This window comes from Leptodactylus fuscus, chromosome 6 (assembly GCF_031893055.1).
Source record: "Leptodactylus fuscus isolate aLepFus1 chromosome 6, aLepFus1.hap2, whole genome shotgun sequence".
Lineage (NCBI taxonomy): Eukaryota > Metazoa > Chordata > Amphibia > Anura > Leptodactylidae > Leptodactylus > Leptodactylus fuscus.
In genome coordinates, this window is record NC_134270.1 from 113,380,814 (window position 1) to 113,524,992 (window position 144,179).

General features: G+C 42.2%; 2 protein-coding genes across 2 annotated transcripts in view; both read left to right on the forward strand.

The window, feature by feature from the left end:
- The window catches only part of OSER1 (oxidative stress responsive serine rich 1), a 16,367-nt gene extending 6,071 nt beyond the window's left edge, over nucleotides 1-10,296 (forward strand). Inside the window, exons 2-4 of the mRNA XM_075277078.1 lie at nucleotides 5,356-5,479; nucleotides 6,394-6,507; nucleotides 8,962-10,296. Coding sequence (XP_075133179.1) covers nucleotides 5,403-5,479; nucleotides 6,394-6,507; nucleotides 8,962-9,640 — 870 coding nt within the window. The 5' untranslated portion in view covers nucleotides 5,356-5,402 and the 3' untranslated portion in view covers nucleotides 9,641-10,296. The remainder of the gene's footprint in view (nucleotides 1-5,355; nucleotides 5,480-6,393; nucleotides 6,508-8,961) is intronic.
- Nucleotides 10,297-21,965: 11,669 nt separating this feature from the next.
- Nucleotides 21,966-88,982, forward strand: JPH2 (junctophilin 2). Its single transcript, XM_075277079.1, has 6 exons — nucleotides 21,966-22,867; nucleotides 27,799-28,579; nucleotides 76,504-76,622; nucleotides 80,087-80,958; nucleotides 81,877-81,966; nucleotides 83,166-88,982. Exons 1-5 carry the CDS (start codon nucleotides 22,489-22,491, stop codon nucleotides 81,955-81,957), a joined length of 2,232 nt encoding a protein of 743 aa, XP_075133180.1. The 5' UTR covers nucleotides 21,966-22,488; the 3' UTR covers nucleotides 81,958-81,966; nucleotides 83,166-88,982.
- The last annotated feature ends 55,197 nt before the right edge of the window (nucleotides 88,983-144,179 follow it).

A 144,179-nucleotide genomic window follows, 5' to 3' on the forward strand; every position in this document is an offset into this window, starting at 1 on the left:
CCTAGCTAACCACTTTTTAATGCGTTCGGTATTCCATTCAAGGGGTCCCCAAGCAGATTCCCCGAATGGAATACTAAACGCAGATGTGAATCAGGCCTAATACTGTGGTTAATGCTAAATTATTTCAGAAGAAAAGCGTTTCCTTTTGTCAAGATTTTGTGGTAACTTGGACCGGTTTGACAGCCATACCATGGTGACAGACTCTTTAAATGGTGTTGAAGATGGCCCTGCAAGAGTTTTTAAAAAGTATCATGCACAATTACCGTATTTTTCGGACTATAAGACGCACTTTTTTTCCTCCCAATATGGGAGGAAAATGTGTGTGCGTCTTATAGTCCGAATGCAGCGTGTGCAGCGTCTGTGTCCCGTCTGTGCGAATGAAAAGAAGAGCAGCACGGTGCCTGCCTGCTCTGCCCCTCCTTCCCTGTCTGTGTCGCGTGTTTGCAGGAGCGAGATATGAGAGGCAGGGAAGTAGGGGCGGGCCAGACAGGTGAAGGAAGCGTGGTTTCAAGCTTGCCGAGAAAACCACGCCTCCTTCTCCCGTCTGGCTTGTCCCTCCTTCACTGCCTCTCAGATCTGGCTCCGGCAATGAAACCACACAGACAGGGAAGGAAGGGCGGGCCAAACGGGAGGAGGAGGCGTGGTTTTCCTCGGCAAGCTTGAAACCACGCCTCCTTCACCCGTCTGGCCCGCCCCTACTTCCCTGCCTGTGTGGCTTCATTGCAGAAGCAAGATCTAAGAGGCAGTGAAGGAGGGACGAGCCAGACGGGTGAAAGAGGCGTGTTTTCAAGTTTGCTTAGAAAACCACACCTCCTTCACCCGTCTGGCCCGCCCCTTTTTCTCTTCTTACATAGCTTCACTGCAGGGTGTCTCTTTCCATCCATGGATGAGATTAGATAGAATAGATAGATAGACAGACAGACAGACAGACAGATAGAATGATAGATAGATAGGATAGATTAGATAGATATGTTCAAATCACCCCCATATCCCTACAATACATATAAAACAAAAACATTACTGTGAAACACATACACATTTGGTATCCCTGTGTCCGAAAGCCCCCGGTTCTATTTACATTGGTGAAATATTATATTATTAGGTTATTAAATATTTCACCAATTTTTTTTCCTTAATTTTTTTTTTCCCTATTTTCCTCCTCTAAAACCTTAGTGCGTCTTATAGTCCGAAAAATACGGTATGTATCAAAAAAAAGTCTTGGGGTTTAAGCTGAGAATAGATTTTTGACATCTGGTTCATTAATGTAGATCCCAGTCAGTCAAGCGTTTGGGGTAACAAATCCCCTACTAAAGATGCTGATGTAGGTTTCCCTAATGTTTGAGTATGAGATCTCCAACTTGTCTTCTGATTCCTATGGACAAATACCATCCTCATGCCAAGTCTAATGACTTGGGTAATTGTACAGTATCTAGAAATCTGCATTCAGTGCAAATAAGAGTGTAGACCTTACCAGAAGATGAGCTATATTCTCATCCTTGGCACAGGGATACCAGGCATATCTGCCCAGTGCCACTAATAGACCACTGTTCTTTTAATGAGAAGTTGTAGTGTGTATAGTGTGGTGATATATGACCAGTATAGTAGTAATATACTGTGTCTGACTGGTGGTACCAAAGGCTGTCACCCCTACCGACCACATTACTTCGGAATGAACCCCATCACTTGATAGCTTGACTATCTTGGCTGTCAATATGGCCACCTAGGATGAGCCATTCATATCTGTCAGGGAAATAAGTGGCATGACACCTTGCTAGTGCTGCCGGCAACTTGCTGTAGTGTTTGGCCCCCTAGTGGCATAGCAGTCAGCCCCCACTGCGTGGACATTGATAGTATATTGTAGAGGTATGCTAACGTTGTCTATGATGATACTGCTGCAGGACCATGTGTTTCGAGTTTGGTGAATTACAGTACTAGGGAAGTGGGTGGGATTGAGCCGCCCAGGGGTTCTAAAAGTAAAACTCTGTTTTGCTCTCCAACAAATTGAATAAAAAGTGATCAAAGCGTCAGACAATCCCCAAAATGGTATAAAAGAAAAGTACAACTTGCCCTGCAAAAGAAAAAAAAAGACTTCTTACATAGCTCCATACATGGAAATATAAATAACCTTATGGGAAATCAGGACTGAGTGAAATATATTATTAGTTAGAAAATTTAGAATTTTTGTTATGTTTTACCACCTTAACAAAAGCCTGTGTATATTATCAACCCCATAATTGTACTGACCCACAGAATAGGAGAATACCTCCTTGAAGTGCTGAGCTTGGATATAAAGATGGGTGAAGTGGCAGCAGACCCGTGCGATCGCTGCTCTAGAGGTTACGTCTACTGCGATCAGTGAATACCTTCATGGTACAATAAGACTTTGACACTGACATGGTGGCTACCTATGGTTGACTCTACAAATATTCTACCTTCTGGAGGAGAGTTAATTTGCCTAATACCATCTTAAAACACGAATAAGAAGTTGCTTGGTATGTGGTGAATGACTCTGTAGTATTTCTAGTTACATAACAGTGATTGGGATTACCTAATGAAAGTTGTATGTGTATACAGTGACTCACTAAGCTTCCTGCTATGTATAAAAATGCGAATGCTCCATAGTAGTTAGGCTGGTCTTACATGGCTGTAACAATTTTACGGTCCGCTAGTTGCCGATAAGCAACACAGACTCCGCAGATGCCCGTGAACTGCGGCACTCACCCATAGAGTTCTATGGGCGAGTCCATGCAGTGCCGTAATTTATGGCCGTTATGGATCTGCTCTATAAATTGCGGACCTCAGTTGCGTAAGACCAGCCTTAGAGTCTGTATATGTGACCGTGTGTGTCCTGATGCTATGACTGGGATGGAAAGCTCTGGAACTTCTATCATGCGTTATTTCACTGTTTTCAGATGTCAGAGCATGGACCATTTGTGTTAACATCTAGATCCTGAAAGCTGTACAGGCTTAGTACTTGTCACAACTACAGTTATATCCAGTCTGAACAGTCCTCTGTGATTTAAAAAAAAAATAAAAAATTCAAGCTGCAGAAATCTCTGTCCAGATAAAATGTCTAGACTGTTCAGGCCCGGTTGGCATCTGAGTTTGGGTTTCCATTCTGGAAGTCCGCTCGGGGACGCTCCCAAACGGAAACCTATCCGCATAAAAAAGCGGTTATAGACTATAATGAGGTCCGTGTGGTTTCCACATGAAAAATGCGGTGAGAAAAGCGCCGCTTACAGGACTTTTCTCTCCACATATTTCATGCGAAGAGGGGAAAGGAATGGCCCGAACCCAGATGTGAATCGGGCCTTAGCTTGTTCTCTGTTGGTCAGAGGACTGAGCAGCTGCCTGAGTGTCTATCACTTTGACCAGGGGTGTGGAGTTGGGACAAAAAAATTGTTACTGACTCTGGCTCCAACATAAAATTATTATTTTTAATTTATTTCTCTTACTTACCGTTATATAGAAGGGTCATTCCATGTCAAGTGAATCAATGATTTTTACCTCTAAATTTTTAATTCTTTTGAGATTTTGTTATTTGGTAATAGTGTGTCAGAGAATTCAAAATGTGAAGAAGAAAAAATTCTAGAAATTTTTTTTTTTATTTTTAATTGATTTTCAAAGTTCAGAAAAAGTGCGAATTTCTGTGTTGCCTGCCTTTACATTTCTCCTCATAACTCAGACTAGAAAAACCATAGAGAAACAAAATAAACACCGTTCTACTCAGAACTGTCCAGGCTTTCAGCAGATATGTCACAAGAGTATCTTTGTTAATATTTTACCCATGTGAACGCAAACACAAAATTTTAAAATGCATTTCCAAAAAAACGTTCAATCTAAAAATTTCCAAAAATGCATATGTGCCTGCTATACTCCAAGCCACATCTGTACCAAAATTCAAGTTGGGATCGTAATGGGATCATATTTTAAAATATAACTAATTACAGTGTCAATTCAAAAATCTTGAATTCAGATCTGTTCAGCCTGTGGTCTAAAAGTGTGGGGTCTATATTTACCAAATAATCCAGGATTTTTAGATATTACTGTATTATATTATAGCATAAGCGGTGTTCACACTAACGTTGGTGTCCGCTCAGCATTGTCCATGGTTATTGTCCGTACAAGATTTTAGCAACAGATACTAGCTAGTGTCCTTTGCTAAAATCTTGAACGGACAGTAGCAACGGACACTGCAATCGGACACCAACGGTAGTGTGAACGCCCCCTTATGGGCATGCGCAGGCGGCTCTGCTGTCGGGCGGTCAGCTATGTATGAAAGAGTCGGAGTAGGAGTTGGTTTTGCTTAATGTCTCCACAGACCTGACTCTGACCTTTCAGACAGATCTGTGCATTACATGTTTGGCTATTAAAGGAGGGAACAATTTCCTAAATAGCCTCGTATTTCTTGTGTTTTGAGACCTGTAGAGATCATTGAGGAACTGATAGGTGTCAGAATAGAAGTGGTCGGGGATCAGTAAGGGGAGCATTACAGCATGTATGGTTTTAATACGTTGTGAGTTGTTCATTGCCTAGCAAGTTTTATTTACTGCAGCTTCTCTAATAATAGCCCCCAGTGGTTTCTGAAGCCTGGTCAGCTTTAAAGGAAGTCTGCCATCAGAACCTAGCATATCAACCATGCCCCATGCACAGGTTAGGGCCACCTGAATTAAACAGCACCTTGTGTGTCAATGCCTCTGTTGCTGAGGTATCCCTGTTTTTGCCGCTTTGCAAATCATCTCTTTAGAGAAATGAGGGCATTGCCACTTAAAGGGATTGTCCAGGATAAAATACAAATTCACCTCAACTTGGGAACAATGGCAATACGTTCATTGCTCCAACGAGCTCAATTGCATTTTGATAAAGCTGTAGTACTATTGCTCGTTTACACAAATGGGATCAGAGGACGGACTGGAATGAGCTACTTAGCATAGCCCCTACTCAGTGTACAGCATAGTGCTCCTACTCCATACACTGTATAATAGGCCAACAGGCAGCTGATCATGTTGACCCTAGCTATTAGACGCACAGTGATCTGCTGTTACAGATAGCTCCTAATAAATTCCTAGAAAACCCCTTTAGCTGTGTATGGAGATTGCTTTGTGTCACTGTACTGGGTAATAGTCAGGCAGTAAGAAAGTGCTTGTCTGCTACTGGTTTAAACTAGAAGGATTCACCTCGTGAGACCTCCAGCATCTGTCCTAGGCCAGAACACAGAGACATCTTCATTCCATGCAGCGGCTACATCATATTTCTGTGTATCGCGGCTTTGTTATTATCATTCCATTTTATAACAGATTATGTAGGAAATAGAGATTTCTTTGTTTCACTGACCTCCCTGCTGTTGTGTTGCAGATCTCGGCTGCGGTTCTTGCTTTCACATCTGCCTGCGAGAGTCAGTGATGGAGTCGGAAGCCAAAGATGGTGAGGAGGAAAACCTCCAGAGTGCATTTAAAAAGCTGCGGGTCGACGCTGAGGGGTAAGTTACCGCTTTCCAGCTATCGCCTCTGCGACGGACAGGGTTTAGTCAGTTTTACCCTGGATGCCTCACACAATCTGTGTTCTGTATTGTATCTTAAAACTAAACTCTGCCTGATCTAAAGATGTGGCTGACAAGCACAGAGGAGCTTTGCCTGGATAGAGCTGTAGGTTGTCTTAAAATGAATTCCTGATATACACTACTTTGCTGATTTATGTCCAGAGACAGAAGTGGAGTTGGGGCTGCGGCCATTGGAAGCCATACTGAGAGTAGTTAGGGGTAGGTCACTTCTTAACATCAATGGACAGTATGGAATATGGAACAAGCATTTTTTTCTGTGTATCCCATTGTTTTGTGGTTCACATGTGCTTTGGAGTTTTCTTTTTACCACTATATTCAGAAAAAACTGCAGTGAAAAAAGATGCAAATTTAGAATGATCACGGGACAAAGGTACCTACATTTATTACAAGGGTGGTCCCTCTACCCCACTGTGTCAGTCGGTCATTGTTAGTATTATATCTGTATATTTTGAGTACCGTTTGTAAACCCTCAAAAGTAAAGCACCATGGAATTAATGATGCTATGTAAAAATGATGATACTACTACTAATAATAATTAGCAAAAAGACTCATTAAAATTCACAGATTTAAAACACAAGGACAATGATCCTAGGTAGGTAAAGAATCAAACATATCTGCATCTGAAGTGATCACCCCCTCCTGTGTCTCAGCGTGACTCCTCTCCTCTGACAGCAGGCCAGGGTGACTCCTCTCAGCTACTCTGCATGATATTTATAGGGAAATGGGCAATTTTTAACATAACAAAGGGGAAATCTAAAAAGGATATTTCACACCGTACTTGATGAAATTAGCTGTAGTAGAGATTTTAACTTGTTTTTTTTTTTGTGTTGCAGATGCACAGCATCATTGTGTGGAGCTGACAGCTCTAGTTCAAGATCGTGTGGAAGAGCGACCCTTGAAGATGCGAAACCTAAAGTGTTAGGTTCTCTAAAGGAAAGCTGGCATGGGTAAGGCTTCATTAAGCTGAGTAATAGGTGACTACTGCCTGTATATCTCCTGTTTATATGTTGTATAAAACTGGAGGTACAGCTTATTGAAGTGACAATTCCACCTTTGGCAAATGCTACAGCTACTGCATTGGGTACAGTTGTACAGAAACAGACCATCTCTGGCAATGCTTAGAGCTTTGCTTGTGGGAACTTTATAGCCTTTTTTCTATTAAAAGGAAGTTAGTTAGGTTTGTAATATATTACAAAAATCTTCGCACATTTGTATAAAAAAAATAAAAATGAAAGTTGCTCTTTAACGGCTGACCTTTCCACAACAGTCCCTTGGTGTTTTGTGAGTGTGTATTAAGCATAATTCTGTGTACCTAGCTCATCATGCTGTATAGTGAATCTGTTGCTTTGTTTCTTGTTTTTTTTTTTTTTTTCCCCATAGAAGAAATGGCAGTGTAGATGATTTTTATCACTTGGTTAAAGGGGTGTTGCCATCCCACCCATTTGTAGCATATCCAGAGAAGGTCACTAAACCTTTTTAATGTCTGTGAAATGGAGGTCAGGTCCCCCGTTCTAGTTAGAGATGTGGTTTCCAGAGGTGGGAGCTGCATCTATCACATTTTTTCTGGCAAATCTGTGGATATGCAATAAATTTGTTAGTTGTAAATGCCTATTTAAACTACATATAAATTGACACCTGGTGTAAAAAGATAGCTGAGTTACCTATGCATGTAATATGTATAGTACTGGACAGGATTTTTAGGCAGGCGCAAAAAGTAACACTTTCAAAAATAAAAGTGTTAATAGTTTATTTTTGGCAATTAGCAAAATGAAGTGAATGTGCAAAAGACAAATCTAAATCGCGTCAATATTTGGTACAACCACCCCTTGGAGTAGGAGTTCTGGAAGTGATGATATGGCTCCCACAGAGCCCTGATCTAAACATCATTTGTCAATCTTGAGAGACAGGATATGAGCAAGCCTAAAGATCTGTAGTTAGTTCTGCAAAATGTTTGGAACAACCTCCCTGCTGAGTTCCTTCAAAAACTGTGTACAAGTTTTCCTAGAAGAAAATGATTTGAAGGCAAAGGGTGGCACACCAAATATTGATGTGATTTACACTCTTCTATTTTGAAGCATTTTTACTTTGCAGCATTTTTCCATGCCTACATAAAACCTTTACACAGCACTGTATAATATTTTTTTTTATAAGTTTATTATTTTATATATATTTATTAATATATATATATTTATTTATATATATTTTGGCCGGGTTACTTGTAGCTTTTATTAGCACCGTTTTGCGGGCTGATGACTCATGCTCTGTTCTTTCTCTGCATATTGCTTTCACTTGCTGAGCCCTGAAAAGAGCTAGTATAGTTTCTTGATCAATAAAACTGTTAATGTTGTCTGTAAATCCAGAGTTAACTGTGCAGCTCACAATAAGTGGAGGGGAGAGGAGATGGAAAGGGGGAGGGATTGGGGTGTGCAGCTGAACTCCTGAGATGGGAAAACATTTTGTTTCAGATTTTGCTTCAGTTTTTTTGAGCCAAAGCCAATAATGACTACAAAGATAATGAGAAATCTATACGGTAGTAAGTACTTACACTTCTATCTTCTGCACAATCCATTCCTTGCTTTAACTCAAAAAAACACATCCAAGTCTGCAACAAATAAAGCTGCTTTTCCGCAATGTGGGGCCTTTAGCTGTTGCGGTAATCTTGCCTGTGTGCAAACACAGTCTCTGTCAGAAATTTGTACTCTGCTTCACAGCATATTGATTTTATTGCTGTTTTATGTACTTTGTTAAATACATGCTGTATGGTCCATATATAAACGCATAGTATCTTAGGAAAGGAATGGCTGTAGATGCCCTTTGAGTTTCGTCAGTGTTTTACTATAATCCAGCTTTGCCGACTAGTGTGACTGTGATAAGAACACAAATCTACACAGTGTTTGGCCAAAACAAACGTGTAATTTGTTGGCAGTGCTGATACATAGTATGAATAGCTGCATATTGGTATAATCCTGAGGTGATGGAGTAGAATGAGGTCAGTTCGCGAACTGGGAAATCTTTTTAACTGTTTCATGGCCACAAATGCTATTGTTGTTATAAAAACTGTGGAATTTTTCTGCAGTTTTGTGTTTGCCAGGTTTGAATCATTACGTTTCCAGACTGGTGAACAGGTGTCCATTGGTACACTGTGGACAGAGAGGCTGCTCTTGCGATCTACACCCTGTTACAGTTCTCCAATGCAATAATTATTTTATTATAGATGATCTGTTGGTACTGTGTAGTGGGGAAGAACTCAAGAAAAAAAATGATCCAGTCTATTAGCTTACAGTGTACTGTTTTATTATTGTGCCCAATGTTTGCCTAGAATACAATACATTTTAAGTGATATACGAGGCGGGTGTTCAAGTGTCTGTGTACATCTATTTATTTATAATCTTTGTTTGCAGATCCTCAAGAAAAACCACAAGAGGAGCTGGAAGAACACCACGAAGACGACGTTCTAAATCCCCCGTTCTTCACCCCCCAAAGTTTACACACTGCAGCACAAAGACCACGTGCAGCTCCCAACTAAAGCACAAGAGCCTTTGTGATGCCGTGGAAGGAGGGGCCTCTGGCAGCCGTCCAGCTGTCAGTGACCCGTCCGGCACTACCATCAATGGCTACAAGAGATTTGGCCTTGACACTTCACGGTTATCCACATCAGAGACTACATCCCAAATGGGCAAGACGGATTCTTCTATTCCTCTGGAGCCCAGTGGAAATGCAAAGACCAGCCTTCCTTCAGATTTTCACTCAGTATCTAAGCTCAGCACGGCTGCGAAATGTACTTGCAATGGTAGTGATTGTCAGTGCGACAACTGGCAAAACATGGAAGTGTATTCGTTTTCTGGTTTGCGGGACATGCTTACAGAATGTGAGAAGACGGTGAAGGAGGACTACCCTCAGTCTTTACAAAACCGAACTCAAACTGCGGGCAATGGTTCCTCCGGATCTCCCCGCTCCTGCTCGGAACAGGCTAGAGCATCAGTGGATGATGTAACCATAGAAGACCTCGCCGGATACATGGAATACTACCTGTATATTCCAAAGAAGATGTCGCACATGGCCGAGATGATGTACACCTGACGTCAGACCTTGAGGCATGGGTTAAATGTAATCGCATGTAGGTTGTCCATGAGAAATCTTTCTGACCACCTAATCTCCACTTGTCCCAACTATGTGTACAATAAATCTCATCTTTGCGTTATGCACATATTTTGATGACTTCTAAGGCCCCAATAAAATTACCAGCAATTGTGCCACTTAAATGATGATATGGCTGTTCGCTGGATTGAAGTGTCACCGTGTGCGTCATTGGTAGCCGTAGCCCTGAGTCAGTGGCCACATTCAGTATGTCACTAGCTTATCATGTAGTTGCATGGATGCGGCTGTTTACATATACTGCTGAATTATAAGGGTGGGGGAGGGGGGTTGTCCAGCAATGATCAAAAAATTCTTCCTACAGAATTGGGAGGGTGGGGTTGAACTGGAAGGATTCATTACCATGGGAAATCCTTATGTTCATTGCAGTGTTACATGAATGTTGGTCACGTTAGGTGAACATTTTGTGTGTTTAACAATAGAGGAAGTAGACTCTGGATTGTGAAGTGAGAACGGCTTCTATTAAGCTAGAGCGTTGCCCCCGTTGCAGTGATTGTTCCAGCCAATGTAATGAAATGTTCTGGAGCTTGAAGCTAAGGCTCAGTAGATTAATGTTGGCTAATAAACATTCATTGAAATGATGTTGGTGTAATTTGTCTCTTCCATTTGTATGAATGAGTAACGTGTGGATGATGAAAAGTATGTGCCCCCTCCTTTAGTTTTATTAGGGTATCCTTATTTATTCAACTTCATCCCATATACAAGAACTATGCTACTCTTGCAACATATTCATGAAGTTTGTATGTTGTCACCATGTATGTGTGAGTTTTCTTCATTCTTTACCATTTCTTCCCACATTTAAAACAAAAAACATACAACTAGTTTAACCCATTAGTGCACCGTGATGTACCTTTCTGTTATACGGACATTCATTGGAGTCATTATTTAATGTGGCACCTGAGCAGTTAGCCAGAAGAGGGGAGCGCTCTCCATCCCATTACATATAGTGGATATGGAAATTATTCAGACCCCTGTTTCATAAACAAAAAAAGATAGATATTATTGCACATTTATTAAAAAAGAACTGAAATATGACATGGTCATAAGTATTCAGACCCTTTGCTCAGCATTGAGTATTTGCACCCTTTCGAGCTAGTACAGCCATGACTCTTCTTGGGAATGATGCAACAAGTTTTTCACATCTGGATTTGGGGATCCTCTGCCATTCTTCCTTTGCAGATCCTCTCCAGTTCTGTCAGGTTGGATGGTGAATGTTGATGGGCAGCCATTTTCAGGTCTCTCCAGAGATGCTCAATTGGGGTGAAGTGAGGGCTCTGGCTGGGCGAGTCAAAAATGGTCACAGAGTTATTCCGAAGCCGCTCCTTTTAGCTGTGTGCTTCTGTCATTGTCTTGTTGGAAGGTGAACTTTCGGCCCAGTCTGAGGTCCAGAGCACTCTGGAAGAGGTTTTCTTTCAGGATATCTCTGTATTTGGCCGCATTCATCTTTCCTTCCATTGCAACTAGTCCTGTCCATGCAGCTGAAAAACACCCCATAGCATGATGCTGCCACCGCCATGTTTCACTGTTGGGATTGTATTGGGCAGGTGATGAGCAGTGCCTGGTTTTCTCCACACATACCGCTTAGAATTAACTCCAAAAAGTTCAATCTTCGTCTCATCAGACCAGAGAATCTTATTTTTTATAGTCTGGGAGTCCTTCATGTGTTTTTTGGCAAACTTTATGCGGGCTTTCATATGTCTTCCACTGAAGAGAGGCTTCCTTCAGGCCACTCTGCCGTAAAGCCCCGACTGGTGGAGGCCTGCAGTGCATCTCTGGAGCTCAGCCACAGTGATCTTTGGGTTCTTCTTTACCTCTCTCACCAAGGCTCTTCTCCCATGATTACTCAGTTTGGCTGGACGGCCAGGTGTAGGAAGAGTTCTGATCACCCCAAACTTCTTTCATTTATGGGGAAGTTCACATGGAGATTTTTGGTCAGGATTTTGAGGCAGTATCCGCCTTCAAAATCCTGACCAAAAAGACGTCTCACATTGAACTCAATGGAACCCGCTCAGGAGTTTTTTCCGGGAGCCGTTTCTTCCGCCTCAGATTTCTGTACAAAAAGCTCCGTGTGAACTAGAGATGAGCGAGTAGTATTCAATCGAATACCTCGCGGGCATAGGAATGCGTGTAATCAGCCGAACACTAAAGGGTTAAACGCGACAATTTTTTTTTTAAATTTATCTTAATTTATATTCAAGTCTTATTCTGTTCCATAATAAGTTATAAGGCATTTTTGTCCCTATCAACTAGCACATGCTGTGCAGTATCTGTACATGTTGTATATACGTTCTGCACATAATTCTTTCATTTAACATTAGCAGAGCCTAACTTTTATCAGATTCTCAGATATTGTGAGTTTCTGCAGGAGTGATAATGGCATCTAAGAAAGGCAGGAAAACCTCCCCCCCCCCCCCTTCCCACAAACCACTTGGTTAGATAAGAATAATGTAATCCTTTAATAGTCCCACCATGGGGAAATTCAGTGCTTGGATATTCTGCAGTGGATCCAATGTGTGGCTCCAGCGCGCATTCACATGACCATGTTTCTGCCATGACAGTTTCGGTATTGGCCGGATTTACCGACTCGCACCTTATGCCAAGAGAGAGATTCCTAGCAGTATAGTTACCGTATATACTCAAGTATAAGCCGAAATTTTTCAGCACAGCTTTTGTGCTGAAAAAGCCACCCTCGGCTTATACTCAAGTCAAGCAACAATAATAATGTATAGAATCTCTCAAAATAGTGAAAAAGAAGCTTTAAAAAAATAAATAAAAGTTCTAAACCCCTCCTTTCCCTAGAATACATATAAAAGTAGGAAATAACTGTGAAACACAAACACATTAGGTATCCCTGTGTCTGAAAGTGCCAAACTACTGAATATAGGGTATCTGCAGTGCTCCCGTTCCGTCGGGAAGGGGTTAATAGGAGCACTGCAGATACCCTATATTCAGCCAGGCTGAATTCCAAGTGGGGGGGGGGGGACAGTCCTCAAGCTCAGGGAAGGGGCAGACAGACAACCAAAACACCCTCTCCTCTTCCCCAGCACCCAGCAACTACTGCACCCAAAAACCATTTTAATTTTTGAAATTTCCCAGTAGCTGCTGCATTCCCCCCCCCCCCCCCCCCCTCGGCTTATACTCGAGTCAATAAGTTTTCCCAGTTTTTTGTGGTAAAATTAGGGGCCTCGGCTTATATTCGGGTCGTCTTATACTCGGGTATATACGGTATCTAACGTAGGACCTATGTTGTACTGTCCTCCATTCACATGTAATCGGAAATGGAGCCACAACAAACCCCCCCACACACACACACACACACCACCACCACCACCATTTGGCTGAAACTTGGTCATGTAAATGTGCTCTTAGATGATCATTGTGTGGGCCACTGCTCCCCGTTGATATTAATCCCTTAAACATGCTGCAGTTTTTTCAGTGCTCATATTATAATCATTCATTCATTCATTCAAACTCTGCTTTCACTGGACCTATGATGTGCTAGACTTCGTTCAAGCTTTCTATTCACCGTGTTCCCACATCCAGGCATGCACTTGGTTAAGAGTCTGGTTGTGAAAAAGTAGCACATAGAGAAGACTAGGTGTTTTTGCAGCTTGTATTATTTTATATTGCATATAATGTATTAAGAATATTCCTTTGGATAACACCCGTTCACTAGTTTACTGGCATTGATGTGTGATAAAGTGGCTCAAAGCCTTCTCTTGCACCAAAGATGCATCACATCCCCCCCTTCTGCGCCTTTCTCGCCCCTTTTATCGTATTCCAGGTGTCTGGCATGAATTATGTATATGACTGGTGTACGTTTCCTCTCTGGCACAAGGGCGTGCGCCTGATTTATATGGAGGCTTCTTGATAAATTAGGGTTACATTGCACTTGTCGGGCCCTTTATTAAGATTGGCGTACGAAATGTCAGTTTTAATAAATCTACCTTAGTTTGTTTAGGAAAAAAAAAAATGTTTTTTGTGTCAAAAACTGCCAAATTAGTTGTTAAGGCTACATGAGATTTAGAAATACATGACATACAATGCACTTTTTTGGTGGACAGTTTGGGTCCAATGGCATTTATTACTGCTGGCTCTTGCTGGAGATACCATAGGCACAGCTTATGTGTCCCCTGCTACCACCATGACATACTATTACATGAATTCACACGATCCGTGCAGTTCTCAATACATAATAGTATATCATGTGGTGTTAAAGGCCTTACCTGTCCACAGTTTGTGTGTAGCTTAACCTTATTTACTGAAATGGTGCTAAACTACCAAAGCGGACCCATTCTATGTGCAGGTGTGTCCTTATGTCTGGAAGAAAGCGGCCATGTTTTCTTATACTGTACTTAGTGGGAGTTTTGAAAGTATAGTATGAGATTGGGAACCCCCTGCTGTGGAACGTATTCCATTGCTCCCTGTTATCAAACATTTGAGGTTGTGGAGACAGGAAGTACAGCAAGTCCCCTCTGTTCTGCCTCCCAATCTTGAATCTTTACTTTTGCTCATGGAGGAACCAATAATAATCTTGACACTTTGTTACTGTCTAATTTTATATCACAAGATGGGTTGGAAGGTTTCAGACTAATCCTGTCACCAAATTAGATCCTGAGATTGGTAACCTCAGTGGTCTCCTTAGACGTCAGTGCCCATTGAGGTGATTGTGCCAGCTTGGGTTTCACGGCCAGATAGGGTTCACCAAGCAGAGCTGAGCAGATAATGCCCCAGGAATGCTGAGATGAACAGGTGCTTCAACCATCGACTCCTACGACATCCACTAAATTATTTTTACTTCCTCTGCTGACTGAGAAGGCCGCTTGCTATTTTTGCTTAGCCACAGAGGGGTTAATGGCAAACCACCTGTCTCCTAGGCCGGCAAGATGATGTCTCATGAGGGGCGACTACAAAGTTACAAAGAGTTACGTCATTGCACATGGAATTTATAGATTTGGAACAATGCAGAGGGCTCTCGCCTCTACAGAACTGACTAGTCTATGGTGAGTCTCTGACACATCTCCAAAAGCAAAGGACCATAAAGGCCACAAAGCAAAATGTAATTGAAATAACAGCAGAAAATGCAGATCCAAAATGCATGCCCTTCCTTTGTTTATCTGCTGCATTTTCACAGATAAAATGAACATGCCCAGTTTGTCAAAAGGATTTTTTTGTGAAAACTTTTTCTGCAGCATTTTTATTTTATTTTGATTTTATTTAATGTCATCGTCGCCATGTAGAAAAAAAATTGCTGCGGAAAATGCAGCATTATAAAAAAACTCACGCATTTATGAAAAGCGCAGTATGTTCATTTTACCTGGGAAAAATGGAAAATGCAGTGAAACATACAAGTGTTTTTGCATTGTTTTTCTACAGCGTTTTTTTGTTTGTTTTTTTTACGTGTGATTCACTACGTATAGCCTTAGCCTAAAGGAGTTCTCCACGTTATTAGGGTCCCTTAAAAATAAGCTGATCATAAAGTGTCTTCATACTGGGATCCCCAGAAATCGGTTCTTATATGTGGGTAAACCTGACAGTAAGTGTTTATATCCCAGCAATACTGGAGCAGGGACAATAAAGCATTATACTGTACCCATGCACATAAATGAGTTATCTATGCAATATAGGACAGATTCTCCAGAGTAAAATAGGCTTTTTAACGCTCAAAACTGGGACCAGGTAAAAAATGTGGCAGAAATGCATTGTGGTTTTTTTCCCCGTAATGCGTTAATCGGAAAATTCGCAGAGTTTTCGTCTGTGGACTTTCTGCTTCCATTATACCTATAGGGAAACCACAGCATTTACGTAAGTATTATTGACATGCTGCGATTTCCAAAACCCAAACACTTCTGCTACACAAATTTTTCTGCAATGTGTGGATGGGATTTACAGTCACTTTGCAGTGACTGTAAAACAAGCAGTTTTTGCCACATCAAAATAATTTGATTTTAAACAATAAAGAAATATCTTGTTTTTAACATGGAGACGGATGCAAGCGGGATGTGCTTTGTCTGCATCAGTCATTCTGGTGGATTTTCAGTCCAATGCTTTAATCCAAACAATGGACTTGAATGACGGCAGTGATAATACATGAACCTATGAATCTATGAAGATGTTCTTTAATGTTTAAAGAGGACCTTTCACCGATTTGGGCACAGGTAGTTCTATATACTGCTGGGAAGCTGACAGTGCGCTGAATTCAGCGTACTTTCGGCTTTCCCGATCTGTGCCCTGGGTAAAGCGCTATCGGTCCCGGTACCATAGCTCTTTACAGTCAGAAGGGCGTTCCTGACAGTCAGTCAGGTACGTCCTTCTCCACAGCAGCGCCTATAGCGCTGTACAGTGTGAGTGGGGAGGACGCCTCCTCCCTCTGCTCACATTGCTCGTCCATAGATGAGTATTATCAGGAGGGGAGGGGGCGTTCCTCCCCGCTCACACTGTACAGCGTGAAAGCGCTGCTGTGGAGAAGGATGTTCCTGACAGAGTGTCAGAAACGCCCTTCTGACTGTGAGAAGCTACGGTACCGGGACTGATAGCTTTTTACCCGGGGCACAGATCGGGAAAGCTTCCCAGCAGTATATAGAGCTGATAACAAGTAACGGAAGAGCATTGCGTTGAAATTCCACTGAACGACTGCTATAAAGTGGAAGGTGCTGCTGTCATCAATATTACCTGAATGTCTTGTCAGTTTTGTATGTTGGACTTTCACGTACCACCCGTGGATAGGTCATCAGTATGAAAATTCCATTTGGGTCAGGAATAACCCCTTTAAAGGGGCTCTATCAGCAAAATCATGCTGATAGAGCCCCACATATGCGTGAATAGCCTTTAAAAAGGCTATTCAGGCACCGTAAATGTTATATTAAACTACCCCCCCCCGTTTTAAAATAAAACCCTAAAAAAGAATATTATCTACTTACGGATCGTGCACGCTGGGCGGGCATTCAGGGTTCGACGTCTTCTTCATCCCCGCCTCTTCTTCCTCCGACGTCCTCGGGTCCCGCCCTCCTCCGGCGTTCACGAGCGGACACTGATATTAAAAAAATGGCCTGGGTGCATGCGCAGTAGCCATAGTAGCAGCCGCATGCTACTGCGCAAGCGCCCAGGTCATTTTTTTTAATATCAGCGTCCGCTCGCGAGCGCCGGAGGAGGACGGGACCCGAGGACGTCGGAGGAAGAAGAGGCGGGGATGAAGAACACACCCTGAATGCCCGCCCAGCGTGCACGATCCGTAAGTAGATAACATTCTTTTTTAGGGTTTTATTTTAAAATGGGGGGGGGGGGGGGGTTGGGGGTAGTTTAATATAACATTTACGGTGCCTGAATAGCCTTTTTAAAGGCTATTCACGCATATGTGGGGCTCTATCAGCATGATTTTGCTGATAGAGCCCCTTTAACTTTGATTAACTTGAGACTTGGGTATGTAAACTACTGTTGATTTACAATCAGATGATTCAGTAATTTGTGTATAATAATTACTATGTAATCTACACACAACATTATTTAAAGTAACAACTAAAGTCTTGTGCCCACGACAACAACAGTGCCCAGATGGCATACAGTTACAAAGTCAAAGACCCTCCATGTGCTGCTGTACGATGTTGTTATATATATGGAAATATTAATATTCTCCTCTATAAGCAACGCTTATAGGTTGGCTGCTGTTGTATGCTCTGCCAAATAAAGCGACCACTGTACTGCACGCTACTCCTCACCATAGTGGTGAATTAAAAATGTATTCTTACTTGTCTACCTTCTTAAAAGTTGGAATACGTGGGTGGAATCCCAAGGACCTCTGAACATTTTTCTATATGTAGCTTGGGAACTTCTTATTGCAACCCTTCTTTTAAAGGAGAATACCTCCATGCATAGATAAAACATGCCACTATTTTTTCCTCAAGAGATTAACATAAATGGGTCTGAATTGCAATACCATTATTACACTGTAAGAAAGAGCGGTGCTGTTTTTAGAAAATACACTCTTATAACTCCTTCAATTTCGAAATGTTTACACCATTAAGACAGTGACTGAATGTGCTTTTTTCTGCCCCCTGATGAACTATTACATTGGGGTGGATGCGTATTACCACGAACTGATGTAATAGTATGTCATGAAGATGGCGCTGGTTCAACTGACATCATGCTCTCTGCATTGTCATGGTGATGAAAGACTACTGAAGGTACCCAAGTCATCTTCATAAGTAAATCTATAAGACTCTGTGGCAGTTTCACTTTGGTAAAGTACAATACATTGCAATGCAAAAGTATTGCAATGTACTACAGCAGCAGTCATGCCACCTAGTGTTCAGATTCCAGTATGAGACTAAGTACAAACGTAAATTAGATAAATACATTGATGCATCTGTAACAACCCATACTATAAAAATAGCATATTACTTAAAGGGGCTGTGTCATTGGAAAAAGTCATTTTTAGCTAAGCACATACTTCCATAGCCTTTAGAAATGCTATTCCACACCTACCTTTAGTATGTAAATTGCCTCAGTAGTTTTTGAATGAGCCCGTTTTTATTCATATGCCAATTAGGCTCTCCGTGCCCCCCAGAAGTCTCATCATGCACTGTTTGCTGTGTATACAGCACAGCCTGCTGTTGCTGACCCCATCCTACTCTCACACACAGCAGGGAGAGGAGAGCTGGCTGACAACTTCCTGTGCACAGAGGAGTCTAATTAGCATATGAATAAATACGGACTTATTCAAACACTACTGAGGCGATTTACATACAAAAGGTACATAGTCCTTCTAAAGGCTGTGCAAGTATGTGATTAGCTAAAAATGACTTTTGCCAACGATAGAGCCCCTTTAATAATCCACTGCACAACTGTTGTCTTTTTTGCTCACATTGCCTCACATTATAAAAAAAAATACCAAAAAGTCACATACAATCTAAAATGGTGCTCAAGTCATGGATCTCAGAATATGTTGCCGCTTTAACACACTGTTTGTAGCAAGTAAGGGCTCGTTCACATCTGTGCCCGGTCTCCGTTCTGCAGGTTTCCGTTTCCTGCACAAAACAGAGGCAGGAGACGGAAACCTGCAGGACTCTTGAAAGATGTCCGGCCATGAGCGGCGGTGAGCGTTTTATGCTCTCCGCTGCGAAACCGTTTTTTTAAAATCAGACATAGAGTCAGACATGCAGTACTCTGTGTCCGGTTTTAAAAAACCGGTTTCGCGGAGGAGAGCATAAAACGCTCACCGCCACTCATGGCCGGACCGACCTGACAGCTTTCCTTCTTCTACCGGCAGAAGACGGAAAGCTGAGAACGGAGACCCGAACGCTAGTGTGAACCTAGCGTAAGCAATTCTACTATCCCCTTGCTCATCCCCTGGTTGAACTTGTGACCAGCAAAATAATGGTGGCATGTCATTTATAATACCAGTGCACCATGCAAAATTTAGAACATACAAAAAGGTGATGAAACTGATTCTTTTTGCCATCCCCATAAAAAAGCGTTAATAACATTTGATCAATTAGGTAAATGTTTTCCAAAATGGTGCAATGTAAAATGACAACTCATGGTGCAAAAAAACGAGCCCTCATATGGCTATGTCAACGCTAAAATGAAAAAGTTATGGCTTTTATAAAGCGACAGTGAAAAAACAAAAAAAGTATCAAAGTCACGTCCTTAAGGGGTTAACATGGACATGGTTCAATCAGTTGTCGCAGCTTCTATCACTTTACATCCCAGTTGTGCCATAATCTGCTTCTAAATAGAGAAGGCTGTAAAAAGTTTATTTCGTAAAGCGCATTCTGTAGTAAAATACACGGACCATTGGGGCACTGAATCTCTGGTCTTCTATTTCAGGAATCATGTTTCATAAATAAAAAGAATCTTCTAGAAATAAGTAGTCGCTGTGTGAATGCTCCGCTCCTGCACGAAATTTTTAAAGGGGGTTCTCCAGCTAGAAAGGTCTCTTGAAAATCACACAATCCCCAGAGATTAGCTGTGGTCTGTGGGGAAACCTGATAGAAAATGTTTGAAGACAGTATAAATCGATGACCGAGACCCAGGATCCAGCTCTGAGTCACTTAGGGTCAGTTTTTTTATGAGGATTTTGACTCACAATTCTCTCAGTAGAAGTGGGTTTTCTCAGTTGTACAGTTGCCAACATTTGAAAGCTATTTCTTGGGATGGAGGACATAATTTTCAGGGGGTAGTGAACAGGGTTTCCTAAGATATTCAATTTTCATGGACAGGTTCCCTGGCACACATACGCACTGAAGATTTTTAGGACTCATCCCCCTATTTACAGGTAATGACACCTACTTTGCTTGGTAAAATGCCAGGCCTTCTATGCTGCACCTCTACATATTTTAAACAGGGCTACCCTATGCAGTGCCCCCTTAGTGGTCTCCATACACAGTACAATGGCCTTAGTGGCATCTAGTATAAAGCTCACTTAGTCCTCACATAGTCTAATGCCCCTTTAGTGCCCCCACAGAGTGTAAAGTTGACTTAATACCCCCACAGAGTGTAATGCTCCCACAGATTATATTTCCCCCTTAATGGTCTTCACACAGTATAATGTCCCCCCAGAAAGTCAATTATCCACTGTTATACTCACTGATCACAAATAACCAGTCCTCCTTAGGTCGGCCCCTTTGTGGCTCCAGCCTGCAGACACTGAATAATATCAGAACATGATGTCCTCAGATGGAACATGAGGTGGGCCTGTGAAGTATAGAGGATCAGTAATATATTAACTGTTAACTATATATCCCCTCCCTCCTGAAATCCTATCCCTATGTGTCCAGTTGTACATAAATATGCAGCCTTTAGAAAGTGTTTTTAGATATATCTGAAGAAGAAGCCAGGAGGCTTTGAAACGTTATAATCTGTCATCATTATGAGTTAGCCATTAAAAAAGGTATCACCTACTGAAGACTTGCAAGTTTTTTGTTTTATATACATTAGCATAGTCAAACAGGTAGCATTCAATTAAAAAAACAAAACAACTCGCAGTCCCAGTTTTTTTTTGGGACAACGTCTGGGACAAATATTATGGAAAACTGATATATATGAGACTGCATAACTCATTTAAGTTGCAGCTATTCTGGAGTATATTATGATATAATATAAAATTCCATAACATGGTGATGTGATCAAACCACAGCTTAATTTACATCTTGTTGAAGGAGAAGTGATCTGAGAGGGGGAAATTGTTTGTCCGGAGTCCAAAATTTGCAAAATGGATTCTCAAAGACAGCGGTGGATAGTCAGTCATTCTGTTCACAGAAGAGTTCCTATGCTTACAGTATATCTATGGAGGAGGAGGCTAAGCCATATAGTTCTTCACAAAATCTTCCGGAGCATGTAGCAGTATTATTTTATATCTATAAATGTCTTAAAGTTGCTGCCTATTGTCTGTCCTACCTGACAGAAATCTTCCTGCTTCCCATTGTTAATGATAGGAGGAGTTAGATCTATGGCAGCCTATCTTCAGTTCATCCATTCAGTCACACACAAAGGTAAAAGGATTGCTGGCTTGGGGCTACCAAAGGTTTGCACTAAAAAGCGAACCTATTGGAGAATTTATTAAAACTTTTATGCCAGAAGTGGTATAAAAATTGGCGATAAATGTTTACATATTTTGCACATGTCCATTTTTATGCCAAAACATACCTTAAGATTACAGTCCCCTCCCCCAATTGTAAACATCCCATAGGTGGGCTACTAAAAGTGTGACACCCCTCAATCAGTTGCATTTTGCTTTAGTAATTTTTTACTACATAGCATTTATTTTTTTCTTAACTTCTTGTGTAATAATAATAATAATAATAATACATTTTTATAGTATATTATTTATAGCAATTTTTGTATCTTGCTTTATTAATATTTTAATATTTTATAATAGTCTTTTAAACTTTGTAACATGTTTATTTTTAAGTAATGGTTTTATGATACTTGATATATTTTTATGTTGTTTTATTACTTGGCATGCAATTATTTTATTATCTTGTGTGATATTATTATTATCATCATCATTTTGTCCTTTTAGGTTTTTCTCTAGTAAAATTGTATGTTTGTATTTATTTATTTGTTTGTCATTCACTCTTAAGACTATGATCCAGTAAGCCTTCTTCAGCGTATCTCAAGTGTCACATATACACACGGCATGAAAAATTCCCAATCAGCCAGCAGATCTATTTTAAGTCCCCCTCCTTTTCTTAGCAGGCCGCCCCTCTTCTTCACTAGTTCTACACTGCTCTGAGAAGTAGCCATTGAGCAGAGCTGCGATTGGGGTTTATTTTTGGAACAGCTGGGATGCAATAGCCTTGTTAGGTCTGTTCTAGCATTCACTCATCTGCAGCCCTCACACACTGTGAGCCTGGGACTCTTTCCTGCTCCTGCCTGGGCAGAAAGAGGGAGCCTTATTGCGAAAGGGGAGGGGGGTTCATATCCAAGAACACCAGGATGATATCATGATCAATAAGAGGCAAATAATGCACGGATATGGACGGACTGCTGGGCAATTTAACCCTTTCCAAACTTTGATACAACTCAGGCTGAAGATATCCAATCAAATTTCTCATCTCTACACCGTGAGAACTAGCACAAGATTCCCAGCAACTATTCCATACAAGCTTTATTATAAGGCTTATTAACACCTCTCTGAATCCTGTGCTCAGTTTATGAGGATTTTTAATCTTATGTCGCCCATGGTTCTAAATTATTTAGGTTTACTTTAATATAATTCATATTTTTTTATAAAAAATTTTTTTAAGTCTTCCTTTTTGGAAACAAAAGCTACAATGAGTGGAGGTCGGTTTGACTTTGATGATGGAGGAGCTTACTGTGGTGGGTGGGAAGGTGGGAAAGCCCATGGTCATGGAATCTGTACAGGTCCAAAAGGTCAGGGAGAATACTCCGGTTCTTGGAATTATGGATTTGAGGTAGTAGGGATCTACACCTGGCCCAGTGGTAATACCTATGAAGGATATTGGTCGCAAGGAAAAAGACATGGTTTAGGCATTGAAACCAAAGGACATTGGGTGTACAAGGGTGAATGGACTCATGGATTTAAAGGAAGATATGGAGTCCGTCAGAGTATGACCAGTGGAGCCAAATATGAAGGAACATGGCAAAGTGGACTACAAGATGGATATGGTACTGAAACATATGCAGATGGAGGTAAGAAGAGAGTTACAGTGAATTTTTGTATTAAAAATGAATAACCTAGGAATGATGTAGACGGTGAACTATAGATTCCAGTTTGTAATCCAGGGCAACAGATAATTTAAATATCCCCACTATCCAATTTGGTGTCATATATGGCCAAATGTATAGTAAGTGACTAAGCACAAGTTGAGCAGTGTATGATGTCAGGTCATGTGTAGAGTAAGTAAGTGTACAGTTAGGTCAACGAGTCTAGGTCTTTTAGTGGGGTAAAGTGACCCATCCCTCAAACCATTAGCAAATCTTTTAAATTGGTATTTAATCCAGAATATCTATCTATTACTGCATGTTTATGTTAGCTGATTGCCCGTGTTAATCCTATGGAGGAAGATAGAAAAAGTAGATGCAAGACACTTCTGGCATCACTTATGTCAGGGAAAATAATGCAAATAAATAGGTAAAATTCAACCTGTTTATTATATGCATTCTGTAACAGCAAACCATGGCTGCGGGGTTCAGCAAACCTCCATATGTACCAGATCCCATTGAAATCTGTGAGTTGTATGAAGTCCAATGCCTAAAGTGAGATTCAACTCTCTTCTACAGGTAGATGTACTGATGGTTAGAAATATTGCTCTTTATTGACCACTGAACATTTAGACAATCATTCACCAGCCTACAGCCCAATAGATTTAACCTTCTCTTTCTTAAGGTTGCAGAAGTTGGACAATTGCTCTTTACCTACTTCTGCTTGGGAAGTAAGAATGAGAAATGATCTTAAAGGGATCGTCCTGTAGCTACCACCTTGACCCCTTTTACCATAAAATTATGCATGTTGCATTACATGAATGGGGAGCGACAATGGACAAAATGCATGACAAAATAAAAATCCAACCTATTCATTGACTTTGAAATGTACATTTATCTTAATATGCCAACAAGTAGTCATGGCAAAGTCTATGTGATTGGATGGCACTAAATGACCCAGGACCTCCAACGTGGCCAGTTAGATTAAATATGTTCCCTTCGGATATCATACATGTTATATGGTATGTATAAATTCATGCTCTCCATATACTTTCTATTATCCACTTTTAAAACTGTTTATAATTTATACTTTCTATGACATTTTTGGGGTAAAACTTGAATCTCCTGTTTTGTGTTTGACCAAGTTGTGCTGTATTAAGTGTCTGTACTGTACCACCTATCAATAGCTATGAACAGAAATTTCCAAGCGTATAGGCCTGGTTGCAATGACTGCCTCTAGGTGCCCTCTCCAATCTGTGGCTCTCCAGATGTTACAAAATCCAGTCTGCGGCTCTCAGGGAACTGGTGCTCTACACCATATTCTAAAAGATTCTCAGCCCAGGATAGTTCCACGGATTATTTACTTTTACTTTATTTACTATGACTTAGTCTTCTGTCTCAATATCCATTGTTGGACCTGTGAGCCTGAGCATGTCAAAAATAGGTTGCTGGGACCAAGAGTACTTAGTGTTCTTATCAGATTGATAGCCTTCTGAGGGGAGCTCTGCAAACAGAAGACATGTATGACCATCCTGAGATAGTGTTGATTGCTAGTGTACTGGTACTCTCAACTAGCTGGGTAGAAAACGGTTGGTACTTCATGGGCATACCTTTTTGTAGATTTTAGTTAGCCATGAGAGACCCTCAGTATTTAGAAAGCAAAATAAACTAGGTGTAAATGGTCCTGTTAAAAGCAGCTGGCCAACATGAGCTGGTCCCAAAACATACAATGACACTAGGTATTTTGATATTCATATATTATATGCCATATATGAAGACAATGGGTGAGATGTACTAAGCAAAATGTGCTAGAAGTCTGTAATCATTTGTGCCAAAACTCTGTCCAAAATTCCTTGCACCACATTGATCAAGCAGTTTAGATTTTTTTTTATTTTTTTTATAGAAATTAGACATCTATGACTTGTAGTAAAAGGGGAATAGATTTGCAGCAAAGGAGTGGGGTTTATTAAAAACTGGGCATGACCTAAGTTGCTCAAATGAAATGCATTATTAGTGATTCTCCCTCATTGTCATTGTGATAGCAGACTAGTTCTACAGGATCAAATGTAGGCAGGTGTCTCGCCATCAGTTGTGGTTGGTGAGACATCTTTGCTCCTCACACCCATTAAACATTTGTTATTTTAAGAGCAGGCATCTGCAAGTGGAGTTGAATGTGCACACACTGAAATCAGTGGGGTGGTAATGCAATATTGGCCTTCGCCATGTACGTGACACTGACTGAAGTGTAAGTAGCACATTGTTACCTCTGCCAGTGATTAGTGGGGATCTAGACCTCATTCATGGTACTTCCTTCTTCATGCAGGACACATCAGCCACATTCTGTAGACTAGCATTGACAATTACTAGTGGTAGTGTGTTGCAGTTTGTAACTGTAGACTACTGTCACCAAATGTTATAATACCAGTGGCCTGTCTGATCACATTTCAACACATACAGTTGCCAAATAATATGGCACTAGTGACTTGCTATGAGCTCCTTTCAAACAGGTATTGAGTTTTACAACTTTCTCAGGACATAGACCAGTGGTGTAACTAAAGTCTTGTGGGCCTGGATGTAAACTTTTTTTCAGGGCTTCCTACCCCCTTCCTATAGTGAATTCTTGATAGTCACAGTTACGGGTACTGAAGCGATATCTCAGATACTTGAAAGGGGTACAGCTTTAGTACCCACAACTGCAGTTATCAAGAATACAGTGAGTGAGCAGTGCAGCACCCGGCATGTAAACAATACTGGGACATTATTACATAGTGGCTCCATAGTGGCCCCCTGATAGTATTACTTGCTCCATAGAGGCCCCCAACAGTATTATGTGCTCCACAGTGGCCCCCAAACAATATTACGTGCTCCACAGTGGCCCCCACACAGAATTAAATGCTCCACAGTGGCCCCCAAACAGTATTACGTGCTCCACAGTGGTCCCCACACAGAATTAAATTCTCACAGGGCCCCCAAAAAGTATTACATGCTTCACAGTGGCCCCCCACATAGAATTAAATGCTCACAGGGGCCCTAACACAGACACAAACTATCAACCAGAGTTGTGTAACTCGAGGCTATAGGTTATAATGCAAAATCTATTACATTACAGTCCTTCCACAAATTATTATATGTTATACTCTCTTGTGTGTGTGTGTGTGGGGGGGAGAGGGGGGTGTTGGGATTGGGGACAGTGAGCCACCTGAAGCACCAGGGCATTGGTGCATCTGTAACCTTAGCATCTACTATAACCATACTGTACCGTGCAGGCCATATTAATTTTCATTATTGTGCTCCCTGCTGTGCCATATCTATATTTGTTATCCTTTTAGGAACTGCTCTTCAACTTTTGGTTATTGAGCTGTTTTGAGACTACATCTCCCAGCATAAATTGAAATAGAAGTTGCATGACAACTATACAGCTATGTATTGAAAACCTGCTAGGCATATACTGATAGATACAGGCGATTACATGAATATAAGTTATAATAAAATGAATTTCCCCGCTTCTTCTTATAAATAGGACATATTTTCCCCTAAGCTTTACAATCAGTCAACAGAAATATCAGATCTCTGCTCAGACTATTCAAGGGATCAGTTGACCAGAAACACGCTGGTTCAGCATTATATATTGGTATATTGGGTGGCCTGTAGGATATCATTTTTACTGCAATGTGTTACAGTTGGGGCGTGGGAATATGATATGTCTGGAGTACTGAGCCTGGTTCTGACACCTTATATTTATAATGTGTAATATTAAGTGTATGGAGTGCATCATTCAATGAATACGGTCATCTGCTACTTGGGAATGATAGCCCCAGTAAAGTATGTTGATGTCTGATGGACTTCTGACCTAAGCTAAATTTGGGACAATGGTCCTTGTGTATATTAGAAAAATTCTCTATACAATTGTGGCCAGCTTCAGAAACTGAGGAATAAGTGGTGCGTTATTTTTGAAGAAAGGCAGCTTGAATAATACAGAGGGCAGCATGAAGGCGAGACTGTTCTCCAGGCTTACACTTATTGGCAGGACTTCAATAATGGTCAGTGCAACCATTTCATAAAGTCCAAAAAATGCTGTCCAGATACGCGCTGTGAATGGCTCATTGTGTAGAAACGTGTTTTAGTGTCACTGGTGATACAAGAGAGTGAGTATTATTAATTGTAATATTAACTATTATTGTTACATTGTTGCCATCAGAAATTTCTGTGTATACTACTTCTATTACTTCCATACTACTGCTACCTTTCTTAACACTATACTACAACTACTACTGTCTCCACCACTACTAAAATTACTTCTACCACCACATGCACTACTTCTAATACTACAAGTGCTATCACTCTTTACTTCTACTATTGATCCTAATACTATTTCTGCCTCCACAACTACCATTCTTTACAAACACTGCTGGTGCTGCTATCAGAACTAGGTATTACACATACATATTGAAACACACAAGTATTACAGACCATTAAAGGGGACTTCCAGTACGCATTGACATCTCATATATACATGAGCTTTGGGAGAGTCTAAGTACCAGGTGGATGGGAGTCATGTTCTTTTGGCAATGTCTGATTCAGCCTTATTCAAGGAAATGGTGCTGAGCCATATGGATGAGAGCAGCACTGTGGTGGTTGTAGGACTATAATCATACAGGCCATCAATTAATCGATCATGATAAACCCCTTTAAATATTATGAAAAGTTACATAAAAATCTAAGATCTTTAATGCATAACATGTTCGGTCAAAAGTAGCTGTGTCTGTGTTCTTATATTATTTTAAGATGTGACAGCTAACCTATTGCATCTTGACAACTGAATATAATGGAATAGGTATGTGACGTAATGATTATCCATCATATGAATCAAAGGATAAAAAGGTTAAGTTCTTCTTTTGGTTTTATCTCTTTGTCTTCAGGAACCTACCAGGGTCAGTTTGCAAATGGAATCAGAGAGGGCTATGGTGTACGTCAAAGTGTCCCATATGGAATGGCTGCAGTTGTTCGAAATCCTTTGCGCACCTCCCTGACCTCCCTTCGCAGTGAACACAGCAATGGAACACTGGCCCAACACGATGCCATTTCAGCCTCTCCAGATCATATAGTATCTCCAACTATTACAAGAGGTGGCTTTGCTCTTTCCCTCTATGCAGATGCTGAAGCTCTCAAGGAGCAAAAAAAAGGTCTTTTCAGAAGAGGTTCACTATTAGGCAAGCTAAGGAAATCTGATTCTAAAACATCACTTTCATCCCAAAGGAGCAAACTGAGCTTCTTGAAGAGTGTTAGCGGTATGAGCTCTGGAGCTAGTGATGCAACTTCTACAGTTAGTTTTGGTGATGGAACTGAACCAGAAGAATTTCCACCAGTCGAGGCTGACATTGATGCCACTACCACTGAGGTCTACATGGGTGAATGGAAGAAAGACAAAAGATCTGGCTTTGGAATAAGTGAGCGTTCCAGTGGGCTGAAGTATGAGGGTGAATGGTTGGACAACCTAAGACATGGCTATGGTTGTACCACCTTTCCAGATGGCACAAAGGAAGAAGGAAAATATAGGAACAATGTTTTCATTAAAGGAATGAAGAAGAGAGTGATTCCCCTAAAGAGTGCAAAGATCAGACAGAAAGTAGACAGAAGTATAGAAGGAGCCCAAAGAGCAGCTGCCATAGCACGACAGAAATCTGAGATTGCTGCATCCAGGTAAGTTATCATAGAAGAAACAAACACCAGCTATTTAAAGTGTGACTACACAATGATTTTGATAATTCTTGAGATACATCATCATCTAGGTCAACAATTTTTAAGATCCATCATGCTTGAGGTTCACCATGCTCATACGTGGTTGCCATAGTCCCCCACCCTGCTCACATGTGGTTGTCACAACCCCACCATTTCCAAACAGTAATATGATCATGTTTTGTCAGTGTCTTGACAACTCTCCTTCTATAAAGAATCTGTGCATGTCCACTTTTAATTGTATTATAACCTTTGCTGCTGTTAGTGCACACACAGTATATTTTATCAAGTAAGTTGTAATAGATTGAGAATCAAAGCATATAAATATACACTAGTAGGAGCAGGGGTGCAACTAGCAAAGACTGGGGCTCCATCTCAAACTTTTGACTTGGGTCCACCCCACCCCCACATGGCATAGCACCCCTTTTCCTGGTTCTCACGAGGTTAAACACTCCCTTAGCTGTCTCCCACACAGTATAACTCCCTATGTACTCACAGTATATTGTCACACTGTGGCCCCTTCACCAATTATAATGTTCCACAATGGCCATTCCACACAGTATAATATCCCACAGTGGTCCCTCTATACAATATAATGCCCCATAGTGACCCCTCTATACAATATAATGCCCCATAGTGACCCCTTAGCACAGTATAACATCCCATAGTGGCCTCCATACAATATATTGTGCCATACTGGCCCCTTCACACAGTATTATGACCCACAGTGGCTCCGCTATACAATATAATGGCACATATTGACCTCTTAGCATAGTATAATGTCCCATAGTGGCCCCTTCACACCGTATAATGTCCCACACTGGCCTAAATATAGTTTAATGACCCATAGTAGCCCTGTGACACAGTATAATGTTCCACAGTGGCCCTTTCACAAGCTATAATGTCCCATAGTGGCCTTTACACAGTATAATGTCCCCAGTGGTGTTCGTTGCAAATATTGCAAAAATTTCAGGTTTATCACCCACAAACCATTTTTATACTCTGGAGTCTCTTCAGACACCAGAATATAATGATTTGAAACCCAGGGGAGGTGATAAAACATGAAAAAACATTTTTACTTATCTCTCCTGGCCTCTGGCGCCAGTCTTCAGGTATCTTCAATGACGTCACAGACCACTGTGGCCTGTAATTGGACCTCAACAGTCATGTGAGTCACACCAGGGTCATTATGCATAGACAGGGCCTTTGATGTTTAGATTTTGGGGTCTGAAGAGGCCCCAGAGTTTAATAACAGCAGTTTTGTTTCAGACGTGTTTGAATCTCATGAGCTTTGCCCAACAAATACTCTTGCTGTGGCCCTATTTACTGATCCCTGCTTAAGCCCACGGACACCTCCACTTCCTCTTCAGTTCTCCAGGGGGCCTTGTGCCTTCAATATCATGTTGCTGTCAGAGACATGCTGATGCTATTCAGCATCAGAGATGTGATATGGGCTGCACTGCGCCTCCTGAAGGGCTGAAGGGGAAGTGAAGGCAGCAGTGGGCAAGAGTGGGGATCGGTTAGTAAATAGGGGCTGCTACCTGCTGGAGTACTGCCTCGGCCTAGTATCAATAATTTGATTCCAAGGTCATCTTCAAGTGGGGTTGTCTTCTGTTGGATCTTTGGGATCTACTATGGTAACAGTGCCTGGGCTCAGCCTCTCCCAATACAGGCACATACTAAGGCCAATTCATATAATGTTAAATACCCAAATGATTTTGGAATGTGGGAGAAAACCAGAGTACCCAATGGAAAACCATGCAAACATAGGATGAACATACAAATTTCAAGCAGGTTTTGCATTGCTCAGTCCAAATTTTTTTTAAATCTAAACTTAACCACAGGGCCACCATGAACATGTGTATTTAGGAACCAGAAAATATATTGGAGGTCACCAAAATCAGATTTGCACCCATTGAGTTAGAGGCTAGTAGAGGTGAAATATACAAATTGCCGCAAAATAAGCCACATTTGTTTATTGGGGCTATTGGCTGGAATCCAACATGGCAACATCTATCAGAGTTTATAGGTCATTTTATAAAAGGAAATTGTTTAATACTCGATAGTAGTGAAATCCTGTTGATGTTCGAATAAGAAAAAAATTAAGGAAGGGTGCATGGAATAATAGATTATTAACCCCCTACAATGAAGAAAATCCAATAGGTTGGATTCATGCTGGTCCCTTGGACGCCAGTCTATTATAACATGAAACTGTAAGCAAAATGTTAAAGATAAGTAACTGAGTAATCATTCTGTGCAACCTCCATGTTGTATGGAGCTATAATATGGCACCCTTACCAGTTTTTCATGCTATACCGTACCTCATATGCCTTCAATTTCATATGAAGGCAGCTAGTTCTTCTGTCAAACTCCATGGCATACTGTGTTATTCAACATATTGTGTATCTATTCTCTTTTGTATGTGGCTGACCATTGAGCACAACATGGTTGGATCTGTTATATTAAAAATAACAGATTCTTTTATTTTCAGGGAGGTTATAGGTAATGGGTATGCAGGGGTATCAGTAGCATCAGAACACTGAAGTCTTATAAATTGTAGGTTGGGAGACTCTGTCATATTTTTTCAATGGGGCTCAGGTGCTTTAAGTTACTCCTCTGGGAGAGCTACTAAGGAGAACGTATTTGGATATTCTTTTCGCAGAATCCTTAGCAGAACAGTTATGGTCTGTATGTATCTGTACACTGAAAGTTGGCTAGCAAAGGCAGTCTCCTTAACTGGTTCCAGAACACCCGTTGAACATATACATTTGGCGATTCACTTTCATCTCCGCAAGTATGTACCCCTACGTACTTGCAGTTTTACGCAATTGTGAAGATGAAGAAATGGAGAGTCAGCTGTTACAACAGTCAGACCTCCTAAGGGAAGGAAGGACTGGTTTATTACCATCCCTGCCTTTCCGATCGCTGTGTACACAGCTATGGGAGCTGCCATGATGCAGCTCTCCTATGGCCCGGTGGTCACAACATCTGCCATGGGCTAGGAACCTTAGAAGCCAATGGGATCTAGAGGACCCAGATCAGCTCTGCAGGTCGGGTCTGCATTCCTCTTGCAACTGGGATTAAATATATAAATTCCAGTTACAGGGGAAAATTGCACCCCAAAAAGCAATGTTAATATGTCCCCCAGATGTTTATTATGACCTTATGGGGGGCACAATGTAAAAACAAATAAAAAGACAAATTGTAGCCCCTCTCCTGGCAACACAACACTATGTGTCAGTTACATAAAAATTACCATAACAGATAGGGAATACTATATGTACTATTAAAAAAAGTGAAACGTGATAAACAGACACTTTTCCCATCCTTTTTTATTTACCGTACATTGTCCCAGATAAAAAAATGAAGAAAAAATATGTAAAAATAAAAATAACATAATAAAGCTCTATGTATCACCAAAAAAAGAAGCTACAATTATTTCAATAACCCAAACAAAAAAATGAACCAAGAAAATTGGCCCAGTCCTGAGACATAGTACCCCTTCTTATCTGGCCCGGAGAATGAGCCCTCAGTCTGGAAAATCTAAAAACAAAACAGGTGGACCCTCAAGACCCTCTTGAAAATCAAAGTAATTGGAGATCAGGAAATCTATGTGTAGAATGTGGCTGCTGGTCAAGTGCACACTTGGTATGAAGATGCTGATAGATGTGGATAGTGAAGACTTCCATAAACCTGTCAAAAAACAGCGCCCATGTAATAGAGGACATTCATACCTGTGTTCTGTAGAACTTTTCAGCAAATGTCTTATGATTGCGGGGCTGCTAAGGACATCTGATGATGTATCAGGTCGGGCACAAGAAAAGTTATTTATTTTAACTTCTAAGACTTTCTCTGTCAGAAGTTTCCTTAGTGGGATTATTTGGCGGCAACACTTGTTCCACAGAAAGAACAAAACAGAGTGTTCCACCGGCTGAAAAAGAACAGATCACGTTTGCGCCTTGTAAAATAGACTCTAACTGTATTATTCTCCCACTTGGATTCATCATGCTTATACAATAGGTGTATGTCTCTGCTTTATTGTGGTTATTCAGACCATTGTTTACCTTCCACCATTCCATTATGCTCTTCCAGAGCCCATATTCCTGGGGAATGATCATCTCCTACACCAGCAGCTTCTATGCTGTAGATTTCCAACTGTTGCAAAACTGCAACCTCCAGCAGGCTCTTGTTAGGTGCGCTAGGCCCGAGCCATACCTTCAATATATCAAACTTATATTTTAAGCTCTGTAATTGGTTTAATTAAAGGTTCCGTGTTCTAGCTGTGGCCAAAGCTAAATCGATAAAGAGCTGAGGCAAGTGTTTCTCGTAACTGGTCAGGAACGACTGGTTGCCGAAAAATTAGTAGCTCTAAGGTAGACCAGGTCTTATGGATGCTCTGCTGAACCTTCTTCTCACCATTGCCCCTGTATGAAGGAAATATAGTCTGAAAGAGATACATTTCTTGCAGAGGGCCACCATTGTCATTGTGAATTGTGACCATTGACAACTGTACTATTAAAAAGACAGTGCTACGCATTTGTGAAAAGACGGATGTTGTGGCTGTACTCATGTGTAAGGGTTTAGACCTTACTAGAATCTTTTTAGTATAACTGGATTCTCCATGAAAAGATGAAGGAATGAAGCTAGCATACACAGGTGGTAACTGTAACAGGTTTTACTCACAAGGAGGCAACTGGCTTTTGGTTACAGACACTGTCATATATGGCAATAGCCACATATGAGAGGGCACAATATAAAGGGTATCAAATGGCAAGATATCTCACTATGGTATGTAGACCACAATCCCAGTGTAGAATAACATAATACCTATCCTGAAGTTACCATCTCAGTGGCAGTAGTAAGAACAGGCAGCATTGCAGTATTTCTTCTGGAGTCTCCTTTGTGGTCACTGCAGTAATGGTACTCACAATCCTACACTCAGCTCACTCCTGACATTGTCATAACTCTTGCAGTGTGGTATATACAGTCCTATGAAAAAGTTTGGGCACCCCTATTAATCTTAATCATTTTTAGTTCTAAATATTTTGGTGTTTATAACAGCCATTTCAGTTTGATATATCTAATAACTGATGGACACAGTAATATTTCAGGATTGAAATGAGGTTTATTGTACTAACAGAAAATGTGCAATATGCATTAAACCAAAATTTGACCGGTGCAAAAGTATGGGCACCTCAACAGAAAAGTGACATTAATATTTAGTAGATCCTCCTTTTGCAAAGATAACAGCCTCTAGTCACTTCCTGTAGCTTTTAATAAGTTCCTGGATCCTGGATAAAGGTATTTTGGACAAACAATTCAAGTTCAGTTAAGTTAGATGGTCGCCGAGCATGGACAGCCCGCTTCAAATCATCCCACAGATGTTCAATGATATTCAGGTCTGGGGACTGGGATGGCCATTCCAGAACATTGTAATTGTTCCTCTGCATGAATGCCTGAGGATTTGGAGCGGTGTTTTGGATCATTGTATTGCTGAAATATCCATCCCGGCGTAACTTCAACTTCGTCACTGATTCTTGAACATTATTCTCAAGAATCTGCTGATACTGAGTGGAATCCATGCGACTCTCAACTTTAACAAGATTCCCGATGCCGGCATTGGCCACACAGCCCCAAAGCATGATGGAACCTCCACCAAATTTTACAGTGGGTAGCAAGTGTTTTTCTTGGAATGCTGTTTCTTTTTGGACGCCATGCATAATGCCTTTTTTTATAACCAAACAACTCAATTTTTGTTTCCAAAATGAAGCTGCCTTGTCCAAATGTGCTTTTTCATACCTCAGGCAACTCTATTTGTGGCGTACGTGCAGAAACGGCTTCTTTCTCATCACTCTCCCATACAGCTTCTATTTGTGCAAAGTGCGCTGTATAGTTGACCGATGCACAGTGACACCATCTGCAGCAAGATGATGCTGCAGCTCTTTGGAGGTGGTCTGTGGATTGTCCTTGACTGTTCTCACCATTCTTCTTCTCTGCCTTTCTGATATTTTTCTTGGCCTGCCACTTCTGGGCTTAACAAGAACTGTCCCTGTGGTCTTCCATTTCCTTACTATGTTCCTCACAGTGGAAACTGACAGGTTAAATCTCTGAGACAACTTTTTGTATCCTTCCCCTGAACAACTATGTTGAACAATCTTTGTTTTCAGATCATTTGAGAGTTGTTTTGAGTAGCCCATGATGCCACTCTTCAGAGGAGATTCAAATAGGAGATCAACTTGCAATTGGCCACCTTAAATACCTTTTGTTATGATTGGATACATCTGGCTATGAAGTTCAAAGCTCACTGAGGTTACAAAACCAATTTTGTGCTTCAGTAAGTCAGTAAAAAGTAGTTAGGGGAATTCAAATCAATAAAATGATAAGGGTGCCCATACTTTTGCACCGGTCAAATTTTGGTTTAATGCATATTGCACATTTTCTGTTAGTACAATAAACCTCATTTCAATCCTGAAATATTACTGTGTCCATCAGTTATTAGATATATCAAACTGAAATGGCTGTTATAAACACCAAAATATTTAGAACAAAAAATGATTAAGATTAATAGGGGTGGCCAAACTTTTTCATAGGACTGTATGTACAGATGTGCTACTTACATCAAGGGTTTATATTGTAACAAGCTGAGTGTTCAGTTCTCCTTGACGTGTTGCTTCCCAAGTCCACAACAATTGTGGGTGCTTTAGTGTGCTGCCCCTGCTCAAAGCTAACATATCCCCGAAGCAGTACACCAATTGCCAAATGTTCCTCTCCCATACTGCTATCTAATGTCACAGAAATGACTCTTACAATCTAGTAGAGGAGGGCTGGGAGGTTTGTAGTAGCTGTTAGTCACTGTTGGTCTCACAATAGCTGCAGTAAGTCCTCCAGTACTCTACTGGGGATGGTGCAATGAGGGGGAACGATGCAAGGCCTGCAGTATAGATAGTGGTGGTAGTATTCCCTAGGGCACTCCCTATAGTAAGCTTCCCTGAACCTGATGGAGGTTGGAGTGCCCTTGATGTTAGTGCAGGATTTAGGACTCCAGAGACAAGGATGAACTATGCAAAAGCTCATGGTGGACGTGGAGTAATTCTGATGAACAATAAACAACAATCTTCCATAGGGTAGAGGTACAATATTGTTATCTGCAAGACTGAAGCTGGGGCTTGGTGATGGTTCACCCTGGGGGTTATTCAGTGTTTGTCTGGTTTTAGCCAGTCTCCTATAAAAATGTACACTTTTTCTCTTACACAAAACACAAATATACCTGCAATTGCAAAAGCTTTGGGGTGCAGATTCCTAAAGGATGTTGGGCAACGCTGAAGGCTCATTGGTCCCAGTCATAGCTTTGAGGTCTGTCCAAAACTTCCCATCACAGTCTCTATCACACACACTTTTTCCAAAAAGTGAGCAGGAAAAAAAATGGCCATCGTCTGACTGAGAAATTGAGACTATTCTTACATTGTTACATCTAACAAAATCACTCCACAATACATTCTCTTCTCCTCCTATGGAAGAAGAAAATGTCCTGTCCAGTTAAGGTTAAATCTGGCAAAAATCCATCAGACAAAATGAACCTTATTACACTGTAAGTACAGTATACAGTAAGTTATGAAGTCAGTCCTTTAGTTGTGATCTTTGTAAGACATAACACTTTACGTCCACTTTGTGAAGTGCTCAGCATTGCAGCTTGTGCCATACAAAAAAATCCATACACAGTGCGTTTTCCATACTATATATTGCGTTTCACATTACATCTGTTGTGCACACCAATATCTAGTAAACAGTTACAAGATTAAAATGGTTGAATGATTCAATGAAATATATGTGTGGTGTCACAGCTCACTGTATACATATATCTACAGTAATGACCGTAAGTGTTGGCACCCCTAAAATTTTTTCAGAAAATGAAATATTTCTGCCAGAAAATAATTGCAATTACACGTTTTGTTACACACATGTTTATTTCCTTTGTGTAAATTGGAACAACTCAAACAACAGAGAAAAAAAAAGCCAAAAATGATATAATGTCATGCAAAACTCCAAAAATGGGCTGGAAAAAATTACTAGTATCCTCAAATTAATATTTGATTGAAATCAATCGCTTCCTATACCCATCAACAAGCTTCTTACACCTCTTGAAGGGCGCCTTCTCTTCTCCCAACAGCAATTTTAAGATCTCTCCACAGGTGTTCAATGGGATTTACATCCGGATTCATTGCTGGCCACGTCAGAACTCTTCAGTGCTTTGTTTCCATCCATTTCTGGGTCCTGTTTGAAATATGCTTTGGGGTCATTGTCAATTTGCCTTTTTTTTAGATTTTTTTAATACACACAAAGGAAATAAACATGTATATAACAAAACATGTGTAATTACACTAATTTTCTGGGAGAAATATTTTATTCTCTACAAAACGTTCAGGGGTGCCAGCACTTATGGCAATGACTGTATATACATTACCTGACACTTCAATAATGGCATTTACCAACATTATAGAGAAATTAGCAATGCAGTAAACTTAACACTGGTGTTCCACAGTCATGCAAGGTAAATGTCGATACAATAAGATAACATAGGCATTATTGCAATTATAACTGGGTCAGTGACAACCCATAGCAACTCAACTTAGATACATTTTGTAAAAAGGAGGCTGCATTTTGAGTTTTACAAATTCACCTCGCCGTTATTCTGAAAAGACAGTCCTTGATTTCACCCGGATATGTCTGTGCACACGTGACTCATATTCAATCAGTTCTTTACACTCTCACCATCTGGGGCATGCTGGGAGTTGTAGTTTTGCAACAACTATAAGCTACAGGTTACTACTGCTACTGAATATATTTTATTGCATAGGATAAATTATCAAAAACCATTATATTCAGATTATATTCCCTTTAACCTAGTATACAGCATTGATTGATTGAGACATATGCAGGCTCTTCACTGGTCAAATATAGATTTCTGAAGACAGAGGTCACTGGGTGCAGAGTATAGAATAGTATATGTCTGCTATGCTCACTAAACAGAACTGCACAATCAGGAAAAAGCAAGAGCAAGTACTAGCACACATAAGTATATATATATATATATATATATATATATATATATATATATATATTGTAGGCAGGCAGTGGGAATGGTTGTGGAGGGGAGATATATCCCACTGAGATGGCTCCTCTCCACCTGGTGAGGGACGAATCCATGTCCAGGTTTTGGGGTTTGTTGGTAGACCCGGGCCCGATGCTCTATCCCAGGGTTTGGTAATAGCAGCAGTGGGAGCCTTAAACCCTGTCCCACAGTTGGGTGTGTCTCTGTCTTTCATTGTTGCTGCTGCTGTTGAGAGCTGAGGACCCAAACCCAGTATAGCTGAGGAGAACCAGAAGGGCCAGCCTGCTAAGTTTATGGACTGCATTGCCTTGTGGCTGAAGTAAGCCTTTTCTTTTCCTTTGTTGCTGAAGAAAGCTGTTTATGTTGAACTTTGTGAATTTGCTCCTAATAAACCGAACATCCGTTGAACCTGAAGACCAAGCTTCACGTGTATTTTACTTGCCTGACAACCAGCCCCAAGCACCCGCTTTTACATATGGTGGAGGACGCGGGCAGGCAAGTGTCGTTGTTTGGCGCAACAAACCATTGAAATTGGCAGTTTCAGCTGTGTATGTCTTGGGTGGAGACCGCCACATTGCCCAAAGGACTATACCAGAGCTATGGAGGAGCTGGTCCAGCAGTTGGTGTGCTCTGCTGTGCAACAGCAGGAGACCAATCGCTTGCTGATGGAGCAAATGGCAACTCTCCTAAAAATGGTGGCAGCGCAGACAAATGTACCTGTAGCCACTCCTGTGAGTGATGTTCGGGAAAAGGTACATGCCTCATTACAAAAAATGACTGCTGAGGACAATGTGGAGGCCTATCTGACTATTTTTGAACGCACTGCAGACAGAGAAAAGCTACCTAAGGAGCAGTGGGCGGAGGTACTGGCTCCCTACCTGACTGGCGAGCCGCAAAAGGCATATTTTGATTTGTCTGTAGAAGACTCTAAGGACTACAGCAAGTTGAAAGCCGAGATACTTGCCCGTTTAGGAGTCAGTGTGGCAGTCCAAGCGCAGCGGGTGCAGCAGTGGTCCTTCTCTCTAGAAAAACCGCCGCGGTCCCAGATGTATGACCTGTTCCACCTGATCCGAAAGTGGCTACTTCCTGAGACACTTACCTCAGAACAGATGGTGGAGAGAGTCGCAATGGATCGCTATGTAAGGGCTCTCCCTGCTCCATTACAGCGCTGGGTTATCCGGGGAAGTCCAGACAACGCAGACAGCCTAGTGGAGTTGGTTGAGAGGTATACTACTGCTGAAAACTTTGTTGTACACCCCACTAGGGGGAAAAAACTTCCTTGAGGAACCCCGGGGCCAGTAAAAGATGGAATCAGTCGGCCGAGGAACAGAGGCCATTCCCTGCATACCAGAAGCTGGAAGAGGTAGGAGCAAGTGCCAAAGCACAGCCTCGCCCAATAGTATGCTGGAGGTGTCATGCTCCTGGGCACATTGTCCTGAGAAATCAGAACCTATGGATTGTAATATGGCGCGATGCTGCTCCATGTTTGCCCACCCAGTATGCAGCGCCATAACCGCTGACCTGGACAGACCCCAAAGGTGTCAGCTTACAATTAATGGCACCAAAGTCATTGCACTACTTGACTCAGGGAGTCTGGTAACTCTGGTCAGAGATGAACTGTTCCCTGTGTTGTGTGACCCAGGGCAAGTCATGGGAGTTGTGTGCATACATGGGGACACAAAGAACTATCCAGTAACCCAAGTACACATAGAGACTGTGTGTGGGAGTGTCACCCATAAAGTGGGCGTGGTTAAAAACTTGCTCTATGAAACAATATTAGGGCAGGATTTTCCGTTATTTTGGGAATTATGGGATAAATTGTCACCTTCTGATGTAAAAGTGTCTGTTTCAGATAACAGGATGTCTTCAGGGTATGAAGCAACCGCTCAAGGGACAGATAATTTTCCTTTGGCGGTGTTATTAGGGGATGAGGATGAGTCCACAGATACGGAGTCCGTACTCCCAGACCTTGAAGTATCAAGGGTTAACTTTGGTACTGCACAACTACAAGATCCCACCCTAAAAACCGCCTTTGAAAATGTGACAGTCCTAAATGGGGTACCACAGGAGCCAGGGGCTGAACTGCGATATCCTTATTTTGAGATGCACAACAACTTGTTATACCGTGTGACAAGGGTTAATGCTGAAACTGTAGAACAGCTACTGGTTCCTAAACCATACAGGAAAATGGTGTTGGATATGGCCCACTCTCATATATTAGGGGGTCACTTAGCGTCTGACAAGACCAGGGAACGAATTTTGCAAAGGTTTTACTGGCCAGGGTGCTATAAAGAGATAGAAAACTATTGCAAGTCTTGCCCAACCTGCCAGATAAATGCTCCTGTTGCACATTTCAGGAGTCCCTTGATACCCTTGCCTGTCATTGAGGTTCCGTTTGAACGGATTGCTTTGGATATTGTAGGGCCCTTGGTGAAGTCAGGCAGAGGGCATCAATATATTTTGGTTATACTGGACTATGCCACCAGGTATTCAGAGGCGGTCCCTTTAAGGAAACCCACAGCCAAGTGCATAGCCAAGGAGCTGTTTCATATGTGCACTAGGGTGGGGATTCCCAAGGAGATCTTGACAGACCAGGGTACACCTTTTATGTCTAAGGTCATGAAGGAACTCTGTAAGGTTTTTAAAATCAGACAGCTAAGAACCTCTGTGTACCATCCCCAAACTGACGGTCTGGTAGAGAGATTTAATAAAACCCTAAAAGCAATGTTAAAAAAGGCTGTCGAAAAAGATGGGAAAGATTGGGATTGCCTGTTACCGTACTTGCTATTTTCCATTAGGGAAGTTCCTCAGGCCTCTACAGGGTTCTCCCCGTTTGAGTTATTATACGGTAGACATCCCCGTGGTCTCTTAGACCTTGCTAAAGAGACATGGGAATCTGAGGCCACGCCATACCGCAGTGTTATAGAACATGTGGCAAACATGCAGGAGAGAATCTCCAAGATAATGCCCATAGTAAAGGAGCATTTGCAGAAAGCACAGGAAATGCAAAAGTGTGTATATAATCGCTCTGCAAGAGTTAGAGAGTTTAGTCCTGGGGACCGGGTCCTAATACTTGTGCCCACTGTAGAAAGCAAATTTCTGGCGAAGTGGCAGGGCCCTTTTGAAATCCTGAAAAGGGTTGGAGAGGTAAATTATAAGGTGCACCAACCAGGGAAAAGAAAACCCATCCAGCTTTACCATGTAAACCTGATCAAACCCTGGAGAGAAAGGGAGTCCTTGGCCATGGTAACCTGCCCATCCCCAAATGTTGAGTCAGGACACCATAAAGTAGGCATAGCAGAGACTCTGTCAACCTCACAAAAACAAGAAACAAAAGAATTCCTGCAACACAACCAGGAGATGTTTTCTGGTTTACCAGGGTGTACAACTGTGATTGAGCATGAGATAATTACAGAACCCCATGTAAAAGTAAAACCCTATAGAATACCTGAGGCCCGTAGGAAGATTGTTTCAGAAGAGGTACAGAGGATGTAATCTCTGGGTGTGATTGAAGTTTCCAAGAGTGACTGGTCTAGTCCCATTGTACTGGTTCCTAAACCTAATGGGACTTGGCGGTTTTGTAATGATTTCAGAAAGCTTAATGACATTTCAAAAATGGATGCTTACCCTATGCCGCGGGTAGATGAGCTCATTGAAAGGTTGGGCCCAGCCAGATACATAACTACCCTAGATCTGACAAAGGGGTATTGGCAGATATCACTGGCTAAAGATGCCAGGGAAAAAACGGCGTTTTCCACCCCTGACGGTTGTTTCCAATATGTCAGGATGCCATTTGGTCTGAAGGGAGCTCCTGCCACCTTCCAAAGGGCAATGGATACCATCCTTGCCCCACACACAGAATATGCGGCAGCCTATCTAGACGATATAGTTATTTTTAGTCTGGATTGGAACAGCCATTTGAACAAGGTTCAGGCTGTTTTGGATTCTCTTAAGAAAGCAGGGTTTACAGCCAACCCAGAAAAATGTGCCATAGGCATGGAGCAGGCGAGGTATTTGGGCTATGTTGTAGGGAGGGGCTTGATTAAACCCCAAAACAATAAAGTAGATGCCATACAAAGCTGGCCTCGCCCACTCACAAAAAAACAGGTGAGAGCTTTTTTAGGAATTGTGGGGTATTACCGGCGGTTTGTACCCAATTTCGCTAGCATGGCAGCACCCTTATCTGACCTCACTAAGGGAAGAAAGTCAGTGATGGTACAGTGGTCACCCGAGGCAGAGAGGGCTTTTCAGAGTCTTAAAACAGCCCTGTGTAGACAACCAGTATTAATAGCACCAGACTTTGCTAAAGAGTTTAGCCGAGACGAAGGAACGTATAGTTCTGAAACGCGTCGCCTTGTATACAGCAGGCCAGACTCCAAGTTACCATGTAACTTTTTTAATCTATGGACGAAAATAAAAGTTAAATTTTAAGCTACGGATATCCGTCTTCTATTAAAGTCCTTTCGGCAGTAGCTGGCAAGTTTTATCTTGGATATTTTGGAAACCATTACCAGCAGTGTTGTGTCCACCTGCAAGCCGTGCTCCCCGGAGGACTACATATGATAAAGTTTTTATACGGTGAGCTGATACATTTTTCTTTTTTCTTTTTGTAAAGAGTTTATAGTGCAAACTGATGCCTCAGAGGTCGGCTTAGGAGCCGTATTGTCGCAAGAGGTCAATGGAGAGGAACACCCGGTAATGTATTTAAGCCGGAAATTAAATTCTGCAGAGAGGAACTATTCCATTGTGGAAAAAGAGTGCCTAGCAGTCAAATGGGCCCTGGACTCACTGAGGTATTACCTCTTAGGCAGGAGATTCAGGCTAATCTCCGATCATGCTCCACTGAAGTGGATGAGTAAAAATAATGGGAATAATGCGAGAGTGACACGTTGGTTTTTATTGTTACAGGACTTCGACTTTATAGTTGAACATAGACCTGGGAGAGCTCACACAAATGCGGATGCCTTGTCTAGGACCCATTGTTTGTTTTCCAAAGGTGCCCAACCCTACGGCTTTGGGCAGAGGGGGAGGATATGTAGGCAGGCAGTGGGAATGGTTGTGGAGGGGAGATATATCCCACTGAGATGGCTCCTCTCCACCTGGTGAGGGACGAATCCATGTCCAGGTTTTGGGGTTTGTTGGTAGACCCGGGCCCGATGCTCTATCCCAGGGTTTGGTAATAGCAGCAGTGGGAGCCTTAAACCCTTGCAAAGATGAAGGAGGTAAAGTCCGCAACTCTTGTTCGTAAAAAATATCAACTTTTATTCCATCATTTAAAAAGTTTGACAAAAGATGTCATACAAAAGAAGTGAAAAAAGAAAAGGAAAAAACGTGAAATAAAACACATCAAGAGATCATATCTCTGGCTTGGCTGACGCGTTTCGAAACCGCAAAGGTTTCTTAATCATAGCCTGGTATATGCCTTACATGGACTAACACTCACCATTCCCTATAAATACTAAGTTCAACAGGTGTAATTGATAGACTTTCTATCAGGGAAGATGGTAACTTCCTGTTGTGTATACTACAAGTTTGTAAATAAAGATTTGTTAAAAAAAAGAGACTCATTTCTATTTTTACTACTGTTGATACAGTGAAAATATCACTAACAATTAATATATTTACTTATGTCTAAATACAAAGAGATAAGGGTATGTGAAATCAAAGGGAGGGACATATTACCGTAACTGTTAGCCAGATCCCCTTCATAGTTTCTGCTCCGATCACATAACCGGAGCTGACCAATCAAAACCCACTACTTCCGTAGTGGGATGTATTATAGTTTACATAGCTATGTATATCATGAAATCGGGCTAAAAAGATCCATAGCTTTTCATAACCAAACTCACAACATATAAGTCTGTGTATACATTCTCATATTATAAGTTCATCTTCTTTAAACAAACTTTTGACTAAGGGTATGTGAAGTCGTAGAGAGGGACATGTTCCCATAACTATTGCCCAAATCCCATTCATAATTTCTGCTCCGATCACGTGACCGGAGCTAACCAATCATAACCCACTATAACCGCAGTGGGATATGTTGTAATTTACATAGCCATGTATATCGTGGAATAGGGCTAAAAAGATCCATAACTTTTCATAACCAAACTCTCAACAAATAAATCTGTATATACATTCTCATATTATAAGTTCATCTTCATTAAACCAACTTTTGACTGTATGGTATTTTTCAATTTTTCAATTTTCCAATCTGCGACTTACGGTCACGTGACTACAAATGAACCAATGAATGTTCCCCAGATCCCACTCATGGTTTCTATTCCGATCACGTGACCGGAGCCAACCAATAATAATCCACTACCTCCGTAACAAAGCGTAGTGTAGTTTGTATAACCATGCATGTCAAAAGAAAAAGAAAACGATCAGCAAATGCCCAATTTGACAGCGCAACCACACAGCAGCAACCATAAATGTAAACAAAGGTAAGTACTTAATAGCCAGATCTAAGTTAACGAAATACTTCAAGTGTCAGTGACACCTCAAAGTAATTCAAAAAAAACTCTTTTTATGATGTCCAGTTTATATTGTTTGAATCCCCAGGTTCTATGTAATGAATCAGTGTAAATGATTGGATGATGGACTACCATTCACAGCCTTAATACTTCGTCGACATCAATAATATAAAGATGTATTCTCCAACCAGAATACAACAGTTACATATTTGAAGGGCGGGTGTCAAAAACTAACCCTAGCCGTCAGTAAATAAGGGATAAATCCGATCTCATATTGAGACCTTGCGGTTGTCTACAGCCAAAGCGCAGGATCCAAAGGGCTTCTTTTTTTTAACAACATTTCTTTAATATTACCTCCCCTTTGGGATATTTGAATGACATCTATTCCCCAAAATCTGAATGTAGAGACAGAACCCCTATGTACTAACTGTCATTCAAATATCCCAAAGGGGAGGTAATATTAAAGAAATGTTGTTAAAAAAAAGAAGCCCTTTGGATCCTGCGCTTTGGCTGTAGACAACCGCAAGGTCTCAATATGAGATCGGATTTATCCCTTATTTACTGACGGCTAGGGTTAGTTTTTGACACCCGCCCTTCAAATATGTAACTGTTGTATTCTGGTTGGAGAATACATCTTTATATTATTGATGTCGACGAAGTATTAAGGCTGTGAATGGTAGTCCATCATCCAATCATTTACACTGATTCATTACATAGAACCTGGGGATTCAAACAATATAAACTGGACATCATAAAAAGAGTTTTTTTTGAATTACTTCGAGGTGTCACTGACACTTGAAGTATTTCGTTAACTTAGATCTGGCTATTAAGTACTTACCTTTGTTTACATTTATGGTTGCTGCTGTGTGGTTGCGCTGTCAAATTGGGCATTTGCTGATCGTTTTCTTTTTCTTTTGACATGCATGGTTATACAAACTACACTACGCTTTGTTACGGAGGTAGTGGATTATTATTGGTTGGCTCCGGTCACGTGATCGGAATAGAAACCATGAGTGGGATCTGGGGAACATTCATTGGTTCATTTGTAGTCACGTGACCGTAAGTCGCAGATTGGAAAATTGAAAAATTGAATAATACCATACAGTCAAAAGTTGGTTTAATGAAGATGAACTTATAATATGAGAATGTATATACAGATTTATTTGTTGAGAGTTTGGTTATGAAAAGTTATGGATCTTTTTAGCCCTATTCCACGATATACATGGCTATGTAAATTACAACATATCCCACTGCGGTTATAGTGGGTTATGATTGGTTAGCTCCGGTCACGTGATCGGAGCAGAAATTATGAATGGGATTTGGGCAATAGTTATGGGAACATGTCCCTCTCTACGACTTCACATACCCTTAGTCAAAAGTTTGTTTAAAGAAGATGAACTTATAATATGAGAATGTATACACAGACTTATATGTTGTGAGTTTGGTTATGAAAAGCTATGGATCTTTTTAGCCCGATTTCATGATATACATAGCTATGTAAACTATAATACATCCCACTACGGAAGTAGTGGGTTTTGATTGGTCAGCTCCGGTTATGTGATCGGAGCAGAAACTATGAAGGGGATCTGGCTAACAGTTACGGTAATATGTCCCTCCCTTTGATTTCACATACCCTTATCTCTTTGTATTTAGACATAAGTAAATATATTAATTGTTAGTGATATTTTCACTGTATCAACAGTAGTAAAAATAGAAATGAGTCTCTTTTTTTTAACAAATCTTTATTTACAAACTTGTAGTATACACAACAGGAAGTTACCATCTTCCCTGATAGAAAGTCTATCAATTACACCTGTTGAACTTAGTATTTATAGGGAATGGTGAGTGTTAGTCCATGTAAGGCATATACCAGGCTATGATTAAGAAACCTTTGCGGTTTCGAAACGCGTCAGCCAAGCCAGAGATATGATCTCTTGATGTGTTTTATTTCACGTTTTTTCCTTTTCTTTTTTCACTTCTTTTGTATGACATCTTTTGTCAAACTTTTTAAATGATGGAATAAAAGTTGATATTTTTTACGAACAAGAGTTGCGGACTTTACCTCCTTCATCTTTGCAAGTGGTTTTTCTTCTGAAAGTCCGGAAGAACTAGGTCGTGCACCTTGTATCGTATGGTGAGTCACATAACTTTCTTTTGCTTTTTTGTAAGCCTTAAACCCTGTCCCACAGTTGGGTGTGTCTCTGTCTTTCATTGTTGCTGCTGCTGTTGAGAGCTGAGGACCCAAACCCAGTATAGCTGAGGAGAACCAGAAGGGCCAGCCTGCTAAGTTTATGGACTGCATTGCCTTGTGGCTGAAGTAAGCCTTTTCTTTTCCTTTGTTGCTGAAGAAAGCTGTTTATGTTGAACTTTGTGAATTTGCTCCTAATAAACCGAACATCCGTTGAACCTGAAGACCAAGCTTCACGTGTATTTTACTTGCCTGACAACCAGCCCCAAGCACCCGCTTTTACAATATATATACATACACAGAGTTGTGAGACAAACAAAGTACACCCTCTTTAATTATATGGCTTTATATATCAGGACATAATACAAAAAATCTGGACTTTAGAAAGTCTTCAAATAAGACCTCAGATAAACAACACATGACAAAATTTATTGCATCATTATTTATTTATTTATTTAACAAAAATCAGGCTATATTGTACAAGCACTGTGGGTGAAAAACTACATACATCCTTACTGCTTGCATAGGAGTTGTGTGTCAATCAAATGTTCTTGATTAATTGATCATCAGCAGGTATGACCATCTCATATAAAAGGAGAAGTTTTGGCAGTTTGCTGGTCTGGAACATTCAGGCATGTGTTAACACAATGCCAAGGAAGAAAGACATCAGCAATGATCTTTGAAGCCCATCATTCTACAATGAGAAAGATCATTCACAAGTGGGAAACATTCAACAAAGTTGCAATCTTCCCAAATTTACCCTAAGGTCAGAACATGCAATGCTCATAGAAACTGAGCTATCAGCTGAATTTTCTGAATTTTCAAGAAAGGTCTGTTAGTACTATTAATAGGTTAATAAGTGCACCTAAATACCTTAAGTAGTGTAATGAGTGATTTCTGTGTTCTTTGTGAGCTCCTGGCATCCTCTGCTTTTGTTTACATCTGCAAAGACCCACACATACATAAACAGTACACAGTAATGTTCCACATTATAAGTGGCTCCGGCACAGTATAATGCTCCACATTCATCCGCACCCCGCCTGTTTGCTACTGTTAATGTCCTATGACGGATAATAACAATGCACATTAATAATGATAGTTTGCAGCCTACAGCTTAGCCAAACAGGACAATGATCCTCTGCACACCAGCAAATGGCCCAGTCAAAGTCCAGACATCAACCCAAATGAAATGCTACAAGCTATTGATTCAGGAGGTGGATTTAATTGGCTTTTCCATTATGGATTCATTTTTGTTAATTTAATAATGAAACCCTGCAATCTGTAACTATAACCTTAGAGGAACAGTTTTACTCTGAGGTTATATTTACCTATAGTAATTATAAAGGGATTGTCCAAGATAAAGGTTTTTCTTATGAGGTCTGGTATGTGAGGTTGGGTGTCCCCAGCGCGGTCTGGTCTGGTGTCTTATTCAAGCGGAAGTCCCCTATGATGTCCCGAGTTAATTCCTTAGTCTTCACAGATGTTGTGTGGTGGGGAACTGAAGGATCTGACCATGCTGGGAGACACTGGGGCAGGTGAATATTTTTTTATTTCCTTTTTTCACTTTCTCTGGCCTCTGACGAACAGAAGGGTAACAATATTTAGAAGTTTTAACTTTCAGGCTCCATATCTCACTATCCACTACAGCTATGAATGTGAGACTACCACCATTTTATAGACAATCATCTTGGTTATCTCCTACATAAATTTGACTTGTAACTATTTAGCATATGATTAGTTATGCAGTTTCTTGTATTATTACTGTTTTGCTCCTAAAAATTAAATTTTTATTTTGGTACTCTACCTTTTGGCTTTCAACACTGCCTGAATCCTTCTGGGCATGCTCTGGATATAATTCAAGCATGTCTCAACTGAAATCTGATACCAGGTCTTTACTACACATTCCCAATGTTGGTGCATACTGGTAGAGTCACTTGGGTTCGAATACAGCTTTTTCTTCAACTCTACCCACAAATGTTCGATTAGATTGAGGTCTGGGGACTGTGCGGGCCAATCCAGCATCGTTGCTTTCTTGACGTATGCTTTGAGTCATTGTCCTTTTCATAGCCATAGTACTCGAATGTATGAAGTAACTCGTCTTGTAAGATACTGACATATAGCTCAGCATTGAGACCACCATGGATCCTGGTCAAGTATCCAACATAACCCCATATCATCAGGCTTTCTTAACAAAATTTAACAGTTCCTTCAACTTCTTGATCCATTAGCCCATTTGCACCCATCAGAGCCCCATCTATTGACTTTAGCTTCATCACACCCAAAATCACCGATTTCCAATCTTCTACTGTCCACTTATGACAATATTGAACTTGAGGCTTTTTCACCTTTTTTCAGACCACATTCTAGACTGTGTAGTGCTTGCATAGACATCTGTGATCTCACTATTACGATGCATACAAGCCACCTCCACTACCATATTTGTCACGCCAGAACTGATAGACCTTGTGATGAACTGACTTGTTGACTCTGATATTTTGCCTTGATGTCCACCTCTTGAATGGACAGACTTCATTTTGTACTATTCAAACTGTTAATGAGCTGGATGATGCTGTTTCTGTTTTCTTGGGAAATCTTCTTCATGGCTGATCTTTACACTTGGGAATCAACCTAATAACACAAGGAATGTGTTAGGGAATGTGAGAAATTTGTAGCATATAGGGTTGAGCCGATCTTGAAATTTCAGGATCGTTTTTAAAATCTGATTTCCGATAATTTTCCATCTGAACCTGATCCCGATCCCAATTCTGATACTAATGCAAGTCAATGGGATTTTTTTTTAATTATTGAAGATCAGATTTTAAAAATGATCCTATTCACTACACAGCATGGAGTCCAAAAAGTGTTTCAATTTCCAGACTCCACGCTGTGTAGTGATTAAAAAAAATCCCCCGGCTACTTAGCCCCCCCTGGTGTCCGCTTACCTGCACAGATCCTCGTTCTTCTCAGTCCGGTCCTCTTTCATTGACATGCCTTCAGAGCGCCGTGCGCGGCCCCACCTCCCTAGGCTAGTGTTTGAGTTGATGGGAGTAGGCGGGGCTTGTTGTGGCTTAGGAGAGTATGGGTAGAGAGACGTGAGTGCATCACGTCCCAGTACCCACACACACTCTGCTAAGCCACAAGCCCTGCCTTCTCCCAGCATCTCTAACATTAATCTAGGGAGGCAGGAGCGCGCAGGGCGCCCTGAAGGCATGTGAAGGAGAAAGAAGAGGAGTGAGAAGAACGGGGAGTGGCAGTGACAGCACTTCTGTGCAGGTAAGTTGAGTGATCGGGATCGGAATTACATTCCCGATCTTTTTTAGGCGAGATCGGAACTCAATCGTAATCGTAAAATTTACTCGATCGCCGATCGGGATCCGATCTTTTCAACCCTAGTAGCATACAAGAAGAAAAAGATTATTCCCCCAACAGGGGAAAATGAGTAACAATTTAGTTACGTGACAAGAATCTGCATAACTAATCATATGCTAAATAGTTGCAAATCAAATTTATGTATGAGACAGCCAAGATGATTGTCTATAAAATGATGGTAGTCTCAGGTTTGATGTTGTAGTGGATGGTGAGAAATGAAGCCTGAAAGTTAAAAGTTCTAAACATTGCTACCTTAACAAAATGGTTAGCATGGACAACCGCATTAAGAAATTTTACCTTAGGATTAGATGTTTTTTTTTTTTTTTTTATGTATAACCATAGAATTCAAAGATGGTAGACTTTTTAATGAGAGTGGAATATGGTATCAGGGAATCAGGTTAATCCAGACAAGGTAATGTAGGCCAGTAGCCTTTCTGTGACAGACACTAGAGGAGTTGCTCTTCTTGCACTTTGGTGTAGATACAGGCATCCTTTGGGTTTCTGAAGACATTTTATGTGTGCATCTGTGTCTGGCATTTTGTAGGCATCCCAGGGTCAAGCTCTTTATGAGGTGTGTTTTTGGCAGAGGCCTTAGAGAGCAACTCTTGGGCAGAACTCTAGCGGTACCTAGAGGCAAACACTCTGGGCAAGTCTGTGGTAGGCATTCTAGGATACATCTTTGTGACAGATACTCTAGAAGGGATTTCTCTGGCATCATTTCGTGATCACTCTGGAGGGAATCGGTTATATATGTCAGTGGCATATTGAAGCATTGTATGGTTACATTTGTGGTTACCATTTTGGAGAGGGGGGTATCAGGGGTAGGCACTTTATGGGTGGCAATTTTATGACAGTTAATCTGAGGGACCCACTAATGTGTTATAAGAGTCCTGACTTGTAACTTCACCAATAGGATAGAAACAGTGTATAATATATATATATATATATATATATATATATATATATATATATAATTTTTTTTTTTTTTTTTTTTTTTTTTTTTTACTGGATGTCCCCAAGAAAGTCCAAAATTAGACTAAAGGATGTTCTATTTTCATACAGAATTTTTCCACTGCTTGTTATACAGTATTTAGCAGTATGGGAAAAGTCCCGAAGGCAGCTTTATCTCAGAATCAGAGGGGTTTTATCTAAGTATAGAAGGAAGGTCTTGTTTTACCTTTTTCTTAAATAGAACTAAGCTGCATCGGACATGGCCTATGTATAATATTGGTGCTTGTTCTCTAATCATAGTTTTAGCACAATTTAGTCAACTCCATTTTTACCCATAGTGAGAAGTGTAAAGCTTCAGATAGCAGAGATAAAGACTGTATGGATAATGGTGCTTTTTGGGCGAAGGTGTTCATTAAACCAAGCATACACATAAGACAGCTATCTCCCAAACATGAATGCTCTGAGGATCCAAGTACACATACCTATTCTGTTGGGAGAAGGAGAAAAGCCGCAGCCAAACACCTCTAGCAATGACACATGTCCGAGTACAACAAAAGATCAAGAGTATTGAAATCTGTAAGTCAACCATTAACAGTAGCTTGCTGATGGTTTCCAGTTTAGAACAATATGTTAATTTGCCCTTAGAAATAAAAAAAAAATAAAAATACATCTTACAACAAGGAGACAATTTTCTGACTATAGAGCCACCATAAATCCAAGGTGGAGTTTCCCTAGTGCACCTAATGTTATAATATATGTGAATATTTGAAACTTATAGGGAACATCGTGTCTTTCTTACCTTCTTGTAATTCTCCTGCCATCCCTCTCAGGCTCCTTGTAAATGTTCATATATCTCATTGTTCACAAAAATCCATCTAGTGTAATATAGTGTAAATAGAAATGGAAGTGGATGAGGACTGAGGATGCAGCTGTAGTTTCTGTATCAGTGGTTTAAAGATAGTCTATGTCTAGAACCCAGCCGATATATGGATTAGGGTCACCTGAATCAAACAGTGTTTTCCCTTGTGAATCAATGCATCTGTAATTGCCATTTTTTACAATATGTAAGTGAGCTTCTTGGATTAATGAGGGAGTTGCCATTGCTCCAAAGTGATAAGTGGCAATATCCTTGTCTAAGCAATTGATATGCTGGGTACATGAAACAGCATAAGGGAGAACATGAAAAAGAAGCAGTAGAGGGAGCCATGTCATTGACTGAAAGCACACTATACACCCTTATGAGCATAAAGAGGACCTCTCACCACCTCACCAACCCAAACTCTTTGAAATTTTCATTAGGTGCCACTGCACTGATTCTGACACAGTTGGAATTTTTTTCTTACCCCACCATTCCTGAGCAATCAGTTCTGTTAGTTTCAGCACCCAATATGATAATTCCGCTGTGTATTCTCAGGAGAGTGCTTCTTATCTGGAGCAGACAGATTGGGACCGCCCATGTGACAGCAGAGAAACTAATTAGAATATAGTTGACAAAACTAAACTAAATTTTTTACTCGGGAATGGTGGGGAATAGAGTAAAAAATTCCAACTGTGCCAAACTCAGTGGAGCAGCACCTATTAAAGGATGTAAAGAATTGGCATTGGTGCAAGCGATGAAAGGTCCCCTTTAAAAAACTCAAATCAGAGAGAATGAACCCGATACAAAATTACAAACAACATTTCTAGGTGCATTAGAAGCATCTAAAGCATAAGTATGTCTTCCTAAATAGAGATTATGACTTTTGTAGCAATAGGTATTATTTGCTGTCTAAGATATAGAATGGTCCTATAATGAATGATCATGTGTATGATGTAACACAGGATGGCAGTACAATGATTTAAAAATACTTGTTTTACTAGACTGGCATAAGCTCGGGCACATATCTGCTTTTATAATATTTCTCTTGGCATGAGCATATGGCCCAGTGATTGGACGCTGCCAGTGGTCTAAACATTGACACTTGATGAATTGATGATTTCTGGCTGCAGAGGCTTCTGTATCGAGTGTCACAAACAGATCCATTTGCTCTCAAAATAGCTGCTCCCTGTGTCAGTTTGACTCCCGCCTGCTTTTTGTCAAGGAGCTCTTTTGCACTTTGTAGAGAGATTTGTAAAGCGCCAGCAGCCATTTCTTAGTGTAGAAATGTCTTTGGTGGCCAAAGAGACTAGTAGCGTGTTTATAAGGCACTTACAATAAAATGTGGGTAGAGTGTAAGTAGTAGGCAACTACAAGTAGGAGTGTAACTGTGAGTATGCAACATTGGCATGGGTGCAACTGAGGACATATAGAGGTTTATGTAGTTGGTGAACCTCATTTAGAGCTGGTTCCTTTCCCATAAACCCAAATGAATTAGAGCAAGGCTGTCCTTCTTCACAGGGTCAACAATATAAGCAAACAAGAAACACTATACCACTGTTCTCCCTTACCATGAAGATGATAGAAGAACCATCAAAAGCAAGTTCATCCTACTCTGAGAAGACAAGCTTGAAGTGGTGTGATCCACATCTGGAATAGGAGAGGTTGGCCTCAATCAATAGTAATGGTAGCTAGGGGAAGGAACTACCTTAGAAATTTAGTCTAAACCGTGAGACTTGCTTTTGGTAACAGCAGTATTCTCAATACAGCCCCTACTTTATCTTATTTATGTAGCCACCATCATATTCAGCAGCACTTTACAGAGATATTGTCAACACTGTCCCATGTGGGGCTCATATTCTCTATCAGTATGTCTTTGGAGTGTGGAGGAAACCCACGCATACACAGAGAGAACATACAAACTCCTCACATGTGGTGTCCTTGGCAGAATTTGAACCTAGAACTAACCACTGGGTCACCATGCTAAATACTAGCCACCATGGTAATAGGAGCAATACAGAAAAGGGCTTTGGGGTAGGTTGAACCTTCTTGGGATTTCAGACTGTCGAAGTGTCATATTGCTATGGCTGACCCTTTTAATTAAGGTTGCTGGTATGACCAAGAGCAAGCATCTGGTATTTTCTCATACATTCTGACTATGGGGACCTTTTTACTGTCACATAGGTTTTGAATGTAGAGAGGCTTTGTCATATTCTGTTGTAGACTATGCAAATATTTCTGGCTTCTAATAAATCTATGGGTCAAGGAACTCCCAAACGTGAGCCCCACAAATGCTTCTGATTGGTTGGAGCGCTCAGTAAAAAGTGTCATGGTGATCTGACACCTTGGTAGAATCCAATGGACCCCACTGTATGTCAGTGGGATCGAAGGAGGCCAATGGTATCTGTCATACAATGTACCTGGCACTCAGATATAAACAGGACAGAAAAGGTGTGAAAATGCTTTCATATAGTCCTCTCTCATTTTATGTATTGTCTTGGTCTATGTTAATTAAAAAGGGGACCTGGGTACCACAAACATGTTGTCAATCATGTTTGTGTCCTCTGTAAGTCTGTGCAGAATTGGTTGCCACCTTTTTTCTGGATTCCAGCCTAGTCTCCATGTGATGTGAGGTCTACTCATGGACAACATAATGTTTTATTAACTATGATAAACCTCCTTGAGATGAATGTGTCATCACTGATGACCACATTACATGTACTGTATTTGAAATATGTGACTTTACGTGTGGTTATATATATATATTCCTCTGGGTGCACTTGGACACCTTGGAATGTGCAGGGTGTGTCTAGGTCTCAGCAAGTTGATGAGGTGGCACAAACTGTTCAGTTCCAGTTTCAGGTTGCAGCAATGTTCAGCCGAGTAGGCACTTAAAGTGGTTGTTCCCCCTCAACTGCATTATTTTTCGACAGTGACATTTCATGCCATAGAGAGCTACAGTTATGGATGGATTCTCTCAATGCATGGCTGTCCCACACAGAGCATTTGATAAATGTATCAGTTAACCCATCATTGTAGACAGGGGCCATTTTTGTAAGTGTATTCTACCACCAGAAGAAATCCTAGTATTGCTTTTTTCATTATTTTATGTGAAATTGGAAAAGGTCCAAAAAAGTGGCCACGATTTATCAATCATGACCTCCCCTCTGGTTTATTCAATGTTTCTGATGCTGAAGTGACAATATCCTTTACTCTGTATAAGTTATGGTGCTGATGTCTGCATATCAGGGCATCTGCTACTGAGAAAATTATGTGGGCAACTGAGGCAGGAACTTCCAGGGGCATCTGAGACAAGTTCTATGTGGATGTCTGAACACTCAGTGTCTGTGACATGCACTACAAGGACGACTAGGGAGGGTACTAAAGGGTATTTGAGGCTGAAAACTGTATGGCATCTTAGATTTCCATTTCTGAGGGCATCTGATGCTGGGGCTCTGTAAGGACATTAGGGCATTTAAAGCAAGAAGTATAAGGGTGACCAAGTACTATGAATGCTTCTGAGAATATAGTATCTAATAAACCACACCTACAGCTGGCACATACATTCAAGCTGGCAAATAAAAATCTAAGGTTCTCATGTGCACTGGCTTACAAACATGACTACTATGTATGCAACTGCAGGCTTGTTCCATTGCTCATCATAGATTTTAGCAGTTTCATCAGGTTACTCAATCTCAGCAGAGAGCCCCCGCCTTGTAACTGTGGTGAGGCTTTGAGACGATGGCTGAAGGGTTTACAAGAAAAGCTCAAGCAGTTTTGGAATTTACAAGATATAGACGTGGTCACCTCATATCTATTCAAACAATGTCCTTTCAATGGTATGAAAGTGACAGCAGCATATGAGACAAGTGAGAATATCCAACTCACGGCTCAGGGTCTGGGCTGACGAAACCTGGAAAAGAGATCACAGAATGTCACCAAAGAAATATTTATATAGCAATCTGAAGCTGAAATGACCTAAACTATTCAAGAGTCTATTGGAAATACAGCTGAATTGTTATCGTATAGAATTTATAGTCACTTCTAAACCAGACCTTACACAGGAGAATGGTGACATCTTTAGGTAACCTTCATAGTAGGGACACTCATAGCCCTAGTAGCATGTATAAGCTGTAAGATAAGTCCTAAAATTCTGGGCTGCGGCCATGATGCCTGGTGGCTGACTCTTTTCACTGCCAGCCTTGGAAGTTTTCCACCTTGGCTAGATGAACTATGTTCTTTTTATCCATTGTATGATGAAAGTTGGGTGACAACTTGTCCAGCCCCATCTTCCCTTGATGCTACTTTGTACATTCCTTTCTTCATGCCACAGTGGCACAATAGTGCACAATAATGCTTGGTGCTTACAGATCTCAAGACAGGGAAGCGTAGTGATTGAATTTTGCACAAATTTACCTTTTGATTCCACTGCTGTCAGATATTTCCTTTAATGACCATATAATACAAATGTCCATATATAGTTCCAAGGTTTCCTTTATTATTTTGGACTCCATGAGAAATCATTTGATGGTAAAAACTGAAGATCGCCAGTGCCATAATGTTCCAAACCAAGACTATGGAATTTAGGAACATGCAGAGCCATCAGACATACCTTTGGGGAATACCCTACTGCATGAAAAGGGGGCATACTGCTGATTTGTATGACCAAAAGCACACCAAATCGTTATCAACCTTGTTCCTTCAATGGTTGTCTTCTTGCTCCACTGAATGGTTTTAAATAAAACGCATAGGAAGGAATAGTGTTATAGGGATAAAATAGGTCAGTGGCCTGGCAGTAGCCTTGGTATCCATACTGACCAGCAGGTTTGACTGTAATATACACCAAAGTGTCCATCCCAACATGCAGCTTAGTGTCTATCAGACCTGATCAGGGCTCACTTTGGCATCCTTTAGGGAACTTTTAATAAAACATTAGGGAACTTCTATATTAATAATAACTTTAATATCGGAGATCCCCTTTTATATAATCCCAAGATATATCCATTTAATGTTATATATGTAAACTTTCATGTATAGTGGAAGTCATGCCTAAATTAACTGTAATTGCTATTTCAGCAAGTATGCCCTATAAAGAGCGCCCCGTAAATTTTCACTGAAATGAAATTTCTCAAGAAAGTGTGTTGCTTCTTTCTTTCCAGAAATCAAGAACTCCAATATCAGAGATAGCCAGGGGACAGGGTTGGTGCTGTTTCTGCAAAGCAGACCCTTTTAGAAATCCCAGTCATTTTTAAGGCTTCACAGAAATGATAATAGTTGCCTTGGCCAGTTATTGCCTCCTCATTTCAGTACCAAGGTCCCAATTTCAGACGGCACTTCCAGAAATCTGTAGACACTTTCCTACCCAGTTTGCATGTATCAGTGGCTTTGGATAGAAACAGCAACTTGGCTCCCAGCTGTCACACTCTCCCGCAGCTCTGATAAACCATTGCTGTGCAATTCCATATATAGTCAGGGAGTATGTGCTGACTGCAGCGAGCCTGAGACGTCACTTATACCATACACCAGGGTCTCTGGAGAAAGTCATTCTCATCGGCTGCTAAAATGTAGATTTCATATGCTGAGCACAAGGAGACTTAAGTAACTTGGCCTGTGCAGAACTAAGACAAAAGTTAAAGCAGTGATAAGTGGCATCAATCCCAGGGCACTTGGGACTCTGATATTTCAAGGGAGACTGGACCATTGAAATGTGCATTTTCTGCAAGAAGATCAGTCTTGGCAAGAACACCTCTTAGGTTCTATTCAGATCATGTTTTTTTTAAATATCTGTTTAATGGATGCAAAAAATGGAGGCAAATGGATGGCCATCTGTTTATATAAACATCAATGTTAAAAAAGAGAAAAAACAATTGTTTCGTTTTTTTGAAGGACACAAAAACTTAGTGTACCATACTTTTGTTCCCTTTAAAAAAACCAAATAGAAATGGATCAGGTTTTTTTTTTTATTTTTTAACATTGATGACCATCTGTTTAGTTGTGTTAAACTGATCAGCTAAACTTTGATCAGCACTCAGTAGTCTTCAGAGTAGTCTTCTGCCTCAGATTCTTCTTCACTATCCAGAATTTTCCATCCTGTGGCAGAAAGCTGAAGCAAAGCTACAGGTCTCCTATACAGGTTTGCTAATTGACAAACCTCAGAGTCAGGTCAGGGGCGTAGCTATAGAAGGAGCAGAGATAGCAGTCACTACCAGGCCCTGGACCCTGAGAGGGCCTCAAAAGTCCCTCTGTCCCATAAAATATTCCACTATTCTATGTGACACAAGGTAGGTGGGGGCCAGTTTTTACCAGTTTTTACATTGGGCTCAGGAATTGCTAAATTCATACATCTGAACTTAGGCCTGGTTCACATCTGCTTTCGATATTCCGTTTGGGGAGTCTACTTGGGGAACCCCTGAATGGAATACTGAATGCATTAAAAAGTGGTTAGCAGAGAAACCACACGGACCTCATAGAATATAATTGCTGGGGGGGGGGGGCAGTACTGGAGTTCTGGGTTCGAACCCCAGGAACAACATCTGCAAGGAGTTTGTATGTTCTCCCCATGTTTGTGTGGATTTCCTCTCATACAAAGACATGCTGATAGAAAAAAAAAAGTACATTGTGATCCCTATATGGGACTCACAATCTACATTAAAAAAAAAAAAAGATCATAATTGCTGGTTGCTGGATGATAGGGACATTAAACTGGGAGCATCTGGAGGGGACATTACACCATGGGGGTTGCTGGAACAGATCATTAATCTGGTAGCAGCTAGAGAAGGACATTAAACTGGGGGCAGCAGGAGGGGGACATTAAACTGGGGCAACTATACAAAGATATTAAACTGTGGGCAGCTGGAGGGGTACATTATACTCGGGGCAACTGGAAGGGGACAATAAATTATGGGACAGCTGGAGGGTGACATTAAACTATGAGTGAACTAGGAGAAGGACTTTATAGTGTAAGGGCAATTGGAGGGGAACATTATAATGTGGGGGAATATAATGTTAGGGTGACTGTAAGAGTATTATATTCTGTGGGGGCACACAGACAAATCGATGGGAATGGGCAGAGTCAAACTAGAAGTGAGTGGGGATAAATTTTCCGCAGCGTTCCGTGTCACATATCGCATTATATCAGAAAGCTCTGTCCCTTGTATAGCTATGACTACAGCTTGCTCCTATTGAAGTCAGTGGGTGCTGAGCTACAATTAAGGAGCCCTGCAGTTATGCAGTTTTCTACTTTTGCTTCCAACCCTGTATTGTGTATACAAAGCGGCTCCCAATAGCTGATCATTCCGACCTATGGATTCTAACTTCCACATATTACGGATGTGAAAAGTTTGCACTTATCGCAGACAGATCCTCGCCCAGCTACCTAGTGGATGGTGAGCTGTCCACGGTTGATCCATTTTTACACCTGTGAAAAACAGATGAATTTTTAAACATTTATCTGTAAATGTCACCCTTTTTTTTTTTTTTTATCATGGACCCATAGCCTTTCATTGATGTGATGCATTAATACCTCTGCATCAGTGAAAAAAAAATGAACCGGCTTCCACCTTTTTTTTATGAATACAGTGAAGGCATTGAAATTAATGGATATTTATGTAAAATGCAAATGTCTGAATATAGCCTTATGCAACACTAACACAATATCATTGCATGACTAAATATTGCTATTCGGGATCCAGGAAAGCTGGGTGACAACCCTTGTGGATTAGGTAAGCATTTCTGCACAGAAACAGACAGAATTCTAAAGAACAAGATAGAGGGAAACAACACGAGTGGTTCTATGTACTATAGATAATTTATTTGGTTATCCTGTGCTCTTACAGCATTATGTAAAATAGCTATTTACAGCCTGTATCTAGTGCGGACCTGGGGTCATGCGTGTGTGGACTCGGAGAGATTAATTCCTAAATCACTGGCTGTCTGCACATGAGTCACTCCACTGTTTTCAGTAGCTGGATGGGAGCTGGAGTGACTCCCATTGACTCCTATTGAACACACTTTGCTTTAGTTTCCTTTTAAGGGGATAACCCATGTCTATTGATATCTAGAGGTTTGTTCCGGACACCTCGGAGGTCACTACCAACGTCACTACACTTATCTTTGTTACATTAACATGTATGAGCTCTTCATGTGAAGGATAATAAGATTATACATAGGTTTCTCCAGACCTGGGCACTGATCAAAGAATTTATGGACATATGCACTACGTGAAACACTGTGCGTGCTACAGCAAAGTTTTCAGGTGCCCAGAATATCTCTGATAGCACTAGGCAAAAAGCCCTTTAGTGCCCCCTCGCAGTGCAACTCACTGTGTTCTTATATTGTAGATAGCCCCACAGTCCCCATAACAGTGTCAGCCAAAGGTACTATTAAAGGGACTCTATCAGCAAAATTATGCTAATAGAGCCCCACACATGCGTGAATAGCCTTTAAAAAGGCTATTCAGGCACCGTAAATGTTATATTAACCCCCGATCCCGTTTTTAAATAAAAGCATTAAAACATATATGCTAATCTTAACGAACATGCACCATGGGCGGGGATGCACGATGTGACGTCAGCTTTGGGCAAGCCTGCCTCTTCTGTCTTCTTGTAGTAACGCCCTCTGGTTCCGTGTCTTCTTCCGGCTTCTTCTCTTTAAATCCCGCTCCTGCGTATTAGCGCTTCCTTCCGGAGCGCTATTGTTCAGGCTCACTAACTAACTGCCATTAAGTAAAATGGCGAGTGAGCCTGCGCAGTAGCGCTTCGGAGGGAAGCGCTACTACGCAGGAGTGGGATTTGAAGAGAAGAAGCTGGAAGACACGGAACCAGAGGGCGTTACTACAAGAAGACAGAAGAGGCAGGCGTGCCCGAAGCTGACGTCGCATCGTTTATCCTGCCCATGGTGCATGTTCGTTAAGATTAGCATATATGTTTTAATGCTTTTATTTAAAAAACCGGACCGGGATTTAATATAACATTTACAGTGCCTGAATAGCCTTTTTAAAGGCTGTTCATGCATATGTGGGGCTCTATTAGCAGAATTTTGCTGATAGAGCCCCTTTAAGAGTTACAGCCATAAGGCTCCCATAATAGCGCCCAGCCTTGTGTCATGATACATCCACAGTAGAACTCATGGCAATGTCTCCTTACAACTACGGTAGTACAGTGCCTCACATTAATACTATTTACTCCATCTCTATAATACCACAGTCTTCAGTGCCTGATAAAAGGTTAGCCTTAGCACTTCCATACTAGTGCCATAAAAATGCCAGTTAGTAGAGGCAACATCTGGATCCTATGTAGATTGTCTGTGGGCGCATAGATGAGGCCAGTGGCGTAACTAGGAATGGCGGGGCCCCCCTGACCGTCGCCGAAGACCCGACCAACCACCCCCCGCATTCCTGCGCGCACTATTATGCCCCATAGTTGCCCCTGCACACAGCATTATACCCCATAGTGGCCCCTTCACTCAGTATTATGCCCCATAGTGGCCCCATCATCCAGTATTATGCCCCATAGTGGCCCCATCACCCAATATTATGCTCCATTTTGGACACCCATTAACAATTATTATACTCTGGGGTCTTTTCAGACCCCAGAGTATAATAATTAGAGACCGAGATGGGGATACAAACATAAACACTGTTACTTACCTATGCGTATACGCATAAGGATGCAGGCCCTGGTCATGTGACGTCTGATGTCACACAAGTATGCCCCGAAGCCTTTGCAGAGCGTGGAGAGGTAAGTAACACTGTTTGTTCTGTTCGCTTACCTCTCCAGGGCCTCCGATCATTATACTCGGGGGTCTGAAAAAAACCCTGAGTATAATAATGATGTTTGCAGGGCCCGCGGTGTCACTTACCGATCCCGGCCCCTGCCAGGATCGGTAAGTAAGTAGGGCCCATTACCGGCTGGAGTAACTCGAGCCAGTAACGGTCTATTAAAAAAAAAAAAAAAAATGCAGCGGCTGTCGCCGGGCCCCCTAATGTCCCAGGCCCTGTGGCAGCTGCCTCCGCTGTGTCCCCGGTAGTTACGCCACTGGATGAGGCTATTGTGTCCCAATTCAATGTATCTACCATGTAGAATGCTGAGGTATAGTTATGTGGCAGCAGGGCCGGCGTCAGCGCACGGCATAGGTGGGCAAGTGCCGGGGCCCACAGAGCCTCTGGGGGCCCCCCGGCACTTGCCTGTCACAATTTCAGCTCATCGGCGTCCGTCCGCCGGTGAGCTGGAATACATACGCGATGCAGGAGCTGTGAGATCAGCTCCTGCTTTAAAGCTCCGGCCCGGCTTGCGTGTATATGACGTCATCGCATCACGCCTACACACGCAAGCCGGGCCGGAGCTAAGCAGGAGCTGATCTCACAGCTCCTGCATCGCGTATGTGATTGGAGGGAGAGAGAGAGGAGCGTCGGGGGAACGATGGAAGGTGAGTTGTAGAAGGTGAGTGTAAGTGTTTGTTTTGTATTACATATTGAGATGAAACATAATGAAGGGGGCCCATGAAACTGGGGGGCAAATGAAGGGGAGGGGGGGAACGGCATGACACTGGAGAAGATGAAGGGGGTGGGGAGAGAACGGCATGAAACTGGGGACAAAGATGGAGGGGGCCCAAAGAAACTGGGGGCCAAATGAAGGGGAGGGGGGAACAGCATGACACTGGGGCAGATGGAGGGGGGGAGAACAGCATGACACTGGGGCAGATGGAGGGGGGGAGAACAGCATGACACTGGGGCAGATGGAGGGGGGGAGAACAGCATGACACTGGGGCAGATGGAGGGGGTGGGGAGAGAACGGCATGACACTGGGGAAAGAGATGGAGGGGGCCCAATGAAACTGAAGGGGCAAATGAAGGGGAGGGGGGGAACGGCATGACACTGGGGCAGAGACGGGGGACATGAAACTGTGGGCAGATGAAGGGGGAGAACGTGATGAAACTGGGGACAGAGATGGAGGGGGGACATGAAACTGGGGGCAGAGGAAGGGTGTATATGAAACTGGGGGAGAGATGGAGGGGGGGCATATAATTTACAGGTGACTGTAGGAGGATTATACTGTGTGGGAGCACATAATGAATGAGAATGGGTGGAATCAACATAAAAGTGGGTGGAGCTAAATTTGCAGCGGCGCGCTCTGCGCGCTGCACATTTTGCCCCTCTTTCTACTCTTTAAAAGATTGGGAGGTGTGGCGTTGGTGACGCCACACTCCTGCATGACGTCACTCGCTTCATCTGCAACGCACAGTGTCTCGACTCCCCCACCTCCTTTACAAGGGGGCCCACTGAGGCTCTGTCGCCCAAGGGCCCATAAAAACCTGGAGCCGGCCCTGTGTGGCAGAGGGGATATTTGTACCCTAATGCATCAGGACTGAGGGTGTAACAACTACCTCTGAAGCTACTATAGCTGAGTATGTGTATGGGCCATAGATGATATACATCACTGAGATGTTCTATTTCAACCAAACACACAACATAACTTCTGAAATAAATTTCACAAAACTTTGGTATAATCCGAATCTGCTATAGTTTTAATGAGATAATAGCGCCATCAAGTGGTTATATTATTCGTGGTATAGTCAATATTAAATCATTATGTTTATCACTCCTATGAAATTATCAGTTTGTTGCCAAAAACCTTGGCAATTGTCATTGGATGAAACTAGAAAATACACAGGTAGTGGTCCCCGCAACAGTTACTGCTAATTTTCTAGCATATAGTCTAAGGTTATATTCACACATGCAAGGTATGAAAAATATCCATTTTTCATGGCCATCTTGTAGCTGAGGAGCACCTGTTTTTATGGATATACAGATTTTCGCAGATATACTTTGAGTATATGGAGGGAGACAGGAAAATGGACAAAAATAGAACATGACCCCTATTTTGACAGTCTGTTACAATGGACCGTCCAAACAATGGTCATGTGAATAGCCCCCGTTAACCTGCATTGAATTTAATGCTGTTGTGTGACGTCCATTAAACAATGTCACATGCTGTTATTCACTGTCATACGAATATAGCTTAAAGGAGTTATCCAGGCCAAATTAAAATTTCTTAATCAGGTCGGGGAAGGTGAAAAAAATAATAAAAACACCTCATCTGTCTCCGGTGCCTCCCAGCACAGTCCTGTAGCTCCGTTTTCTTCCGGTGGAAGTCCTCACCGCATGTGACTGCTGAGGACTTCTGCAAAAGAAGACAGCCGAGCAGCAGGACCAGACTGCACTGGGAGGACACCGGAGCATCCAGGGACAGGTGACTATGCTTTTGTTTTATTTTGTACTCTACCCAGCCTAACTAAAAAATAATATTTTAGCCAACCTCTTTAAGGCTACATTCACATGACAAAGCCCTGCACTTGTCCGAAAAAAACTTACTGAGTGCAAGGCCAAGGGTAATACACGGAATCAACATAGACATGAATCTATTGAAGAATCCATGAACTCCAACCATGAAATGATATGTTCTATTTTTGCTTGGAATAGAATTAAATCCTATGGGGCTGTATGAGGGTGTATGCTGACTCTTAATACAAAGACTAGCACACTGCTGATGTACGCCGTCATGTGAATGAGCCCTTATAGTTTAAATTAAAGGCTATGGACACTGTATATTGCTCCTTATTGCCCCTATACACAGTACAACACTCTTTTTTGCCATTATACACATTTATGGATGAGATCGGTGTGTGCAGGTGCCAGCGGATGACAACGGGTGTGGAGTGATCATGAGCTGCCGTGCCAAGGAGTTATGGCTCGAGTTCCACTGTTGGCACATATGCTGGGAGTTGCCAACCCCATATCTATAGCTATGCCCTTGTGTGAACATGTAACTGGTAATAATTTTGTGCATCATCACTGCTTAGCTACCTTACAGGAAGCTCACAGCACAGTGTAGAGGGGAGATGGTCTTCAGCAGGTCTCAGCACGGTGTAGGAGGGAGATGGTCTACAGCAGGTCTCAGCACGGTGTAGGAGGGAGATGGTCTACAGCAGGTCTCAGCACAGTGTAGGAGGGAGATGGTGTACAGTAGGTCTCAGCACAGTGTAGGAGGGAGATGGTCTACAGCAGGTCTCAGCATGGTGTAAAAGGGAGATGGTCTACAGCAGGTCTCAGCACAGTGTAGGAGGGAGATGATCTACAGCAGGTCTCAGCACAGTGTAGGAGGGAGATGGTCTACAGTAGTTCTCAGCACAGTGTAGGAGGGAGATGGTCTACAGTAGGTCTCAGCACAGTGTAGGAGGGAGATGGTCTACAGCAGGTCTCAGCACGGTGTAGGAGGGAGATGGTCTACAGCAGGTCTCAGCACAGTGTAGGAGGGAGATGGTGTACAGTAGGTCTCAGCACAGTGTAGGAGGGAGATGGTCTACAGCAGGTCTCAGCACAGTGTAGGAGGGAGATGGTGTACAGTAGGTCTCAGCACAGTGTAGGAGGGAGATGGTCTACAGCAGGTCTCAGCATGGTGTAAAAGGGAGATGGTCTACAGCAGGTCTCAGCACAGTGTAGGAGGGAGATGATCTACAGCAGGTCTCAGCACAGTGTAGGAGGGAGATGGTCTACAGTAGGTCTCAGCACAGTGTAGGAGGGAGATGGTCTACAGCAGGTCTCAGCACAGTGTAGGAGGGAGATGATCTACAGCTGGTCTCAGCACAGTGTAGGAGGGAGATGGTCTACAGCAGGTCTCAGCACAGTGTAGGAGGGAGATGGTCTACAGTAGGTCTCAGCACAGTGTAGGAGGGAGATGATCTACAGCAGGTCTCAGCACAGTGTAGGGGGGAGATGATCTACAGCTGGTCTCAGCACAGTGTAGGAGGAAGATGGTCTACAGTAGGTCTCAGCACAGTGTAGGAGGGAGATGGTCTACAGTAGTTCTCAGCACAGTGTAGAAGGGAGATGGTCTACAGCAGGTCTCAGCACAGTGTAGGAGGGAGATGTTCTACAGCAGGTCTCAGCACAGTGTAGTAGGGAGATGGTCTACAGTAGGTCTCAGCACAGTGTAGGAGGGAGATGGTCTTCAGCATGTCTCAGCACAGTGTAGAAGGGAGATGGTCTACAACAGGTCTCAGCACAGTGTAGGAGGGAAACGGTCTACAGCAGGTCTCAGCACAGTGTAGATGGAGATGGTCTACAGCAGGTCTCAGCACGGTGTAGGAGGGAGATGGTCTACAGCAGGTCTCAGCACGGTGTAGGAGGGAGATGGTCTACAGTAGGTCTCAGCACAGTGTAGATGGAGATGGTCTACAGTAGGTCTCAGCACAGTGTAGATGGAGATGGTCTACAGCAGGTCTCAGCACAGTGTAGAAGGATGATTTGCCAACCTGAAGTGTAAGGGAAGATCATGTTCAGTAGTTCAAGGTCAGTTAACAGCGCATTTCTGGAACAAGGTTGTCTTCATCAGCTTGCAGCATAGGATAAGGCTAAAAGCACAGGGAAGGTCATTTACAGCAGAGGGAAAGGATGCAATACACATGTAGTATCTGTGTAGAGGAGTGCTTGCATGGTTATGCATACCAGCTACTGAAAGGGATAGGGGAGCTGAGCTGAAGCAGGGCTTGTTCAACTATCTAACCTTGAAAATAAATGAAAGTATGTATGTCATCTATAACAACTTACCAGTGCTTAGAAATTTAACTCTTCGCTTACCATGCACAGTATTTCATTTGTTAGTAACAGTTTCTGTTCCAGAATTGTTCTTTCTACTGTCACCAGGGGTAGAGACATGCTCAGAAGACAGTTTTAGGCTGCATTGAAATCTGCACCTTTGTGTCTTCCTGGTCTGCTGAAAACAGATTTGTTCTATGTTAGACACAAACAGAGCCCAAGGGACCCCACTGACTATAACACATTAAATCACTGGACAAAAAAGTCAGGCTTGCAGCGCTGTTTCAATAGGCCATTTATGACAGATCCATGCTGGAGTTACACCTGGTGTAGATGCAAACTAATATATAGCAGAGCTGCTTTGGGGCACACTCGAGCACCAGGGTGTGACTGTTATCTCCACATAGTGCATTGCTATACTTCGTGTTTTATGGCAGAAATATCCAAAATCAGCGATGCCAGTAGTTTACCACTAGAGGGCAGTCTTTTACTATATATAGCCACTATTGTTTTAAATTACTGTATAATAGTTCATTTCGAACATAGACTAGCTTGCTTCGTGTGTCTATCTATCTATCTATCTATCTATCTATCTATCTATCTATCTATCTATCTATCTATCTATCTATCTATACACACACACACATCTGCGCCCACACCCTTTGAACACCCCTCTTTGTGTACACTAAATTACTAGGAAACTACCAGTGTTTAATGTTCTAAGCATGCCCCTGTCAAAAGTCTCTTTAGGTATAATAAAAAATACCAAGCATCCTGTCTGTATGTAAATTGATATATTTGGAGCAGAGCCCAGCAGCACCCAGTGTATGCTCAGTGAAGCAAGGTATACTGGTCCATGGCTTTGGCTTAATCTGCCCACTGCACAGGCCACGGACTGTTCCTTGCGTTCATGTTCGGAAGACCTATTCTTTATTGTAACTTTTTGTTATGTCTAATGCTGTAATGGATACATTTAAGTATACAAGAAAGTAGTAGTAGGTTGTCTTTAGCAGCACATTAAGACTCCATAGACACAAACATGTGCTTTGTCAGTGTGCTAGTTGTGTTTTTAATAGCTAGCACACTGACCCATTATTTTCTATGGCCCCATATATATGACCATTTATCTCCGTTTTCATAGGGGATTGCCCAGATATCCTAAAGTTATCCTGTCCTGTTTATAGGTTTCCCTTAGGAAGAGCTAAATGATTTGATAAAAAAAAAATGAAATATTTAGTTCCAAACTGAATGGACTTAAAGTATTTGCAATACAGAAAAAGCAATTCACCAGATATTAAAGTGTATATTTCAGAACAGCAGCACGCCATGATAGCTTCACCTGTGGGGATTATAGGAGAAAGACAGGCTTAGATACAAAACATTAGAAAACCTTAGTCTGTTTGGAAAATCCTACTATAAGCTTTCCAAAAACCTTGGATCATTTTGTTAGTATCATTGGAGGATATTCTCTAAAATATTCCAAATCTACCTTGGTTGGTATTGATTGCTGTGGGTAGTATTCATGAAGGTCTTCTGGCGGGCAAAGCTCCTGACATTTGAACATGGCCAAGCTGTTCTAGTGCACGTATGATCTTGCTTGAGATGGCTACAAACAGAGGGCATGGTTTACTGTGCCTAATCTATGGTGAACCAATGGGGCAGGGTTCATTCTCTGATGTCCCAGTGGACAGACAATAATTACCTGGTTTACCAGCGTTCTACTATTTACAGCCTTGAGACCTAGCAGAGTATTGTTCTGGTGATTAAGTTCTGCCCCTGCTCTGGTGACATATTAATGCTCTGCCCCTGCACTCATGACCTAATACTGTAGTGGCTTGTTTCTAGTGATCTACTATTATAGTGTTGAGTCTCTGGTGGCCTATTGTTGTAGTGTCCTGCCACTGGTGACCTCGTAATTAATTATCTTGTTCCTTTGTGATCTATAACTGTTCTGTCTTATGTATGGTGATAATCTAGTGGTTTAGTGCCTTATTCCTGGTGACCTAGTAGTGCTGTGTCTGTCTCTATTGCCCTCACAATGTAGTGGCCTGGCTCTGTTGATTCAATAATGTCTTTCAGAACTTGAGTCATTTTGATATATTAGTGGACCAGTTGAAACTTTTTGTAAGTGGCTTCCCACGCACATAATTTAATGTCCCTTTAAGTTACTCCCACATAATACCCCTGCCCCTCAGTCATCATCAATACATATTACATGCAAAAAAATCAAAGTTATACTCACCTACCCCCAAGGAGCCCCCAGCAGGCACTGGTTGTAGTGTTGTCTGAAGCTCCGGCAACCAAAGCATGAATAACGGAGCACAGAATAACTGGTAACTCCATGCTTCACCATTGTATTCTACTCTATCTGTGTCTCTTTTCCCTATAGTTAAAATGGCTCTGTTCAGAACCCAGTAATGTAATTTTTTAGTCTAGTTTTTGGAGTCCAGTTATTACTTCCCTGTCGCATGCTTGTGTAGGCTGATAGCAGATATTTATCACTTATTCTGCTGCCCTCTGAGAAGACAGATTCTTAATTGTTGACTGTAGGACTCCTTCATTTATCTCAGAAATTAGGCAGTAAATAAGAAGGGAGCGGCTGTCACCTAACAGTAGCTCAGTTATCAATTAACATCCTAAGTTGGTGCACAAATTAATACAAAAGCAATCAGTTATGACTCCATGTCATCAGTCTGTATCTCCTAAAATTTGTCTTCCCCTGGAGACATGAATCATCATCTGTGACAGCTATACCTGACAAAATGCCAGAATTTCTGTGAACAACCAGCGTGATGATAATACCTGGAAAATGGCCAGTCAGCCCAGAGCTTAGCAAGGATTTAGCCCATAATTGCTGCTAAATGTCTAAATGATCACCCATTGTAGTGTCTGGTGCTTGTGCGCTTTCCATTCCAGCTTCAGAGATAAAGAATCCCCATAGGGTATTATTAGCTGATGCATCTCTGACATCTCCTAATATTTTATTGCCAGACTCTTCAGTTATTATGGAAGGTCATAACAGGGGATTGCACCGTAAGAGGTTAAAGCCACTAGAATCAATGACTACTGCATATATCATACAGATTAAATATACTTTAGGCTGTATTAGACGGCCAGATCTCAGCCCCAGGTATGTTGATCAAAGGAAACGGGAAACACTTAGGGTAAGTTCGCATGGGTTTTTTTGGTCCGGAACCTGAGGTGGAGGCCGCCTCAGGTTCCGGACCAAAATACAGGTAGATGCGACTGGATGCCGATGCAGTGCACTGACATCCAGTCGCGCACTCTGCTCCGGATTAGGCCCAAATGAATGGCCCTAGTCGGGAGAGAGTGTCTGCAGGTGGATGTCGAAAGGCAAATCTGCCTGAAAGAATGAGCATCTCGCTTCGTGTGGGTAAGTTTACACGGAGATATTTGGTCAGGATTTTGAGGCCGTATCCGCCTCAAAATCCTGACCAAAAAGATGGCTCCCATTGAAATCAATGGGAGCCGCTCAGGAGTTTGCTCATTCTTCAGACTGTTTCGTCTCGCGATTTGGCCTGAAGACACTCCCTCCTCCATTCATTCATTGGGCCTAATCCGGAGCGTTGTGCGTGGCTGGATCCTGGTGCAGTGCACCAATTTTCAATCTCGTCTACCTGCCTCAGGTTCTGATCCAAAAAACCCCGTCTGAATTTACCCTTAGATTGGTACTTTTTAAAAGGGGTGTTCACACTACCGTCGGTGTCCGACAGCTAGTGTCCGACGCTAATGTCCACGCAAAATCTTGTACGGACATTAGCATCGGACACTAGCTGTGTCCATGACATTTTGCATTGATTGAATGAGACATCAGGTGCATTCTTTTACAGTCCGTGTCTGTCCTTAAGTGTCCATTCACAAAGATGTTCGATTTTTCAAGCGGACAGCAAAAACCTACATGTAGTCTTTAAGTGAACTTTTTTAGCGTGAACGTTTGCAGCGAAACGTTTTAGCATGTTAACTCCTTTCCTCTGGTCTAAGTGATAGATTTAGCAGCCTCCTTGTTGAGCGCGATAGTCGTCAGTCTAAGCAGAGGGGAATGGCTGTAGAGCACTTTAACTGAAGAGAGCAGAGAGCACTTGAGCGCCAGACACCACCTTTGGGGCACTTGCAGGAGTGACGTGTTGCATAGTCTCATAGTAATGTTGACAAAATCTATCTATCTATCTATCTATCTATCTATCTATCTATCTATCTATTGTTTAAGAAGCTCTTCAGGCCCCCTACCTAGAGCTCTCCTCAGCAGTTGCAGGAACAAATCTGCTGAAAGAGTCTAACAACCTAACCGCCAAGGCTTATGGATATTTGGAAATGTGTCTCTTCAGTCAGTATATTAATAGAATCAGCTGTCAGAAGGGGTATTAGAAGGGAATTCCAGTGGATAAACATATATTTTAAAAGTATGTTTGTAATGTGTCTTCTGAGCATTACTTTTTCTTAGCCTGAACATTACAATTTCCTTTACTATCTTAGTCAGGGTTTGGCTGGTCGTACAACATCTGGATGATGTCATGTTACATTGACTAAATGGATTTATGTAAAACTGGTCATTCACCTGATAGCTTATATGAAAACTATATTCTTTCCCTTCTCCATGAATATCAACAGCTGTTAACAGAACAAAGAGAGTAGAAATCTGGACAGAGTAGTTTTCCCCAGTATATATATATATATATATATATATATATATATATATATATATATATATATATATATATATATAATTTAGTGTTATACCTGTATACTTGTCCTCCATTTAGAACATTTCTAAAGTTTTAGCAATCTCTTTTATCACAGTGGTTAACATAAGGTCAGTTGAAAAACTGTCTCATAACAGTCTATCGAGTTAATGACTTTTAAAATATAAATGAGGTTTTCTTCCCAAACATGTCATTTTTTTTCAGATTTTTTACAGACCTCCCATGGGTCCCACAACCCAGTGACTTTTTGCACACCTTGAATATTCTATCCGTCGCTAAAAATCATTTTTTGCTTATAAAATTTTTATCAATCTGTAAATTTCACTAATATATTCCAGAGAATAACTTATGTCCAATTGGCCGCCTAGCAATATTGTTTTCTTCATTAAGGAGTTTCCTGTTTTAGAAAGTCGCTTACTTCATTGTTGCCTATTCTGCTTGCCAAGATATAATCATTTCCATGGAGTCCGATTAATTAAAATTCTCAGCTGTAAATTCTAAAGCAAACAAGCCCACAGCGAAATCAAAGCAAGGGAATTTTTAAGAGAAAGCAATTAGAAAATTTTATGTGATAACTGGAAAAAAAAAGCCTCCTCTGGCTTCATTGAGCTACTACATCCTTGGCTCTATGACAATTATTCCCCGTGGAATGAGACCTATATATAGAATTGGTTGGTCAAGTGCATGACTTCCTCAACAATTTTAACACACAAAGTTTCCCTAAACTAGAAAAGTTTACATAAGACCATATTAAAGGGATTGGGTAGGATTAGAAAAATATAACTTTTATTTTTTAAGTATAGTGCCATTCCTGTACACAGGTTCTACATGATATTACAGCTCAGCCCCTATCATTTCAATGGAGCTGAACTTCAATACCAAAATAAATAAAAAAAATAAAGAGGTAGGTGCATACATTGAACTACTTAACAAACCAAAAAATAAATGCACTAAAACTTGAACCTTTATTGATATTCTTTAAAATCCTAAAGTGGTGGCACCAATAACAACCACCAAAGTGTAGGGGGATATACTAAAAGATGGAGTGGTGTTGCAGTGTTTCCCTACAGTGTGTTCACCTGATATTCAAAGCCCCTATAGCAGCCCCATCTGGTATAGCTGACATAGACTGACTAACATAGGGCTAAAGCTGAAAGGATAGCTGGTCTAACTAACTGGTTTAGTAGTATAATGCAACCCTCCAACCCCCATATAAAGACAAGCACACAACCAGTAAAAGCTGGCTTGGGAGCACCCATACACCGGTCAGAGCTGGTCTGAGGCATACACACACTAATAGGGGCAAACAGTTACAACCCCTTTAAAAGAGCACTACTCCACACATACATACGTCAACACATCAATGTTTAAGTGACAGCTCAGCCTGACGGTCCGTTTCGCCGGACAAGCTGGTTTACCAGAGGCAATACGAGCAAGTCAAGTATGCCTGCAATAATGCATGGCATCAAAGTATAATGGCAGCGTATAATCGCCTATGGCCGGCTGTAATGTGCAGCCGCGCCGGCGGCCTGTCACTGCTTGCTTTAAATGACCAGCGCGCCCCACCTCTCAAGACAAGGTCACGATGAACGTGCCTGGTAACATGTTACCACCCATCTAATGTTGCCGCCCACATCAGTGTGGGGGGCGCGGCAAAACAACTGAACACCGCCAACACAGTGTCAATACATACCAAAGGAGAAGGCTGTACCCTCGCGCCTAACAACGCAGAATGTCCCTAGTAACCCCAGACAGAGTAATCATGGATGTATCAACAAGAAGGGTAAGTACCACACACAAAAATTGGCCAAGCGTAAACTAAGAGAAACTAGCAAGAGAAATTAGCACAAGAATGGGAGAATAATGTAAAGGAAAATTGGCCAAAAAGCACAAAACTTAAAACATATCAACTACAATAGTGACATGCCAATGAATGGCAGTATTTTCAAAGGAAACAACTATATGAGATGAACTCATTCAATCCCCTTGGCTGCATAGTGTCAAGGAGGAAGGTCCACCGCGCCTCCCTCTGCAGGACCTTGCGGTCAAAGTCACCTCTCCTGACCGATTTGGTGACAAGTTCAATGCCTGGAAAATGCAGAATGGAGAAATCCCCATTATGATGTTCCCAGAGAATCCAAATGAAAAAAAATATTATATCCCTCAAAAGTGCATATCCACAAAACCCTGAAAATGTATCTGGTCCTGAAGCAGGGAAATTGGCCCGGTACTGAAGTGGTTAAAAAAATGTTTTTGGCTGAACTGTGAGCTGCAAATGAACCACTGTCTTCATCTCTTCATCAGACGTGAATCTTTGTCTTCGTAGGGCTTCTCTTAGAGCACCAAACAGGTCCATGTATGTTTTCAATGGTGTCATCAGTGATGGAGGTGGATGAGCATCGGCTCCTTCTTCAAGGCTGATATTTGTATATATATATATATATATATATATATATATATACAGTCCTATGAAAAAGTTTGGGCACCCCTATTAATCTTAATCATTTTTAGTTCTAAATATTTTGGTGTTTGCAGCAGCCATTTCAGTTTGATATATCTAATAACTGATGGACACAGTAATATTTCAGGATTGAAATGAGGTTTATTGTACTAACAGAAAATGTGCAATATGCATTAAACCAAAATTTGACCGGTGCAAAAGTATGGGCACCTCAACAGAAAAGTGACATTAATATTTAGTAGATCCTCCTTTTGCCTCTAGTCGCTTCCTGTAGCTTTTAATCAGTTCCTGGATCCTGGATGAAGGGATTTTGGACCATTCCTCTACAAAACAATTCAAGTTCAGTTAAGTTTGATGGTCGCCGAGCATGGACAGCCCGCTTCAATTCATCCCACAGATGTTCAATGATATTCAGGTCTGGGGACTGGGATGGCCATTCCAGAACATTGTAATTGTTCCTCTGCATGAATGCCTGAGTCGATGTGGAGTGGTGTTTTGGATCATTGTCTTGCTGAAATATCCATCCCCGGCGTAACTTCAACTTCGTCACTGATTCTTGAACATTATTCTCAAGAATCTGCTGATACTGAGTGGAATCCATGGGACCCTCAACTTTAACAAGATTCCCGATGCCAGCATTGGCTACACAGCCCCAAAACATGATGGAACCTCCACCAAATTTTACAGTGGGTAGCAAGTGTTTTTCTTGGAATGCTGTTTTTTTTGGACACCATGCATAACGCCTTTTTGTATGACCAAACAACTCAATCTTTGTTTCATCAGTCCACAGGACCTTCTTCCAAAATGAAGCTGGCTTGTCTAAATGTGCTTTTGCATACCACAGGCGACTCTGTTTCTGGTGTGCTTGCAGAAACGGCTTCTTTCTCATCACTCTCCCATACAGCTTCTCCTTGTGCAAAGTGTGCTGTACTGTTGACTGGTGCACAGTGACACCATCTGAAGCAAGATGATGCTGCAGCTCTTTGGAGGTGGTCTGTGGATTGTCCTTGACTGTTCTCACCATTCTTCTTCTCTGCCTTTCTGATATTTTTCTTGGCCTGCCACTTAACAAGAACTGTCCCTGTGGTCTTCCATTTCCTTACTATGTTCCTCATAGTGGAAACTGACAGGTTAAATCTCTGAGACAACTTTTTGTATCCTTCCCCTGAACAACTATGTTGAACAATCTTTGTTTTCAGATCATTTGAGAGCGGGCTGTCCATGCTCGGCGACCATCAAACTTAACTGAACTTGAATTGTTTTGTAAAGAGGAATGGTCCAAAACCCCTTCATCCAGGATCCAGGAACTGATTAAAAGCTACAGAAAGCGACTAGAGGCTGTTATCTTTGCAAAAAGAGGATCTACTAAATATTAATGTCACTTTTCTGTTGAGGTGCCCATACTTTTGCACTGGTCAAATTTTGGTTTAATGCATATTGCCCATTTTCTGTTAGTACAATAAACCTCATTTCAATCCTGAAATATTACTGTGTCCATCAGTTATTAGATATATCAAACTGAAATGGCTGCTGCAAACACCAAAATATTTAGAACTAAAAATGATTAAGATTAATAGGGGTGTCCAAACTTTTTCATACAACTGTGTGTATATATATATATATATATATATATATATATATTATATGTAATATAGTACTAGCCTCACCGTCACAATATAGAATCTCACTATCTGACAGCCTTTCCTGACCCTGAACTGTTGAAGCAGATGGATCAGGCTATATATACTATGCTAGCTATATATAGTGGAGGCAATATTTGTAGCAGTAGGGAGCTGGCAGCTGCTGGCTCAGAGGTTGATCAGAATAAAAGTGGTTTACGCTACATCATTTTACGTTCCAGGAGGGTCCATGCTATGGCATTTCCCATGAGCCTGGTAGACACTTTTCTAAAATGCACATTTAAGTTCTCTGCCTTGGACAAACTATTTGTGTCAATACAGTACCACATCAAGAATGTCCTGTTGTTGACACCAACAATGATAGTGTAGCAGATCCCAACACCAATTCCTTGGTTCTCCTGCTGCGCCACTACAGGGGAAATGTCAGAAATACACAATTCTAATTACAATCAATGGGCTTTTCTAGCTACGTATGAATGTGTGATGTCCTTCAGAGTGAGAGATACTATTTCAAGGTAGGCAGCTATATAGGATTTGTCTAATTTGTGAACAGGATCTTTGAAAAATAGTTTTTCTGTATCAAAAGCCCTTTTAAGTTCAATAAAATGAAAAGCATTCATCTGTCGGACCATTATGGCCTTATTAGGGCTTACCTAGCTGACCATTGCTGGGCCCAGGTTCACCAAAAAAACAGGGACCTAACTAAGTGAAGAACATGGGGTCCAGTAGAGGATGACACCATAATAGACATCTAGCAATGCCACTTGGTTTCTTAAAGTAATAATACTGTCCTAGGCTTAAAGTCCATGGAGACAATTGATTGTTTTCCTTTAACCTGCAATACCAGGAACAACCTATGGACTGTGTTTTAAACAAATTGCAGAATCTTTTTTATATTGTGCAAACCCCTTTAATATTCATCTCCTGTCTAAGAAATAATTAAACTAAGGTCATAATCGTTTTTGGTGGCAGCTAAAATAAATAACCTTTTAATGTTGAGGCTGATTGAATCATTCTAAATCAAGCCGCTGTGTTGATTTATTTCGTGGCTGGATCCTTAGTACTGTCCCTTTCAATTGAATGTGCTATATATTATACTGAGCATTTAGAAATCCCAGAAATTTATCTCTGGCCTCTATTATAAGCAGTTGTTCCTAGTAAGAGCGGCGATGTATATTTATATATCTATCTGTCACAGGAGCTTCGTCCCATCTGGGTATGTTGCATGGTGAGACACAGTAATCTAAATTTTTTTAAAGATCCAATTACAGCAATTTAGCAAAACCAGCCAGATAAGTATAGAATCGGAGAAATATCAGCACAGTAAAAGTCTATTAATCTGGCATGTATAGGATGACAGGTATTGGATTATTGGAAAATGTTGGTTTTGAGATACATGCTATTAGTATACATTGATGTAGTCTACTGTGACTGAATTGTAACGGATAATATGGTCTAATGCAAAATAAGGGATAAATACAGTGTTTCTTTGCTGATATTATATAAAATATGTTTCCGTCTTAGGACAGCTCATGCCAAAGGCAAAGCAGAAGGAGCTGAACAAGCAGCCCAAGCAGCAAACAATGAGTCCAGCATTGCAAGAACCATGGCAAGAGAGCTCTCTCCAGACTTCTACCAGCCAGGTATATCATCCATAAGGAATGACTAATAGATACACACACATGTACATTATAGTAATCTGAGCTTTCACCTAAAACACATGGGCTCCAATGCAGAAACTGTAACAGTGACATCACTTATAGAGATTGGGAAACCTTTCAAGGCTCGATTTGTGTTCAGCTTTGCCAGTTTGGACAAACTGGAAGTTCAGATTGCCTTGGAGTGTATGACACTCCAAGGACTCTATCTAACCCCTCTCTAGCTCATTACCACAAACCCATACATACTTAGCAATGTCAAAGGGACAGCAACAGATATGGATACAGGTAAACAGATTGTAACCAGTGGTCACAAACTGCCTGTTTAAAAATACAATGCGTTATCAGATTTATTTTTTATACTTTCACAGATTCACAATTCACAGATTCACAAATAAGCCATTGTTAGTAAAATGGCCCATGGTGTTTACACACACACACACACACACACACACACACACACGTGTTACAGTAGCTTTTACAAGCCTGAGAAATTGCAACAAATTTGGTATTATATTTTAAATAATAAAAAAAAAACTTGCCATCAGCCAGAGGCATGTGAAAATCCTTACAGATCTATGTATGATTCATTTTCCCAAATGTAATGTTTTGCACCCTGTTCCTGTTGTCCACCACAGAACAAAATAGGCCAGGGACTCCTTTCCGACAGAAAAAATGTTGGCTAAGTATCCTCCTTTTAAATATGTGCAGGGTCTTGCTGAGCAGTTTTTGCTACAATGTAAAAGCTTTCAAACATGATGTCCAATAATTTTTTTCTGCTGCTAATAATCACATTATGGCTATAGCACATTTTATTTTTCTCTCTTAGGCTGTGGTCAAGTGCAATAAGAAGGAATCTACCCCTCTCTCCTATCCATTACTACTAATACTGTTTCTTTTATTTGAAATCTACCAGGAATAACTGTACAATAACAAAATAAATAGCTGAGAAAAATCTACTTTAGCGTAATGTAGGAGATTCAGGAACACTGGACTGAAAATACATGTGGCACAAAGCATCATATAAGATCTCCGACACAAGAAAAGATCACAGTCAGTAAAGCTACTTACTGTCTGTGAATAATATCCTATTTGTAACCACACAAGGAGCGACAAGTAGATACACGTATATAAGTAGAGTGTGTGAGTTGTGCAGAATGTTCAGTTTGAGCTGTTTGCAGACGTGTGTGGTGGCTGTGAGGTGAATCAACCCCTCCCTCTGCATTTACTGTAGGAAGAGACCAGATCCTCCTCCTTCCACTCACTGTCTAAGATGTCTTGCTTATCTAATCTATCTATTGACGGCCTTCCCTTTTAACAAGAACTGAATAGCAAATTAGCTAAAAGGGGGACACATTTGTCTATTCGATACATACAGTCACAGATTGAGTGATATTGAGTTTCATATCCTATATACTCTCTATAAATTTATTAATCCACAGGATAAACAGGATGGGTCATGATTATGTGATCTCTCAGGGTCTGATACCTGAACTCTGTGCAATTCATGTTTTGTAGCAACCTCCAAGTACCAGAAGCTGCTAGTGGACAGGTGACTCATACAGCACCGTTACTATTCTAGTAGGGTTGAGCGATCGGGATCGGTAAAGATCGGATTCCGATCGGCGATCGAGTAAATTTCACGATCGCTATCAGAATTCCGATCCCGATCATTTTAGGCAGGATCGAGGTCGGAGGTTATTTCCCACAATGCTTTGCTACTGGCCAAGCATTGTGGGAAATAGAGATGAGCGAGTACTATTCGAAACTGCTGTTTTGAATAGCACGCTCCCATAGGAATGAATGGATGCAGCCAGCACACAGCCTGTGTCGGCGCCTGGCCGCTTAAGCACCTGCGTGCCGGCTGTGTCCATTCATTCTAATGAGAGCATGCTATTCGAAACGGAAGTTTCGAATAGTACTCGCTCATAAATTAGCTTTTTCTAGCTAACTAGCTAACATCTCTAGTAGCTAACACTTACCTGCACAGATCCGCTGCTGCTGTTGCTCCCCGTTCTTCTCGGTCTGGTTCTCTCTCATACAGACCTAGGAAGAAGGCGGGACTTGTGGCTTAGGAGAGTGTGGGCGGGTACTGGGAGGGGAGACGTGAGTTATGCGCTCACATCTCCCCGCCCTGTACCCGCCCACGCTCTCCTAAGCCATAACAAGCCCCGCCTTCTCCCAGCATCTCTAACACTAGCCTGGGTGGTGGGGGCGTGCACGGCGCTCTGAAGGCCTGTAAATGAGAGAGAAGAGGAGCGAGAACAACTGGCAGCAGCAGCGATCTATGCAGGTAAGTGGACACCAGGGGGGACTAAGTAGCCAGAGGATACTTTTTTTAATCACTACACAGCGTGGAGTCTAAAAATTAAAGCGTTCAATTTTTGGATTCCATGCTGCGTAGTGAATAGGATCGTTTTTAAAATCCGGTCTTTGATTATTAAAAAAAATCCCATTGACTTGCATTAGGATCGGAATTGGGATCTGGATCGGGTTCGAATGGAAAATGATCGGAAATCAGATTTTAAAAACAATCCTGAAATCTCAAGATCGGCTCAACCCTATATTCTAGTAATAGGAATAGCACATCAGCCTCTTCCACTGCATAGTGGTGGTATCAGTGAACTGCAGCACCACTCCTATTACTTGTGTAGCAGCTGCACTGCCCATCCACTAGTAACTAGAACCCCAACATATCACTTAGTCATTACTGTCCTCTGTGTAGGTCATCTGTATGAAAATTTGATTTGGCGCCTGACAACCCCTTTAATTAATGTCTTCTTCTCGAGGTCTATGTACACTAATTTCCAGTACCCCCATGCTACATCATCTGTGTATTCTTTCTTATCTCTCTCTAATTGACTGTTTGAGATCCTGTCTTTCCTATTTGATCCCTTCTTTTTCTGCCTGGGCTTTTTATATTTCTTTTGAGTAATCAGTGACCATAGACCTATTAGTCCCTCATGGCTCCTGTTATGAGGGCTGTTAGCAAGGCATTGTGGGTGAGACTGTTTGATTCTTGGACTGTCTGATCCTTCATGCTTCCTGACATGAGTGCTACTGTTTCATCTGTAGCCTCTATAGCACCAGGTATGAGCAACACTTAGTAAGAACAGACCAATCTCTTAAAAGATTCCCACCTATTAAAATAATAGAATGACTACAAAGAGTATCATTTGCAGACCTGACACATCCATGTATTACAGCTCACTGATTTCAATAGGAATTATGTAAGACCACCAGTAGAAGCACTGCAGGGAATGTGAACAGCTACTGCTGGGCTCCCACATACAGTAATTTATACCTGATTTCTGGTGGTGCCTGCAGTGGTAATTAGTTTCATGTTGCAGGAAACTCTTTGGCTTTCCAAAAGTATAAAAATCTATGTGCAACAGTGGTGATGTTTTTTTTTTAAATTTAGTCTAATAAATATGCTTTGTCAATTTTAGGCCCAGAGTACATTAAAAGAAAGCTAATGCAGGAAATCATAGAAAACGCAGAGCCTATGGAACTGAAAGAACAAGCCAGTGCAGCCAATGAAGAGCCACCAGCTACAACGCCCTCTGAAAGTCCTCAGGTACCAGATAAGCAAGCAACTTCACAGGATGTTTCCCCAGTACGAACCCCATCACCACCAATGGCTGCCACACCACCGGATGCCAAGAGACTTAGGACAAGCTCCGAGAAGGAGAGGTTACTGACTCCAAGGAACTGGAATGGGGAACAAACTCGTGGTGGAAGTCGAGCTGCCTCCACATCTAACAGCCCATCCAAGCAACTTCAGCAGTTGGGAAACAAGTCACCTGACTCAGATGTTGAATTTCACAAGGGTTATCACAGCTATGCTGTGCGGACCTCCCCAGTGACTCCTCCACTGGATTATGAGGAAAAAGCATTCCCATCACCAGTAACACCAACTAAGTCAAGAACTCCAGATTTGAAGGAGGAAAAGAAGGAGAATTTACCTTCTCAAAAACTCCAAGAACAGAAGGCTGCTATAGAACCCTCCCAAAAATCGTTCAAAGTTAAACCTAGTGATGACAACAGGCTGGATGTGTCAGTTTTAGAAGCAAAGAGCGAGACCAAGATAGTCCAGAAATATGAACCCAAAACTATTCAGAAGACTGAACCAAAGGTTGTACAGAAAACAGCTCCTACCAAAGCAGAGCCAAAAGTTGCACCCAAAGTTGCTGCACAAAAACCTGAACCCAAAGCTCTAACCAAGACTGAGTCCAAGGCCCTGGTTAAGTTTGAACCTAAGAGTTTGATGAAAAAGGGAGCCCAAGCTGAAGCTGTAAAACCAGAAGAAGAAATTGAAGAGGTATGCACTGTGCATGGCATATGCTTGTTTCTTCACAGCTTTCTCATTTCTATTCAAAGGGGTCTAAAGCCACGAGGTTTGAGATGTTTGCTAGTGGCCCAGAATGGTACTGTAGCTCTGTTATGTGCACCATCATTTTGAGCCATAGAGCAGTGTACAGAGTGGCCTTGGGCTGTTGAGCTTACTGGTGGGTGGGCTTAGAGTCAGACCCACACCGATGTCTTATTTATGAACGGTGCTAAGGATAAGTCATAAATATAAAATTACTAGAAAACACCTTTAAAGTGAATGTTCAGTATTTTGATTGTGCTACTAACATTTCTAAGTGCAGCTGTATTTATGAGCAGAGTGTCCCTTCCAATCACTTAGGATGGTGATTGACATACGCTTGTGTATACGTGTATACTACAGTTTATCAATCACCATCACAAAGCGGAAAACGAGCACTCTGCTCATAAATACACATAAATACAGTTGGAGTCATGCTATGACACTGGTGTATTCCTTCAGCACTCATAGAAGCAAAGTAACATTTTAGTGCCTTTCTGGCCGCTTTTTGGACCTGTAGCCATAGTAAGCTGCAGATCCACTTTTATTATAGCAGGGAACATAAGCTCAACATAAGAAATACAGAACCCTAGCCACTGGAACTTTATGTTAAGAAATGGATCAGTTGACCTGAAATGGACCAGGACAAATAAATGGTATCCAAAGATGGAAATGTACTGATCTACAATCTAAAATCTTCAGTATGTATGTTCCCCCAAATTATAAATAGCTAAAGGATTATATGAGGGCTATCTGTTTATAGCAGAGAGTAATTGTCATGTCATGGATGATATATCGTGGTCAGTCTTAGTTACTTATATATACAGTGGCCAGTCTTGGTTACTAATAGTGTCATCTTTTGCATTGCAGAGGCCTGATACAATCATGATCTGCATGGTAATATTACTGAATATTGGTCTGTCTATCCTATTTGTGCATCTACTGACATGAAAAATAAGAGTAAGTATTACCTTTCAGAGTATTGAGCTATGATTCATTTACTGTTCCTAAGTATTCCAAGAATTTTCACATTAAACCATCACTTTGTAGAGATATCACATATTCTCTCTCTAGGGTTGTTATTCTTGTTATAGGGTTGTTATACGAAGTACCCCTTTATTCCAAGTTTGAGATCCTGAATCAGAATGTCACCATAACATGCAGAATAAGGACTACTACCTCTGCTTTGTCTTTCATTATTTAAGGAGGTTATTTACTTTATCTCAACAGTTCTACTACATCCCACTGAAACAAAGTCTCCATGGCCAATGGTTCTATTGGTGGTCTAATGTTCCACTGATCTGCATGATGTATTTAGTTACAGAGGTCAGCAAGCAGGTGTTACAGGAGAAAAATTTGGGGTGTGGGAACACAGTATGCCATATCCTGCAAGGAAGCGAAGATCAAGGGTAGCGGGTTTCCAGGTTGGGACTCCATTTAGGACAGGTATCACTAGAAATGGACTCTGGTCACAGTAAAGTGTGCTACATGTATTTGACTCTTTAGTCAATGCAGCACACACATTATTCAGTATTGCAGAAGAAGGAGTAAGTGGATTCCAAAGTAAGTGAACCCTCTCACAACACCTTCTCCCTGCTACTGCAGGGATTGCCCCCAATCAACTGGACACCCTAGGCACTGCAACCAAAATGCATAGTGTCATATGTAGCCCTGTATAAGATTACAATAAATACCTATTAATTTGGGAAACAGGGCTGCATATCTTACATATCGGTTGTGTCTGGTATTGTAGCTTATCCCAAATTAATTTAATTGAGGTTCAACTGTAGATTGTAAGCCCTTGCGGGCAGGGCCCTCTATCCCACTGTGCCAGTCGGTCATTGTTAGTGTTATATTTGTTTGTATATTTTGTATATTGTATGCAAAGGGTGGTTGAGACTTGAGACAAACTTCCAGCAGATGTAGTTGTAGAGTCAACAGTCAATGAATGTAAGCATTGGATGGCCATACAGTATGATAAAAAGAGCCTAATATAAGGCAGAATACATAAACCTCCTCTTCTACCATTCTTCTTGTATATTGCTATGGACAGTTTCTTAGTTTGCAATCCCTTATCTCCACCTTCAGACTGAAGATACTGATTTTTGGTGGCATTTCACATAGATCTTGTCACTTGTGGTTGTGTTCTTCTCTTGCAGGAATGATGGATTCATGGATTTTCCGATCAATCTTTCTGATACATGACGAGAAGTCATCAGGAAAAAAAGCTGATTTGTGCCTTGATGGGCGATTAAGAAGCCAGGGGACTATAAACGATCCTTCAATCTTCTATCCAAGCAATGGATTCATATCTCTTTCCCCTGTTGCATTGAGGTGTTCCGCCGTCTTGTTTGCAATGAAAGATTTAAAGTTGAGGTATATCACAGTGACAAAACGTAAAAGAAAAACAAAAAAGTTAAAAAACAAAAAACAAACAAAAAAAACAAAAAGAAAAAAAAGTACTATCTGTGAATATGAGCACAGAAACTTGGGTTTGTAGAGTTCTTTCCATGGACACGTTGACCACCGAGAGTCATGGAGACCCCTAACCCAAAGCACAAGTTTAGCTTTTCTGTCTGGACAGGTAACTGGGTATTTATTTAATGTGTGCAGGGTGCAGATTGGCGATCGCCTGTCAGGGGAAGCAGACAGGAGATGACATGTTTACACGTTTTAATGCTATATAACATTGTAACACCGTAATCCAACCCCATGTCTTAAAGGATAGAATTTTCTAGATAGATTTTGCATGTGTAACTGGTTTGTCCTAGAGATGTTTCTACAATACAATACTAATTGAGGTGCACATTGGTAAATGTTGTAAACACGTGTGGGATAAAAAAAAAAAAAATCAATAAATTTGGACTTTAAGTGCATTATCATCCCCCTAGAATGTTCTTTTTATCTATCAGGGGCTAAAGTCAGGTGATCAGACAGCTAACATGGATGTTGCATGTGTTTTAGGAGTGATTATACATGTAGTTCAGTGAGCTTGTGTGCTATTCTGTATTTGGGTTGCTGTTTAGATTTTTTTTCTATATCGGTTATATTTCATATTGACATAGAAGATATATATATATATATATATATATATATATATATATATATATATAGATAGATAGATAGATAGATAGATAGATAGATAGTATTCTTATTTTACTTTTTAGTTGTCCTTATGTAATATGCGCTGACTTTGGATATCTATCTATCTATCTATCTACCTATCTCATATCGATCTGTAATTTCCATCTTTAGTTTTAACTTTTAACTATTTAATTGTCCTTATCTGGGCATAAGTATCATATGCAGTGCCAAAGTCAAGGAACTTATGGTAAATGTCTTTAAAGGTCATCACCTTGAAAATCTTTATTAAAGTGATTATCCAGAACAAAGTTATGTTTTGATTGAAACATCTCCAACATGTAATAAACATAACATTTAGTGGGGTGTTCCCAACTGAAGGATTAAACTTGTAGAGTGGACTAATAGAATTTTTTTTTACCCAATACATTGCTTTATCTATATTACTGCTTGTCAGATACAGCTGATTATTTCTCCTCAGTGTTTACAGCTCATTGCCTAGGTTTTCTACCACTTCTGCTATCTAGCAGCAGTGGCTGGCCTGGTGATGTAAGATCTGTTTGCACCACTATTCCCTTAATTGTGAATGATGGTTAATGGAGCATTGTGTCAGCCCTGAAAAGTGCTGCTGATCAGTGCTCGAAGAGTGGCATGATCATTGAATGTGTGTAAATCCAATGTGAAGTTTGAAAAAAAACTTGCTATGTACTCCTTCCTCAAAAAAAAATTGCTTATTCAAGTTACAGCAGGGAATAGGCGGACTACCTTACAATACATGGTATTGTTAGGCCAAGAGGACCTTTCACTAATGGAGCTGGAGGAGAATAGATATTAAGCTCTGCTGACGTATACTAGTCTCAAACTACTGCTCTGCAACCATGACAAGCACAGATTTATAGTGCAGTCCACAAACTTGGTCAAGGGACCTTTGAGCCGACGCTGACATTAGGGAGGTGTTGCTCTTAGGCACTAGCATACCCAGCAAATATCACAATGAGCCCCCATTATGGTGCATAGCTCTATCATATAGATATAAAATAATATAAATCCTGGTGTTTGTTTCCCCCTCCCATGACACTTGGGAAAATTTTGCACAACAACGCAGTTCCTTTGAAAAAGGTAGGCCCACTTTGTTCAAGGTTGCTTTGTAGCCATATTGTCTCCCTCTATGGGTCTTCTTTTGCTTTAATACACTTTAAACTACTGCTTTATCTGATTCACGGAGAAATCTTTGAACCATGAACAGTAAGATAATAAAATTTCCATCCACATCAAAGTCTACTTATTTATACACAGGTCAGGATGTAAATGTAATGGTAATAGAGATTTTTATAACACTGATCGCACCAAACTTGACAAAGCACACAACTCTATATGTTGATGTGAGGACACAAAAGCTGCCACAAGTACTAATATCTTTTTTTCAAGTAAACTATGAAAAATCTAAAAAAAATATACAGTATGTAAACTTTTCCTTTAATAGTAAAGTACTGACTGCTTTCAGAGAGACATGGAGTTGATATACTGTATGCCAGGATCACAGAGGATAACGACAATGGTATATACTAGGGGATATATGCCAGCTCAATATACAGCAGATATTGCCCAAAACATTTGATCAAAGTATGGGCAATGCCATTGTTGTACTTTTTTTTTAAATGTCTCCTATTATTGTAAGGAAATTCTAGTGTTATGTATAATACTAGGTAATTGTGTAAAATAAAGAATGTGGTGTTTATTTTTAAGCAATTTTATACTGAAAGTTGATGCTGATCTATCTATCTATTTCTATCTATCTCCTATCTATCTATTTATTATCTATTTATCTATATCTATCTATCTATCTATCTATCTATCTATCTATCTATCTATCTATCTATCTATCTATCTATCTATCTATCGTGGGGAAGGTAGCTCGGTAGAAGCAGTAGTGCAGACCCAGTCAGTCAGAGACAAGAACACAAAGCTGTAGCAAAATAGGTTTATTTAGGCAAAAACAGCAAAACAAATAAACCTTCACATCAGGCACAAAATAAGCAAAATAAAATACAACCTTGACCTCAAGCAAAAGGTGCGAAACAAGACCCTGCTCATTTGAGTACTAGCTAAACAATAGAGTACTAACTGTACATGGGGCTTACTAACAGTCACACAAATCAACAAAAAGAGCACAATACTGTCTCAGCAGACTCACAGTGTCAGGACAGACCCAGACGCCTCCTCTCACTCCCAGGATCTGCTCTGAAGTTCAGGCTCTGCAACATTTTATGGCTCAGGAATGAGCCCAGGACCTACACTTGGGGCTGAGGCCTATTCAAGTTCCACCCTGGACCACACATAAGTCAGGAATCTGGGGGGAGATATACCGGGACACCAGCACTCTGCCTGTCACCTTCTCACAATATCAATAAATTTAGTTAAAGGACTAGTGGAAAACCATAAATGGTTGATTATTTTGTATAGAAATTAGAGTTACAAACATCCTGTTACATGCCCACTGTTGCTGTTATTATTGAGAAATAGTAGATAGTTACATAATATATAGATTATATGCATACACAGCATTGTGCAAACATGGGAATAATGCAGCATAGTAAGAATGTTATCAAAACTAAAATTTTTAATAGTTTATTATTGTCAATTAACAAAATGCAAAGTGAATGAACAAAACAGAATTCTAAATCCAATTAATATTTGGTAAGATCGTCTTTTGGCAAAGTCCTGAAAGTGACGATATGGCCCCCACAGAGCCTTGATCTCTACATCATTGAGTCTGTCTGGGATTACATGAAGAGACAGAAGGATTGGAGCAAGCTTACATCTACAGAATATCTGTGGTTAGTTCTCCAAGATGCTTGAACAACCTCCCTGCTGAGTTCCTTTAGAAACTAAGTGCAAGTGTATCTAGAAGAGTTGTTACTGTTTTGAAGGCAAAAGGCGGTCACACTAAGTAGTGATTTGGTTTAGACGTCTCTTGTTCATTCACTTCAATTTATTAGCTGACAAAAATAAACTATTAATACTAGTTGTATTTTTCTACACATGCCTGATACTTTTAAAATCTGGTGGATTAGTAGAAGTGAAAAAGGCACAAAATTTAACAAAACCAGAAAAATATTGGGGGTGATATATGAAGAATACCCGTCTTCATATCTGTTGTGCTGGAGAAAATGTGCCTCATTTATAAAGAAGTATTTGCCTCTTCAAATATGAGGTGCATTCAATGGCACGGCCATGTGTCTGGATTAGAATCTCCGCCAACTCATAGTTGGCGTAGATTTCAGGCTTCATTTACATGGGTGCACTGATGTAAATAATGATCTGGAATGCCATGCTCATCTCCACTCCACTGTTAAGAAAGTGATGGGGCACTGCAAAAAAAGAAAAAAAGTTGCAATTTTGTTGCACGAAAAAGGGACTTGCTCAAAAAAATTGCATCTATTTATGTCTTGTATATCAGAAAACTGGTATAGGAGATATAATAATTTAGCCTTAATGTCTAAAAATAGACCTACTTTTCCATCCAATGTGAGCTACTTTGATAAATTTGTAACTAAGACTATCTAAGGCCTCGTTCGCATCTGCGATGGTAATCCGTTCGGGGAAGTCTGCATGGGGATCCCCCCGAATGGAATAGCAAACGCATTATCAAGCAGTGTGCAGTGAAAGCACACAGACCCCATAGACTATAATGGTGTCCTTGTGCTTACCTTTAGATGTCTTCTCTGGGACGCCGTTCGGTATAAATCCCAGTTTTCATTGGTATGGAAATGAGCTCTCTCGCAGCACCGGGGGCAGGCCCCAGCACTCAAACAGCACTAGGGGCATCCCCAATGCTGCAAGAGAACTCTCCAGCGCTGCCTACATCTTCTTCAGGAACGGCCTCTTTTTGCATCTTCTTCCGGCACTGGCTTCAAACTTCTAGGCCTCAGGCAGCTGACTGCACATACCTGCCGGCCACAAGAAAATGGCGACTTACAATACTGTGTAAGTGGCCATTTTCATGTGGCTGGTAGGCATGCACAGTCGGCTTTGCCCTAGGCCTGAGGCCTAGAAGTTTGAATTCAGCGCCTGAAGACGCGAGGAGAGGCCGCTCCTGAAGAAGAAGGAGGCATTGCTGGAGAGTTCTCTTGCAGCAATGGGGATGCCCCCAGTGCTGTTTGAGCGCTGGGGCCCGCCCCCGATGCTGCAAGAGAACTCATTTGCATACCGACGAAAAATGGGATTTATACCGAACGGCGGCGCAGAGAAGACATCTAAAGGTAGGAGAAGAATAGCCTTTCTTAAGGCTATTCCAACGTGGTACCCAGAAAAAATAGCATTTTAATTATAGAATCCCTTTAATTAGGCAGCAAATCTGGACAGTTGTTTAAAAAAATAGACAGAAACTGGTGATACACATAAGATGCCATTTTTAATGGGACTGGTTGACTATTTATTATGTATGGGATCCTCCTGGTTATGTATGGGATCCTCCTGGTTAGGGACATAAGGATTGGGCATGTTGGATTTTAACTGCCAATCCTTTAATTCGCGGAGAGATAATCAGCTGCCAGACATGTTCTATCCTCCCCATAGAGTCAAGCCATATGAGTATGGAGGAATTGCGCAAGATAGTTCTTAGCCACATAACCGGTATCTATCTAAAGTCTTTGGTCAACTTTAATCAAAGATTTTGTGATACTTCTACATCAAAGGGCTACTATATAGGGACTGGTACTGATGCAATGTATACAGTAGCATGTTTATTTATTCAGACTTATGATACCAATGAAAATCAGACAAATATTACGCTGATTTTACGTTTTTTATATACTTTAGTAAGTCTCATGTTCCAGTATGTGTTTTATGATTTACTTTACATTATTATATTTATTTTGTATTTCTTACATATTGCAATCACTGGTTTATTACAATATAAATCACTGCTGTATGTACGGAGCCACATATTAGCTGCTGACTGGTTATATACTCATGATGTGGCTGGGTGGCTATTTTATATACAAACACCTACTAGGCTTCACTACATTTTGTTGTTTGCTATAGTATTCTTTTTCTGGAACATAAAAATAATTGACATTTTGAATTGTCTATTTTTAATATATTTTTACAAAATTACCCCAGAATCTGGTCACCCCCAAATTGTAATTTCCTACTTTTTCCTAGAATCTTCTAGAATTCTATACACAAATACTGGTGCTTTGTATAGAAAAAGTTTATAAAGTTTTGTGTTTTTGAAAATGGATATAAATTCTAAGTATACATAAGAAATTATTTAAAGGGATTGCCCAGTTTTTATGATTGATGGACACCTTAGGATAGGCCACCAATAGTAGGTCTGTGGGGGTTCAAGACCAGATCACTGCAGACCAATGGTACTGAGGCAGCGCAGGAGAGCTGCACTGCTGATCCACAGTACAAGCTGTAGTGGTGAGTGTATGTGCACCACCAATGAAATCTATGGAGCAGTGCTGCAGTACCTACACTTGCCACTAGAGTTCGTACAGATCTGCTCTCCTCCGATACCAGTGATTTGTGGGGATTCCGGGTGTTGGACTCCGGCAGATCTAATATTGATGGCCTATTCTAAGAATAGGCCATCAATCTTAGAAACCAGATAACCCCTTTAATTCCATATTTATCAAAAATGTCTAAATAAAAAAATAGCCTTGTTGCCCATAGCACCATAGCAACCTATCGCAATGCAGGTTTCATTTTACTAGCGTTTAAGGAATGCAAGCTGATAGTTGATTGGTTGCATTGGGCAACAAGGTCAGTTTTAGTTACTGAGGCCCAGTGTCTTCTGGGAGTAGAACTTGAAAACAAAGTGTGCACTGAGTGGTATTGTACTGTTTATTTAATACATGTTTTTGCAGGTAGAACAGCATTTGTAGCTTTGCTCACACTCAATGGGCATGGGCAATGGGCATACTTCCCAGTACTGGGATTCCCATTCACAGATTAGTTTTAAGTCCTGGCCAAATCTTCCCAGAAATGGTCACTTTTGGACAGATTTTCACCACCTCTTTGTGTTTTGATTCACAACACAATACCATGAAAAACTTTATAGTTAGGAGGTAAGGCCAATTTTTTTTGTAGGTTAAAGATATCAAAATATGTTTGTGGTACATGTTTCAGCCCCTTGCCAATATGCTTAGCTCAAGATTCATTTCTGGGGGCATAATGGGCAACATTTTCCTGTCCATATTGAAGAAGTGATATCTGGATCTCCTAGGATTTTATTGAACCAAAAAGGCCTGGGGATTGCAGTGATTGAAGTCTGAAATTAATTTTTTTCAGGAAATTATAAAATAATAATATTTTTTTGCTATCAGAAATGAATAAAATAAAAGGAATATTTTTTATTACTGCACAAATATCATACCATGCTGTGCTATATACGTCCTGCAAAAAATAAAAACAACTAGGAGGAAAAAATATTATTGTAACATAAAACTGAAATAAAAAAGCACCTGTGTGAACAAGCCCTACACATCCTTCTCCAATTGTTGTACACTTTTTGCTTTGTGTTTTTGTCAAAAAATAAAAATATTATGGACATGGAATGTTTGTGATTTGCCAACCACATGGCTCATTTCTAATAGATTTAAAGGGCTATTTCCATTTTGGATGCTTATGGTATATTCACAGGATATGCCATAAATGTCTGATACCTATGGGTCTTGCCTATCTTGTAAATTAGGGTTTCACCCCTTTCTTGTGCTGGCTGTAAATGGAGATGTGGCCTTGCCTCGCGTATCTCTGCGCATTCACTTCTATAGGAGCTTCGAAAATAGTTGAGCAGGCCTGGAAGAGAGGCCCACAGAGGTGAGACCCCCATCTATCAGACACTTCTGACCTGTGGATATGCTATAAGTATCTGAGATGAGAATACCCTTTTAGGGAAATGTGAATATAGATGAGCAAAACTGTATTTTTCCCCTTTTTCTTTGTTTTCATGTATTAAAGCTTGGGCAGCACTTAATAGCTTATACTTTTTGGTAGGAATCAGCCAAAAGAGTTTTTTTGCTTGCGAAAGTCCCTTTTAGGTATTTTTATTACCTAATTCTATAGCTTAGTTGACATCACATGTCAGATGACAAGTTGTCTGCACTGGAGCACAGGACACATTGAATAAAGCTTAAGTAAATGTGTCAAAACAGTATGACATGGTATAATATGGGCTAAACCACTTACATTTACTGGTTTTCTTTACCTCATAATTTCTTATACATGTGCACCATGTTTGTCTTAGTCATGCTTTACTGGTTGTGCTATAATAAAAGAAAATCAGCATTTTGTGTTGAGCTAAATCTAATATGGTCCATATCTGTCCTGTTGAATGTTATTGGACTATGTGCAATAATAAACTGTTGAATGCTCAACCTATCCTGTGCATAGTTCTTTCTACCAAACATACCTTGCTGTCAGGGGTCTAGCTATAGGGGGTGCAGAGGTAGCAATTGTAACCAGACCCTGATGCCTCAGGGGGCCCAAATGTCTCTCTACAACATAAGAAGAAACCAGTATTATAAATAACACATGGTAAATTGGGCCCCATTAGATATTTTTGCATTGGGGTGCAGGAGCTTTAGGTTCCGCCTCTATTTGTTGTTGTGTCTCTGTGCCCCTAAATCCATACATGTAGTAACTTAGTCTATCTATCAAAAGGCCTGCTCTTTTTATTTGTGAAGTATCATAAAAGTAGCTTTTTAGAAGTAGTGACCATTGGCAGCCAGAGTAAGTCTTAAAATCTTAAGGAGATATTATTTTCTGAAACCTGGTCACTCGGAGGAACCTGAAGGAAATCTGACACAGAAAAAAAAAGATTTCCGAGCACAATATGGAAAGCTGCTTATTGTCAATATCCCATAAGCAGTAACACGAGCAGCTAGTCAGAAGTAGAAAGACTTTCCTTATTCTCACCATTAGCTGTGAGAAGCAGCAGACTTCTCTCTGAGCAGTGTATGGGCAGGGAGCAAATAGCAGCAAAGCTGTATGCAAACAGCCTGTTAAGGCTGTGTTCACACAGGGTTTTTTGGACCAGATTTTGAGGCGGACACTGCCTCAGAATCCCGGTTCCAAAAAACGACTAGTCGCGACTGTATGCCGTTGCAGTGCAGCGGCATCCAGGCACGGCATTCCCAAATCAATGGGCCTAGTCGGGAGGGAGTGTCGTGCCGTGGACGCAGTGGCAGATTGCGCCAGGGAATCCGTGGCAAGATAGGGCATCTCACTTCTTTTTTCCGTAAGCGGCAAAAAAACGCTAGCGGAAAAAAGAAGTGAATGGCTCCCATTGAAGTCAATGGGAGGCGTTTTTTGGAGCCAGATCTTGAGGCAGACTCTGCCTCAAAATCCAGTCCAAAAAACCCCATGTGAACTTACTCTTAGAGAGTTCTATCCCTCCCCCTCTAGACACAGATTTTTCCTATTAACAAGGAAATTTAGAAAGGAACTTTAATGAGACTTTTCAGGCAAAAAACAACATTTTTACATAAATTGAATTACATTTGCATTATATTTTGGTCCAGAATCATATGCTCTATTAAGTTGTCTGATAAGTTATTGACCATTTAAAGTTATCCCCTATCCAATTCCTTCACATGGGAAGAAAAGAAGAAAAGTGAGCCCAGCTTTGGTTGTTGGTGTATGTCTATCAGTCCGCATCAATTTGACAATAGATAGGGGATAACTTTACAGTATCAGAATACCCAAGGAGTAAGCTAATACTACCCAGAATTATTAGTCAGTGTGATCATATTTTTGTGGAAACTGAATTGCTTTAGTATATAGTTTCTACACAGGGGTATTCCTCTCTAATTGGTACAGGATTCATCTGCTTTCATCTGGAAAGCACTCCTATGCGAAGGATGGAGGTCCCATTCTCCAGGAGTAGCGTTCTAGATAGTTGTGTGCCATTTAATTAGTCCTTACCATGAACAATCTGGTGAAGATAAATGGAAGAGTTGCGAGGCCCAACAAGTGTGACAAGCACTTGCTAGGAATTTCTATTGGAATATGCCTTTATGAAAGTATAATTTGAATGCATATTATTTGGTCATATGGTGGTATGATGTGTGCCATATATAGCAGTATTAACTTGGCACCATATGATGGTATTATGTTGACCAAAGCTATGAGAAGACCAGTAAGGGGCTCTATATAGCTTGTTGACCATGGACCTATTTCTATGATACTGGGCCGTCAAGATCAATATAATTTCAAGAAAGTCTTGCAGTGGGACATATTTTATTTCATGTGCCAAACATTGTTGTCATCTGGGACTACCTAAGCAGACATTGTTTTTGTTGTTAACAAGAAATTCGAGCAATTCATATTCAGACACAAACCCAGACCAGTATCTGGAAATTCATGGTACCAGTAACATTGTAAACATCATATTTGTTTAAACATATCATATCACAAATGTAATATTACAAAGTTAAATTTCCACAAATAAAATTGGTTGACACTCAATAGTGACCTTTTCTAAAAGCAGAAAGCAAAGTGCGCAAACTTCAATGTAACTTAGCCACCATAAATATAAGACACAGACAAGTAATGTTATTGTCATTGACTAACTGTCTGACTTACCCTGAGGAGCCTCAAGATGTTTATAAGAAGCAGTGAAATGATCAAGGGTTTGATTCAGAAACCTGTCATACGTGGTGACCATGGGTCAAGGGTCCTAATAACAAAATCTCAGCCCAGAAGATATTTTGTGTCATGAAGAATATATCTTACTGTCTTGACCTGGATATTTATGTTTTGCTTGAACAGCCAACATGAATCCTGCAAAAAGAAGATGACATTATGAAATGACTCCTCCAGAATAGTAAAAAAAAAAATCCATAACAATGGAGATCATTGGGGGACAATTGCCCCCATGTTTTACTTCTTTGTGATTACCTCATTCTTGTGGCTTCCGCTATCTATTAGGTTTTGGGGGTATCTTTTAAGACAATGAAAATCCCATGACATACTATATTTTTGGCTACTGCTGTTTCATAATTTTTGCTCCATTTTCATAGTTCTAACCAGACAGTGCCATAAATATAGGGGTTGTAGTCATTGGATTTTCGATTGGGCGCTTAAACCAAGGAGCTCCACAACTTTATTAGCACTATATAGGACGAGAATTCAAATCCTAGCCATGACAGTATGTGGTGTGGGCAGGGCTATTACCTATATGGGGGAGGGGTAGATCTATTACCTGTAGGAGCAATAACATCTCTGTGGGGGTCACTGTCACTGATAATTAGGGCAATATTACACAATATTACACATGCAGGGGGCAGTATTACCTATCTTGGGAGCTATTACATGTGAATTGTGGGCCCTGTGAGGGCACTATTAATTATGTTGGGAGTAACTATTGCCTATGTGTAGGGTAAAAGGGGAACAGTATTCCCTTGTGCGTTATGAAGGGGTACTGTTACCTTGGGGAGCTACAAGGAGCACAAATAGCTTTCGGCGGCTTAATGGCTGCTCGTGGCTGATATTGCTGGAATGGGACACTTAATAGACCCAGTGATGTTGCTGAGAGTTAGGCTGGAGCTATACTGCAACTTTAGCTGCAGTTCCTCTCACGTGAACAAAGATCACCGTGTAACTCTCCAATTCTTTCACTAATGTAAGTGAATTGAGCTGCATTGTGACCATGAAGGTGTTGCAACAACAATGTGTAGTCCCAAGTATAATTTTTTTCTTGAAACTAGAAGTCAAAGTCTCATCATCCTCTGGCTCACAATGCAACTCCATTTTCCCTAGTCTTATCCCATATCCCAGAGGTACAGCGGCCATGAATTAAGTTTTAAGGTGGTAAGGTCTAATTAGAACTTTCTCACCAGGTCCTATGACCCTTTTGCTATGCCCCTATGGGCAGATGTGATCTATTATGAAAGGAAGAAGGTTGATAGGGGAAATAAAATTGGAAAAAATTATATGAGAGAACAGGTTATATATATTTGCACAGGTTATAAGGGGGACTATATATAGTGGGGAGTATGTACTGGGTGTTTATGAGGACAAATAATGAACACAAATACAGTCATGGCCGCAAGTGTTGGCACACCTGACATTTTCCCAGAAAATGAAGTATTTCTCCTAAAAAATTTTTGCAATTACAGTTTTGTTATACATATGTTTATTTTCTTTGTGTGTACTTGAACATCACAAAAAAACAGAAAAAAGGCAGAGTGTACATAATTTTATAAGAAACTCCAAAAATGGAAAAGACAAAATTGTTGGCACCTTTTCAAATTTGTGGGTAAATAACTTTGTTTCAAGCTGGTGATGCTCATTCAAGCTCACCTGTAGCAAGTAACAGGTGTGGGCAATATAAAACTCACACCTGAAACCAGATAAAAAGGAGAGATGTTGAATCAATCTTTACATCGTGTGTGGTCTGTGGACTTCTTCTAAGTCATGGGCCTTCCAGTAGGACAATGACCCTAAACATACTTCAAAATGCACCCAGAAATGAATGAAAACAAAGCACTGGAGAGTTTTGAAGTGGCCAGCAATAAGCCCGGATCTAAATGCCATTGAACACCTGTGAAGAGATCTTAAAATTTCTTTTGGGAGAAGGCACCCTTCAAATATGAGAGACCTGAAACAGTTTGCAAAAGAAAAGTGATTCAAAATTGCAGTTGAAAGTTATAGGAAGCTTGTTGAAGTGATTTATTTTAGTTATTTGGGTGTACAATCAAATATTAAGTTGAGGGTGGCAGTAATTTTGTCTGGTTCATTTTTGGAGTTTTGCTTGAAATTATACAATATTTGTACGGACTCCATACTTCCTATGTAGGCACACACTCTCCCTGATGTGTACGATTATCCCCTGAACCTGGTCTATAGTCTCTCACTCTGCCAAACCAGTATCCCTATGCTATGCTGACGAGGTCCAATAGGCCAAAACAGTGCTGTCCATAGCTGGGAATCTGTTCCTTTTGGAATAGAAATACTAATTTGGCACTTAAATCCGCATCATGATTAAATAGACTTTTTAACTGAGTCATGCATGATGTTAAGGATGCTGCCCTCTAGAGGGCGGCATACAGAGTGCACTGTTCTCCTAATTACATCCTGGAGAATAGATTTGCATATTTTTTACCCAGAATCCCTAGCGGAGCAGGAATGACTTGTAAGTCTCCGTACTGCCTATGTAGGCACACACTCTCCCTGATGTGTACAATTATCCCCTGACCACAGTACATGTTGTCATTCATGATTTCCCTCAATGAATTGTAGCTCCCCAGAGCACTCATGCAGCCCCAAACCATGACACTCCCATTACCATACTTGACTGTAGGCAAGACACACTTGTCTTTGTACTGCTCACTTGATTGCACATAATTGACAGCATTTGAACCAAGTTTCACTTGGTCTCATCAGACCACAAGACATAGTTTCAATAATCCACGTCCTTAGTTTGTTTGTCTTCAGCAAACTGTTTGCAGACTTTCTTGTGCATCATCTTTAGAAAAGGCTTCCTTCTGGGACGACAGCCATGTAGACCAATTTGTGGCAGTGTGAGGAATATGGCTGACTCCCCCACCCCAATCCTTTAACCTCTGCAGCAAAGCTGGCAACACTGATACATCTATTTTCTAAAGACCACCTCTGGCTATAACGATGAGCATAGGCACTCAACTTCTTTGGTCAATCATGGCGAGGCCTCTTTAGAGTGGAAACTGTCTTGTTAAACTGCTATAAGGTCTTGGCCACCATCTTGCAGCACAGTTTCATGGTGTCGGCAATCATCTTATAGCCTAGACCATATTGATGTAGAGCAACAAATCTTTTTTCAGATTCTCAGAGAGTTCTTTGCCATGAGGTGCCATGTTGAACTTCCAGAGACCAGTATGAGAGAGCGTGACAGCGATGACACCAAATGGAAGACATCTGCTCCCTATTCAAGCCTAACACTAATGAGTCAAACACAGGGGTGAACCTGCCTTTTTCGCCGCCCGAGGCAGAGGACAGAAAGCCGCCCCCCCCCCGGAGGGGGCAGAGCGGAGCGAAGGGGGGCAGGGCGAAGGGGTCGTGCCGGAGCGGCGTTAGCAGGTAGAGAGCAGGCACAGAGAGGACCTGCTCTCTGCCTGAGCGTGAGGGGCGGCCGCTGGAGCAGTGCTGCGTCCACAGGGCCTCCCCAATCCACCGCTCGGTGACGGTGTCGCTAAGCCAGTCCAGGACAGCTTGTCCCGGATTGGCTTAGGTAAGCAAAAATGCCGCCCTCCCCGTGTACACGTTCCGAATCAGCGGCGTTTAAAACAGATCCCATTGCTTTCTATGGGAGCCGGCATATGTGCGCTCCCCATAGAAATGAATGGGCTGCTTTTTTTCCATTCATTTCTATGGGGAGCGCACGTATGCTGACTCCCATAGAAAGCAATAGGATCTGTTTTAAACGCCACTGATTCGGAACGTTTACACGTTCAGAATCAACCAGCGTATACTCCGTGTGAAGGGGCCCTTACACAGGACTGCTTTACATGGAGGCTCTGCCTACTTGTAGTGAGCCTGCCTATAAAATGGGGCCACTATTAAAATTTTTTCCAGGACCTGTTTCAGGTCTCTTCAGACCCCAGAGTATCATAGCCTGAGGCCCAGAGGAGGGGACAAAAATAAAAAATCATTTATACTCACCTTCCGTTACCTCTTTTGGGCCAATACCTGAGTACTGGACACCCGAGGTGCCCTCCCTGTGCCCCAGTCTCTATTAATGCTCCCTTATGTGCTACAAGACTAATATACCGTATATACTCAAGTATAATCCAACCAAAATATAAGCCGATGCCCCTAATTTTACCACAAAAACTGGGAAAACTTATTGACTCGAGTATAAGCCGGGGGACAAGTGCAGCAGCTACTGGAAAATTTTAAAAATTAAAATAGATCCCAATAAAATGACATTACCTGAGCCCTCCTGGTCATGTGCATTACAGCTTAGTAACTCCATGGGCCTCATAGTAATAATCATAGGAATAGCAGTTAACCCCATCATGTCCCTCACATTAACCCCCTGTGTGTGCCTCACATAAGAGTTACTGATATGTGGGACATATGGAGGTAATAATTAGGTATCTTCATAATTAAGGTCTTTAATTAGTCCCCCCATGTGTCTGACATATTAGTAATCTTTATATGGGGCACACAGGGGTTAATGTGAGGGACATGATGGGGTTACTGACATTACTAGGTATTACTGAGTAACACTAGCAGGTCCCTGTGTGTGTTACTGTCACGTTACTGCAGCTTCCTCTCCTCCATACAACAGACAACTTCTATAAGACACAATGAACCCTGCAAAGAGCAGCTACTGACTTAACTGCAGGACCTTTGATGACATCACAGTCACATGACCTTACATGACAAGCCAATCACAGAGCAGTAGCACTTAAAGACCTCCCCCTTGGCTTAATATATGCAGGTCCTTGCCAGTCCGATCCTGAGTTGGACCCTGACTCGAGTATAAGCTGAAAACTGTGCTGAAAAAGTCACCTTATACTGGAGTATATACGGTAATACCCCACATATGTCCCTAGTGCCAAGTAATATCCCCTAATGTGCCCCCATTGTGCCCATTACCCAAACCCCTATACATATACACCGTATACTCTGTTCCAGGGGGAGGCTTCATCCGCATTGTCTCTCCATCACCGCCCGCACGCTGCCAGCATGCTGTCAGTGTAGATAGCAGGGCAGATTTTCTGGGTTCTGATGCCGGCCATGAATCCCTGACTGCTTATGGCAGCGGTGCAGGGATCTACAGCAAAAATAACATATTCCTGTGCTCTGGGGCAGGGAATACAGACCTGGGGGCAACTTGTAGTAATATTAAATAAAATGTAGAGGGGTGTAGCATAGGGACACTATTTTGGCCAGATTTATTGACCTGGTAATAGGGTGCAGTTCCTGTAAACGTGAGGCGTGGCCTAGACATATTGAATAAGGACACCCCCACATATAACTTTGCTTGGGGCCCCAGAGATGCCAACTCAGTAACCTGCACATTACCCAGACTGTATAAACCTATTGGAGATTGGCAGACTGGTGTTGTCCCTTATAGCCAATCAGATTGCAGCTTTCATTATTGCAATACAGTTTTAAAAGCAGTGATCTGATTGGTTGCTACGGTCAGCTATGACATGTCTTGTCTCTAGGCATAAGCCCCGCCCCCTTGTTCTGTTCCAACTGCCATCTCTCCTAGCCAACACCTGTATTGAGAAAGGGAAATACAAGAGCAACAGAGCCCGGCCTGAAGCAGCAAGAAATAGGGCCCAAAGCCTGACAACATGAAGGTAAGGTCAGGTCTGACACTGGAGGGTTCCTTCAGGGCGGCGAAATAAACATATGTGTAAGGGGAGTGGCTAAAAGATCATGCAGTGCGTCAGTGGGTGGAGCTAAGAGGGGGAGGCAAGGGGTTAATAACAATAGCTTTGTATCTTCTCAAAATCACAGACAAGACTTGTGGACAGTTTAGGCGTTATATGGAACATGGGGGACAGTGTTGTACTGGTTGCTGTAGTAACAGGTGGGGGAAATGCAGCAGCTGCTGGAAAATTTCAAGAATTAAAATGGTTGGAGTTTTTGGGTGCAGTAGTTGCTGGGTGCTGGGGAAGGGGAGGGGGTGTTTTGGTTGTCTGTCTGCCCCTTCCCTGAGCTTGAGGACTGTTTTTTCTTCTCCCCACTTGGAATTCAGCCTGGCTGAATATAGGGGATCTGCAGTGCTTCTATTAACCCCTTCCCGATGGAACAGGAGCACTGCAGATCCCCTATATTCAGTATACCGGGCACTTTCAGACACAGGGAGACCTGTGTTTGTGTTTCACAGTCATTTCCTACTTTTATATGTATTCTAAGGAAAGGAGGGATTTACAACATTTATTTATATTATTTTTTTTATTATATTTTTTTAAAGCTTTTTTTTTTTTTTACTAATTTATGGGAGATTCTATACATTACTATTGCTGCTCATAGACCCCTCCCCCCCCCCCCCCCAAATAAATAAATCTTTTTTTTTGCTTGACTTGAGTGTAAGCTGAGGGGGGATTTTTCAGCACAAAAACTATGCTGAAAAACTCGGCTTATACTCGAGTATATACGGTACATTACGGCCGTGTAAGAGCAGACTAACACGTTACACAGACTTATATGTAGGACAGATGAGAAGTTCCCATTCAGGATAGGCCTTTTACTGTTATGTCAGAGAGTTTCTTTGCGTTGTACCAATGAAGTGTTTGCTGGGTATTGTAGTCCGCCTGTGCTAATACTGAGGACTGGGACTTTGTTGTGTTGTGGTGATGGTTTGTCTTTTTGATTCATTTCTAGATTGTGAAGTGTGAGAGGAGCGAGACCAGGATCCATGTGAAGAAAGCTGCTCATACTATAGAGACTGCTCATCTCCTGTCCACAGTCACTACAGACCTGCAAACATGGACCTGATCCTAGACTGAGAAGAACTCTACCTCACTACAGCCGGAGTCCTGATCCTCAGCAGTGGACAATAACCACAAGACACTTGGGCTCTGACCAGAGGAAGGACTCTCACATCTCCTGGTGTTAGGTCTCCACTATCGGATGGCATTATATATTGTAGATTATTGGTACATGTGCACATGACTTGTTTGACTTTTAAGTAACTTAATTATTGGTTGAAATAGTTGTCACGGATTTAAAGGGAAACTGTACAGTGTTGCAGAATGAACTATGTTTGTTGAAACTCAATAGCAAATTGTATTTACCGTAATGAGTTTCAACTTAAGAAAGCCTTGCTAAAAAGTATTAGGATTCCTTAACATTTTATTTATTTTCAGATTTACATAAAATAGATGATAAAAATACAGGATGAAGACAACCGTCTGTGGCTTCAGTCCGACTGCCCTTTTCTTTGAGTGGCCCCTCAATGTTTTGGAAATGGGTGGAGGACATTGTCTTCATTAGAATGGGCTCCCCTGAGGTGCTGATTCAGTTTGGACTCGACATTAGCTCGTGGCAGTTTGGCCACGACATGAAGGTTTAGAGGTTTACAGTAATGGTGTTTTCCCAGACCCTAGAACCCGGTGTCGACTCTGTGCATTAGCATCTAATGGGCAAACTGTATTTTGTTTAGATTGTGAGCCCTAATGGGGACAGGATCTGATGTTACTCAATGATAATGTACAGTGCTGCAGATTAAACTATGTGTGTTGAAACTCAACAGCAAATTGTATTTACCTTAATGAGTTTCAACTTAAGAAAGCCTTGCTAAAAAGTATTAGGATTCCTTAACATTTTATTTATTTTCAGATTTACATAAAATAGATGATAAAAATACAGGATGAAGACAACCGTCTGTGGCTTCGGTCCGACTGCCCTTTTCTTTGAGTGGCCCCTCAATGTTTTGGAAATGGGTGGAGGACATTGTCTTCATTAGAATGGGCTCCCCTGAGGTGCTGATTCAGTTTGGACTCGACATTAGCTCGTGGCAGTTTGGCCATGACATGAAGGTTTAGAGGTTTACAGTAATGGTGTTTTCCCAGACCCTAGAACCCGGTGTCGACTCTGTGCATTAGCATCTAATGGGCTAACTGTATTTTGTTTAGATTGTGAGCACTAATGGGGACAGAATCTGATGTTACTCAATGATAATGTACAGTGCTGCAGATTGAACTATGTGTGTTAAAACTCAACAGCAAATTGTATTTACCTTAATGAGTTTCAACTTAAGAAAGCCTTGCTAAAAAGTATTAGGATTCCTTAACATTTTATTTATTTTCAGATTTACATAAAATAGATGATAAAAATACAGGATGAAGACAACCGTCTGTGGCTTCAGTCCGACTGCCCTTTTCTTTGAGTGGCCCCTCAATGTTTTGGAAATGGGTGGAGGACATTGTCTTCATTAGAATGGGCTCCCCTGAGGTGCTGATTCAGTTTGGACTCGACATTAGCTCGTGGCAGTTTGGCCACGACATGAAGGTTTAGAGGTTTACAGTAATGGTGTTTTCCCAGACCCTAGAACCCGGTGTCGACTCTGTGCATTAGCATCTAATGGGCAAACTGTATTTTGTTTAGATTGTGAGCCCTAATGGGGACAGGATCTGATGTTACTCAATGATAATGTACAGTGCTGCAGATTAAACTATGTGTGTTGAAACTCAACAGCAAATTGTATTTACCTTAATGAGTTTCAACTTAAGAAAGCCTTGCTAAAAAGTATTAGGATTCCTTAACATTTTATTTATTTTCAGATTTACATAAAATAGATGATAAAAATACAGGATGAAGACAACCGTCTGTGGCTTCGGTCCGACTGCCCTTTTCTTTGAGTGGCCCCTCAATGTTTTGGAAATGGGTGGAGGACATTGTCTTCATTAGAATGGGCTCCCCTGAGGTGCTGATTCAGTTTGGACTCGACATTAGCTCGTGGCAGTTTGGCCATGACATGAAGGTTTAGAGGTTTACAGTAATGGTGTTTTCCCAGACCCTAGAACCCGGTGTCGACTCTGTGCATTAGCATCTAATGGGCTAACTGTATTTTGTTTAGATTGTGAGCACTAATGGGGACAGAATCTGATGTTACTCAATGATAATGTACAGTGCTGCAGATTGAACTATGTGTGTTAAAACTCAACAGCAAATTGTATTTACCTTAATGAGTTTCAACTTAAGAAAGCCTTGCTAAAAAGTATTAGGATTCCTTAACATTGTATTTATTTTCAGATTTACATAAAATAGATGATAAAAATACAGGATGAAGACAACCGTCTGTGGCTTCGGTCCGACTGCCCTTTTCTTTGAGTGGCCCCTCAATGTTTTGGAAATGGGTGGAGGACATTGTCTTCATTAGAATGGGCTCCCCTGAGGTGCTGATGCAGTTTGGACTCGACATTAGCTCGTGGTAGTTTGGCCATGACATGAAGGTTTTAAAGAGTGGTGATTTCCCAGACCCTAGAACCCGGTGCCGACTCTGTGCATTAGCATCTAATGGGCAAACTGTATTTTGTTTAGATTGTGAGCCCTAATGGGGACAAGATCTGATGTGACTCAATGATAATGTACAGTGCTGCAGAATAAACTATGTGTGTTGAAACTCAGCAGCAAATTGTATTTATCTGGATTCGTGACATGGACTTGTGGCAGTTTGGCCACGACATGAAGGTTTAGAGGAATGGTGTTTAGCCAGACCCTAGAACCCGGTGTGGACTCTGTGTATTTGTACCGCAAGGGAAAACTATATTTCGAAGGATAGATTGTGAGCCCTAATAGGGAGAGAGACTTATTTGAGTAATGAATATCTGTACAGTGCTGTATAATACTTTGATAAAATAAATTTTTGGTTGTATGTGAGTCAACAAGGGTTGGACCTTGATTGTTATTGACTTACAATGTGAATGAGAAATGATGTATCCCTCAATAAAACTCAGTTTATATTGTAACTTCTTGTATCTGATTTCTTTGTGCACCACATGTGTTTTGAAATAACACCACACTCATTGTACAGTGATATGATTTAGTATGGCTTAGATGTAATGGCATCTACGGGAATAAACTGCTGAGTAATCTGCCCCCAGCAGCTGTGGCAGGAACCAAGTTTCATATGTCTGCTGGGCTCCTAAGGGAGTTTTTTGCCTGTGGATTTTGATGCAGATTCCGTCTTAAAATCCGCTGCCAAAAATGGCTCCCATTGACTTCAATGAGAGAAGCTCGCTTCTTTTTTCTGATTGCTAGTAGCGGAAAAAAGAAGCAAAATACACCTTCTTCCTGTGGATTCCGCGACTGACTCAGCCGCAGCTCAAGACTCTCTCCCGATTAGGCCCAGTCATTCGGGCCTAATCTGGAGCTGAATGCCGCTACTGGATGCTGGTGCACTGCATTGGCATTCTGTCGCAGCTACCCTCGCGGTATGTTCACAAGCGGAATCAATTTTCCGCCGCGTGACATACCTATCAAAGAACATGCAGGTACAATGGCAGTGACATCATAGAGCATTAACTGACCCTGGCTCAGGATAGATATATCCGTCATGCAGGATTAAGGGTATATTCACACAGTGGAATTTGTACCAGCTAAAAAATTCAGCTTCAGGTATTTAACTCAGAATTTTCTGCTTGATATAATTCCAACTTGTCATTCGCAAATTCCACATTGGCCAGACAATATATTTCTACCTTCTATTTACTTCAAGAGCAGTTATCAGGTGGAATCTGCCTGACGATTGAGGTTGATGCTTATTTTTTCCCGCTAGCTGAAGAGTAAAAAAAAAATCTCCCTTTTTTAATTAAATTGAATTAATAGGAGGCAGATTTCAGGCGGAATTAGGGGCTGATTTAGAGGCAAAATCCAACTCAGATTCAGCCACATGTGAATATAACTCGATGATTTATACAATATTTGTATATTTTGAATCCTTTAGTGGAGAGAATTTGGTGATATAGTGGTTGCCACACATACTCTAGTGGTGAGTGTCGGTACTGCAGCTTTGCACAAGTGAAGTCTATGAAGCAAGGAAAAACTCTTTGATTAATTTTGTGTTATAATACTTTGAAATTGCCTATATTTCTTCTGAGAATTTCTAAACGAGAGATACACATGGCAGGATACCTCTGGTCTGTAGGCAATTTGGCCAAAATATCAGGGATTGTAACGTGAACTCTCTCTTTATACTGTACATAGATATTTGGTATATCGCCTCTACTGCCAGTGACTACAATAACATGGCTATAGCCATAAACGCTCATTGGCTTGTATGTTTAGCTCAGCTCCCCATGTGTTAGGAAGAGGGATACATGCAGAATTAGAACAGTCTGGCAGCGGAGACTGCCCCCATGGTTAGTGCGCAGACACAATACGATTGCCTAATACTTCCATTCATCTATCTTCATTCGGTTGTATAATTGGAATATCTGAAAACCTCATAAACTGGTAAACAGACAAAAAAAAAAAAACAATAATAATAAAAAAATCAATAATAATAAAAAAATGGAAATAATACAACTATTTGTGTCAATAAAAATACATAAAACCAATTACATAATAAATATACGTGATCCCATATCAAATTGTCATTAATCGCATAACTTTATGAGATTGACATATTATATAATTTTATATATATATATATATATATATATATATATATATATATATATATAATGATCTTTTTGTAAAGTACCAAACTGCCACAGTAATTTTCATATGTATAGGATGGTATGACCCATATAGACTATAAGCAGATCTTATTCTGGCATAGTTCATACTGGGAAACATTGTACATTTACAAATATAAGTACAAGCGCATAAATAGATGCTAGCAAGACCAAGAAAGTTTATAAACTAGCGGGCAGCAAACCCATGTGCTAAAAATAGGGATAATAATAATCTTACCTTAATCTCCTGAAAGTTAAAATATGGCATAGGATTGAGAAACATGTTCGGATGGTCCCATTTATGTGTCCCCCGCTGTGTTAGAGACCTGCATGCTTGAGGAGAGGCTTCCGCCTCCTCCCCCTCACTTCGCTCACGCGTCAGCGTACTGCGTTCCACCGTGGAGCGCAAGCCAGACCTCGAAGTTGTCAGCCGTTGGCATACCTCCCAACTTTTGAAGAACCGAAAGAGGGACAAAATGTGCAGCGTGACTAGCGCGCTGTGGCAAATTTAGCCCAGCCCACTTTTATGTTGACTCCGCCCACTCGTTAATTTTTCATGTGCCCGCACACAGTATAATCCTCCTACAGTCACCCGTAAATTATATGTCCCCCCTCTATATCTCCCCCAGTTTCATATACACCCTTCATCTGCCCCCAGTTTCATGTCCCTCTTCCATCTCTGCCCCCAGATTCATGTCCCCACATCTCTGCCCCCAGTTTCATGTCCTCTCCATCTCTGCCCCCAGATTCATGTCCCTCCATCTCTGCCCCCAGATTCATGTCCCCCCAGATTCATGTCCCCCCTCCATCTCTGCCCCCAGATTCATGTCCCCCCATCTCTGCCCCCAGATTCATGTCCCCCCTCCATCTCTGCCCCCAGATTCATGTCCCCCATCTCTGCCCCCAGATTCATGTCCCCCCATCTCTGCCCTCAGATTCATGTCCCCCCCATCTCTGCCCCCAGATTCATGTCCCCTCCATCTTTGCCCCCAGATTCATGTCCCTCCATGTCTGCCCCCAGATTAATGTCCCCCATCTCTGCCCCCAGATTCATGTCCCCCACATCTCTGCCCCCAGTGTCATGCCGTCCTCTCCATCTCTGCCCCCAGTGTCATGCCGTCCTCTCCATCTCTGCCCCCAGTGTCATGCCGTCCCCTCCTTCATCTGCCCCAGTGTCATGCCGTCCTCTCCTTCATCTTCCCCCAGTGTCATGCCGTCCTCTCCTTCATCTGCCCCCAGTGTCATGCCATCCTCTCCTTCATCTGCCCCCAGTGTCATGCCGTCCTCTCCATCTCTGCCCCCAGTGTCATGCCGTCCTCTCCTTCATCTGCCCCCAGATTCACGTTCCACCTCCACATTAAACTTACCTTCTCCTCCGCTCCCTCGCCGCACTCTGCGCGCCTCTTTCGCTGACACATGCGGCTGAAGGAAGGAGCTGACGCTCCCTCACAGGTCAGCTCCTCGCTTCAGCCGCATATGTGTCAGCGAGAGAGACACGCAGCGGCGAAGCGAGGAGCTGACCTGTGTCAGCTCCTCGCTTCAGCCACATATGTGTCAGCGAGAGAGACACGCAGCGGCGAAGCGAGGAGCTGACCTGTGTTAGCTACTTCCTTCAGCCGCATGTGTCAGCGAGAGAGGCGCGCAGCGGTGAAGCGAGGAGCTGACCTGTATCCTCTGGACGCAGATCTGAGTTGAAATCGGGACATACCTCCCTCCAACCGGGACTGCGGGACATGTCACCCAAATCGTGACTGTCCCGCGGAAATCGGGACGGTTGGGAGGTATGCGTTGGTGGGTGTTTTTAGCGTTGTGCCTATTGATCTCAAATAAAAGGACATTGCACCACAGACTGTCCAGGAGTTGGCAGATGCTTTAGTCCAGGTCTGGGAGGAGATCCCTCAGGAGACCATCCACAACCTCATCAGGAGCATGACCAGGCATTGTAGGGAGGTCATACAGGCACATGGAGGCCACACTCACTACTGAGTCTCATATTGACATGTTTGAAGGACATTACATCAAAGTTAGATCAGCCTGTAGTGTGTTTTTCCACTTTAATTTTGGGGTGACTCCAAATCCAGGCCTACATTGGTTAATCAATTTGATTCCCATTGATGATTTTTGTGTGATTTTGTTGTCATCACATTCAACTTTGTACAGAACAAAGTATTCGATTAGAATATTTCATTCATTCATTCATTCATTCATTCAGATCTAAGATTTGTTATTTGTGTGTTCCTTTTATTTTTTTGAATAATACTGCCATATACCAAGCATCATGCCGTAAGGTAAAATATATATTAACCTTCTGCTGTCATCCACTCCACTGCACCAGCTCCATAGAGATGAACCTCAAAAAGAAGGGGAGTTGAAGGATTCAGGAGGTGAGCAAAAGGGGGGATGCCTTTAAATATAAAAGCACACAAATTTAATGGTCACTTGCAGCAGGAGTTAGTAACACAGTGAATGGACAATTTCCCATGTTTATTTCTTGGGGGTAATGTCTGAGAGGCCATTGAGGGGGGCAGGTTAATATCTGAGGGGCCACTGGGGGGAACTGGTTTATGTGACTTCAATAGTAGTTCAATAAATTCCTATATTCCATAGAGGTGTCCACAGGCAGTAACAGGGACTGATGTAAGTGATGACATCTCCGCACTGCAGAATAGGCTGTCGCTATATCAGTAACAAGAAATAAATGATATGAATCAGAATATAGATCAATTGTTTATTAAATGTCTTTATTGAGTATTTTTGCTGCACTAACAGTTACCTTTATAGGCATCAAACATAAGGAAAATGAGGACGTTACCCAATAAAGAGATGAAACAAGTTTGTATACTGTATATCAATATTAGAGATATAATCCAAGATAGTAACTTGTAACCACATGCACCAGCATAGAAAAGGGGGTAACTGAGTAAATATGGGGGAAAACAGAGCATCAGCCATCAGTGTCATTGTAAGGATTGTAAAAGAACCCCCAGAGCAGACTTGCTTGGGGGTTTCATGGCGTCATGGTACCATAAAGCTAATGTATTTTAATTAATAAGTGCTTATGTCTCCTCAGGTTTTATAGTATTCAGTTAGTTTATAATATATGTACCACCTAATAAATTACTTACCTCAGGAGTAGTGAGGTCAAGTTCAGGTCACCATAGGTGGAAGAATCAGAGCGAAGCATAGTAACAGCTGTAGAGAGGAGAAAGCATTTGATTGGTTGCTGGCTCTAAAGGGAAGATTTCAAGTAGTGCTCAGTAACATCTGTATTGACGTGTAAACAGCTGATTGGCGGTTTGAGTTTTTGTGGCGCGAAATTGGACTATAAATAAGCGCCAATCAGCGTTCTGTAGTGAATTTCATCAAAGACCTTCAAGCAAGCTAGAAGATGGAAGACTTACTTCAGCGTCTCATCTGGAAGGCGGAAAGTGCTGGCGGGGAGGATTGGCTGCGGCGCTGCCTGGACGATACTCCTGCTGTGGCATTGGAGACGGCGGCGGAAGAGGCAGCCTCAGCTGACGCCCTTTCAATAGGGGTTCCGGCGGAAGAAGAGGAGCTCCTGCTGGATGCCGGGTCCGGGTCTGAGGGGAAGTTAGGAGCGGAGGCGGGTCTCCGGGTCGGCAAGCGTGTCAGGAAGAGCCGGAGATCTTACACGCCCCCTCCTTCTTCTCGGAAGCGCAGCAAGAGCAGCGTCAGCCGGCGCGCGACTTCCCCATCATGCAGCAGGGCGGAGGAAAGATTCCAGTCAGGCCGGAGGTCGGTGCATTCGGCTGGAGCGGAGTATGGATCTTCAGTGGGATCATCAGCAGGCCAAGGCGCAGCTATTCGGCAGCATCCTCCGGTACGTGTCGGCAGCAGTGGGTGTCCGGTGAGCAAACCTGAGGAGAGGAGTGCAGAAGTTAGAGCTGAAGGGAGCTGTCCAGCCTCCGGGTCCCCTTTTCTACAGCATCAATCTCAACAATCCTATGAGGTGGCGAGTACGTCAGCGTCATCATCAGGCAAGAAGGAAGCGAGCCATTCTTCTGGATCGGGTGAGAACATACTTGTTTCGTCCGTCCCCAATAATGATTTTGTTTCACAGTTTTTCACACTAATGTCTAATTGTATGAAAATGGCTAAAACGGATAGTCCATTAGCCAAAGCATGGTGTCCTGACACATCGGTGTCGGCCACTCCTATGCCCCCTTTAGCCAATCTCCCAATGTTGGAGAAGGGTAGTGGAGTGGCTGAGACATGTGCCAAGGAGGCCTTAGCTTGTGAAATTACACCTTTAGGTTTCCATTTGTCTAATGCTATTAAAGATAAGATTTGGAAAAATGAATTTATTGATTTGTTATCTTTGCTGCCTTCTGCAAGGGATCCCATCTTGCGGAGTGACAGGAAAGAGGACAAAGAGGATGAGCGTAAGCGTATTGTGCCTCGCTCATTTAACAATTGGTTACAGGCTTTTTGTGTGTATGCTGCAGTGCTGGGTGAAAAATTTCCTAATAAATGTTCAGGTCTCTTTCAGCACGTTGATATAGTTCTGGAGGCCTATAGGAATTTTGGAGGCACTGCAAGGTTTGCATATGATGAAATGTTCAGACAAAAGCTTGCAGTGCATCCAAATTTGCGTTGGGGGGTTAAAGATGTCGGTCTCTGGATTAATTTAATGATTCCTCAACGCTCTACTGCGGTTAGACAGACACAGGCGAATCAGACTCCTTTTAAAAAGGGAGTATGTTTCGCTTTTAATGATTCAACTTGTAAGTGGTTGCAGCATTGTAAATACCGGCATGAATGTTCCTTTTGTTCTGGAACACACCCGGTATCTAGATGCTTTAAAAGAGCAGCAGGTCAGCAACAGCCTAGCACTAAGGAGTTGTTGTCCAAAAGTTTGGTCACCAGTGAAAGTAATAAACATGCTGCCATGGTTAAACAGGTTCCCAGACAGACAGAGGGCTGAGTTACTATGGCGAGGTTTTTCTGAAGGGTTTTTAGTCCCAGAATTTAGAGGCACTGGTTGTAATTGTTATAAGAATTTGCAGTCAGTTGAATGTCATGCTGGGATTGTTAGGGAGAAGCTATTTAAAGAGGTCCAGGCAGGTAGGATAGCGGGCCCGTTTCTTACGCCTCCCTTTGTGAATTTTAGAATTTCTCCTTTAGGCATAGTGCCGAAAAAGGAGGAGGGTGAATATCGACTCATCCATCATTTATCTTACCCACCTGGTAAATCCTTAAATGATGAAGTTGACAAGTCCATTGCTTCAGTTAGTTATACTTCTTTTGATGATGTGGTACCGGGTCTAAGACGTTTTGGTACAGGGGCTTTACTTGCCAAGGCGGATATTAAATCTGCTTTTCGATTGCTTCCAGTTCATCCTATGGGTTATAATTCGCTTGGTATGCAATTTGATGGATGTTATTTTTATGACAGGATGTTGCCAATGGGCTTTTCTTTGTCTTGTTTTTACTTTGAATCTTTTTCTAGTTTCATACAATGGGTTGTAGAGGATTGTTTACCTGATTGTTGCATTTTTCATTATTTGGATGACTTTTTATTTATTGGTGATGCTGAATCTTCAATGTGCAATGATTCATTGTTGAAGTTTATGGAGATTTGTGAATTATTTCATGTTCCATTAGCCTTAGATAAAACTGTTTTCCCCTGTAATGAGCTAGAATTTTTAGGGATTGTTATAGACTCGGTTAAATTAGAGTTTCGTTTGCCTGAAGATAAATTATTAAAGATCAAAGTGGGTTTAGTTGAGATGTTAGCGAAAAGTAAGACCACATTAAAAGAAATGCAATCGTTGCTAGGGTTATTGAACTTTGTTACTAGAATAATGCCCATGGGGAGGGTTTTTTGCAAAAGTTTATACTTTGCTACTAGGGGTTTAAAATCTCCTAGAAGTCATATTAGGCTGTCGCGTCCATTAAAAGATGATTTAGGAATGTGGTTGGAATTTATCGATCAGTTTAATGGTAGAAGTTGTGTACAGGATGAGTTTATGGATATGGACGCTTTGAATTTATTTACTGACGCAGCAGGGAGTGTCGGGTATGGAGCCTTTTTTAACAATCAGTGGTCTGCTGAGAGATGGCCAGATTCCTGGGTTTTGAATAAGATTACGAAGAAAATTGTGGTTCTTGAATTATTCCCTGTGTTGGTAGCAATTGTTATTTGGGGATCGTATTTTAAAAATAAGAGAATATTGTTACATACGGACAACAAAGGTGTTTTGTTCGCCATTAATTCACTGTCATCTAAATGCATTTTTACTGCTAAATTGCTTAGACATTTAGTGCTCTGTTGCTTGAAACTAAATATTTGGATTAAGGCAAGGTATGTGGAAGGGAAAAAGAACAATTTAGCTGACTCCATCTCTCGTTGTCAGTGGGATGTCTTCCGGAAGTTGGCTCCACAAGCGGATTTGGAAGGAATTCCGTGCCCACCGCATTTGTGGGACTTGATATGGGAGCAATAACAAAGGGAATTAAAAATTCAGTTTCTCCTAATACATGGGCAAGTTATTCTGCCGCATGGAACGAATGGATGAGTTTTTGCAATATGTACAAGTTAGATTTTTGGGAAGTTGAGGTTGATACGGTTTTAGTTTTTGTAAGTAGTTTGTTAGAAAATGGGAGAGCGGTATCTACGGTTTCTAAAATGGTAGCGGGTATTTCATTTTTTCTGAAGCTTAGAGGTAAAAAACCTTTTTTGAGTTTTTTCCCGGTTAAACAGCTGTTAAAAGGTTATAGAAGAAAATGGTTACATTCTGATGACAGGAGACCTATCACATTTAAGTTGTTGGCAGATTTATATGACATAGTTGAATCAATTTGTACGGATGCATTTGAAACTTGCTTATTTAGAACAGCGTTTGTAATTGCATTTTTTGCAGCTATGCGGATTAGTGAATTGGTAGCTGCTAATGCAAAAGCGGTTTCTTCCTTATTATATTCTGATGTGCAGGTTAAAAATGATTCGGTTTATATTTTGGTTAGGAGATCAAAGATGGACCAATTGTCTAGAGGGCAGTTGTTACGGTTATCTAGAATGCATGGTTTGAAGGTTTGTCCGGTTCAAAATGTTAATTGTTGGTTAGGTGTTAGACCGGATGGTGCAGGCTCTTTTTTCATACACAAAAATAGGTTTCCTCTGACGAAGTATCAATTTTCAGGAGTGTTAAAAAAGGCTTTATGCACTTTGGGCTTACAGGACTTTAAATTTACAACACATTCTTTTAGGATTGGAGCAGCGACAGAAGCTGCAAGATTGGGTCTTGACGATTCTATCATTAAAAGAATTGGTAGATGGAGTTCCAACAGATTTAATTTATATGTTCGTCCTGAATTGTGTCTAGATGATTAACTGTTTATTTTTTCTTGATTAGGCAATAATCTGGTCATATGGATTATTGGTCACTCATTTGTCCACTGGGCGCAGAGGCGTGCTAGAAACAGGAGTTATACTGAGAATTTAAAGTTCAATGACAATTTGGCAATTTTTTGGAAAGGAGTTCGAGGGTTAACCTGGAAAGGATTACTTGGTGAAGTAAAGTTATTAATTGATGTTTGGCCTTTGCCTGATCTGTTAATTATTCATTGTGGAGGAAATGATGTAGGAAAGGTAAAAACCATTTCATTGCTCTGGGAGATGAGAAGGGATTTGGCTATGATTAAATGCATGTTGCCCAATACTGTTATTGCTTTTTCTGAGATCATACCGAGATTAGTATGGTCAGGTGTGGCTAGCAGATTTTGCGAAAAAATTAGAAAAAGGATAAACAGAGCAATGAATAAATTTTTGCCGTGTATTAATGGCTTCTCTTACAGACATGTCGATCTGGAAGGCTTTGAGGTAGGTATGTTTAGAGTTGACGGAGTACATTTTTCAGATATTGGAAACGATGTTTTCAATGTTGGCTTTCAAAATATTATAGATTTTTGGCTGCGGTGTTTTGGGGGGGCCATGTCTTAAGATGACATGGCTTGTGGGTCAGTCTATCAGCTATGCTGATAGGACATTGGTTAATTTTAGTTATTATTTATTTATTTATTTATTAATTTAATGAGTTATTATTTATTGATTAATAATTTTTCGGAATATTTATTGAATTATTTATTTATGAAATTAATTATTTATTTAATTGTTAAACTTGGGTTACCTAAATAAACACCGTGGCCAAAATTATTCCACTAAAGACATGGTTGTTTGTGTGTTTATTTAAAACTGTTTATTGTTCAGCAAAGTTTTATAATAATGGTACTTATGATGCCATGTGAAAGAACCCCCAGAGCAGACTTGCTTGGGGGTTTCATGGCATCATGGTACCATAAAGCTAATGTATTTTAATTAATAAGTGCTTATGTCTCCTCAGGTTTTATAGTATTCAGTTGGTTTATAATATATGTACCACCTAATAAATTACTTACCTCAGGAGTAGTGAGGTCAAGTTCAGGTCACCATAGGTGGAAGAATCAGAGCGAAGCATAGTAACTAGAGATGAGCGAACAGTGTTCTATCGAACTCATGTTCGATCGGATATTAGGCTGTTCGGCATGTTCGAATCGAATCGAACACCGCGTGGTAAAGTGCGCCATTACTCGATTCCCCTCCCACCTTCCCTGGCGCCTTTTTTGCTCCAATAACAGCGCAGGGTAGGTGGGACAGGAACTACGACACCGGTGACGTTGAAAAAAGTAGGCAAAACCCATTGGCTGCCGAAAACATGTGACCTCTAATTTAAAAGAACAGCGCCGCCCAGGTTCGCGTCATTCTGAGCTTGCAATTCACCGAGGACGGAGGTTTCCGTCCAGTTAGCTAGGGGTTAGATTCTGGGTAGGCAGGGACAGGCTAGGATAGGAAGGAGAAGACAACCAACAGCTCTTATAAGAGCTAAATTCCAGGGAGAAGCTTGTCAGTGTAACGTGGCACTGACGGGCTCAATCGCCGCAACCCAGCTTTCCGCGGATCCTGAATGGAATACACTGACAGTGTATTCCCGTATACCCGATATATACCCCCGATACCCGTTCCAATGGTGTGCCCCCCCACCTTCACCCCAGAAATACCCTGCAAGTCCCCTAGCAATAGAATTGGGGCTATATACACCCACTATTTTTGCTACTGCCATATAGTGCCATTGTCTCACTGGGAATTCAAAGAATATATTGGGCTTACATATAACTTCAATTCCAGGGAGAAGCTTGTCAGTGTAACGTGGCACTGACGGGCTCAATCGCCGCAACCCAGCTTTCCCAGGATCCTGAATGGAACACACTGACAGTGTATTCCCGTATACCCCATATATACACCCCAAATCCCCGTTCCAACGGTGCGCCCCCCCACCTTCACCTCAGAAATACCCTGCAAGTCCCCTAGCAATAGAATTGGGGCTATATACACCCACTATTTTTGCTACTGCCATATAGTGCCATTGTCTCACTGGGAATTCAAAGAATATATTGGGCTTACATATAACTTCAATTCCAGGGAGAAGCTTGTCAGTGTAACGTGGCACTGATGGGCTCAATCGCCGCAACCCAGCTTTCCCAGGATCCTGAATGGAACACACTGACAGTGTATTCCCGTATACCCCATATATACACCCCAAATCCCCGTTCCAACAGTGTGCCCCCCCACCTTCACCTCAGAAATACCCTGCAAGTCCCCTAGCAATAGAATTGGGGCTATATACACCCACTATTTTTGCTACTGGTATATAGTGCCATTGTCTGACTGGGAATTCAAAGAATATATTGGGGTTACGTGCACCCACAATTTTTGCTACTGGTATATAGTGCCATTGTCTCACTGGGAATTCAAAGAATATATTGGGGTTACGTGCACCCACAATTTTTGCTACTGGTATATAGTGCCATTGTCTGACTGGGAATTCAAAGAATATATTGGGGTTACAAATACCCTCATTTCTTGCTACTGCCATATAGTGCCAGTTTCTGACTGGTAATTCAAAGAATATATTGGGGTTATAAATACCCTCATCTCTTGCTACTGGTATATAGTGCCATTGTCTGACTGGGAATTCAAAGAATATATTGGGGTTACAAATACCCTCATTTCTTGCTACTGCCATATAGTGCCAGTTTCTGACTGGTAATTCAAAGAATATATTGGGGTTATAAATACCCTCATTTCTTGCTACTGGTATATAGTGCCATTGTCTGACTGGGAATTCAAAGAATATATTGGGGTTACAAATACCCTCATTTATTGCTACTGCCATATAGTGCCAGTTTCTGACTGGTAATTCAAAGAATATATTGGGGTTATAAATACCCTCATTTCTTGCTACTGGTATATAGTGCCATTGTCTGACTGGGAATTCAAAGAATATATTGGGGTTACGTGCACCCACAATTTTTGCTACTGGTATATAGTGCCATTGTCTGACTGGGAATTCAAAGAATATATTGGGGTTACAAATACCCTCATTTCTTGCTACTGCCATATAGTGCCAGTTTCTGACTGGTAATTCAAAGAATATATTGGGGTTACAAATACCCTCATTTCTTGCTACTGCCATATAGTGCCAGTTTCTGACTGGTAATTCAAAGAATATATTGGGGTTACGTGCACCCACAATTTTTGCTACTGGTATATAGTGCCATTGTCTGACTGGGAATTCAAAGAATATATTGGGGTTACAAATACCCTCATTTCTTGCTACTGGTATATAGTGCCATTGTCTGACTGGGAATTCAAAGAATATATTGGGGTTACAAATACCCTCATTTCTTGCTACTGGTATATAGTGCCATTGTCTGACTGGGAATTCAAAGAATATATTGGGGTTACAAATACCCTCATTTCTTGCTACTGCCATATAGTGCCAGTTTCTGACTGGTAATTCAAAGAATATATTGGGGTTACAAATACACTCATTTCTTGCTACTGCCATATAGTGCCAGTTTCTGACTGGTAATTCAAAGAATATATTGGGGTTACGTGCACCCACAATTTTTGCTACTGGTATATAGTGCCATTGTCTGACTGGGAATTCAAAGAATATATTGGGGTTACAAATACCCTCATTTCTTGCTACTGGTATATAGTGCCATTGTCTGACTGGGAATTCAAAGAATATATTGGGGTTACAAATACCCTCATTTCTTGCTACTGCCATATAGTGCCAGTTTCTGACTGGTAATTCAAAGAATATATTGGGGTTACGTGCACCCACAATTTTTGCTACTGGTATATAGTGCCATTGTCTGACTGGGAATTCAAAGAATATATTGGGGTTACAAATACCCTCATTTCTTGCTACTGGTATATAGTGCCATTGTCTGACTGGGAATTCAAAGAATATATTGGGGTTACAAATACCCTCATTTCTTGCTACTGGTATATAGTGCCATTGTCTGACTGGGAATTCAAAGAATATATTGGGGTTACAAATACCCTCATTTCTTGCTACTGCCATATAGTGCCAGTTTCTGACTGGTAATTCAAAGAATATATTGGGGTTACAAATACACTCATTTCTTGCTACTGCCATATAGTGCCAGTTTCTGACTGGTAATTCAAAGAATATATTGGGGTTACGTGCACCCACAATTTTTGCTACTGGTATATAGTGCCATTGTCTGACTGGGAATTCAAAGAATATATTGGGGTTACAAATACCCTCATTTCTTGCTACTGGTATATAGTGCCATTGTCTGACTGGGAATTCAAAGAATATATTGGGGTTACAAATACCCTCATTTCTTGCTACTGCCATATAGTGCCAGTTTCTGACTGGTAATTCAAAGAATATATTGGGGTTACGTGCACCCACAATTTTTGCTACTGGTATATAGTGCCATTGTCTGACTGGGAATTCAAAGAATATATTGGGGTTACAAATACCCTCATTTCTTGCTACTGGTATATAGTGCCATTGTCTGACTGGGAATTCAAAGAATATATTGGGGTTACAAATACCCTCATTTCTTGCTACTGGTATATAGTGCCATTGTCTGACTGGGAATTCAAAGAATATATTGGGGTTACAAATACCCTCATTTCTTGCTACTGCCATATAGTGCCAGTTTCTGACTGGTAATTCAAAGAATATATTGGGGTTATAAATACCCTCATTTCTTGCTACTGGTATATAGTGCCATTGTCTGACTGGGAATTCAAAGAATATATTGGGGTTACGTGCACCCACAATTTTTGCTACTGGTATATAGTGCCATTGTCTGACTGGGAATTCAAAGAATATATTGGGGTTACAAATACCCTCATTTCTTGCTACTGCCATATAGTGCCAGTTTCTGACTGGTAATTCAAAGAATATATTGGGGTTACGTGCACCCACAATTTTTGCTACTGGTATATAGTGCCAATTTCTAACTGGGAATTCAAAATGCGCAAGGCTCCCGGAAAGGGACGTGGACGAGGCCGTGGGCGAGGTCGGGGGAATGGTTCTGGGGAGCAAGGTAGCAGTGAAGCCGCAGGGCGTCCCGTGCCTACTCCTGTGGGGCAGCAAGCATTGCACCACTCCACAGTGCCAGGGTTGCTTGCCACATTAACTAAACTGCAGGGTACAAACCTTAGTAGGCCCGAGAACCAGGAACAGGTCTTGCAATGGCTGTCAGAGAACGCTTACAGCACATTGTCCAGCAGCCAGTCAGACTCTGCCTCCTCTCCTCCTATTACCCAACAGTCTTGTCCTCCTTCCTCCCAAAATTCCCAAGCTTCACAGAACAATAACCCCAACTGTCCCTGCTCCCCAGAGCTGTTCTCCGCTCCTTTCATTGTCCCTCAACCTGCCTCTCCACGTCACGATTCCACGAACCTAACAGAGGAGCATCTGTGTCCAGATGCTCAAACACTAGAGTCTCCTCCATCTCCGTTCGATTTGGTGGTGGATGACCAGCAACCCACCCTCATCGACGATGATGTGACGCAGTTGCCGTCAGGGCATCCAGTTGACCGGCGCATTGTGCGGGAGGAGGAGATGAGACAGGAGTTGGAAGAGGAAGTGGTGGATGATGAGGACACTGACCCGACCTGGACAGGGGGGATGTCAAGCGGGGAAAGTAGTGTGGATGTTGAGGCAGGTGCAGCACCAAAAAGGGTAGCTAGAGGCAGAGGCAGAGGTCAGCAGCTTAGGCGAAGCCAGGCCACACCCGGAATCTCCCAAGATGTTCCAGTTCGTACCCAGCCCCGAAAAACTCCCACCTCGAGGGCACGTTTCTCGAAGGTGTGGAGTTTTTTCAAGGAATGCGCCGAGGACAGATATAGTGTTGTCTGCACAATTTGCCTCTTGAAATTGATTAGGGGCTCTGAGAAGAGCAACCTGTCCACCACTTCAATGCGCCGTCATTTGGAATCCAAGCACTGGAATCAGTGGCAGGCAGCAACGGCAGGACAAAGGCCGCCTGCTGTTCACGCCACTGCCACTGCCTCTGCCTCTGCCTCTGCCACTGCTGACTGTGCTGGCGATGCACTCCAGAGCACGAGCCAGGACACCACTTCATCTGCCTCCGCCACTTTGTTGACTTCTCCCTCATCCTCCCCTGTTCCTGTCTTATCTCCTTCTCCTGCACCATCAAAGGCACCATCAGGCGCTTCTTTACAACAACCCACCATCTCTCAGACATTGGAGCGGCGGCAGAAATACACTGCTAACCACCCACACGCGCAAGCCTTGAACGCCAACATCGCTAAACTGCTGGCCCAGGAGATGTTGGCGTTCCGGCTTGTTGAAACTCCCGCCTTCCTGGACCTGATGGCAACTGCGGCACCTCGCTATGCCGTCCCTAGCCGTCACTACTTCTCCCGGTGTGCCGTCCCCGCCTTGCACCAGCACGTGTCACTCAACATCAGGCGGGCCCTTAGTTCCGCGCTTTGCACAAAGGTCCACTTGACCACCGACGCGTGGACAAGTGCATGCGGACAGGGACGCTACATTTCACTGACGGCACACTGGGTGAATGTAGTTGAGGCTGGGACTGCTTCCCAAACTGGCCCGGTGTACCTCGTCTCCCCACCTAACATTCCTGGCAGGGACACGAGAAGAACACCCCCCTCCTCCTCCTCCGCCACCGCCTCCTCCTCCGCCACCGCCTCCTCCTCCGCTGTTAGATTGACCCCAGCTACGAGTTGGAAACGTTGCAGCACTGGCGTTGGTAGACGTCAGCAGGCTGTGCTGAAGCTGATCAGCTTGGGGGACAGACAGCACACTGCCTCCGAGGTGAGGGATGCCCTCCACAATGAGACGGCAATATGGTTTGAGCCGCTACACCTGGGCCCAGGCATGGTTGTTTGTGATAACGGCCGGAACCTGGTAGCAGCTCTGGAGCTTGCCGGACTCCAACATGTTCCATGCCTGGCCCACGTCTTCAACCTAGTGGTGCAACGTTTCCTAAACAGCTACCCCAATGTTCCAGAGCTACTGGTGAAAGTGCGGCGCATGTGCGCCCACTTTCGCAAGTCGACAGTAGCCGCTGCTAGCTTAAAATCTCTCCAGCAACGCCTGCAACACCGGCTTTTGTGCGACGTCCCCACACGCTGGAACTCAACGTTTCAGATGTTGAATAGAGTGGTTGAGCAGCAGAGACCTTTGATGGAATACCAGCTACAAAACCCTAGGGTGCCACAAAGTCAGCTGCCTCAGTTTCACATCCATGAGTGGCCATGGATGAGAGACCTTTGTGACATCCTACGGGTCTTTGAGGAGTCCACAAGGAGGGTGAGCTCTGAGGATGCGATGGTGAGCCTTACAATCCCGCTCTTGTGTGTTCTGAGAGAATCCCTGATTGACATCAGGGATAACTCAGATCACACAGAGGAGTTAGGGATAGCATCCGATCTGTCACAGCTGGAGAGTAGGTCCACACATCTGTCCGCTTCACTGCGTTTAATGGAGGAGGAGGAGGAAGAAGAGTTGTCCGATGATGTGATGGTGATACAGGAGGCTTCCGGGCAACTTTGAATCGTCCCATTGTTGCAGCGCAGATGGGTAGACATGGAGGATGAGGAGGAAATGGAGATTGAACTTTCCGGTGGGTCCAGAGGAGTCATGCCAACTAACACTGTGGCAGACATGGCTGAGTTCATGTTGGGGTGCTTTACAACCGACAAGCGTATTGTCAAAATCATGGAGGACAACCAGTACTGGATCTTTGCTATCCTTGACCCCCGGTATAAAAACAACATCTCGTCTTTTATTCCGGTAGAGGGGAGGGCCAATCGCATCAATGCTTGCCACAGGCAATTGGTGCAGAATATGATGGAGATGTTTCCAGCATGTGACGTTGGCGGCAGGGAGGGCAGTTCCTCCAGTAGGCAACCAAGTTCTCACCGGTCCACACAAACGAGGGGCACACTGTCTAAGGTCTGGGACACCTTGATGGCACCCCCTCGCCAAAGTGCCGCCACGGAGGGTCCTAGTGTCACCAGGCGTGAGAAGTATAGGTGCATGTTGCGGGAATACCTTTCCGACCACAGCCCTGTCCTCTCCGACCCCTCTGCGCCCTACACGTATTGGGTGTCGAAGTTGGACCTGTGGCTTGAACTTGCCCTATATGCCTTGGAGGTGCTGTCCTGTCCTGCCGCCAGCATCCTATCTGAGAGGGTGTTCAGTGCAGCCGGTGGCATCATCACTGACAAGCGCACCCGTCTGTCAGCTGAGAGTGCCGACTGGCTCACTTTGATAAAAATGAACCACCACTGGATAGAGCCTTCATTTTTGTGCCCACCTGTGTAAAGCACCCCAACATGAAACTCCATGTCTGTACTCAACCTCTCCAATTCCTCCGCATCCTCATACTCATCCACCATAAGCGTTGCACAATTCTGCTAATACTAGGCTCCCTCCACCCTGATTTCCCCCAACTCTGCTGGTTAGAGGCTCCCTCCACCCTGATTTCCACCAACTCTGCTGGTTAGAGGCTCCCTCCACCATGAATTGATCCAAACTGGGCTGTTTAGAGGCTCCCTCCACCATGAATTGGTCCAAACTGGGGTTTTTAGAGGCTCCCTCCACCATGAATTGGTCCAAACTGGGCTGTTTAGAGGCTCCCTCCACCATGAATTGGTCCAAACTGGGGTTTTTAGAGGCTCCCTCCACCATGAATTGGTCCAAACTGGGCTGTTTAGAGGCTCCCTCCACCATGAATTGGTCCAAACTGGGGTTTTTAGAGGCTCCCTCCACCATGAATTGGTCCAAACTGGGCTGTTTAGAGGCTCCCTCCACCATGAATTGGTCCAAACTGGGGTTTTTAGAGGCTCCCTCCACCATGAATTGGTCCAAACTGGGCTGGTTAGAGGCTCCCTCCACCATGAATTTGCCCAAACTGGGCTGTTTAGAGGCTCCCTCCACCATGAATTTGCCCAAACTGGGCTGTTTAGAGGCTCCCTCCACCATGAATTGGTCCAAACTGGGGTTTTTAGAGGCTCCCTCCACCATGAATTGGTCCAAACTGGGCTGGTTAGAGGCTCCCTCCACCATGAATTTGCCCAAACTGGGCTGTTTAGAGGCTCCCTCCACCATGAATTGGTCCAAACTGGGCTGTTTAGAGGCTCCCTCCACCATGAATTGGTCCAAACTGGGGTTTTTAGAGGCTCCCTCCACCATGAATTGGTCCAAACTGGGCTGTTTAGAGGCTCCCTCCACCATGAATTGGTCCAAACTGGGGTTTTTAGAGGCTCCCTCCAACATGAATTGGTCCAAACTGGGGTTTTTAGAGGCTCCCTCCACCATGAATTTGCCCAAACTGGGCTGTTTAGAGGCTCCCTCCACCATGAATTTGCCCAAACTGAGCTGTTTAGAGGCTCCCTCCACCATGAATTGGTCCAAACTGGGGTTTTTAGAGGCTCCCTCCACCATGAATTGGTCCAAACTGGGGGTTTTTAGAGGCTCTCTCCACCATGAATTTGCCCAAACTGGGCTGTTTAGAGGCTCCCTCCATCATGAATTGGTCCAAACTGGGGGTTTTAGAGGCTCCCTCCACCATGAATTGGTCCAAACTGGGGTTTTTAGAGGCTCCCTCCACCATGAATTGGTCCAAACTGGGGTTTTTAGAGGCTCCCTCCACCATGAATTTGCCCAAACTGGGCTGTTTAGAGGCTCCCTCCACCATGAATTGGTCCAAACTGGGGTTTTTAGAGGCTCCCTCCACCATGAATTGGTCCAAACTGGGGTTTTTAGAGGCTCCCTCCACCATGAATTGGTCCAAACTGGGCTGTTTAGAGGCTCCCTCCACCATGAATTGGTCCAAACTGGGGTTTTTAGAGGCTCCCTCCACCATGAATTGGTCCAAACTGGGCTGTTTAGAGGCTCCCTCCACCATGAATTGGTCCAAACTGGGGTTGTTTTTAGAGGCTCCCTCCACCATGAATTGGTCCAAACTGGGGTTTTTAGAGGCTCCCTCCACCATGAATTTGCCCAAACTGGGCTGTTTAGAGGCTCCCTCCACCATGAATTGGTCCAAACTGGGGTTTTTAGAGGCTCCCTCCACCATGAATTGGTCCAAACTGGGGTTTTTAGAGGCTCCCTCCACCATGAATTGGTCCAAACTGGGCTGTTTAGAGGCTCCCTCCACCATGAATTGGTCCAAACTGGGGTTTTTTAGAGGCTCCCTCCACCATGAATTGGTCCAAACTGGGGTTTTTAGAGGCTCCCTCCACCATGAATTGGTCCAAACTGGGGTTTTTAGAGGCTCCCTCCACCATGAATTGGTCCAAACTGGGGCTTTTAGAGGCTCCCTCCACCATGAATTGGTCCAAACTGGGGTTTTTAGAGGCTCCCTCCACCATGAATTGGCCCAAACTGGGCTGTTTAGAGGCTCCCTCCATCATGAATTGGTCCAAACTGGGGTTTTTAGAGGCTCCCTCCACCATGAATTGGTCCAAACTGGGGTTTTTAGAGGCTCCCTCCACCATGAATTGGTCCAAACTGGGGTTTTTAGAGGCTCCCTCCACCATGAATTTGCCCAAACTGGGCTGTTTAGAGGCTCCCTCCACCATGAATTTGCCCAAACTGAGCTGTTTAGAGGCTCCCTCCACCATGAATTGGTCCAAACTGGGGTTTTTAGAGGCTCCCTCCACCATGAACTGGTCCAAACTGGGGGTTTTTAGAGGCTCCCTCCACCATGAATTTGCCCAAACTGGGCTGTTTAGAGGCTCCCTCCACCATGAATTTGCCCAAACTGGGCTGTTTAGAGGCTCCCTCCACCATGAATTGGTCCAAACTGGGGTTTTTAGAGGCTCCCTCCACCATGAATTGGTCCAAACTGGGCTGGTTAGAGGCTCCCTCCACCATGAATTTGCCCAAACTGGGCTGTTTAGAGGCTCCCTCCACCATGAATTGGTCCAAACTGGGCTGTTTAGAGGCTCCCTCCACCATGAATTGGTCCAAACTGGGGGTTTTAGAGGCTCCCTTCACCATGAATTGGTCCAAACTGGGGTTTTTAGAGGCTCCCTCCACCATGAATTGGTCCAAACTGGGGTTTTTAGAGGCTCCCTCCACCATGAATTTGCCCAAACTGGGCTGTTTAGAGGCTCCCTCCACCATGAATTGGTCCAAACTGGGGTTTTTAGAGGCTCCCTCCACCATGAATTGGTCCAAACTGGGGTTTTTAGAGGCTCCCTCCACCATGAATTGGTCCAAACTGGGCTGTTTAGAGGCTCCCTCCACCATGAATTGGTCCAAACTGGGGTTTTTAGAGGCTCCCTCCACCATGAATTGGTCCAAACTGGACTGTTTAGAGGCTCCCTCCACCATGAATTGGTCCAAACTGGGGTTTTTAGAGGCTCCCTCCACCATGAATTGGTCCAAACTGGGGTTTTTAGAGGCTCCCTCCACCATGAATTGGTCCAAACTGGGGTTTTTAGAGGCTCCCTCCACCATGAATTTGCCCAAACTGGGCTGTTTAGAGGCTCCCTCCACCATGAATTGGTCCAAACTGGGGTTTTTAGAGGCTCCCTCCACCATGAATTGGTCCAAACTGGGGTTTTTAGAGGCTCCCTCCACCATGAATTGGTCCAAACTGGGCTGTTTAGAGGCTCCCTCCACCATGAATTGGTCCAAACTGGGGTTTTTAGAGGCTCCCTCCACCATGAATTGGTCCAAACTGGGGTTTTTAGAGGCTCCCTCCACCATGAATTGGTCCAAACTGGGGTTTTTAGAGGCTCCCTCCACCATGAATTGGTCCAAACTGGGGCTTTTAGAGGCTCCCTCCACCATGAATTGGTCCAAACTGGGGTTTTTAGAGGCTCCCTCCACCATGAATTGGCCCAAACTGGGCTGTTTAGAGGCTCCCTCCTTCATGAATTGGTCCAAACTGGGGTTTTTAGAGGCTCCCTCCACCATGAATTGGTCCAAACTGGGGTTTTTAGAGGCTCCCTCCACCATGAATTGGTCCAAACTGGGGTTTTTAGAGGCTCCCTCCACCATGAATTTGCCCAAACTGGGCTGTTTAGAGGCTCCCTCCACCATGAATTTGCCCAAACTGAGCTGTTTAGAGGCTCCCTCCACCATGAATTGGTCCAAACTGGGGTTTTTAGAGGCTCCCTCCACCATGAACTGGTCCAAACTGGGGGTTTTTAGAGGCTCCCTCCACCATGAATTTGCCCAAACTGGGCTGTTTAGAGGCTCCCTCCATCATGAATTGGTCCAAACTGGGGTTTTTAGAGGCTCCCTCCACCATGAATTGGTCCAAACTGGGGTTTTTAGAGGCTCCCTCCACCATGAATTGGTCCAAACTGGGGTTTTTAGAGGCTCCCTCCACCATGAATTTGCCCAAACTGGGCTGGTTAGAGGCTCCCTCCACCATGAATTGGTCCAAACTGGGGTTTTTAGAGGCTCCCTCCACCATGAATTGGTCCAAACTGGGGTTTTTAGAGGCTCCCTCCACCATGAATTTGCCCAAACTCTGCTGGTTAGAGGCTCAATCCACCCTGATTTTCAAAACAAATGTTGGTGCCAACCTCAACTTACTACAAGGGCCAAATTCACTGCTGGTGACAAGCTCTCCTCACTCCAAGTGCCAAATACACATGTTTCAAGGTGTTTTCCTACTGTCAGAGAGGTGGTATTGAGTGTGTAAAGTGTGTAGTTGTTAGGCTGTGATGTTGGGGTAATAGAGGGTCTTTGGTGTGTTAGATGCCCCCAGACATGCTTCCCCTGCTGTCCCAGTGTCATTCCAGAGGTGTTGACATCATTTCCTGGGGTGTCATAGTGGACTTGGTGACCCTCCAGACACGGATTTGGGTTTCCCCCTTAACGAGTATCTGTTCCCCATAGACTATAATGGGGTTCGAAACCCGTTCGAACACACGAACATTGAGCGGCTGTTCGAATCGAATTTCGAACCTCGAACATTTTAGTGTTCGCTCATCTCTAATAGTAACAGCTGTAGAGAGGAGAAAGCATTTGATTGGTTGCTGGCTCTAAAGGGAAGATTTCAAGTAGTGCTCAGTAACATCTGTATTGACGTGTAAACAGCTGATTGGCGGTTTGAGTTTTTGTGGCGCGAAATTGGACTATAAATAAGCGCCAATCAGCGTTCTGTAGTGAATTTCATCAAAGACCTTAAAGCAAGCTCCCTCCCTCCCACCCCTATTTTCTGTTGTTTTTGAACTGTCATGGTGTTTATTGAAGGGGTCAGTCTATCAGCTATGCTGATAGGACATTGGTTAATTTTAGTTATTATTTATTTATTTATTTAATGAGTTATTATTTATTGATTAATAATTTTTCGGAATATTTATTGAATTATTTATTTATGAAATTAATTATTTATTTAATTGTTAAACTTGGGTTACCTAAATAAACACCGTGGCCAAAATTATTCCACTAAAGACATGGTTGTTTGTGTGTTTATTTAAAACTGTTTATTGTTCAGCAAATTTTTATAATAATGGTACTTATGATGCCATGAACTAATAATATTAAATCACCAGCGATAGTCTAGCTCAGTGATTTTCAACCTTTTTTGAGCCGCGGCACACTTATTACACTTAAAAAATCCCGGGGCACACCACCGACCAAAATGGCACAAAATGACACTAAAACAGTACATATTATACATATAGTTAATAATATAGATTCTAAATGTATTTATACTCACTCAGTGTGAAACCTGGGCCTGTTTCGATGTACACAAAATTTCATTATCATTCATTATCTGTCCCCAGATTCATGTCCTCTCCATGTCTGCCCCCAGATTCATGTCCCCTCCATCTCTGTCCCCAGATTCATGTCCCCTCCATCTCTGTCCCCAGATTCATGTCCCCTCCATCTCTGCCCCAAGATTCATGTCCCCTCCATCTCTGCCCCCAAATTCATGTCCCCTCCATCTCTGCCCCCAGATTCATGTCCTCTCCATGTCTGTCCCCAGATTCATGTCCTCTCCATGTCTGCCCCCAGATTCATGTCCCCTCCATCTCTGCCCCCAGATTCATGTCCCCTCCATCTCTGCCCCCAGATTCATGTCCCCTCCATCTCTGCCCCCAGATTCATGTCCCCTCCATCTCTGCCCCCAGATTCATGTCCTCTCCATGTCTGCCCCCAGATTCATGTCCCCTCCATCTCTGCCCCCAGATTCATGTCCTCTCCATGTCTGTCCCCAGATTCATGTCCTCTCCATGTCTGTCCCCAGATTCATGTCCTCTCCATGTCTGTCCCCAGATTCATGTCCTCTCCATGTCTGTCCCCAGATTCATGTCCTCTCCATGTCTGTCCCCAGATTCATGTCCCCTCCATCTGTGCAGACAGTGTACACATTACACTTACCTTTCTCCTCGTTCCCTCGCTGGTCTCTCTCTCTCCGCGGTCTTGCTAACAGTTAGAGACGCGATGTGATGACGTAGCCAGACTACGGAGAGAGAGAGAGAGAGCGGCGAGAAGAATGAAGGGAACGAGGAGAAAGGTAAGTGTAATTGGGGAACTTTCCCCGCGGCACACCCGACCATGTGCCGCGGCACACTGGTTGAAAATCACTGGTCTAGCTTTGTAATTTCCTGCTCATTCGCATCCATATATTCTTCCTGACCTGGGCTGACGGGTCATGTGATCACCAGTCTGACTACCAGTTTAATACCTGCTCTCCTGTAGACAATTTGTCAGTCTGTATTGTGTATACTACCTATGAGCTACAGAGTTACATCACCTATCAAATCCCTTCTGGAAGATGTTAGACACCTCTCCTTCCCATGAGGTTCCACTCCCTTGTTCCCTGTATGTGTCTCCAGTGCTGCTGAACATATAATTTCCGCTTTAACTAAGAGAGCAGGAGAGGGGAGATATCATAACTGAGCCCCAATAATAAGCAACTGCTGAGAACTTCCATGATCTATTCTCAGCTGAGCATGAGGGGAGGCTGCTGGAGCAGCACTGCTCCAGTGGCCTCCCCAAACCACCTCTCGGTGCTAAGCTGGCTTAGGTAAGCAAAAATGCCGCCCTCCCTGGGGCTCTGACATAGTGCCACCTGAAGCGGTTGCTTCAGGTCGCCTCATGGGAGGTGCGGCACTGGTCAAACATGACAATGGGAAGGAAAAATGGGTAATTGAGCACAATTTGGTCATTTTCACGAAAGGCTGTTGCCAGGGGTTTAGACATTAATGGCTGTGTGTTGAGTGATTTTCAGGGCACAACACATTTAAACTGTTATACAAGCTGTACAATGACTACTTTAGTGCCATATCTTCAGTTTTGTCCCATGAAATACAGTATATAAAGAAATAACTACAAAAATGTGAGGGGTGTACTCACTTTTGCGAGATTCTCTCTTTATATATATCTATATATTGTAAATGCGGGACCTTCAGAGAAGGTAAGTTGCTAGGTCAATCAGACGGAGGCAAGGATATCAGCTCTCAGTTGTAGTAAGTTTATTGGAGGCAGTTCACACAGTCCAAAGAATGTAAATCAAAAATAGCTTTCTTCAGCATAAGGATAACACAAAGGAGCTTTCTTCAGCAAGGTACAAAAATGAAACAACAGAAACAGTCCTTACTTCAGGATGTAAAGAAGGTAAGTCCTCAGGCTTTTCTCACCCACACACAAGATAAATTTTAAGGCTTTCTCCTCCAGACCCACACAGGGCAGTGTGTACACCAGGTTTCTCCTCCAAGAGACGACCACACCCACACTTCCCTTGAGCAGCCTCAGCTCTTTTACAGCTGATCCTTGGGTCACCTACCAAACCAGGCCTGGGTCTACAACAATTCCTAAATCCTGGACCCATACTCCAAGCAGTCACCATGTGGACACCAGCCACCTCAGTGGAAGATACCTGCCATCTACCACTTTTCCATCTGCCTGTTTACAATATATTTTCAATGTTTATTGGCAGAAAAGAATTTATGCCCCCGCTTTCATTTCTTTCCACTCCTGTTACATAAACCAGCAATCCATGGGATAGCTATAGAATATCACATTCATCTATCACAATCTGTCCTGAATATTTCCAAGCTAAAAAATATTTTTTTGCCAGAGGATAGAATATATTAGAAGGGAACATATGTGATTTGTATTACACATTTGTAAAATTGGCACTTTAGGACAGGTTTATGCATTTGCTGCTGCTATAGCTGTGAGAATGTGAAGGATGGGGTGAGGAGGGGGCTTTCCAAGAACTAGTACAGTATTTTAGGACACAGAGCTGTACTATTTCTGATGGTGAATAACATTTAGCTTATTTGACCAACAACGGGCCCGTACTCTCCAGAACCTGATTTATTTATGTAAAGAAACATTAACCCCTACTCCCTACTAGATACTGTATATAACCATATACAATTAGGTTATTTTTTGAAAAAAAAATTGTTAACCCAATGCAGTCATGCAAACATGTATGGGCAATTTTTATTAGTGCAGGCTGGTGTAGACAGGTCTATTGATTCAGCAATGTAAAATTACATTTCCACCCAGTTGTATATTTTTTTTCTAATATTTTACTTTTAGATTTTTTGAATTACAAAGTTCTAGATTTCTTTAGTTGCATTTCAGTCTACATAAATGTATTTTTTTCATGTAAGTATTCTACTGCATCCCTAGCTGCTGTTACAACTCCAACTAAATTTTTCTGTCTTTTTTTCAGATATTGCCTGGCATTCGTAAGACAGTGATCAGATTTTTCTATATATGAGGAACATCCAGGGCAGCAGCTAGGAGACAGCTGTGGGTCAGGCATATTTTTTTAGTAATCTGAGATCTTTTACAAACACATGAATACTCTCATAGCCTAGTTAAAATATGAATGCTTACAGGAGTATCCCTAGTTTTACACATACAGTGTGCTGGATCAAAAAACCATAGCAAAAACTACAACAAAACCTTGTGGACTCACTTCTTAACCGAATCCAGGTGGTTATCAGGGCCAGATGCGGAGTTACATGATATTAAATGATGATTTTCATGATTTCTTTAGGGGTGACAGCTCCTCCCTGTCTTCTAGCAGTGTATAATAATACTAATGTATACTATTTATCAACATCTACATCAGAAATCACATGAAGTGTGAAATGTGAACCAGGAACATTTTCCCTCCTGGCGCACTGCCTGGCAGAGGGTGCATGTCATTTATGAGGAGGTGTGCGCCTTGTCATTAATGAGGGACAACTTTCGTCAGTAATGGGGTTATGATGCCTGATGTTGATAACTCTAGTCTTTGTAAATCCTCCCCGTTCTTTTAGGCTGCATTCACATGGAGTTTTTTGGTCAGGAAACTGTCTCAAATTCCTCCTCCTAAAAACGCCTCACCATAGGACGTATGGTGAGACGTTTTTAGGAGGAAGAACTTGAGTCAGTTTCTTGACCAAATTCCTGACCAAAAAACTTGGTGTGAACTCAGCCAGAGCTAATTTACTACATATAAGATAAGATAAGGTAATCCTTTAATAGTCCGACCATGGGGAAGTTCAGTGTGTTACAGCAGCATATATAATACAGTAATATAATTCAAGAAAGAACACATACAAGCTCATAGCAGATAGAAAAGATACTAGGAGTCATAGCAACTAAGAAGAAAAAAGAAAGAGTCAGGATCATTTAGTTCTCTGTGCGAAGTGACCTTCGCTTGGCCTGATGTTGATTATACAGCCTTACCGTGGTTGGGAGGAAGGATCTCCGATAGCGCTCCTTCTCACACTTGGGGTGAAGCAGTCGGTCACTGACAATACTACCCAGTGCTATCGTGGTCTCATACATGGGATGGGAGTTATTCTCCAGCTTGGAGCCCACCATGGACAGTATCCTTCTGTCACCCACCACCTATACTGGGTCCAGGGGGCTCCTCAGGACAGAGCTGGCCCTTCTAATCAGCTGGTCAAGTCTATTTCTGTCCCTGGCTGGTATGCTGCTCCCCCAGAAGGCTACACCAAAGAATATGGCTGATGCTACCACAGAGTTGAAATCATGTGACCCTGGGGTTGCAAAATACTGCTACCAGTTTGTGAACAATGTAGCAGATGGAGAAAGTTTATCTCTGATTCAGAGATTTACAGTATCAATTTGTCTATGAAGAATGAGTTATGTAGTGGGCGACCCTGAGATCTATGAATTACCTGTCTGTGGTCTATACTTGTATCTTATGCATGGAATATAATTAAATTACTTGTTCTACATGTTTGACTTATTAGAACTCTACGTTCTGAATTATGGATAATGTAAGGGTGGTTGTGACAAGTAACGGTGATCACTTCAATTACGGCGACACAAATCATGTTGTCAGATGCAAGGAAGAGCAACCTCATTGCAGCACGCTTTAATTACAATTTAATAGAGTTTACTATAAAGCTTCACTGAGGAGCACAACAGGAATGCTTATGAGGACAGTGACAACTACAGTCTACACATATCCGCAGCATCCAGTGACAGAGCCATGTTTCGGGCATTTTCTGTTTACTATGGCAACTGGGATTTAATAGTTTAACCAGTTCCACTTATATTACAGATTATTCTAGATCTTTTACAAACATGCAGAAGCTGGTGTATGGTATAAACTTGCTTCTACTGACTGGCCTGATAAAGGGAGCTGCAAGTACCTAAAATGTGCCGCCCTGGTACAATCTATTTCCATACATATGTCATTTGTGTTCCTCATTGATAGCATGATTAATTCTTCCAACATCTGCTTGATCCCTCTTCACCTGCAAATTTACAGTATATAGCCATCTTCTTTGGTTCCAAGGAACTAGAGGACATTACAGATGATCTTCATCACAGACCGTATCCAAGAACTCAGGGTGGGTTCACATCTGCGCCCGGTCTCCGCTTTGTGGGTCTCCATCTCCTGCCAACAGGAGACGGAAACCCGGTAGTCAGTGTCCACCCATGAGTGCCCGTGAGTGTCTTCTGCCTCTCTGCGGCAAAACCGTTTTGTTTTCCTGCATGTCCGACTTTGTGTCTGGTTAAAAAAAAAAAAACGGTTTCGCCGCGGAGAAGCAGAAGACACTCACAGCCGGACACTTTGAAAACCCATTCAAATGATTGGGTTTGAAAACTGACTGCTGATTTCCGTCTACTGTCCAGTTCTCGGGCAGAAGACGGAAACCTGAAAACGCAGACTGGGCGCAGGTGTGAACCCACCCTTAGTAGTACTTTGTGCTAACTATAGTGGGTGCAGCTGTAGCAGTTGCTACCAAGCTCTGGACCTTGAGTGAGACCCAAAGGTCGCTCCGCCACATAGAGTATACCACTATTCTAGGGGCCCCATTGTATTGTGGTTCGGGAGCTTCATGTTTTGCCTTTACTAATAGGTGAGCAGCATCATTTTTATTTCCCAGAACTGATGTAAAAACAATGGTACAGAATTGCTAAACTCTTTTGACAGTTTTCTGGTGAAAAAGTTCACAAATCAGGTTGAGTTAAGATAAGCAGATCAAGATAAGATAAGATCAGATATGACAGAATTAGGAAGCGTTCACACTACCATCGGTGTCCGACATGTAGTGTCCGCTCCTAGTGTCCGCTCAAAATCTGTCATGGACACTAGGAGCGGACACTAGATGTGTCCGTGACACCTGTCATTCACTTGAATGGGCATCGGGTGCGTTCTTTTGCACTCCGTGCCCGTCCTTCCCTCTCTGCAAGAGAAGATGTCCGACTTCTCAAGCAGACAGAGGAACCCTGCATGCAGGGTTTTTCTGTCCGCTTGAGAAGTCGGACATCTTCTCTTGCGGACAGGGAAGGACGGGCACGGAGTGCAAAAGAACGCACCCGATGCCCATTCAAGTGAATGACAGGTGTCACGGACACATCTAGTGTCCGCTCCTAGTGTCCGTGACAGATTTTGAGCGGACACTAGGAGCGGACACTACATGTCGGACACCGACGGTAGTGTGAACGCTCCCTAAGATGCCATATACAGTTATGTAGAAAAATAAAGATTCACCTGCATTCTATGCTAACATATCAACACTGTCAAAGAACAATATTTTGTGTATTAGAGAACTGGCAAACATGGCCTCCTACTATGCTGATACATTGGCAACATCAGCCTATAGCATTGCCCAAAATAATGATACCCAAATAAATGGTTGACTGACAACAATAATGTACTACTCTTCTTTTCTTCTAGGGAAAAAATCCTAGTGCTGACATTGTCAAATACAATAATAATGTCTAAAATTTGATAGCAAAACCCCTCTCTCTCCTTTAATGTTCTGATTAATTCTGGATTTCTTTTTTTGTCATAGAAAATCAATAATAATTGCTTAAAAGCCTTAAATATTGTATCTGGCAGCCATAGTGGGTAATTTAAGGATCCATTCACACGGAGGAAAATGGTGAGGAATTTGGTGTGGAAGTTCAGTGCTGAATAAAAAGCCTCCCATTGAAGTCAATGGGTTCCTTTTTCTGCTAGTGTATCTTAATATTACATACACTACAACTAGTGTATGTATGGGGGTGGTCTGTTTTTGAGACTAGTGGTTGTCCATTCAATATAGGCTAATAATATGAGTCACTGAAAAATATATCACTAGATTAGTTTTACCAGTGGTGTAACTAAAATGTTGTGGACCCCATTGCAATCTTTCTTCTGGGACCCCTACCTCATCCCTACAGAGAATTCTTAATAGTGATTGTTATGGGAGCTAAGGAGTTTAATGACCCTTAGTGTGGTTAGGGTAATCTGTGGGTCTCCTTGGTTTATGGACCAGATGGAGCTGCAATCTCAATACTGATGCCAGTGCTTATGGGCCCTGTAAGGCTCCTGGGCCTTGATTTGACTGCACCCTTTGCACCCCTTCAAGTTACGCCCCTGAGATTTACTTCTTTGCTTTGACTTATTATAATAGAAAGACACCTATATCTCTATTATAGCAGCCTTTACATTTGATATTATAATATAGTGCAGCTATACATTTTACATTTTATCATGATACACTCACAAAGTTTTTACATAAATTTTTTTTATTATAAATCTGAATGAAAATTATGTTTTTGATGTTCTAAGCAATTTTTAGTTTTTTATTCAACAGGTGAACTGCAGATTTTAATATCCAAATACTTCTCTTGAAGATCTCAAGGCAAGCCAAATAGGTCAGATTTGCTCCAGTTACTTCTTATCAAGCAAAATAGCCAAACTCTTCATATATGTGGATGACATGCCCCACTGACTCTAAGTTACATACAGGAGCATATTATCATATTTCTCCTCATTAATACCAAATTTCAAACCAGTAATCTCATCACCCATTATTGTCTTCAATGCTAAAGCCTACAGCCAGAAGTATAAATAATAATAGTACAAGGGAACAACCTTGCCAGAAATTTAGGTTGGTGGAGCTTTACTTTTAGATTTTGAAAACAATTTTTAGATTTGGTTTTTGGAGGTATGGGTCCACAAAGAGAAATCTGTGAAGAATCTTAAAAAGAAACTTTAGTTCCAGCCATTGCCCAGGCCCAATATCCAAAAATCTTGCCTGGGACAGTCTTAGGGGATGCTCACGAGGTGCGGGATGTGGCACTGGTGGTTGTAGTGGCAGACATGTTTCAGTTGCTGCTGTCATCTCCAGTGTGGAAATTTTTGTTGTACATTGCCAAATGATAAATCCATATCGATATACAAGATCTGCAGGCAGGAACTTAGCCATGGCCATGTAGGAACAACATCTCTCTGTACTCATATGAAAAGGCATCACTATCTTATTTGGCAAAATAGAATGGCAAAGGGGCATTGGCAGGGGTAGTAAGAAATATTGTTCTTCTCCTTCTCACATGAACTTCCCTGTAGACAGTTTACATCTACTCCCAGCACATATTTGTTATTATCATCGCTATAAGGAAATGTACATCCAGTTAACAGCAATATGCGCCCAGTCATCCAGTGGTTCTGCAACTTAACTCATACCTGGCCAAGCTGTTGGCTGTGCAGTGGTGGCCGTACCACTTAGTGGATTCCACTGAATTTTGACAGCTGATGGAATATGTTCAACCTTGATGGAGGATACCTAGCCGCCATTATTTCTCTAGGAAAGCTGTTGCTGCTTTATATTACCATGCATCAGAGAACATGGGCCTTTTCTTGGATACGTCATTCTGGGGAAAGGTGCATGCTATCATGGACATGAGGAGCAGCAATTATGGACAAGTACAATACATGACTTTCATGGCCCACTGGGTCAATGTTCTGAGCAGTGGCAGCCACAGTTAAGAAATACAGCAAGGCCAGGTGCTCATTTACCTTGTTTGTGCAGACCCAGTTCCAATGCCATGTAGGGCCATTCACCTCTTCTTGCTCGTCCTCTCTGCTACTGCCTTCAGTAGGGCAAGCCATTGCTTCCACTCCTCTCCCACCTCATTTCATGGGTGTAAAGCAAAGCATTGCCATGTGTTTTTGCAATTACTTAACCGTGATCAGAGGAGCCTCACAGTGGAGGAGCTGCTGCACTATATACTGCAGCAACTATCCCATTAGACGGCTCCTAACCAACTCCATCTGGGCCGCATTGCCAGTGACAATGGCACCAATATTATTGCTATGTTGCAATTAGAATGAATAATACATTGTCCCTTTATGGTACATGTCCTTAATCTGGTGGTCTGTGCTCTTCAGGGCCAGGGATATCATTGTGCATTTCAGCCGTTTTTACTTCACAAAAACCCCAAAACTGCTTGATTTGCAGCGTTAAAACTATCTGCTTTTTCACCTCCTAATCTGTGATGCTTTCACTTAGTGGAACTCCATTTTAAATGTGCTGAAGCATTTGTGTGAGCAGCACAAGGCAGAGCACAGTTATTGTATCCAGCAAACCACAGGGACAATTACAGTTACTTTAAGAAACGTCAATGGAGGCTCATGAGGAAACTGTGGCGACTTCTCAAGCCCTTTGAAGAAGAAACCAAATTTGCGAGCAGAGATGACTGAAGCATCAATGATTGTATACTGTATCTTATAGGAAACACACTCCTGTAATGAGGGATGGAAGAAGAGCAACAGTTTCCACCTCTTAGTCAACATCATCACCCTGTGTTGTCATTATGGTGGAGGAACTGGGAATCCTAGACTGGAAGTGGAGGAAGAGAAGGAGGAGGAAAACTCTCCTGTGGATGCAAATGTGGTCCTTGATATGTCACAGGCACAGCCAAGGGAGACAATGCTGGTCAATAACACTAATCAACCAGCCAACCAACCAACCAACCAACCAACCAACAAGAGCATTTGTGTAAGCAAGCATGGCAAGCTTTATGCATCACTGCTTACACAGCAAAATGGGTATAATTAGCATCATGCTGGGGGATGAGTGCTGGTTGGCAATTCTCTTAGCCCATCATTATAAAGACAAAAAGTGGAAATTCTTCCCAGCTTCTCAAAGGGAAGAAAAAATAGACTATTATAAGTATAGGCTGTATACACTGCAACTGCCAGTTGTGCAGCCTCTGCCCAATCTACCTCCCTCACCCAACATTCCAACTCCTCTGCCTGTGCCATGAGTGTCAGGAGGAGTACAAGCTGCAGCATCAGCAGTCAGGCCTAATAAAGTATCGGGAAAATGATGAATGAGAAATGTTTCAGTTCACAGCCCGAGACGTACAGCTATACCTAGAGTGCACTAACACTTCAGCAGATAATTCTGCACCCATGGAATTCTGGGCCAATAGGTTAGAGCAGTGGAAGGAGGTATAATTGAAGCAGAAAGTCTGCTGAGGAAACCTCTGCAGACTTTCTGTGAAAAGTGTTGCGGGAAAAACTGTAATGCATTTCTGTTGTGGTCTGTCCCCATAACGCTTTCTTACTGCAGCCCACTATGTGGGGCTTTAGCCTTAAGCTCATTTAATTTGTGGTTTGTACCAAACTTGTTCGACCCTAAATGAATCCTGGTCCTGAGCCATCCAAACCAAAGCTCTATTTGTAACCACTTTAACTACGGTAATCTGTTAGTTAATATTTTTCTGAGTCCTTTAATGTCTATATTCCAAAATAAAAACTCGCCACTAACAATCCACCAACAAGGGGGTCTGTATCTTTCTTCAATATCACAATAATCTCTGCCATTCCCATTTCCCGGCATTTATCAAAAACAAAATATTATAACGAAAAACGTTCAATGAAATAGGCAACAATCTGTCTTGATAGTGTTTATAAGCTCAGAAGCATGTCATCTGCGTCAGTTGTTCTCAATGTGTATTTTAATACAAACATATTGTAGAAGACAATACCACCTAGATAACAATCATTCTCCAAGTAACTACAATTTTCTTGAGACTGATATAGGTGTTTATAGTAACCAAGAAATTCCTGTACAATTCCATTCCCCTTCATTTTAGCTGAAGGGATCTGATTTTTTGTTCATAAAATTCATAACCATTTGTTGACTTGAGTGAGAAGAGTATCGTTTTTCATCTGGACATCTTTCCATACCTCTGCTTCAGCTGTAGGAGTAGTAATTAGAGATGAGCGAACAGTGTTCTATCGAACTCATGTTCGATCGGATATTAGGCTGTTCGGCATGTTCGAATCGAATCGAACACTGCGTGGTAAAGTGCGCCATTACTCGATTCCCCTCCCACCTTCCCTGGCGCCTTTTTTGCTCCAATAACAGCGCAGGGTAGGTGGGACAGGAACTACGACACCGGTGACGTTGAAAAAAGTAGGCAAAACCCATTGGCTGCCGAAAACATGTGACCTCTAATTTAAAAGAACAGCGCCGCCCAGGTTCGCGTCATTCTGAGCTTGCAATTCACCGAGGACGGAGGTTTCCGTCCAGCTAGCTAGGGCTTAGATTCTGGGTAGGCAGGGACAGGCTAGGATAGGAAGGAGAAGACAACCAACAGCTCTTGTAAGAGCTAAATTCCAGGGAGAAGCTTGTCAGTGTAACGTGGCACTGACGGGCTCAATCGCCGCAACCCAGCTTTCCCAGGATCCTGAATGGAATACACTGTCAGTGTATTCCCGTATACCCGATATATACCCCGATACCCGTTCCAACGGTGTGCCCCCCCACCTTCACCCCAGAAATACCCTGCAAGTCCCCTAGCAATAGAATTGGGGCTATATACACCCACAATTTTTACTACTGGTATACAGTGCCATTGTCTGACTGGGAATTCAAAGAATATATTGGGAATACAAATACCCTCATTTCTTGCTACTGCCATATAGTGCCAGTTTCTGACTGGTAATTCAAAGAATATATTGGGGTTACGTGCACCCACAATTTTTACTACTGGTATACAGTGCCATTGTCTGACTGGGAATTCAAAGAATATATTGGGAATACAAATACCCTCATTTCTTGCTACTGCCATATAGTGCCAGTGTCTGACTGGGAATTCAAAGAATATATTGGGGTTACGTGCACCCACAATTTTTACTACTGGTATACAGTGCCATTGTCTGACTGGGAATTCAAAGAATATATTGGGAATACAAATACCCTCATTTCTTGCTACTGCCATATAGTGCCAGTGTCTGACTGGGAATTCAAAGAATATATTGGGGTTACGTGCACCCACAATTTTTACTACTGGTATACAGTGCCATTGTCTGACTGGGAATTCAAAGAATATATTGGGAATACAAATACCCTCATTTCTTGCTACTGCCATATAGTGCCAGTGTCTGACTGGGAATTCAAAGAATATATTGGGGTTACGTGCACCCACAATTTTTACTACTGGTATACAGTGCCATTGTCTGACTGGGAATTCAAAGAATATATTGGGGTTATAAATACCCTCATTTCTTGCTACTGCCATATAGTGCCAGTTTCTGACTGGTAATTCAAAGAATATATTGGGGTTACGTGCACCCACAATTTTTACTACTGGTATACAGTGCCATTGTCTGACTGGGAATTCAAAGAGTATATTGGGAATACAAATACCCTCATTTCTTGCTACTGCCATATAGTGCCAGTTTCTGACTGGTAATTCAAAGAATATATTGGGGTTACGTGCACCCACAATTTTTACTACTGGTATACAGTGCCATTGTCTGACTGGGAATTCAAAGAATATATTGGGAATACAAATACCCTCATTTCTTGCTACTGCCATATAGTGCCAGTGTCTGACTGGGAATTCAAAGAATATATTGGGGTTACGTGCACCCACAATTTTTACTACTGGTATACAGTGCCATTGTCTGACTGGGAATTCAAAGAGTATATTGGGAATACAAATACCCTCATTTCTTGCTACTGCCATATAGTGCCAGTTTCTGACTGGTAATTCAAAGAATATATTGGGGTTACGTGCACCCACAATTTTTACTACTGGTATACAGTGCCATTGTCTGACTGGGAATTCAAAGAGTATATTGGGAATACAAATACCCTCATTTCTTGCTACTGCCATATAGTGCCAGTTTCTGACTGGGAATTCAAAGAATATATTGGGGTTACGTGCACCCACAATTTTTACTACTGGTATACAGTGCCATTGTCTGACTGGGAATTCAAAGAATATATTGGGGTTATAAATACCCTCATTTCTTGCTACTGCCATATAGTGCCAGTTTCTGACTGGTAATTCAAAGAATATATTGGGGTTACGTGCACCCACAATTTTTACTACTGGTATACAGTGCCATTGTCTGACTGGGAATTCAAAGAATATATTGGGGTTATAAATACCCTCATTTCTTGCTACTGCCATATAGTGCCAGTTTCTGACTGGTAATTCAAAGAATATATTGGGGTTACGTGCACCCACAATTTTTACTACTGGTATACAGTGCCATTGTCTGACTGGGAATTCAAAGAATATATTGGGAATACAAATACCCTCATTTCTTGCTACTGCCATATAGTGCCAGTGTCTGACTGGGAATTCAAAGAATATATTGGGGTTACGTGCACCCACAATTTTTACTACTGGTATACAGTGCCATTGTCTGACTGGGAATTCAAAGAATATATTGGGAATACAAATACCCTCATTTCTTGCTACTGCCATATAGTGCCAGTGTCTGACTGGTAATTCAAAGAATATATTGGGGTTACGTGCACCCACAATTTTTACTACTGGTATACAGTGCCATTGTCTGACTGGGAATTCAAAGAATATATTGGGAATACAAATACCCTCATTTCTTGCTACTGCCATATAGTGCCAGTGTCTGACTGGGAATTCAAAGAATATATTGGGGTTACGTGCACCCACAATTTTTACTACTGGTATACAGTGCCATTGTCTGACTGGGAATTCAAAGAGTATATTGGGAATACAAATACCCTCATTTCTTGCTACTGCCATATAGTGCCAGTTTCTGACTGGTAATTCAAAGAATATATTGGGGTTACGTGCACCCACAATTTTTACTACTGGTATACAGTGCCATTGTCTGACTGGGAATTCAAAGAGTATATTGGGAATACAAATACCCTCATTTCTTGCTACTGCCATATAGTGCCAGTTTCTGACTGGGAATTCAAAGAATATATTGGGGTTACGTGCACCCACAATTTTTACTACTGGTATACAGTGCCATTGTCTGACTGGGAATTCAAAGAATATATTGGGGTTATAAATACCCTCATTTCTTGCTACTGCCATATAGTGCCAGTTTCTGACTGGTAATTCAAAGAATATATTGGGGTTACGTGCACCCACAATTTTTACTACTGGTATACAGTGCCATTGTCTGACTGGGAATTCAAAGAATATATTGGGGTTATAAATACCCTCATTTCTTGCTACTGCCATATAGTGCCAGTTTCTGACTGGTAATTCAAAGAATATATTGGGGTTACGTGCACCCACAATTTTTACTACTGGTATACAGTGCCATTGTCTGACTGGGAATTCAAAGAATATATTGGGGTTATAAATACCCTCATTTCTTGCTACTGCCATATAGTGCCAGTTTCTGACTGGTAATTCAAAGAATATATTGGGGTTACGTGCACCCACAATTTTTACTACTGGTATACAGTGCCATTGTCTGACTGGGAATTCAAAGAGTATATTGGGAATACAAATACCCTCATTTCTTGCTACTGCCATATAGTGCCAGTTTCTGACTGGTAATTCAAAGAATATATTGGGGTTACGTGCACCCACAATTTTTACTACTGGTATACAGTGCCATTGTCTGACTGGGAATTCAAAGAATATATTGGGGTTATAAATACCCTCATTTCTTGCTACTGCCATATAGTGCCAGTTTCTGACTGGTAATTCAAAGAATATATTGGGGTTACGTGCACCCACAATTTTTACTACTGGTATACAGTGCCATTGTCTGACTGGGAATTCAAAGAGTATATTGGGAATACAAATACCCTCATTTCTTGCTACTGCCATATAGTGCCAGTTTCTGACTGGGAATTCAAAGAATATATTGGGGTTACGTGCACCCACAATTTTTACTACTGGTATACAGTGCCATTGTCTGACTGGGAATTCAAAGAATATATTGGGGTTATAAATACCCTCATTTCTTGCTACTGCCATATAGTGCCAGTTTCTGACTGGTAATTCAAAGAATATATTGGGGTTACGTGCACCCACAATTTTTACTACTGGTATACAGTGCCATTGTCTGACTGGGAATTCAAAGAATATATTGGGGTTATAAATACCCTCATTTCTTGCTACTGCCATATAGTGCCAGTTTCTGACTGGTAATTCAAAGAATATATTGGGGTTACGTGCACCCACAATTTTTACTACTGGTATACAGTGCCATTGTCTGACTGGGAATTCAAAGAATATATTGGGGTTATAAATACCCTCATTTCTTGCTACTGCCATATAGTGCCAGTTTCTGACTGGTAATTCAAAGAATATATTGGGGTTACGTGCACCCACAATTTTTACTACTGGTATACAGTGCCATTGTCTGACTGGGAATTCAAAGAGTATATTGGGAATACAAATACCCTCATTTCTTGCTACTGCCATATAGTGCCAGTTTCTGACTGGTAATTCAAAGAATATATTGGGGTTACGTGCACCCACAATTTTTACTACTGGTATACAGTGCCATTGTCTGACTGGGAATTCAAAGAATATATTGGGGTTATAAATACCCTCATTTCTTGCTACTGCCATATAGTGCCAGTTTCTGACTGGTAATTCAAAGAATATATTGGGGTTACGTGCACCCACAATTTTTACTACTGGTATACAGTGCCATTGTCTGACTGGGAATTCAAAGAGTATATTGGGAATACAAATACCCTCATTTCTTGCTACTGCCATATAGTGCCAGTGTCTGACTGGGAATTCAAAGAATATATTGGGGTTACGTGCACCCACAATTTTTACTACTGGTATACAGTGCCAATTTCTAACTAGGAATTCAAAATGCGCAAGGCTCCCGGAAAGGGACGTGGACGAGGCCGTGGGCGAGGTCGGGGGAATGGTTCTGGGGAGCAAGGTAGCAGTGAAGCCACAGGGCGTCCCGTGCCTACTCCTGTGGGGCAGCAAGCATTGCGCCACTCCACAGTGCCAGGGTTGCTTGCCACATTAACTAAACTGCAGGGTACAAACCTTAGTAGGCCCGAGAACCAGGAACAGGTCTTGCAATGGCTGTCAGAGAACGCTTACAGCACATTGTCCAGCAGCCAGTCAGACTCTGCCTCCTCTCCTCCTATTACCCAACAGTCTTGTCTTCCTTCCTCCCAAAATTCCGAAGCTTTACAGAACAATAACCCAAACTGTCCCTGCTCCCCAGAGCTGTTCTCCGCTCCTTTCATTGTCCCTCAACCTGCCTCTCCACGTCACGATTCCACGAACCTAACAGAGGAGCATCTGTGTCCAGATGCTCAAACACTAGAGTCTCCTCCATCTCCGTTCGATTTGGTGGTGGATGACCAGCAACCCACCCTCATCGACGATGATGTGACGCAGTTGCCGTCAGGGCATCCAGTTGACCGGCGCATTGTGCGGGAGGAGGAGATGAGACAGGAGTTGGAAGAGGAAGTGGTGGATGATGAGGACACTGACCCGACCTGGACAGGGGGGATGTCAAGCGGGGAAAGTAGTGTGGATGTTGAGGCAGGTGCAGCACCAAAAAGGGTAGCTAGAGGCAGAGGCAGAGGTCAGCAGCTTAGGCGAAGCCAGGCCACACCCGGAATCTCCCAAGATGTTCCAGTTCGTACCCAGCCCCGAAAAACTCCCACCTCGAGGGCACGTTTCTCGAAGGTGTGGAGTTTTTTCAAGGAATGCGCCGAGGACAGATATAGTGTTGTCTGCACAATTTGCCTCTCGAAATTGATTAGGGGCTCTGAGAAGAGCAACCTGTCCACCACTTCAATGCGCCGTCATTTGGAATCCAAGCACTGGAATCAGTGGCAGGCAGCAACGGCAGGACAAAGGCCGCCTGCCGTTCACGCCACTGCCACTGCCTCTGCCACTGCCTCTGCCACTGCCACTGCTGACTGTGCTGGCGATGCACTCCAGAGGACGAGCCAGGACACCACTTCATCTGCCTCCGCCACTTTGTTGACTTCTACCTCATCCTCCCCTGGTCCTGTCTTATCTCCTTCTCCTGCACCATCAAAGGCACCATCAGGCGTTTCTTTACAACAACCCACCATCTCTCAGACATTGGAGCGGCGGCAGAAATACACTGCTAACCACCCACACGCGCAAGCCTTGAACGCCAACATCGCTAAACTGCTGGCCCAGGAGATGTTGGCGTTCCGGCTTGTTGAAACTCCCGCCTTCCTGGACCTGATGGCAACTGCGGCACCTCGCTATGCCGTCCCTAGCCGTCACTACTTCTCCCGGTGTGCCGTCCCCGCCTTGCACCAGCACGTGTCACTCAACATCAGGCGGGCCCTTAGTTCCGCGCTTTGCACAAAGGTCCACTTGACCACCGACGCGTGGACAAGTGCATGCGGACAGGGACGCTACATTTCACTGACGGCACACTGGGTGAATGTAGTTGAGGCTGGGACTGCTTCCCAAACTGGCCCGGTGTACCTCGTCTCCCCGCCTAACATTCCTGGCAGGGACACGAGAAGAACACCCCCCTCCTCCTCCTCCTCTACCGCCTCCTCCTCCGCCACCGCCTCCTCCTCCGCCACCGCCTCCTCCTCCGCTGTTAGATTGACCCCAGCTACGAGTTGGAAACGTTGCAGCACTGGCGTTGGTAGACGTCAGCAGGCTGTGCTGAAGCTGATCAGCTTGGGGGACAGACAGCACACTGCCTCCGAGGTGAGGGATGCCCTCCTCGATGAGACGGCAATATGGTTTGAGCCGCTTCACCTGGGCCCAGGCATGGTCGTTTGTGATAACGGCCGGAACCTGGTAGCAGCTCTGGAGCTTGCCGGACTCCAACATGTTCCATGCCTGGCCCACGTCTTCAACCTAGTGGTGCAACGTTTCCTAAAGAGCTACCCCAATGTTCCAGAGCTACTGGTGAAAGTGCGGCGCATGTGCGCCCACTTTCGCAAGTCGACAGTAGCCGCTGCTAGCTTAAAATCTCTCCAGCAACGCCTGCATGTGCCACAACACCGGCTTTTGTGCGACGTCCCCACACGCTGGAACTCAACGTTTCAGATGTTGAATAGAGTGGTTGAGCAGCAGAGACCTTTGATGGAATACCAGC

Excerpts from the sequence above, each read along its gene's own strand:
- JPH2 (XM_075277079.1), top strand. The coding sequence starts at position 22,489 with ATGAGTGGAGGTCGGTTTGACTTTGATGATGGAGGAGCTTACTGTGGT. Across the intron at positions 76,623-80,086 it reads TCCAGACTTCTACCAGCCAG|GCCCAGAGTACATTAAAAGA; the intron begins GTATATCATCCA and ends TGTCAATTTTAG. Across the intron at positions 80,959-81,876 it reads CAGAAGAAGAAATTGAAGAG|AGGCCTGATACAATCATGAT; the intron begins GTATGCACTGTG and ends TTTGCATTGCAG.